The sequence below is a fragment of the Pholis gunnellus genome, assembly GCF_910591455.1.
Source record: "Pholis gunnellus genome assembly, chromosome: 7".
Lineage (NCBI taxonomy): Eukaryota > Metazoa > Chordata > Actinopteri > Perciformes > Pholidae > Pholis > Pholis gunnellus.
The window spans coordinates 7,994,337-8,132,237 of record NC_136533.1 but is presented as its reverse complement, the minus strand read 5'-3'; the positions used below and the strand labels follow the sequence as shown (position 1 = coordinate 8,132,237).

General features: G+C 42.1%; 2 protein-coding genes across 2 annotated transcripts; one reads left to right on the top strand and one right to left on the bottom strand.

Moving 5' to 3' along the window:
• Positions 1–43,318: 43,318 nt before the first annotated feature.
• LOC306699269 (uncharacterized protein) lies at positions 43,319–44,533 on the top strand. The gene has a single exon (XM_079163832.1). It carries the CDS (start codon positions 43,350–43,352, stop codon positions 44,349–44,351), a length of 1,002 nt encoding a protein of 333 aa, XP_079019958.1. The 5' UTR covers positions 43,319–43,349; the 3' UTR covers positions 44,352–44,533.
• A 19,614-nt stretch (positions 44,534–64,147) lies between these two features.
• Positions 64,148–137,229, bottom strand: LOC306699186 (A disintegrin and metalloproteinase with thrombospondin motifs 20; the record flags this gene model as incomplete). Its single annotated transcript, XM_079163716.1, has 39 exons — positions 64,148–64,237; positions 64,512–64,616; positions 64,949–65,040; positions 66,559–66,692; positions 66,834–66,928; positions 67,029–67,123; positions 67,963–68,092; positions 68,270–68,476; positions 69,023–69,193; positions 70,022–70,195; positions 73,552–73,719; positions 84,707–84,883; positions 85,169–85,330; positions 87,069–87,338; positions 87,581–87,745; positions 90,368–90,475; positions 91,582–91,701; positions 92,623–92,793; positions 93,149–93,313; positions 93,743–93,953; positions 94,052–94,178; positions 94,994–95,123; positions 95,352–95,518; positions 97,907–98,002; positions 100,931–101,048; positions 101,324–101,460; positions 102,188–102,369; positions 102,685–102,830; positions 111,312–111,416; positions 111,943–112,084; positions 115,618–115,764; positions 119,453–119,558; positions 119,907–119,947; positions 120,042–120,166; positions 120,679–120,762; positions 122,906–123,159; positions 132,880–133,048; positions 136,593–136,954; positions 137,139–137,229. The coding sequence occupies 39 exons, from the start codon at positions 137,227–137,229 to the stop codon at positions 64,148–64,150; spliced, it is 5,739 nt and encodes a 1,912-aa protein (XP_079019842.1).
• Between the last annotated feature and the right edge of the window lie 672 nt (positions 137,230–137,901).

Sequence of the window (137,901 nt, the reverse complement as noted above, 5' to 3'; positions counted from 1 at the left end):
CAAGCAGCCCCCACTACTCTCAGAGAAACGGACCAGTCTGGAGCACACGGGACAAACGCTCCTGTGAGTTTTACCTCCTGCTGCAGCAACGGGGCGTTTAAGAACTGTTTGCGTAATTTAAGTGCTTGAAAACTAAGTGAGTTAATCTTCCTCCGTTGCCTACATGCTGCCTTTACCTTTATATGAACTTTTGCCTTTATCTGGCCTATTTAATGAACCAATAAAAACTTTGTAAACATTATAATATATATTTATCTATTTCAAATATCAACAACTCCACCAATTCATCTTGTTAAATTCAGTAAGTCCTTGAATGTCACCACCTACAGAAATATGATCTTTTTTTTTTACAAACCTATTTGTCCCTCTTGTCACCAATATGACATGTTCACAATGTGCTTTATCTTCTCCCACACAGACTGTGTAACACTACTCCTATTTGCAGTGCGCAATGAAAGGTAAGTCTATACGCATACACTGAAAAGAAGCTAGCTGTCTATTGAGTTGGACAAAATGTTGTGGGATGATCATAGATTCAAAGAGAATGGCCACTACCCATAAATCAGTGCATGAGCATAATACGATAGTAAGGTTTGCACTGCTTTGAAAATCACGCAAAAGGTCATTTCTAATGGCATCGTCATTCATGAGTGCTAAACACACGTCAGGTGTTCCAGTGCTGACAACAATACAACTTAGATTTGATTTTTGACTGGTGGACCTTTAAAGAGCTCTCTGACCTCCTGCGACCCAGATAAGGCTTTTGCATGACATCAAGAGTGACACTGCGCCCCTAAACAACTCAACCAAATCTGTTTGTTGTTTTTGAAATCAGGATCTGACGGTGCCTTCGAAACTCTGCCGTCTCTAAAAAATGCATGTCTCTGAAACACGAAACATAAATGTGACAAATGCAGCCATTCAATCGCGTGCCCTTTGACCTTCATGGCTCTTTCTCTCATCGGAACAGACGCTACATCCCTAACTGACCTTGGTTACGACCCAGTGGCCGTCTCATATCTGAGTGTGCAAATGCATCTTAAGTAAGAACAGGTTTAGCGAGCTCAAACCTGTCAGTCATTCTCTACACAGCCCTGGCATTGAGCAACTGAACATAATGCAGCACCAGGTCTTTTATGGACCAGATGGATAAACGCTATTATTTGGCATCACCCTTCACTGCAACCACTTTATGTGTGTCATGTTTATCAGAGCTGCAGATAATTCATAGAATTTAAGTAAATCCAAATGAGGTATCACAATTATGGCAGCTCATTTACATTAATCTTTCACTTCACCTCATACAGGTCAGGAAATCGGTCAACTAACTGATTTGTTTTTCTTTCTTATCTAATTTTTGCATACGAGCTAAGAGATTAAGAGAGTTATTTGGCCGAAATATAATTTCTATCCTCATTTGCATTTTTCAAAACTACACTGAAAATAAGTCTCGATAGCATTATATTGAGGTGAGGAATATAAGTTACAGCACAACATCTGAAAGGAGGACAGTAAAACAGATGGGGTGTGTATGTCAGGTTTCTGTAAAAACATCACCGAAGGAGACAGATATCATTTCAAACCACTGATTATTTTGAGAAGCCATTTTGCCTTGAACCAGATTGTCGACTGGCTGGACCTGAATGTTAAAACTTCTCTCGATCACTTATCTTTCCTCTTTTCAGAGCTTATCTGCAGCTTGTCGAATGAGATATTTATGGCGGTGTTGGAGAAAAAAAACAACCTCTGAGCAGCATCACTTACATGAATTAGGACCGTAAAGATGCTCGGCATACTTTCCAGCGTATGTCTCGTTTATGTGGCATGTGACTTTACCCCGTGATTTTAATGACATAGAACTTGATTCTGATTGCTGTGTATCAAATGTAATCCTGCTGAATTGCTGAGCATTTGGGCCTCAATTGGTCAACAAACCAACATATTTTACCATCACAGCTGTTTTGTATTTGTTGTGCTGTGTGACAGTGAATGTGTTGGTTTAAGAGCCCTCAAACAAGATTAGGAGCTTAAGGCGCTGTAACCCCTGAAACAGGAGCTCACCAACAAATCTGCTTTAATTACGGAAGATGACGTTTTCTTCTTCATAAGTGCTATTTACCGTTTGCATGTTGATCCATCTAAGGGTGCCATGACTTCACACTATTCTTTGTTTCTCTTTGCACTCTTCTGTTCCTGTCTCGCAGAACGTTTGTCCTTCAGTGGAAGCTCTCTTCTATTAATTATTAAAAGGAAAATCTCCAATGTGTTTTCGGCTGTGCAGAAACAGTAATGGAGCATTTCTCAAAGTCAGACCACTGACTTGGAGACCCAGTTTTACAAGCTTGTGGGAATTCTGCATTCTGCTTTAGTGAATCCCATCCGCATCTATATTGTATGCTCAGGAAGTGTAAATGCATCCGGTTGAATGGCATAGTGACATACATTCGGGAACACACGTTTTTACTACTTGATATTAGGCCTGAAATTACAGTCCAAGAGACACAAGTCTCTATTTAGCACCTCAAGCCACCAACAGTAATGTTGTTATAACCTTGGTTGCCAGGTTGAGTGAGGACATTTGCCCGGGTGTTTGTGTGGTCTTAATTAAGCGGCTCGCTTTCCATGTTTGCTCTACTTTTTATGTGTTGCTACATGTTTGCTAGGGCCCAGGGTGAGTGAATATGAAGCTGCACGTGGAAAACCAATTTTGCTGGGATTGTTACTATGCAAAATATGACTTCCTCTAACCTACTGGGCTATTTGCATATTGGAATTGATACAACAGGAACAGATGCAAACTGTGTCTGCCCCATACACATATTCCGTACACACATTTCTCCCTTAATTCCATTTGAGATATGCAGTAATTGTTTGTTGCTGGTACATTACTACAAAAATAAAAAATAAATCCTCATTCAGGGTCATTCAAACACTTTAGGGGATTCTGTCTCTAAAGGGGTCTTGTTTCTTTGAGTTTACACAGGAAATCTCTTGTCCAAACAAAGGCAGGAAAACAAACAAACAAGTGACTGGGGCAGAGGCTGATTGCTGAAGGCAAAGGGGGGGGGGGGCAGTCGACACCAGCAGCTGGACCTCTTGACCAGTCCCCTGGTTGCTGTCCATGCTCAAACACTGGTGACCAATTAAGGACCAATGGTCAACCCCTGAGCCCCAAAAGGCCCAACTTTACTTAGTCTGTTGACTCGATTTGTTGTTGGACAGCTTGTCACAGATTGACAAATGGGATCACATTACTAAAACAATCAAGTTAATGCAGGAGCTGGAGATACAGAGATCCAGTCAGGTCCTGATTGGTCGCCACTGTTTCTGTAGAATTCCACAAAGAAAGGCAGCAGCAGACTAAAGGGCCTATGAGCTGCGACAATAACAATAGGCTATTGGCATTCTGTTTGGTTTGATGATCGAGCATTCTGTGAATACCAGGCTATTATACGGTAATTGTTATGCTACACTTTCGCTTTTGTAATCTCTGATTGGCTCTTGCTCAAGCTCTCCTAAAATAACTACAAACAGCCACTGAAACAAGAGAAGGCTTGTTTGCTGACAGCATGCTAATTATGGAATTGTTACAGGATGGAAGCAACCCACTGCTCTTGGTAGTGTCATGATGTTTGCTGGCCTCCATCCCTGTATCTCTATTGGGGTTTGCTATCATTTTGTTTGTAAATGGTCTGCAGGCAGAGTAGGAGGGAGCACAAGGGGGATCCTTCTACCATTTGGTAGATGCTTTCTTTTTGCCAGAGCACAAGTCCCCCCTGGATCCATATTGAATTCCTTACGTTAGAGATCTTTAGTAGGAATAGTCGGGCAAGAAACCCTCCGTCAACCTGGAACGTGTTGTTTTTACACTTCAGTTTTTGTAGATATGACACATCCATTAGTGAGCTTTTAAGTGTTGGTAGTTGGATTGTGTTACCTTTATTCAGAGCCAGGCTAGCTGTTTCCCCTTGCTTCCAGTCTTTGTGCTAAGCTAAGCAAAACTGCCTCTGGCTCCAGCTTGATATTCATGTAGAGCCATGAGAGTGGAATCAATTGTTTCATCTAACTCTTTAAAAGAAAGTGAATTAGTGTGTTACCAAAACTCTCAATTTCAGTGATGGACTTCCGATTGAGGTTGCATAAGAACACACGTGACATTTTAGTTCACATTGGGTTGGAAAGGCTCCTTTCGGCAGTTATTCAAAATTAATGTATTTTCCTGCTATTGTATCCGCCATCTGCAATCATACTTCTACTTTTCTCCCCAACAGTCATGAAAGAAAGAGCTGCATCCTTGAGAATTTTTAAAATGAAGGTTCCACTTAATGAGTAATATTTCTAGCTTAAAATAAAGCTTGGTACGGTTATTAAATGAGTTGCCAAAAAAGTGCTAGTGCTGGTTTAGCATAAAAAACTGGGCCCTTTTCCAGAAGTTTACCTATCATACAACCATCCAAGCTCTATTAAATGCTGGGGCAGAGATGGTGCTTCTGCATCTGCTTAACTTGGCCAATTTGTTGGGCTTTATTTTGTGGTATTTCAGCCGGGAATGTGTGTGTGCAGGTGGACAAGTATGAGTGATTGCATTAGTTGACGTACACATTGCTCTCCCAATCCAAGGCACGCTGACCGCTGAAGGTTTGTGGACCTCCAGGCAGGAAATCCAGCGAGTTGGGCGAAAGACGAACACAGAGGGTTTGACCGAGCCTTGCCACCAAACAGATCGCAGTTCAACGCATTATCTTCCCTACTTTAACAGTTCAGTCTGCATCTTTGTTCGTGTGGGCGAGCTTCCTAGCTGAATTTTTACGCCCCTCTAAATGTTATGCCTCAAACATAAATTGTCTGAGGATCAGTTTGCTGGTTTCCGTTGCTTTTTTTCCCCCCATCTTTGTGTCCTCCCTCAGCCTTTCATTCTTATCCCAGACACTGCAATGCTTCAGCTATTAATTTCCCAGCTGGGGATTGAAGCTCCTTTAGGCATGCTGCATTCCCCAAGTCCGGTCTGCTGTCGCCTGTGAGAAAGCGCAGAGCACACAACCTGCACTACTATTAAGATTCCTTATGTTACCCAGATAAGGGAAACAAGAGGACCTCTGCTTTTCTTCTGCCTCTACTTTGTTTTTGTCTCTCTAATGTCTTCCTTCCTCTTCCCTGCCTTCAGTAAGGACCAGTGTTGCTCCTGTATTTGCTTCATCTTCTACTCCCTGTCTGAGTTTTCAGACCTTGTCCAATCACAACTAGCACACTGGCTCCGGTGTTTGGTTTCTGTATCACTGCTGGTGGCTCTTTGACACCCTTGCTTTGCTGGCACCCCAGACTGTAACCAACACCTCCCGAGGGATCTCTCCCCCAGCAGTTATCCCCTTGCCAAAAGAACTATGGAAGACTGACATAACACTTCAGGCAATATTTCATGAAAAGATATACCCCAAGTGTGTGATTGCAACTCCAGGAGAGAAACTGATGAAGAAATTCACACCTTTATACACTCAGCACAAGCTTGAGATTCGCTATGGTCGAGGGATGCTGCCTGGGAGCTATTTGTATAATTTCTTATCCTGCTGTATATAATCCCCTTTCAGAATGATCCTCTCTTTACTTGGCAATGGAAACCATCTGCAAAGGGCCGACCCAGTGGATAGTGTCTGTTTCCCTCATAACAGGGGCTGTGCATCTTCAACTGCAATCCTGTGCAGCTTTCAGCAACACTAGGCTGTAATTTAATGTGTGCCTGTGGAATTCAGCGTCGGGTCATATTGCTTCAGTAAAATACCATCAACAGCTTTGTTCCGCCACAAAAAAAAAATACATTAACAAAATGAGGTCAGCCACATTTTCTGGGCGACACTTTACGTACAGCCCATTACTTTTCAAAGACTTGTTAGAGGCTGAAAACGGCAAGATAACCAGATGTACAGCACAGGTTCAATGTCAGCACTAGCAGGCTGAGGTTCCGGCATTTTACTTCAGCTTCAACTTCATTGTGATCGTGGAATTTACTCTGATGACAGGCGTCTCTCCATGCAAGGCTTTTATGTGTTTTTGTAGATCAGTATCCTGAGGATCATCAACCTGGGGCTGCGCCAGTACAACTCTGTCTGCACCTCTGCCAGACTGACAGGCTGATGGGGGAATGTTTTTTTTGGGGGGGGGGGTCTTGGGTCTTGGAAAGGTAGTCTGAGGGTAGCAGCCTCTCACAGGAATCTGCACCATTCCCTAAATTCCTAGGAAGGCAACCTGCTTTGGAGGAACGTGTTTCAATTGGAGATGCTTGCTTTTCATTGAGTTTTCCTGCAACTCTGGAGAAAACTAGAGGCCCTTCCTTTTTGCACCCCTTTCCACATTAGCTTAAACTCTCCTTTCTCCCTCTCTACCATCATCCCTTCCCTCTCTCCCTCCCTCCTTCCAACCCTCTCTCTCGTGGAAATGCGCCATTGACAGATCTTTATCAGCAGCCCCATCCCTGCTCGGGCTCGCCGCTTGCCTTTGTTTTATTTCACCGACCAAGCGCTGAGCCAGGATGAGGGATTTGTGTGCGCTTCCCTCTCCAGCTCTGCAGCCCTAATGTAAAACTGGTGTATTTGTGGTCGTGACAATCCTTTTCCACTCCACGAATGTTGCTCTGGATGATAATAACAAGGGTCCGTGCCTGGGGGACAGCGCAGTGTGGTCAGGGTCAGCCGCAGATGGTTGTGCCTGTGGAGGATATAAACAGCGGAAATGTCAAAACAACCCTCGGACAAGAAAAAGGAGAGGAGGCAAAATACTGAAAAAAGTGAGACAAAAAGGGGGTGGAAAATGTGCCAGTGAGCAAGACAGATGTAAACAGGCATTACAAAGACGGAGACTCTAAATATAGCTCATGTAGAAGACAAGAACTGGTGAATGGAAAGTATGTTGAGCAGCATCTAAAAACTGTGGGCAAGGGGTGTCGCCTTTCATCCCCCTGGGCTGGGGACAAACAGGCTGGATGAGAAAGGACTAATTTCACTCAGGCCTCTTCGTACTCTTAAACTATACAACATTATCCAGAAGGCACGGCCACCAAGTCTTCCAAAGGTTGGAAGAAAAAGTGTTAATCCATCTCAGCTCTCTCTATTGGCAGCAGCTGTAGATGACACCATATGTGAAGCATTTGTGCTTGCGATTACATTTTTTCCCCCTGTCCTTTTTCTTACTATATATTTAACTATATAATTATTATCTGAGAACCAAAATAGGCCCACATAAGCACATAAGTCACAATCTACAGTTACCTTTCAATAGGCTCAACTTGAACAAATGATGTTTTTCTGATGAGGATTGTCTCCTCTGTTTGACCTCATGTCAGAGCCATAAAATATAAAAAATGTGTTGCTAAGCTGTCTGGTTCCTTCATAATGGTCGAGTGCCTTTCTCATATTTAATTGTCGAGAACGCAGTGTCCTAGATGTGCTTTTGCCAACCAAACACTGAGGACCAGATGCGTGATTTGAAGGAAGGAGCCCAGAATAGAGACGGGTGACACATCGCACCATCTTATTGGCTCACTTTCTGTTTCTTATGCATTCACACACACACACACACACACACACGCACACACACACGGGCATCAACTGCATGACTGGGAATGTCTCCTCACAAAGACAGTTTGCCTGTCAATCAACGCTTTCCTAATTAGACACACTTTATCTGTGAATGCCGTCTGGTTTCATTTGAGCCTCTTTGCCTTCAAAACGATCTGCGTCTCTCACTTAGTTCAAATTTAATGAGGTGGGGACAATGAAAGAAAGCTGGACCATGTGCGCGGCTTCTGTGCTCCTCTTAATGACCCAGCTATTACTATTGTCACAGCACATCATTAGCATTTCCACTGTGTGATTTCTATTGTACACTGTGCTCATTAAAAGTGTCACAAGAGAGATTTCACTTCTTAAGCCTGAAATAATCAGACTTTGAGGGAAGGATCCGTCTAATTAGCCCAGAAACAGGATTTCCCCCCGAGATCAACCTCTAAAAACACACACTTGACTTTTTGAAATTTGGAAAACAATCCAACATCTGTGCCGGGCAGGGAATTACTTTAATCTGATATTCAAAGAAACAATAATTACCTGTGATCTCGCATGTGTTGTGCATTTGTGTTCAGGTGTCAAGGTCCCCGTTAGTGTACTCCATTTTTAAGTTGTAAATGGAAGGTTGTGTTTTGCAGGTGGCCAAACACACACACACACACACACACACACACACACACACAAACAAAGGTGGGGGTCATGCTGGCCCATCAGCAGCCAGTCTTCTGTGACGTTCAGAGACAAACACTATTATAATATTTATGACTTATTTTCCAAAGCTGCCATGTGTGGGAAAATTAGATAAATGTTTTCTGGGGAAATGACATGTGGATGACTGCGACTGAGGAAGCAGTGATGGATTGTGACTAACTGGTAAAATGAATCAATCAAAAGCTGTTTTCCACACTGAATAATACACATGCAGTGCAGCTTGGAACAAAATGAAGGCATTGCTTTAGAGAAGCTGCTCTTAATTCTCTTTAAACAGAGTTTTTCATATTTTCCTTAGTATGGGTCCAACCTTGAAAGCTTAAAGTCAAGGTGTGTCAGCATTCACATGACAAGCTTCTTTCTTTAGGCAACCCTGCAAAATTAGTTTTGCATATCAATTAAAACGATCAAAATTTAGTTTTGCATCGTGACACATTTACTGGGATGTGAAAACACAACGTACTCTAACAATTACTTGCTCGGTGATTCATAACATAACATGTGCATGCAATAAGCTAAGGATCCTGGATGGGGGTTTGCTGTTGTTTCTAAGAACCTCAATGTGATTCGGTCAGTCCTGTTATAGTTTGCCTGCACGGTCTTTATAGATGACAATAGATGATAAAACCCTGAATTTCTACTCACATATTCATACATACAATTCACAACTTGATTTCATAGAAGACTGCATTTTGTCTCCTGGTTCAGCCAGTTCTCATTCCCAGGGCGTCAAACACCTACACTTTGTCTCGGCGTCTGATACAAACGTACAAGGCACCCTTTAGCGTCTAGAGACGCACCGAGTGGTCGGAAGACTAGAAAAGCGCTATACAAGTACAGACCATTTGCGTGTTTTCAGTACATATGTTACATCGTTTGCGTTCTACTTATTTTACCTAGTTATTAGTTACCTAGTCATTACATGACAAAGTGTCAGTATGTGACGAGTTGGAAAGAGAACGTGCTGTAGGGTCACAAAAGTGCTGGTGGCAAGAAGTAGTTTAAAGGGACAGTTCACTCCAAAGATACCAGACGTACAGATGTCTTAAATATAATGAGACTATAGAGCACTCCCCTTTTCGTGCCGAAAGCGCCAAAAGAAACACAAAAAACATTACAGTGTGTGTGTCCTCTGACAATTAATGTAAATCACACATGCTCACTAAATCTTTGCTCTAAATAACCACATTACACACGGCGTAGTTGTAGAATCAACTTTCAAAAATCATTCACCCTGAGTTTTTTTACAAGCTCATCACACAAAAGAGGCAGCAGCACTTGGAGATCAGTTATAGCAAAGTCTGAGGAGCTGTCATGTTAACAAAAGGTGTTGCCACTCAGAGGGTGTAGCATAACCTCTGTGTATACACCCCTGTCAACTGCCCTCTTTCTCTTGTTCAAGTGCTCATCCATCAGTTTAACCCAACACTCCCTCACTGTCTCCCGAATGATCAGCGCGGTGTGGAGTGATCGCGAGCACCCAGGCGACCAACAGCCGCGAGCAACGGAGAGTGTCATCGCCCTCCTTTTCCTACTTCAGGCGTGAGGCATTTGAGACACTGCTATGGATCATATGCGCAGTCACACACACACACACACACACACACACACACACACTTTCAGGTCAGCGAGGTGACGGTGGGAGTGTCGGACCTGTGTCCATCACTGCGGATATAGTCTGTCACCATCATAATGGCTTGGGATTTTAAAAAAAAGTGCTCTCTACAGCTCGGATGGAGCAAGCTTGTTTAAGGGTTCACATTCTCTGCAGGCACTTTTGATGAAGACAAATTATCCTCTTTCAGCCCGCACTGAAACAGCAATTGAGTTGGACAATGGGGCCGATCAGGCCAGTATGAGGATATAAATACAGGGTAAACTAGGAGCATAATTCATTGTCAGGGCATACATATTGTTCTGGGTTATATTAGGCAACGGTTTATTCCAGAGAGGATCACGCTGCAAAAAATATCCGTCTTTGAAAAGGCACATATTCTTTTAAAAAACCCATTTGATCACCCATTTGCCACTTGCTTGAAGGGAAAAACTATTCTTAGACTAAGTCCTAAATAAACTCACTTATTTGGCTCTTTTTGAAGTCCTAAAAAGTAAATCAAAGCAGTGCTTCAACTGAGCTTCTTCAAACTGGGGCAGGAAGCTTTCAAATCAATCAATGATTTTATAAAACAATGGCAATGTGAGGGTATACATATTGTTTATAGGGGCAAATCCACGTATAAAATGATCACTCTGCAGTTCTCTTAGTTTTACGGTGCAGTTAAGTGTCTTTTAGCTCATTGGTTTGGTTTTAATGCACACAACTTTGCTGCTTTGGTTCACTCTCATTGCTCTTATTTACCTCGTGTACAGCTGCAGCGGGCACTGCTCATCATTTAGTCATGTCTGCTAAATGTAAATAGGCAACGGATTGCTAACATGTTAGCCATGAGTTCCGCTTGCCCCAAGTGGACCAAAAATGCATTAATGCTGCTTTAAAGACACTGTCAACTTAATAGACACTGTCATATAATTCAGACATGAGCAGAATGGTTACAGCTAATTTATGAGCTGTACAGATTGGTTATTTTCCACTGCTAACACTGCAGTGATACTCATGTCTTAACGGTTGCTTAGACTTTTCAAGTTCAAACCGATGTGAACGGACTATTCATGACTTCCCTTCAGGGCAGTTAAACTCTGGTGAACAATACAATAAGGCATCAGAAGAAAAGGACACTTGTTCCAGTCTGTAATTATGGTGGTACCACAGAACAATGCCAGACAGATGTCACTGGGAATGAGACAAGCTATGATGAGAAGATTGAAGCGGTGTCATGAATGACATAGTTTAAGAGACATGAGTCACTCTGCAGAGTGTTTTCCTTACTGTTGTTTCTCAGACTCAGCCATCTGACTGGCTCCTTTGCCCGAGCAACATAGTTCTGGGCTGGCAGGGAAGAAGAGTGAGCATGTGTGTGAAACAGAGAGAGAGAGAGACAACAAAGAGAAAGGAAGAGGTGACTGTGAAGAGGATTTGTTCAATCCTCCTGATGACTAGACTGCACTTTGCTATGAAGAAAGAAATAATGAAACAGTGGAAATTTTTAAGCCAAATTACCAAAGAAGTAGCCGCTGCTTGCTAACTTTTGTAAAGGAGTCAGAGTTTTTCAATAAATGAAAAAAAAAGTATTTTGATGATTAAACTTAAATTACCCCTGCTGCGCCAAACCCTCCAGGATATCTCTGGTTGTCCATAACAAAATAAAAATCAAGTGCACTGTGTCATAAAGCCAAATTGGAAACACAAGAAGGTCCGACACTCGGTACAGATTTATGTTGGGTTCGTGCTCGGAGGATTTACACTCTTTTGCCGAAGCACAAACCACAGCTGAAATAACCCAAAATGGTCCAAACCCTCAAGCAGTCAGAGCCACTTTAAGTGGTGCAAGCAAAGTAGCATGAATTATATGGAACATTTTCTTTTAACGTGTTATAAACGTATGAAGAAGAAGAAAAAAAAAGGCAAAAATTGTGTCATTCTTGCAGGAACTGACGATAATACAGCAGTATATTGAATTATTCTACTATTGAGACACAACCAACGGAGGGTTTGTATGTCTTGTTTTACGGAGGGAGGGATCCAGTGGCTGGATGCTTGATTCAATCCGATCTTTGTCAGAGCCCGCGGCCTGTCCACCAGCTGTGTCCAAACAACCCACAGCCAACCCGCTGCCCGTGTCTGGCAGCATGGAGCTGGAGGCGGTGGGAGGGAGGTGAGGGTGTGGGTCATCTCAGGGTGTACCAAAAGCTCCCCCCCCCCCCTCCACGCTACAGTAACTTCTGCTTTTGACATGTGGAGGCCCTGAACTCATCCATCCTCCTCGACAGTTCAGCTGTTCATACAGACGGGAAGTAAACAGATTTTGAGTAGGCCTGCTGCTTTAAAATCATAATCTGTGACATTTTTTTCATTTATAGAAATGTTGTTCTTGGCAAGCTCCTATAACACTGGTAGTCAGAATTGATTCCCATACCCAGCAGTAAAACTAGGTTTTTTTTTCAAGTCAAACTTCAACAACATACACAGAACAATTGCATCAAGGTACTAGCCACAATAGTTGTGATGCAAAAATATTAGAGCAATGACAAATATTTGGCAAAAGTGTCACAGTGGATAAACACTTTATTTGTAGAACAAACTCCTGAAACTCTTTGACTGTCTTTACAAAGTTAAATAATCTATGCGCGTTGAGCGATAAAAGGGGAGCAATTATAAAAACAATCCTCAGTGTGCAAGCTGGCTCGTCAAATGTTTCGTTCTACATCACACAGATCCTGCCTCAATAAGGAGCCAGGGGAGAGGCTGAAAGAAAAACCTGGAAGAAATAAGAGTGACGTTGCAGTGCAGATGGTGTATCTCAATAGATGTGCGCTCAGCGGGCTGTGATAAGGGACCATGTCTACTTTGAGCAGGCAGAACAGGCAATCCCTGCTCAGGGGGCTGTGCAGCATCTGCAGCCAGACACTAATAGATGACTACGAGAACTACGTTGACAAATTGAATGCCACCGATGAGTAATGGCAAGAGACTGAGAAAAGAGAGATCGTTACAGGGAAACTACGGACTCAATTGTTCCCAAATGCACTGGTGCATGTGCACAGCAATAGAGAGGGGGTGTACCTAAAATACTGAATGCCAAATTTCTGCTCTGTAGTTTACTTATTTGAAAGCAGAGGTTGCAATTTTGGTGCTGCGGAAAAATATGTGTATCCAAGAATTAGTAGCAAATCTGTTATGACTTTTTACTTTTGGAGAAAACTGCTGTGTATGTTTCAGCTAGTGCATTTTAGAAACCAGTTTTTGTACAATCTGTTGAAATTCTAATTACCTCCCGACAGTAATCAATAAATCAAATGCCCTGTTGAAAAGAAAATGTCTGTTGCAAACTTGACGACTTTGTTATTAACAGCCGATTTTTTTATGTTAACAATGTATCAAATGACAGTGTGAAACAGGTTGCTCATAGTTATGAACTTACAGAGAATTATGAGCAGAATCAGCAGCTCCACTCGGCTCTATGAAGCTTTAGAGCGACGTTCAGCTCATTGTTTATCTGTCCAGCCCACAACTCTTTATTTTCTGTAACATTTTTTAGGGAAAAGGATCTTAAAACCTTCATTACTCTACCAGCTCAGCAGCAAACAACTAAGCTAGACATATGAACGTGGTATCAATCTTCTCATCCAACTCTCGACAAGAAAGCAAAAAAGCATATATTCCTTTAATAATCCCACCACTACCAGCATCGGCTTTTCCCAAACAACTGATACACGCAGGCCTTGAGACTATGGGTATATGGCTGTGGATATTCAGATTTTGCACAGGACCATGTAGTGCAGACACCCTCCGGTCATGCATTTGCTAAACATACATGGTGGCTTTATCCCTCTATAGTGTTTGACAGTAATCTTTCAGCGTCTTTGTAAACTATGTAAACACAGAAAGTTGTGGCCGTGAATGGGCAAAACGTAGTCGGAGTCCAATCTCTCCTCACACTGGGATATAGCGATACTGTATTAATAACGGCAAAGAAGCCAGAGAAAGACCAAGCTCAGCTTGCCTAAATGTGCAAGGGCCATAATAGACTTTCAGTCGGCTGCGTGCTGAGAAAACCTCTGTTTTCCCCAACACCTTTCCCCCTGACTGGCGATGTTGCAGCTAAAAACATAGTGAGGGATTGAGTCATATGGTTTCACTTTAAGTACTATACTTTCCAACATGCTCTCTGAAAAGCTCCCGTTTCCATTTTTGTAGGTGTGGTCTTCCATTTAGGTCACAACAGAACTCAGAGGAGAGGAATTCCCTGTGTATTCATGTGAGGGAGGGTTTTAATGAGCTGCACAGTGATTGATATGGGGCGAGTCAGCTTACTTTTACATGGAGGCACGACTGTGACTTCATTTTGGCAACAAAAGATGCTTAACCGAGTACATTTTACTAAAAAGAAATGGGGAAATGCTCATACGTGTCTGATCAAGAATGTCATGATATTCATGTTGACAAATCAAAGGAAATCTGTGTTTCAGAGCCAAGTTTATCCACATATAGGAAATCATTTGAACCACACATGCTCAACTCTTCATCAGATTATCATAAGCTACATACCAAATACTTTTTCATCCGTGCAAAAAATGCACGTGCAGAGTACGGGGGTAGAGGATCCATGAGTTAAGGCCAGCCAGTGTACTTGCAGTCCAGCCAGAGTTCCCACTCATACCCTAGGACAGCTTTCTCTGCTGAATAAAAAGGATGCTTTATGGCCTCTGGTCCTACCGGGCTTTGGCCAGTCATGCACTGCAGCACTGTAGCTTATTCCAAACAGCAGAGAGCAAGCAGTCTCATTAAATGAAAAGTTGGTTTGTGAGTGAGTTAGTTACATTATACCAATCTCGGGCATTTAAAAACACCCTGCATGTGTTCTTGTCTGGTCCTCAGGGGGTGAAAAATGTAGGATTTTAACCAGCTGTGACAGCGTGTGGCTGGTATTGTTTCCACCTTGTTAGTCTGTGTGTGTGTCATAATGGAGATATGTGGTCCTGGAGAGATACCTACTGTAGCGGGAACTACCACAGAAGCGGTTCTGAGCACTTTGCCAGGAATTTGTCTGTCTTTCTGTGGACAGATTTTGTCAACATAATAGCATAACAACCAATCATAAAACTTTACTGGTGTGTTGTTGAGATTATATAAAGGCCGAGTTTGAAGATGGGTGTGGTCCGAGCAAGGGCACAAGAAGTGGGGGGTAAGAAGTGGGGAAGTGGCCATTGTCTCCCAGACACTTTGCACCACTGGCTCGATTTGGCGTTGTGGCTTGTGTCACCCGTCTGCAAGATGGTCTCTAGTCTCTCCTTCATTTTACACGGAAAGGGAGTGATTCCATTACCTCATGAGTATTCCAATTCCTAATTTGTCATCCTCTGAACATCACCTTGCAGGAATGCTTTCCAAACCACGAAACTATCGGCAGATGTTAAACATGTTGGAAAAATGTTTAAACCCACCTTTTAGCTTCTCACGAGACACAAAACATCACACACTTTGGCCTCAATTCTTACCTGATTGGATACAGTCAGTGGTAGAAGTATTGAGATATGTTCTGAAGTAAAAGTATAATGAATACATTAAAGTAATACAAATTAAATTAAAGTCCTCTATTCAATATACAGGAATTTAAGTATTCATTATACAAAATGGCCTCATCCAGATTGTTTATATATATATATATATATATATATATATATATAGATATATATATATATCTATATATATATATATATATATATGGTGGTATACTTGCGTAAAGTAGAAGTACCTCTAATTGTACTTTAGTACATGTACTGCCTAGTTTGGTAATTATTAAATTAGCTTGAAAAACATTTGTCACATTTTGACCCTGATACCATTTGACTGTTTTGAGCAGCATTAGCAGTTTTCTGAGATGTTTGTGCATGAGTCGGCACTTTTCTGCGTGTATGCCTGTGCTTGTGTTCGTCCGAGCCGGGTGAGTGGATTAGGTCTGGTCTCTGGCTCTCGTCAGCACATGCCGGACACGGTGCTCTGAGGCCCTGCATTCATTCCATGTTGTTTTCATTCCCCCACCTTTGCTATGTGCACAAAAAATGTTTTCTCAAGACTTTGCATTCCAGCCCCCCCCCAAAAAAGTGCTAGCATTTACTTTTACACACACCTGGATCGTGGCCTTTCATTTGATACCCAACGTTTTTCAATTATGCAGCACAGCCCCAAAAGATATGAACCATTTCTTCTTCTGTGCTAAACCGTTTTGGCACACAGGCCAAGCAAACAAACTGTAGGGGAAGCTTGATTAAACACATATATCCTAATCCTTCATTTATCAAAGAAATCTACATTTACCTTGGCTATTAGTGCTGCTGAAAATAACTTTGAACATGATTTTCTTCACCCACAGAGGGTCCCTATCACTCTGTTAGCACTGTAAACTGGAGCAGGAAATATCAAGGCCTGTAATTACAGTCAGATACAGAAGGTAAGGAAGTGAACAAACATTCCTGATCAGAGTGCAGCCTGGATGGACGACACACGAGACTTCCTCCAGTAAACATTCATTTATTAGCTTTTCATTAGGGAACTCACCCTCGGTTTGAAAGCTACACAGATTTTCCAAGAAGCAGTTCAAGGTTTTCTGCTCCTTTTCTAGGCAACCTCGGCAACCTTTCAGTGTAAAGCTAACGAGAACACTCACCACAACAGCATGACCAAACACTCTATAAACACACACATCATGGTTTCATCAAGCGCGGCATAACATTGTTATTCCATGTTGATGCTAATGACCCTTTGACGGCCTTTTGCTTTGATCCAGATGACATCCTTTGACATTCTGGGACTGGGCAGCCGACAGGAAGCAGTTGGCATGCTCTGGCACATCCTGAGTCTGGCTAGCAGCTCTGCAGATGGTTTGAGCTGAACGTGTTGTGTCATCTCACAGCCCTTTTACCGGAATGAGACTTGGCTGAACACCTCCTGCCCTCAGCAAACCTTACCACCATATATTAACTGTCTACAATTACATTGTCGTTCTGTGTGGATTTTTTGGGATAAGCCCGTATTGCTTTTGGAAAATTTCTGTTATGCAGCTGTCTGTTTAATTTGTGTTACTTTTAAAAATCACACAATTACATTTCTTTGCACAGATATACAATGCTGCATCCAGACAGAATTCTGATTGTGAGTCATTTTGCTATGGGTTTCAATACTCACAAATGTATTGTGGGTTTGAGTTTATTCAGCTTATAATATCAAGAAAGCTCCATTAGCCTCTCCCTTTGGAATTGTGTGCTTATTTTGACCCTCACATTTACTTCCATTGTCAGTTTAGGCGCCAGAAATCTGCCCATTCAAACTGACCCGGTTTTTAACTCTGAATAGTAGCAGGGCTTTAGGGAATGCAATGCCATGTCAGTCTATTCGTCGATATATGAAATTGCACACGGACATTCATGTTCCCCAGAGGCTGAAGCCTACTGTCTGCCCTTACTTTTCATCTAGCACCACCAGATGGGCAAACCTTTAACGTATCCTTTAAATAATCTCTTCAGTTGCTGGCTCAACTGGCACAACATTTTGAACAGACTTTCATGGTTCTCAAACGATGAATCCTAAGACCTTTGGTGATCCCCTGACTTTTCCTCTAGCATCACCATGAGCGAGACATTAGTGGTTTTGAGTTGAAAAAAGGTCTCAATTGCTATCAGATGGATAGCCATGAAATGTGGACATTCATGTTCCCCTCAGGATGGATTGTGAAAACTTTTGGTGGCCCCTCACTTTTCATGCATCAGTACTATCGGGGTCAAAAACTATATCTACAAAACATGCTGGCGTCGTCATTGTAAGCAAGTTAGCGTGCTTATGTTAGAGTTTAGCTCAAAATGCCTCTGTACTGAAGTACAGCCTCACAGAGCTGCTATGGTTGTAGATTCATAGTTTTCTTATGTTATACGCTCCTGGATGTATACGTATACAATTTGTATAAGCATCACTTTGAAGTGTGATCTTGGCATATGATTTCTAGAAGTTAGTGGGATATTTTCTATTATACATTAGTAGCATCAGTAATGATATATGATTTGAGCTCTTCTCTTCTGGAAAACTTGAAATTAGCTTACTTTCAACCATTCTAATAATAAAAAGCTAATCTATTTTATGTTTCTTCTTTTGATGTACTTGAATCTACTTCACTGGATAGAAATAAAAAAGGTAGAATCCAACCTTTTACAAGTAAAGCAGTTAAATCTTTATACCTCACGATAAACACGTGAAACGACAACTACTCGGTGTGTAACCGTGTTGTCATGTGTTTGTGTTATATGAGCATATTTACTCAATGATTTGTACGATTGCTGGTGCGATAAAGAGGTAAAAGCCTTTTCATATCACTTTTCAACAAGCATGGATGACTGTCTGTCTCATAGTTGCCCCTATGGCACCCTGGATCACACAGACGACCTCATACCAGAGAGATGTGCTGTACTGACACGGAGCTGAGATTCTAGCGCCGCACAAACAGCCCTGAACAGGGCAGGCTTTCAAAACAACGCTGCCAGTTCCGTTTGCTTTCACTGATGGTGTGATTTGTGTATGAGCTGAAGGTTAATCAAGGAGGCCACGGCAGCCAGACCTTAACATTACACAGCATTTGTCTTCTTCCACTGGTCTTGTCTCTACTTTTCCAGTTTCTCCCCGAGCCTGAGTGTGGCCAGTCTTCCACAGACCATTGAATAGTCCAGTTCGGGGAGCTAAAATACATTCCCTTCTTGCAAGATCTTGATATGATTCACAGCTCAGCTTCCAGCGGATGTGCTAGCACCGTTTTTGCTGGAGTATTGGCCTTTAAGCAGGAGGCCCCACAGTGCTTTGTTGTGGTGGGAAGCAGCGCTGCTATCCCACAGAAATCTCTGTCACATGGATTTCGGACGGCAGGAAAGCCAACAAGAGGGGCTTTCATATGTAATCCCCTGAACTGGTTGCTACTGTACCACGTACTTCCCCTATACCTTACCCAGCGGAAACAGATCCAATCTTTCCTTATCGTTGGAGTAACTTAACCCATATTTATTTAATTCCACCAGTTGACTGTTTTGCAGAGGCGACAGTGACTCACATCATTACATCATATGAGCAGACAGAGAGAGATACATAATGTAACTCATAAAAGCTGAAACTTTCCCACACACCCAAGAAAATACACCAGGCACCACAACACATCCAAAAGCTACGTCTCCCTTTAACAAGAATACATTTCAAACACTCACACGGCTCCATAAGTTGGACAAACTGTTGAAAGCCAGCTGAAGGCTCAAGCGGCGGCTCAGAATGAAGGGGAAATGATCGCGACCGCACAGACTTTGGCTTGGACGTGACGGGCTGTTTACTGCCAAGAACAGCAACTCAGCCGGGGAAACAAGATCATTCTGACACTCTACGAACGGGTCCCCTGCTCTTGTGGAACGGGCCACTTACTGACCAACTTTAATTAGGAATAAATTGAAGTTTTACATGATTGTAACTTGGATGAACACAGTGCAATACTCACATAACATAAGTCTGGAAGGGAGGCTTCCCCACATGATATTCTCCCATAAATGTGAACCCTCTACAGCTTTTTCAAGTGTCTGCTCTTGACAGGATAATATCTAAAGCGCAGACACGAGTTTGATTGGTTGCATAAGGGCTCAGATAAACATCATGATGCTGGAGTTGGCTCGCCTTTCAGTCAGCAACACTCCCTGTGCAGACGCAAGAGAAAAGTTTGACCTCCGATTAAAGTTATTTCCATGTCTCCGCAGTGTTGAACATGTGAAAGGCTTGAGCTTGTTGCTGCCTTGATGTTTATGTAGTCCTGACTCCTATGGACACAGAAGCTGATGTCTCCCCCTGGCCCTTGAGGCGTCTGCCAGGTTCTCAACCAGTCGTGGAGGTTCTGCCCTCGGAGTCACAAGGTTCACCACTCAGTGAACTCAGGGCTGAGGGGTCAAGGGTCAAGAGCCCAGGGACAGGCCACAGCCTCAGTGGCTGACAGTTATGCTTCAATATCATACTCTGCAAGCTGATTTGTGAGGTTTACATAGAGCATGGGCGGGATTGTCAAACAAAGCTGTTTATGGCCCAAGTGTTTACCTGTGCCCTGCCCCTAGAACATAATTTATGGCCGATTATTCTAAAACTACAACACACGGTATATTTAACAGCAATGACAGGAAGTCTCGTGTGACTAAGTCACCGAAAAGTGAGAAAATATTCCTATTTGCAGAACAAAAACAGCCTCTTCAATACACAACGGCAATCATCTCCAGGTCATGAAAGATGCACATACAGTAAAGCTTTTAAACTTTTTTAAACTAGCTATGGTAAAAAGCTAATTATCTCATAAAGAGGGACAACTAAGTGGTCCATTGCAAATCTTGTCAAGGCTTTTTGAAGAGCTCTCATAATGCTTGCTGACCCTGGGGTAGAGTAAACATTCCATTTGGCCTTCATGACTTGCCAGTAATTACCCAGACTGCCCCAGGGCCTTGCTCGCTGCCTGGCTGGCTAACTGGCTGGCTGGCCGGCTGATTTTACTAGCAAGCAGACATACAAAGAAACATGCATGCGTTTCCTGACAGGTTTACCCCACATTAATGAATCGAGGTGCATCCACAAGGGGCTCGTAAACTCACCTTTAAAAAAACCAGACTCGAAGCAGGAACGCATGTGTTGTAATGGATGTGTTCAGATTTTTCCATTCTTGTGCAACTATCCACAATGTTTTTGCATGAGAAATGTAACCAACCCAGATGTGTCAACTCAGTGAATTGCAGTATTGGAGCTTCTGTGCCTCCTTCCAAACATTCATTAAGGTGTGTTGACCGCTAAAGGCTGCTGTCGGTTGCAGTCTGCCAGCCTTGATGCTAGATTGACGCACTGACTTTCTGCCCGTGTGCTCAAACACTTTCTTGCACACACCTACCTACACACACACACACACACACACACACACAGGTCTGATTGTCCTCTCTCCGGCGGCTCCACTCCCTCATTATCTGTATAACTGCATGTCTGAGACCTTTTGCTCAGCGACCAAGTTTCCACAATGCAGACAAATATCCCAGCCACAATAATTCACCTTTGGGGAATTCATGCGTGTCTGGCCTCACTAGTTTAGTTAAGATTTCATCCTGTTCTCATGTAAATTACATTTGGTGGAAAATTTAGGAGTCTTATAATAATATGAGAATCAAATCTGTCAATTAAAATTTGCTTTATTATCATGACTGTAATTAAGTAAAGTCATGCCAAAGCACGTTGTGCAAGGTTTACAATGTAAGTATAATCTTTTTAGGACTTGCGTGCACACACACACACACACACACACACACACACACACACACACACACACACACACACACACACACACACACACACACACACACACACACACACACACACACACACACACACACACACACACACACACTTCTTGCCCCTAGCTATATGTACAGTGATGTTTGTGTGTGCAAGATTGTGACTCCCCTTGAGCAGGTGATTCACAGTGGGGGATTGAAACAAAGAATTAATGAACCTGGAAAGACGATACTGAAAGTCTGGGTGGCCAAATTAAAATGCACTAAGGGAATTCAGTTTTTGACAAAGTAGGTCTGTACAGAAAATAAATTAATTTGGATTTGCATAATCTGCAAATAATGTACAAACATGTATGTGATCTCAATGACTGCAACATAAAATGTTGCAAAGACCAAATGAAAACGCGAAGAACCTGACAAGAAAAGGAAAAAGGGTGGTACAATAAAAACCTTTCAATTAAATGTGACTTAAGCCCTCTATTATAATAACAATGACATCCCTCTCACTCAGTTTTTTTTTTCTAATTTTCCCCATTTCAGCTGATCAGAGAGACCCGATCTTTAGCCTAAATGGTAAATGAACGTGTTTCTTAGTTTGATGGATGTGCGTTTCCTGAGAGCCAGCACTCGTCTTGACTTAATACCATACATCATTTTTAATTGGCTGGGTTCGACTGGAAATTGGAACGTGACAATTAAAATGTAAAGTCCCCGCAAATTAGCTGTTACTACGGCAAAGCCGCACAATCCTGTTACCTTAAGTTCCATTAGTGTTTTACCAATAAACTAAGCATGTGTGAGCCTTTAAGCATGTTAACTATCTGTAGAAGAGCTGGAAAAACATCTCTCCAAAAAAGAGAAGAAGAAGAAAAGAGTTTAATTCCTTGTAAGATTTGTGTTGAAACGTTATTTTAAAACATTTAAATAAGCTTAAACACTCTTCAGAATAGATGTCTTAGTGCAAAGCCATGTTAGCAAGTGGTTTAAAAGGACTAGGAGACTGCTGAGCTGAATGCAGGTACTGTTCACGCAAGGCCCTCTCTGAATACATGTTTATTCAACCGGTCACATGACCAAATCTAAGCAGAAAAAAGCCATATTACCGGTTCCACACAGATTAACCCCAAAAATTCAGGTTAACAGCCCTCAAGCGTAGGAAATTCTTGCTTCACATGGTCGTTTTAGCATTTGCCACAATATGAATTCCGAATCTGTGCTGTAACGACCTCTGTGAATGTAATCTATAAATTTAAGGGATATGAAATTAAATCAGTCGTTTAAGTGTTACAGACCGGAGAGTTCCTATGGTGTTTGGCAACATGTCAGACATTTGCCATTTCATATACGGTTGAAATACTGAACCCCACACATGCATTTACAACCCTTTTCTTTTTAATGGAACGGCAATGAAAAAGAATCAACCGCCTGTTTAAAAGTCAAAAATAACTTTGTGTAAATCATATCCATCGTCTGGTACAAAATTGAGAGTAAAGAAAAAGAAGAAAAAAATAATTATTGCAGTGATTGGTTGTGCCACATTAGGGGTGCTCGAGAGTAAAGTATATTCCTGGAGCTTGTGAAGAAAGTCTGATAGGGTGGATTTTCCATGCTTGTGTGCACCCAGAGTCTGCGTAAATGAAGGGAAAGGGCTGGTAGGGATCTCTCAAGGCTGTGCTCTCTCTGCTCAGACCTTATAAGGAGGCTCACTGATCAACAGAGCAGTCGCTGGGACATTTGAGCCACAGAGACAAATGGAGAGCACTTGCACTGAAAACAGTGGGCAGTGGGGGAGGGGGAGCTATCATGGTTAACCATCCTGAAGGTGTCACTGACATTTCTGAAGGTGCTTTCCAGTAACTTTCGTCTGAACGTGTGGAGGGGTATCTGCATCTGGAAGATAACACTTTTTATAAAATAGAGTCATCAATGGAGATAATAATCATTTTGCTGTTAATGTGAAAAGAAAGCTCAATGAAAATATTCATGAAAGTCTTTTTCAGCTGACTTCGCAACATGCAGGATCAGCTTACTTTGCCCCACAGGCAACAGTTGCTGATTCACTGGAGCTGCCGGGATGAGAAGGTGCTGCCAATCTCACGGAGACTTCAAGATGAACATGTTCATTCCTAGGAGCTGTTGACAGCAGAACTGACTTCCAGGTTAGAATGGGCAAGGATCATCCACGGGGTCCAGACCTTTGCGGTAACCATCAGGAAAACAGCTGGTCCTGGGCTCTCCTTCCACCCATCCTCTGTGACTTATCCCATCGAGCAAGTGCTGAGTCAACTACATGAAATGGACACTCCCCTCACCGCCAACCACAAACCCAGACAGTTTACTGTTATCTCAAGCTTGCACCATCAATGGGAGCTTTGACAGTCTTGGATGATTGTAGGGTGACTGAGAGCCTACGTGAGGAAATTCTCAGGACATCTGTTTGTGAGAAATCCTCCTGTTGGTGGTATTTTCTTGGCCGTATGTTGAACCTGACAGAGTGACAGTGAGAGGTCTTATCATGCAGGCACATGCGGGGTCTCAGGATGTGAAGTAATAAGAAAAGTAAAGCAAAAAGTGTAAGAGGTAAGGGAAGGGAGGTCCACCAATTGTACTGCAGTGAGGCGAAACATATACACATTAGCTCCTTAGGTTCACTGCGTCGCCTTACATCGAAGCAGCCCAGTTTAGTGACGCAGCTTGGTGACCCAGCACCCTTATCAGCAAGTGTGTGTTTTGATCACTGATCACTCAGTGGAGTTCCACATCATATGAGCCCAAGGGGGTGAATACCTGTGATTCAGAAACACTCCTAAGACATAGTGTTAAGTGAGCGACAGTGCTGTGGTGCAGCTGTGTGGCTGACAAGTCCAGGATGCAGAGGCAGGTGTGAAGACCAGACCACCTACAGTTGGAGCTGAGAGGACAACGTTGAACATTTCACTCCCAGTCCCCCATAAAGGGTGCAGGTGTACCACGACTCCAAGTCGTGTGAATTCCTCACAACTCCTTCTGCCTCTGTTTCTATCTTTACATTTCTATGTAACACCTAATTATTAAAATTGTCTTGTACAAACATGTGGGTAAAGAGCAGTGTTTCCAAACCATTTCAGCGTGTGACCCCTTATGCTGCAGGGCATTCTCGTCCTATCATTTAGACCAGGGGTCTTCAATGTTTTTCAGGCCAAGGACCCCCAAACTGATAGAGAGATGGAGCAGGGACCCCCTACTATATATATATATATTGTATAAAATAGTGTTTTATATTAAACTGGGCCTAGTGCCCTGTATAAACATACTTTTTTATTGTGCATTCAATACTAAGCTTTTCAAATAATACACAGGCTCATATATTCATCTTTTTATTTTAAACGTGTGCAAGGTACAGTGAGTAGGGTGGCCGTGCCACTGCCATTTAGAAACATACCTTGTCAACTGATACCAATGCCAATATCAACGTTGTCTGTCAATTGCATGATAATCATGCACACAAGCATAAACATAAATGTGGAAATGAAAAATGAGTGATGGCCTATTAGTGCCACTGCCATGTATAAACATAACTGTTAACTTGCATACAATACTGAACTATTAAAATAATGGACACATTCATCTTTGGAATAAAAAGAAAAAAATGTAATTACATTTTTTTAATTTTTTTTATGAAAAATGGTCTATTGAACCAAACATTTCACCCCCCCCCCCCCCCCCCGGCAGTACCGTGGACCCCCTGTTGAAGACCTCTGATTTAGACCACAATTATAGGAGCGGGTAAAAACATTCATATAACTTCGAGTTGGAGATATTGGGGATTTCGGAGAGCTACACTATTTCCCACTTAGGTAGAACTGAGAAAGGGGCAACAAAGTAGTAGGTAAGTGGCTGCAAAGCCTTCATCACTGGCAGTGACATTGAAATAAAATCCAATATCTAAAAGGCACTAAAAACGACTTGTTTGTATCAACTTCTTAACAAACGGCTTCAAATACACAACACAGCAAAATAACCTAATATTGGTGTGATAGTGTGAATGCAGAATTAAAAACAAAGCTACTTACAACCCCTCGTATGTTCATGTGTTTACTGGTTGGGACCAGTTCAACCAAAAATATGTTTTTCCTGGTTTTCTTTGAATGCATTTTCAAAAAGGTAACACGATCCAGTTCATATTGCAAATATGGGGGAATGGCTTTGGAGGGAGTGGCTTTGGAGGGAGTGGCTCTGGAGGGAGGCCTGAAACGACCCGCTGTCTGTGTTGCCGACTTTCTTGCTAGATTTAGGGACTTTAGGAGAAGTGCTGCTGTCTACTTTCAGTGGAAAAGAGTTGACAACACTGGGTTGGGTTTTTTGGTTATGTAATTTTTTATCTAGCGTGCTCTTGTTAGTTTTTCATGATTAACAACCCATAGCTTTAACAGGTGAACACTGAGCTATGCTGTGCTGTAGTTACAACATGTGGGAGACTGGAGTTATGTGTTGAACTTTGCGTGTGGTTGAGCAAGAAAAGCACTTCTGTTCAGCACAGGGAAAGAGATTTATGAACTAAACAGTGCCTCATGTTCCAAGTCAATTTTTACTTTTCGAATATTTTACCAAGACTACGATGTTTCTAAATGTAGTGCTTTGAGCGTCTAAACGTAACCATAAGAAACATTAATCAGGCTTTAGTTGCTATGAGGGGATGTTGTAGTGACAATTGTAGACAAAACCAATGCAATACATTGTCACTAAATGTTATGTATTATCTCTAGAAAATATAATTCAGGTGGGATTGCATTTCTCTCAAAACTATTTGCTGTCGCAGATTAGTCGTGCAGGCATAAATTCTAGGAGACAGGGTTAAGAAGAGACAGTTAAAGCTAATGGGGATCAAAATAGATAAACAATAAACAACAATGAATTACTCTGCCCTGTACGTTTTAGTCTCTTTTATAGATGGGAAAGTAATTTGATGGGGGGGTTTTTTCCAGCGTAAAGCCCTGCTCTGCCCTGAAGTTGTGATTTACACAGCAAGAGGCCCCTCAGTAAACAGAGGGAGCAGACGCACTGCTCAAGGGCTCCTCATTCATCTCGTCATCCCAAGGACACTGACAGCTGGCCATCGTGACGGAACAATGAGTCCGAGAGGAGCTCCAGCAGAGAGACGCTGGCTAAGGGCCCTTTCTGACTCTCTCTGAAGGGGTTAAAGTCTTAATCCTCCTCTATTCTCTATGGCATTAGGATTAGCCAGACAAAGTTAATACTCACACCTTCAGGTTAGGGACTAGAGGAAGATCCCTGCTCTGTGGCCGTGAAGCCTGTCTGCTGTTTGCAAACAACATGCGGCCTTCTGCCCTCATTGGCTCAGGACATTCTGACCAGAGGGTGACCACCCCTATTTCAAAGCCTTTTATGTAGAAATAACAGATTGTTTGACTTGGCCCTCTGCACTTTATGCGTATGCATTTTGTCACCACTTAACCCCATGAGCTAGGTCATGATTGAGATAGAATTTGCATTCATTCACCATGAAAATATTGTAAGAGTTGTGTAAACAAGCGCATAAATATCGCAATTTCACAGCTCACACTGATGACCCTCAAAAGAGGGTTTGTTTGCCGCTGCTCAGCAGTATATAAATATTCAATTGCCTGTTAGCCACGGCTGCTGATAATCCTCAGCAGAAGTCGCTGCCAAGTTGGAACATATTTGAGGGCAGCTGGATAATAAATCATCAGGACTCGAACAGAAATATACCAAAGAGCTGGCTGTTTACGCCTTTTGTTCTGGAGCGATGATGGTTGTGACAGCGTGCTCGTGAGACAGGACAAAACCCACCAAGAACATCAGGCTCTATATGGACTGTCTGTGCTCTGAAGCAAGCGAGATGAAAGATGAGCTCATTGCACAACAAAGCATTTATTGAAGAATGGACAGTGTGGTATTCTTAAAATCATCCATATCATGCTGTTGTGAATGTTGCTCACAGGATGTTTTATGTGTTTCCATGTGTTAATCCCAGAGTGAATCACTTTTTTAAATAATTTTACTAATGCTCAAACTATTTCAGATTTGACCAAAGAGCAGAAATAAAAAGAAATGGTGACTATTGAAATAATAGTGAAGTCTTTTTTACGATGAGTGGTTTAATACTCATCACCATGATTGACTGGTGCAGGCATCAGTGCTGCATTGTCTATACAAATGAGAAAGTAGCAACTGTTTCCAACCATTTCTCCCTTGCTGTTTATATGTCCACACCGCAATGGTCATGAAGAGCTTTATGTGTTAAGATTTTTAATCAAACATCATTGAGGTGGAAAATGATTACCATTCACAAACACTAAAAGAAAAATTGCATGGTGACTGCTCTAACTTTGACAGTTAACAGCACAATAATTCACTCATCTGTTTATTGGCTTGAGCAAGTAGATACTGGTATGTTGTGCAAGTGAAAACAGGTGTCCAGTGCTGTGGCTGGTATGGCGACATACACTGTCTACATTATGTCTGCATCTATGCAAGTAGTGTATTTTTTATTATATCACCTCTTGCTACTGCACCTCAATCTCTCTATTATTGCTTACAGTACACTGCTCTTTACTTAATAAAAGTTTGGGACATTTTTTGATGATCTACACAATCTTCACCAGCGTACTGTAGGCATCATGGGAGATACCAAAAAGTATGTTTACAATAGACAACTTTTGTTTTTTGCAACACAGATGAACCCCATATTCCTCAGAGAGACATTGTGACACTCAGGGTATTGTGGCATATTTGTGTGACATTCAGAGTCGTAAATTAGTGCTTGTGCTCACACCACCGCTGTCTATCATATCAGATGGCCAGCGAGTGAGCATGTGTCAGCCTCAATAACATGTTTACCCTGTTGAAAGGAAAATCTATTGGGCTTCCACAGAAAGCTGGCTTGTGTCACTGAAAGAAATGTGATTGGTGAGCATTTTCAGATAATCGAATGCAGGAAAGGTATTTCAAACTTTGAATAAAAAGATTTGGTTGAATGTGAATGTTGCCTGTCAGCACTACTTTCTCCCTTGTTCATACAGTTACACACATTTCCATCTGGGAGCTGCCTGTCACGAGCCAGTCCTCCTCTGTTGTCCAATGAACAGCTCTGCTGAAGCAGTTGAAGGTTGTGTCCGTTTTTCGAGGCCACCTGACAGTATGGAGAAGGCAGAGTTGTTTTCAACACTCTTGCAGTCACTTTGTAATGAAACATATGTATAACTTCACAATTCATAGACACCGCATTGTGAGCTGGTAGATTAGTCCACTGATTTAACTCCACCCCAATTTTTGCGTTGTCTACTGACCCTGATTGTGTTGGAGTCACCAATTGTTCGGCTAAAAATTGAAATAATAGACTATATTTTCAAAAAAGTCTAAAACCAACTTGATTACTAGAAAAGCTCAGTGACTGAATTTATCGGACAATACTTGACAAAATGGTAGAAATTGAAATAAGATGTATTACGTAAGAGTCAGGTGGGTATGGTTACTGGCATGCAGCATTTACTAGAACATCCTATAGAAAAGTGCAGGCACCTTCATTATCAATTTCTTTAAAAGATCACAGCATGTACTGGCAAATAACTTCCTTTATCATATTAATCATAATTTCCTTGAAATTGGGTGTCATAAGACGGTACTTCTGACTCATTAAACATCTTTAACCCAAACAATCAAATCAAAAAAGCATTAGTGTCCGTTTAAGAAAAATGTGAGTTGTGTCTCAAATCCTAATAGACATCTTTTCACTGCGAAAACCTCTCCATCTATATACCTTTGCTTTACATTACCATACCTCCCCAGGGATCAGTGGAATCCATGGAATGGGTAAACTGCTTGTTGAAGTTCTGATGAGATTGCCTTGATCTATGTAATCCCAGTCACATAACATGTGTCCTACCATCTCAGGTGATATAAAGAATAGCTCCATTCAGCTTGTCAATGAGAGGGATTCTGTGTAAAGCTGAGAAGTCCCTCTGCTGACCACGGTATCCATCATTGGTCATTAGGACAAACCAACATGGCTCAGATCCAGGTGGGACTTGATTGCTGATCGGGCCGAGCAAATTCCAGTGTTCTGCCAGGCTAAAGGCACCGCACGGGATATCAATAAAGTAACTGGAGCTTTGGAGGGCTGCTTTAATCCGCAGTGAAACCAGAGCGGCCTCTGTCACCGAGCCTTGTTTTTGATTTCTGAGGGGCTTAAGGTATTGCTAGGTTAAGAGCAACTTTGATCATGTCTGCTGGCTCCTGGAACGCACAAAGGCTTGAGCATAAGCCAAGGCAACAATTACCAGCCAACAGAGGGTCATTAGACAGAGGGCTGCTGCCCATGTTCCAGACCCCCCCCCCCCTCCTCCAACCCCAACCAACCAGGACCTTTGATAACATCAAACCCACTTCCACTTCTCCAACTTTTGCCACAATCACACCAAGCAAAGCTGCCTAAGTACAACTCTGCTAGACTCCACTGAGATCCAGCATTCCCCACAACTAAAGGAGAGAGGAGTGGCCCGACAGGAAGTGTCCAGGGTGGGCCAAAGTGGGAGGCTGTAGGCCTCTGGGTATTAGGTCTTTGGAGAGCTGCTCAGATCTGGTTCAAATGCAATGATATCGCTCTGCTGTGCTTTGCTTGAATTTATTTTGATCTAATTGATTTTCCAAGGGGACAGACAATTCACCCAAAATAGCTGCAGGTTGAGTAGTCTTGTTGTAGATTTATTACAGATTTACTGTAAATGTGATATGTATTGTTATCCCCAGATGATTCTCTAATTGACCTCTAAGTGCACTGCCTTATTCCTTTAAATGGAAGATTTCACCCCTATGGGTTATAAATGTGTTGATGTTTTAACAGGATATGAGCTCCTTTTAACTACAAAATTAATTGAATTCAGTGTCACAGTACTCAAATTACATAATGCAACTTTAAATGTTAGAAAAACATAATGACCAAATATGGTCGTGGTTAGGATTCCATAATTTTCTGGCTGAGCAATACAACTAAAGCTATATTTATACTCGACGTGTCGGTAAATATGTATTGTAAGTTTTGATTTATAGATCAGGGTCAGGTTTAACCTATTGATAGCACTGTAACACTACACAAATGTTTTGAAGATGTTCAGGATGAGCTTTAATTATTTACCTTTCAGCATATTTCCGTGTCGCTGAAAAGGCGAAGAGAAGAGTCTTTCATTGCGTATCCTGTGTGAAAAAATATACACACACTATTTGCCACGCCTTCATTCCTGACCACATGTATTCCATCTTTAACACTATTAAACGGGTGGAAAATTCTATGCTTCAGAAGTTTGCAAAACATCTAGACTTTATTCTTCAGCTTCCTGTAGAGGTACACGGATCGAAAATACTTTCAAAGAGGAACAGCATTGCAAATAAATGTGAGAGCAGTGTTTCAGATTAGCTTCTCTCCAGTGCGACCTTGTCACAGCATCTTTGTGACCGAATTGATTTGCTTAGAGGTAAGCTACAGTTACACACATGATGGGTCACAGGCCATTCTAAACCATGGTAAGGAAAAAGAATCAGAGACAAGTTTGCTTAAAGTTTACTCTCTGGTTGTCTCCAATCACAATGTGTGTGTGACAGTCTAAATTACAGCATGAAATCAACACGCTGACCTTTGACCCATCTTCCTTTCCGCACTCTTGACCTGATGTAAACTAAGGCTACTCACCAAATGTCTGCAAGGTGAGAGCAGGGTCAATATACCTGTAAACATGGAATGGAAAGGATCGCAGGGCCGAGCTTAACAGCAAGATAACATTTGACTTTTATTAGAGTGGTGAGGGTCAGGCCACTGATTCACTGGCTCTCAGTCTTAATTCACCGGGTCAGGACACTGAAAATCGAGGGAAAACCCTGCTATCCGTTTTAATGTTCTGCTTCAAGATTAGTTTGTGCAAAGTAGAGAGGACTGGAACTTAAACTGCCACCAGCTGTGTTGAGTTCAAGACATCCTGCCAAGTTTGCTTGCTAATCAACCAGCTTATGGAGCATGTTTCTTCTGTTAAATATGCCTGAGTAAGATATAGTCTCTCATAAATCTGTGAGTCGCCCATCAAAATTCCGACTCAGCAGTGTTTGTCAGTGAATACGCAGCGTTGACATCATTAACAACACTCCCTTTGGGTCCGATTGTGCCACAAAATATTTCAGTCCCTAGAATGTTTTCCACTCGCTCTGGAGTTAGTGCTTTCAGCTGGCCGAGCATCATTGATCCCCATAAAAAAAAAATGCTTATATTGTTCATATCAACAGGAAACAAATCAGCAGCTAGCCGACCCACAGTGTTTTGGTTAAAACTTACAAAGACTGTGAGATGACTGACAGGAAATATGTAAATAATAGCTCTATATTTACCCGGGTCTCCCACAGAAGCCACAAAAAGTTGACAGTTTGGCAAAATTGGGACGCAAATAAAGAAAGTGTTTGTTGACAGCGGTTAATTAGCGACTGCATGAGTAAACATCTTGCAATAGTTGTCATGTTGGGGGGGGACAAAGTGCTGATTGGATCTTCGAACAATCTGTGAAATTCTATCCTCGCACACCTTTCCAATGAAGAATTGGTGGGGTTCATCGCATCCTATCCTTTTTCTATGACATTTCACCCCGAAATTCGAATTCCATGAGTCCAAAAGATTCTCATTCCTGACTCGTTGCATACAGTTTGGTCCGGACCCCTTGGCATCACTTTCTAACGCACTAGGTGGTCCTACGCGTCAAACTATGACCCTCCACTATGGTTGCAGTAAACGCATGGTTAATGTTTTGACTTCTTACAAAAGCACTTGCATATGTTTAGGCAACAAAACTACTTGATTAGGTTTTGGAAAAGTGTGTGGCTTGGGTTAAACTAGTTGAAATAATTCCACGGCAAGTATTGTTTTCACACAGGACATGAACAGAGGTCTCCTGAGTGAAGGTCCTGTGTTTGTTTAACCCGTCCACATGTCCATCCTCCACTCCTGCTAGCTCTAAGTGGATGAAACGCATATAGATGCTAAAAGTATTTGACGCTCTGGGAATAAGACTGGGCTGGTGATTCAGGAGAATTGATGATTTTTCACAGAACCACCATCTACTGCTCTCCAGTATATTCTTTCACTTCCTACATTTCACAAGCTCCACAATCTGTCGTAGACACCATCACATGGAAAGACCTGGAGTCATAGCAAGTGCAAAGGCATTAGCTTGCAGTGTAGTATCAGACAAAAGTTTGCAAGCCTTTACAAACATGCCAAATTTGATTGCATTTTGAGTATCCTGAGAGCTTTAGTCTTCGACACTCTCCAAAGAAAAACACCAATTTACTTTCAATCGCTCTAGGCTGATTTTATAACTATAAGCGATATTATGTCAAGGCTTTTGTGAATGTTATCATAAACAAAGCACGCTGAGAGTTTATAAAACCTCTGCTATCCCCAGATAATCCTTGAACTCTATGTTACCTGTGGTTGGTAAGCTATACTTGGCGGCCATGCTTGACACTGAGGTAGGTCATATGACACACATTGTTGTTCTTTATTACATTATTATTCCAGATTAGAGAGGGATTTCATTCATCTTCTGTAATTTATTAGTTTTGACTATAAATGGCAAGTGACGTCCAGAATTTCTTTTGAGTTCCCTGGTAATGCTCATGTTACCTGAATCCAAAATCTACTCCAAAAGAAACGGCAGGATCTTTTGTTAAGTGTCTGCAGCTACAGTAAAATTATTCTGCAGCAAACATGTATTTTATTCTAGGCAGACATATTCTGTGTTGCTGCAGTGAGCTTTCTAAATGATGTTTTTCTAAGCAGGGGAATTTTCTTTGTTAAACTTTCCCTACCTCTCTATCTCGCTGTCTTTTGGCAAACATGCAAAGTAAAAGTGTAGCGTATCATTAGATCAGCAATTGTTCCAAGGCCTCTACCCCCATGGCATGTTCAGGCTTTACAGCGAGACCTCACTCTTATCGGAGACAAAGCTGCGTTCCACTGCAGGGCAGATGTAGTCACATTTTTCAACTCTCCATTGACAAGATTTACTATGGCGCCCATTATCTCTGTGATTTGTAGTTACAATCCACTTTGAAATTCTCCCATTTACTGTACCTCTGCTCCTTCTGGCACAACAAGCCTGAAATAGGTTGAGGAATTTGCTTGGTGTTGACGTTTGCACCCCCCTGTCAATCAAAACGTATCATTCTGTAATAATCTGTCACTTTTAGAGATCCAATCAGGTCTTGATCTCCTTTTTGCCACATTAGAGTCTTTAACAGGACAAACGGTTTACAAGATGTCTCGGTATCGATCAAGAAAATCTACCTTCAAGAAGCAGATTTATCTATGGACCAGGACATACTATTCAAATGTTGAAATCGACAGCAGATAATGATTTTGTAAGAGCAGCTACATCTCCTAATTTTAGTTTGTTATATCTACACTTGTAGAACCAAATCACGAAGAGGCACAGATGAATTTCCCTGAGCACCTTTCTGGTGTGATCAGCCCCCCAAGGCAATACTTTGATTATAGTAGCAAAGAGTCATATAAAATCAATTCTAACTTCTTACGTGCATTAATGTCTTTAATAGGAGTGTGCATAACTCAATTATTGGAGCTGGGTTCTTGTCAATTAGCCTTTGTAGTCACGTGTAGTCTGTTTTCTTTGGGTGTTTTGATTCAGCATGTGCCGCAATTCTCAGACTGCCCTGGATCATCAATGTTCTCAAACAGGGCTGAATGGCAGTTGACGAACTTAACATTTGCACCCATTTTGAAATTGTTGTTTTAGAATACAATATATTTGCAAAGACCATAGTGGACATATGCTGGTACATTAGGCCATGCATCTTCATGTACTCCAAGAGGTAAATGGGAAATTCTACCGTTCCTTTTTTCTGTTGGGCCAAGGACCAACAAACTATCCTCTTTCAAGCCTTTCATGCAGCCAACTGGCTCATCCTCCATCATTTAACTTTATCCACCAACGAAACACAGAAGCTGCAGTATTTAAGGAATGTTTGGCGAGGCCGATGCTGCAGCGCGATTACAACCCATGAGTTAAGGAGCACGAGGATTACAAGGAACTGACAGAATGGCCTTCTTCCTGCATTTAATTAAATCCCCCTTTTCTGTCTCTCTTTGTATCCACAGACAGCCAAGTCTGTGCTGCCAGGGGCAGGGCACCATACCATGGTGCGGTAAGCTGTTTAACCTACATGAAAGTGTCACGGCTGAATAGAAAGGATGAACCCTTCTTTCTGGTCACCATATCCTTCTCAAAAATCATTTGAAGTTAAGCCATGTGCTAAATGAATCTCTGGTCTGCGAAGATAAGATGGAGACGTTTCGACGGCTTTGTGAGTTTGGTGATGAAAATTTTATGGGATACATCAAAACGCAGATTAGCTTTTATGAGAATATAAAATAAGACAAAATACATTTTTATGAAGTGTGTGTGTATATTCTGGTTAAAGTACATGAGGAAAGAAGTTTTTATTTTACTCAGTGTTAGACAAATTTAAACTGGTTTCAGAATTCTGGGAATTTTATTTACCTTTATTTCTGAAAGTTAATTTGGATTTTCTGGAACATTTGAAATTCCTCACTGGAAACTAATGATAAGATAAGTGTACAAGTCAAATTTGAAATATTGAATTTGGAGCTGTCAGTTTGCCAAAGCAAAACAATAACAGGAAAGCCTGAATGACTTCCAGCAGTAAGATTTAGAGGGTTAGATGATGTTGAACCCCATACAAACTAATCTCTGGAAAGGCTCCATCCTTGTCGTCCTCACATTAAACACACAAGAAGACATCAGACAGACACTTCAAAAGCACTGGGAGGAGAACAATCACTTTCAGAATTAGTCGTTTCCTTTTGGCTTATCCCCTTTGCTGAGAATTTCTTGAATGTAAATAGCTGTTTGCGTGGATTTGATCAGTTTGGACCACACCCTTCCATTGCACAAGCCAAACTGTCTAGTCCCATTGAAATCCTTGCAACCTTATCGCCAAACCAAGAACATAGTCTTTCTATTAATCTGTCGGATTTAACTGAAAGACATGATCGACGGCTTTATCTTTTGGATGCAAGCAGGTTTTGGATCTCTTGATCTTTTCTCACATCTGAACCCACATCAAAGGCTTTAAGCTATTTAAAGAAGGTGGAGAATATTGCATCCTGTCGTCATGTGACCTAATCCGAGCCAGGCAGAGGCAGAAGAGAGGAATAAAGCCTGATAAATGGCCTGACATACAGACGTAGCTCGTGGCATTGTAGAAAATTTAAATCTGTCACTGTGCTATGTTACTGCCACTTTTACGTTTGTCTTATGCTTTGAATGCGCTTTTGTTGATTTGTGCACATCTAAAGTAAATAGTTTTACTTTATCTTCAATATCTTTGTGCCCACACACATTCAGACTTAGACATCCAAATTCCACTAACTATTATAAAAGCAACGATGAATGTTTGTTCTGAAAGTACCAGACAAATGGCGAATATGGGTCAAGTGCTGAGAAATATTGTTGCATGAAGTACGTGTGTCAACAGAATGTTATCAGCTTAATAAAGCGACCACCAAGGTAGCAGACTTGTCATCACTGTGAGTTTGCCATGCAGCCTCGGAGAAATACACCATATAAAAAATCATTATCATCAATTGCTACAGTTTATTTTCTGAAATAATCCATATTACAGTGGACAAATTCCATTGGCCTTTTGTTGAGTGCGATGCTAACTTCTGGGTTGGCTGACAACAATATATTCTTGCAGCACTTTGCACACAAGTTTGAGTGGCATCAGTCTTTTTCTTCAACTCTCAGCCCAAGATGGCATACAAGCTTATTTCCCAAAATGTTAAACTTCAAGTGATTTTGTTCATATGAACAAATGACTAATATGAAAGGATTAGTCAATTTCAGGTCCACTGCCAACTACTACCAAACATGTCATCTCACAACTTTTAGCACCATTTGACTCATTAGTTTGGGTTAATATGTACAGATATTATAGCTCACAGCTTTCCCACCGCAAAATCAATGAGTTAAACTCTGTGGCAAGCTGCTTAATATAGGTTTTAACTGCAATATATTACACAGAATATTTAGGCTTAGGTTTGGACTGCTGGCTTTGAGTTTGGTTTAATACAAGGTCCCTCTGCAACAGTGAGTCAAACTATCAGTGACTCTAATCCATCATGTATCCCTATACCAAATGCTTATAAACACACAAGGCCTGAAATCGTTCTTCCCTTTGATAAATTCCTTTTCTTTCAAAAGTGATGCATTCTGTCTCCATCAAACTACCCTCCTTTTATAAACTCCACTCCCAATTAGTGAGCAGGTGTTTGAAATGCACCAGGTGTGACTCATTTGTACTAATGAAACAAGCTCTTGTTGGCATTACCTGTTAGCTCAGTGAAAAAAGAAAGGGAATGTCAAGAGAGATGCAACCCTCAAGGACATAAAGAAAAACTCTAGATTCACACTAATGAACACTACCTGGATGAAATAAAAGGTTTTACTGTGCTCATACTTGAGCCTACCTAAATCACACTTTGCACCAAAGACCTGGCACTCCACTGTTTTTCGAAACATCAACAAATGGTGGTGTGTTTCCGAACTTAAACGTGATGGTGTAAACTGTATAAATTACAGCATGACACTTTTGAAGGAATTTTTTCAGCTAGTCTGCCTGGCAAAGCAGTAGTTCCAGACATTTGAGTTCAACAGGTCTTACAATTGTAGGTTGTCAACATGATGAAATTGTCCATTTGTCATTGCACTTAGTCAGGCTGCTACTCCTCACCTCCAGCTGTGCAGTGAGTTATGGCCCGGTACTGTGCTTATTTTAAATACTCTGACACACACTGCATTTTAGCTTGTTCAACAGAGTTATTTAAACCGATACACAAGCATTTCATCACAGCTTTCCTGATTCGTACCATCACACCCTTTATCACTTTATCATTGATACTGCTGTTGTGTGTTCTTTATTTAGAAAGTTCCACAGCTTGACAGCATTCATCTACAGGTACATTATAATAATTAAATAAATTAAAGATCTGATGGATATTGCTCAGTAAACGTGTGTTGTGTAATACAGAATGATATATAACCAAAGTCATTAAATTAGAAGAGAAGGCTTGGCCTTTTACACTCTCAGAAAAAGTGCAGAGCCAGAGGAATAAAAGGGGAGATGAAAGGAACATAAGTCAAAATCACTGGGCAGAAGAATGTCCTCTATTATAACATCCAGGTTTGGCAGCATTGTTAGCACATCTGAAACAAAAAGAAAGGCCCTGGAACAAGTGGGATGCTTCATCTGTGGCGGATTAACAGTTCATTGGTCATAAAAGTAAAGTGCAGAACACAGAATGACCTTCAGGCAAATACAAATGATGTAATCTGTGATGAAATCTTAAAAAATAAGTGTTTGTTCATTTGCCCCAGCTGTTGAACAAACTTTGTTTTAACAGAATTTCTAGTGTTGGCTTTAAAAGGACCTAAACATGTTCTGTTAAGTATGTTTAAGGGCTTGTTTTGGTATAAAGGAAGGTAGCTTTTCTGATTCATGTCCTGAGCTTATGGTCAGCCACAAAATGTCTCACTTAAATATCCTCCTGAGTTTTCATTGGCTAGTAATACACCAGAGAACAGATGCCCTGCAGCCATAAAAAAAAAGAAAAAGGAGAACAAAAACAATCTATCTCAGTTGTTTAAACTTGAACTCCGGCAGGCTGATGGGAGGTGGGTTTTGGGGTCATCGGTGCCAGAGTGATTCCCCTCGATGCAGTGCCTCCCTGCATACATCAAAGATTCTCAGCATCAGCAGATAACTGGTCAACCCAGTGAGCAAAAACAGCTGGGCCAGAGCAAAACAAAGATGATATAAGCGGCTTCCTCCTCGGTGGCATCAACAATGATAAGCCCCAACCTATATTGTGTTTGAAGCGCAGTATCCCCCCCCCCCCCCCCCCCCCCCCCCGCTACCACCAGCACCACCAAAACCAGACAATTTAGAGACCCATGTAATGCAAGAGGAAATATAAATGGTGATCTCTTGAACTCTGTCAAAAGAAAAAGGTCTGGCTTTTGTCTCTCCAACCATTTTGGGGAAGTAGTGGGAGTGACTTTAAGTTGCAGGGACTGCGATCTGTGAAAGCATTCAAACATGCCTTAATATCAGCTTCGGGAGAATAGGGGAAAAGTAATGGAGCTATGCCGGATGAGATTGGACATAAAAAAAGATTCCGCTCTTGAGCTAAACGTCTGACAAATTGTGTCCTTGTTCTTCTGTAGCCTGTGTTGAAGATATGGAGAGAGCACATTTTACATTAGGCATCATGACAAACTACAGCAGTGTCAATGACACATAATCATACTCTGCAACATGCTTAGGCTATACTTCCTGAAACAAACAACCAGCAAAACTCTTAACATCTCATGTTGACAGACACAACAACTAAATATATGTATGTTTCTCAAATCACTCACACTGAACAAAACCGTACAGACTGTGGTGAATTTAGACCGTACATATGGAAAGGACCTTTTTTTTTTTTTAAAGATTACATTTTCCTGGACGGTACCCAAGGCGGAGGTAAACATTTTCGTGGGATGCACAATTTCCCTTTGGATGGATTTAGCTGACATTGCTCCAGGCCTGGCCAAGGATCAAACTTCAGAGGTTGCCAGGAACAAAAGTTCTTATTTTTGAAGTCTCGGTAGCACACATGATATATTTACTTTTTCTAAATAGGAATAATCTAAGTTGCTTTGGTCCCCTAAGTTTATACCTACAGCCCTAGTGACCAGGATTTAAAGGCAATACAAATGTGCCCCTTGTGTGACGTACTTTATACCCTTTTAGCTTCCACTGACCTCAGATGTCAGCACTGTGAAGAGGGTTTGCAGCCCAATTTGTGCATCAAAGTTCGTAAAAGACATTTTCTGGAGCTCCTGGACAAAATCCCCAGATCAGAGGCAAATCCACATTGGCTTGGTATTCGCACATCTTTCCTTAAACGGCATTGTGAACTGTCCAATGACGCAACCGAGAGGTTTGCATTGCAGACAAATTCCAAATATCCAGAATGCTTAATACATGGAATTGTCAGGGCGCCTGTCGGGGAGCTACAGCCGATGAGAGCTAGACACAAGTTGTTGCACGTTGTTTGCATAAATAAACATCACAAAACACTGACTGATCTATATAGGGGAAATAAAAACGTATGGAAAAACGTGGGCCGACGACAACACCAAAACAAGCATGACTACGCCCGTGTCACTTCTCACATGGGTTTTTTAATGATAAAATGTAGTTCAGAGACCTCACAGGGGATTCCTCCCAGTGAAAGATCTTGTCGTGTGTGACCCCCTGTTGCTTATAGTCATATAGTGTGAAAACCACCACGTCAAAACTCCCGACTGACAGAAAGCAAATTGTGTCGTGTGAAAAGTACGGCGATCTGACGACTTTGAAAGTCATGTGTGAACTTGGCCTTTGCCTCCATTGTAATCAATTGATTTTGATTCATTACAAATGTTGTTTTGTGACCATGGCACATAGAAAGCATCTGTTCATCCACTTCAAAGTACTTTAATGGCTCAGAGTGATATTACTGTCCCAGATTATATTGATTTTGAAGAGCAGGAGGGGCCACCCGGACCCCCTTTGTTTCCCCGGGGCCATCCAGAGCCACAGCCACGTCTGGTGAAAGTGTGAGTCAGGGATCTCACAGCCAGGCTGCTATGCCTCCATCTGGGCCCCTGAATTAAACATCAGCTCGGCAGACAGGCTCCCTGCCGGAAAGCTTCAGGGACCAGGAACTGGGGCCAATTAACCCATGCCCAGTCTATTCAGACCTTACTTTGTAGCCAATTAAGAGGGCATATTACAGAAGGGGATCAGAAGGGATGATAAAACGGTTGGGTTTGATTTGGCACCAGGCACAAAGCATACTGTTTGCATAAAATCATAGTGACTCAATAGAGGCCCATGGCAATGATTACAGTCATCATAAGCTACACATTCAGAATGCCCTGGATACTTATTAATACTAATTGGGTCTACTTGATCTATTGTTTCCCTAAAGCTTCCAAGAGCACCATCAGTATCTGCTACTAGTGATTTGAGAATAACTGAGCTCTTTTTGTTTAACCATTGCATACTGAACATGGAAACTCTTGCCTTGACATCAGGCACTATGTCACATGATGTCACCATGGCATCAGACACAAGTTTGTCTTCACTACAGCTTGGTTCCTCTTTCTCTGAGGAAATACTTCTGCCCATGAGAGGAGGACAGGAAACACAGCGAATGACAGGAGCAGAAGTGAACAGAATCAGGACAGTTGTTATATACACACATATATATATATATATATATATATACATATAGTAACAGCTGGAGATGATCACAGATGTGGCCCAAACACAAGCTTCCAGTCTAACAGCCTGGTGTGTTGCTATATTTCACAATAAAATGCACTATTGTGCAAATCATGTCTCTAAAGAAGCCTCATCATTTATTTAACTTTTTTTAGAGGAGCTATGAGGTGGAAAACACCAGTTTCCATAGATTGTGAATGGGAAACACATTTGTACATTAACATGATGCAGACTGTGGTTGATTTAGATTGCATGGAGTGGTGTTAGTGGAGGGTCCCCTAATAATATGTCTAGGATTTATCTTCGCGCTGTGCAGGCTGTAAGTATTAGGACAGTGATATATTTTTCATTGCTTTGGCTCTCGTCCAGCACATTGAATTCGAAATGAAACACTTGCTTTGAGGTTGTGCGTCCACTTGACACTGAATGAACATTGCAGGGCATTTTACCTTTGGGGAAAATAGAGAGGGGTATGTGTTTCTACATGGTTTGTCAGATATGGATGTAAAAAAGTAAAAGATGAAAGTTAGAGCGTTGGCTTGCATATACAATTTTATTTCAAACACAATGCACATCACAGAGGTAAAACTAAAATGTCCCAATAATTACCAACTTCCCTGCATATATTCCCGGGATATTCAGCTTCTACAGCCACTGAGAATTAGAATTTTGGGTTACTGCAGAGCAATTTTCTTCTTAATTAGCAGTGATTTATTATTGAATAAACTGTTTGTTTTGTGATAAATAAGAACCACAGGCAAAAATACTGGATTTTGAAACTCTTCCAGCTCACAACCGTCATTGCATTTCAATGTAACTTTTTGTTGCCAGGTACCGTATTGCAAAATTTGATTAAAAAAAGTTGAGTGTTGGGAATAGACACCTTCTCTGGCTCATGTCAGCTATGATATAAAACACAAGCACACCATATGTCTGCTCTGCTTTTTCCCTGCATGAACCTGCTGCTTTCAGCTCAGCACACACACACACACACACACGCGCATTAAACACATGTTCTTTTTTGTGAGCTGGCAGGGAAAATTCTTGGAGATATAATCTTTACAACATTTGTAGCTAGGAATCCATTGCTTTCGACTCTCCGTACGCCCCCTCCATCAATCCATTCCCTCAGGGTAGGAAAAAGTGTAATGACGGTGAAACTAAAAGAAACAGGTGTTCTTCTTGCTATGGGTAACTTTGAAGGTTCTGAGAGTTACAGAGAGATTGTGAATCACTGCTAATTGCATGAAATTATAGTTGTGGGGTGTAAAATGAACTCATTCTAGTGTTGCCATGAATTATAGAATGACAAGGGTATTTCTAGATGGTAACTGAACAATGACTCTGCTTTACTGGAAGTGCTGAAGGGGATTTACAGAGAGCTTACCTGAGTATGATGATTGAGGTACAATTCAAGAGCAAATTGTTTGATTTAATACCATGAAAAAATGCCAACTCCGTTTCAGATCCACCAAATTAAAAACCAAAAGAATATGTGCCACTTGGAGACTTGTTGGATTAAAACCACAGAGCCAAATGAGGTCAACTGGGTTTGGCTGCAGCCTTGTTTATTGTTTTGTTAAAAGTAAAACACTGTTGTGCGGCTTTCTGTACAACAGCTCTTCTCTCAAGAGGAGATGTATTGAAAGCATTTAATTACATTTTTAATTGACAGCATAGCCCCATATCTAATTACAAAATGCACATGCGCTCTAGTTGAGTTGCCCCACTGAAGGCACCAAAACAAAAGCATTTGCAACAGATACTTTGAAGAGGTGGTGGCCTCTCATTATTCAATTGCTTTATCAGACAAGGCAGCCCGGACTAAACCAATTTAGAGGTGACAGATAAAAGTCATTTGTATTCTTTGACGGGCAAAAAACAATAACCAGGATGAAAAATGCAAAAGCCAGCAGGGAAATATCAGAGTGATGATAAATCTTGGAACTCCTTTCATGATATTTCAGCAATAATATACTCTGTATCTTAACTTGCTGATATATTAAACTGTGTATTGGTGCCTGTGTTCTGTTTGCGGAACACATCAGGTAGAGTAATTCATCATGAGTTTTTCCCAAGAACAGAATAATATATTCTGATATATATTCTGCTCTGACTTGAGCCTAACCCTAACCAAACCCTTTTTTAACCCTTTTCACTTTTCTCTACTCTTCTTGTTATTTGTTCCTCATTTTTGCAAGTGTGTTGTTTAAACAACCCCAACAACTCTAAAATGTACAATCCAGAAACAGGATATAGATACGCTACATTTCACAATACAGCAAAACTTACTCAACTTAAGTTTTCTAACCAGAAGTTAAACACTCCTCATGTGGTTTCAGTGGTTTATTCAGCAATGTTTTGACCACAATTGTTTTTCCTTCAGGTCATGTTTGTTGCAGCAAATTGCGACATAAGACATATTTCTATATATATTCCTGTGATTTCTTCTCGTGGGCAGAAAATGTCAGTTGCCGCATGACTTTGACTCGGCTTTGTGTCATCTTCAGAGAACTGAAAGCAGACTCTTGACTAATAAAGTTTCCTTCCCACTCAAGATTCACTTCCCTTGAAGGGTCATTTATGTGCCAGTTATATTCTGTGTGGCTATTGTAACGACTTCTCTTGACAGGACTGCTTCTCGACCAGGGCTTGTAAATCAAGGATTAAACTAGAGAAGGGAATCATTACGGATACCTTGGTCTACTCCTGTATATCATGGCGTGTTTTGTTGCCACACTCGGTGTCATCATTCTGTCGGGATTCATCAACCTCACAGCAGCAAACAAGGACACTTGTGATTTCCATGCTGCATTTGGACAGAGTCTAACTCTGCCGTTTGTCTATGAGGGACTGGCAAACTCACATGTGCTGAGATGGACTCATAATGCCACGATCATTTTATACAAACAACAAGGCAAAGTGTCTGTTGGAAAGTCGGAGGACATAACTACAACTGGATCTCTTTTGCTGAAGAACCTACAATTCTCAAGTGCAGGAGCTTACCAAGGAACAGTGCTGAATCCCAACGGTACTCTGGCTAAAACGTGGACCGGTCGTCTCTGTATGATGGACAAGGTATCAAAACCTCAACTCAGCTACATTTGTGACCCCAAGTCTGGTGCTGTTAATCTAAATTGCCTCGTAGCTAAACCTCAGGGTTTGGTGTTCTCATGGACCCTCAATGAAAAGACCTTGACCAGCGAAACAAGACAAACCCTGAGCATATCGCTGGCACAGCTGAAAGGGGAGAGCAGCTTTACATGTACTGCGGCAAACAAAGTCAGCAAGGAGAAGAGTGACAATGTCCGGCCAGCATGTAAAAGTCCAGTACCACCATCAATCTGTTTTACATCCAAAGCTGTTGTGGCAGTGCTAGCAGGAGGAGCAGGTCTGATTCTGTTGTTGCTCATCATAATCATCGTATTATGTTGCTGCAACATACGCATCAAAACCCAAATCCGACGCAGGGAGATGAGAATGCTTCCTCTAAACAAACGAGAGCCCGACTTCATCAACCCAGAGTATGAGACTATGCACCAGACTGAGGACTCTCCACCCCTGAGACACAATTCTCCACCCGGATCCTGTTACGAGAACGTTTCTCAGCCTGAAGCTCAGACTGAAAACAGGTCCTTGCAGCTATCCACAGCTGCCGAAGGACAACCTTCACCTGTGCCGAAGCCGAGGACGAAGAGCCCCCAGACAGCAAACATCTGAATCTACCTCACTCTCTTACCATCCTAGGAACTTGTGAAAATGATTATTTCCACAACTATAACCTACACTCTCTTTAGCACTGTACTATTCTAGCATATACCTATCATGACATGCCGTGTGCGTGGGAGGCAGAATTTGAAGCAGTATCATCTTCATTTACATAGCAACTTTAAATGGGATATCATGGCTTATCTATGTTGAAGTTTTGTTGTTAATGTTTTAAATTTAGCCTTTATAGTGGTGGGGGTGTAATGTACTTACAAATATGTCTTATAAATAAAGCAATTTTCAAACAAAAAGAGAGTTTTGTGTAAAATATTTGATATCGTAGATTTAAGGATATGGCTGGTGATATTCTACATATTCTTATTGTTAACAAATCCCATGAAAAGGCCAAAACAAGATCTAGAGTCTTCCAACACTTTACAAATGTGTTAAGCCTGTCTGTTGCAATCAGCCACAAGCTCATTGTTTCTAAGTGAAGAGATAAATCTTCAAAAAGGATATGAATGTAAACATACATTTAAAAAAATATAAAAAACATTTCATAAAACAGCTGGCAGTGCGGTTTTTAGCAAATGTTTCTTAAGCAAGAATAAGTTGCGTAATTGTTGAGTACTTAGTTCAGCGGCGGATTAATACACATTTGGTGCTTTTTAATAATTTTTGGACAACAATGGTCAATGGCACAACACACAAACACAAGTTATTTCAGACTTTTAATATGCAGACAGAGTTTATTTCTGTAAATTGAATTGGTATGGTATAAGTACTATTGTATTTTAACAATCACATAAAGGACTCAAATATAACTGAGACACAACTATTCACCATCTGACCTTACGCATTTTATTGAATGAAGATTATTTTCTTCACTTTTATCTTAACAATTGAGTTTCTGTAATATATTTTCTGTAGTTTTAAATATATGGCGTTGGAAATAAATGTGGTTATCAAAATGATCTCATATTTATATGGAAAAGTGATAAAAGTGAAAGTTATCTGTGTCAAAAACAGCCTTTTGTTCAAGCTTCTTACATGTCAGCATATTAAAATTTGCTTGCTTGCAAGAAGTTATTAAAGGGAAAAAAAATCAATAGAGGAGTGGATTAGCTAAGGCAAATATCTATTATCTCCAATGGGTAAATGGTAATCCACACATGAAAGTGTTTGCTGTCCCGCCTAATGCTGTGTGACAGCCACATAATGGAATCCCCATGAGCGTCATCGCCTAAAACTTACAAGCCAATGTCATCTTTTGTCAGGCCCTGCTCCACTCCTGCTCTCTTTACATGGCTGAAATTTCAGTCCAGCCGGCAGGGATTTGGCAGTAAAGCTGGTATCTGCTCCCGGAACAATGCCACTTGTCTTTCTTGAGAAACACAGAGACTTTACTGGCAACACGCCACATGACTTCCCCTCACCAGCCAAAAATGTGCACCATATGCATAGACAGACCAACACATGTGCACATACATAGGCATACTGTATTCTCACTTACTGCACACACACACACACACACACACACACACACACACACACACACACACACACACACACGAGGGACTACATTTCAAGATACAACTTAATGAAACACATCTCATATGGCTTTGCCAGATCTGCCCTGGAAATGGAAGGGAAATACCTCTGAAATGTATTTAATCAGTGGCTCTTAGAGTCCAGAGGATATAGCCTTTTGATCTCGGAGAGTGTGTGTCCAGGAAAAGGGTCAATTACCCACGGAAAGTATTTATACTCATGTCAGATCATTCTTATAACAGTTATTTCATTGTCACGGGCTGCCAAGTCTGGGGAAAGCAGCCTACAAACAAAATCAGAAAATCAGAGGTCAGCCAGCGCAGAGGCCTTTTTATCAGATTTGTCTGAAAATATAGAGATGATTATGACCTATTAACATTCTTGAACCAACTTAGCACTCTTTGACCTTCTTCTGAAACTCAAAGCATACAAAGCAGTGAGTGAGTTAAGACACAATCTCCCAATCAGTCCCAAGTTTATTGACAAAGCATGATGTTGCCGATTAGTCCTGAAAATCAATCACAGATATAATGACTTTGTATACTATTATGTTGTTTAAAGTAAGAGCCTTTAAAAGTCATTAAATGGAAAATGTGTGGAGAGATTGGGTCGTGGTCTTGCTCAGTACATTATTATTGCATTAAACAGTGCTAAACCATTTTTCAAATGTCCCATTAAGAATCAAACTCACACTATCTGTTGCCAGTCCTATTTTTTTTTATCTTTTCCATCTGTTCATCTCACATTTTTTTACACACTTTCTTCACACTGTACATGCAATTTGTGGACTGTCTCGGCATTGTATGTGGCTGTCTGCAACACACCAAATCAATTTCACTTATTTGCTGAGGAATCAGGCTGCAACTGATTTTTAATGGAGGCAGAATACTTTCCAGACCTCAGCGATATTTAGCACCTCACAGAAACTGGATGTCTGAGGCCAAAGCAATACTTTGTGGGAAGGAGTTTTCTAGCATCTGAATCTCTGACTTTAAATAGGTTTTATATCTGAATTGGGATGCCCCAGCTGTTTGAAAATGATTTACTAAGTTTGTGTGTAAAGTTGTTCCTAAGATTGTAGTTACTTCTAGCTAGTTTCAATCTAGTGATTTACTAAAATCTTTTGCAAGAGAACATTTTTAAGAAGGACTGATCAAAAGAAATGCATGTAAAAAGAAAGTAACTGCAGCATCGCAAGATGAAACATAACTTCCAAAAACAACACGATAGTAGACTAACTTTAGTCTACTTCAGTTTACATAGCAGTTACACCTGGCAGTTACTAACTAATCTCTATTAAAAAATTAGTTTATGTGGTACAACCTCAGATGTATTAAAAGAGCTTTTGATATGGCACAACTCAGCCTTGGTGCCAATTTGGCCCGGTGGGCACTCGTAGTATTGCAGCAAAGATTTCCACCCATATACCTCCATTATAAAAGTTCGTAAAACTGTCAGCAGGACACCTCGAACAACAAACAAAGGCCAATTATTGCTCTTGGATTATTAATTTGTAATCCATAAAATTATTTATGTTTGTAAAATTTTCCTTGAGCAGAAAAATTTCCGTGACAAATTTAAGTCCATGGGCCAAGTGTGAACACGTGGGCGGGGGAAATGCGGATGTGCAGGGGGCTGAACAACACAGAAGCTAGACAATTTTTAGGATTTATGCCCTAGGTGAGCAATTTTCATTCAAGTAAATCTTTAAGTCCTATATACATCCACCATGGGTGCAACACATTCTCTACTCAGTAAACACTTAGGTCTGCGTTACAGGCTAGGAGGGATTTACCGGTGTCTTTATCAGCAGGCCAGACACACAGAATTGTGGAAGATTAGGAAGAGGACCCCGACTGATCTTTGGTATGAGTCATTAAAGAACCTGAAAAGCATTACATGGATACATTTTGCACAGGCTTAGTATCCTCTGGGAAAGGATGTTAACTGACATGAAATAAAGTGTAAACCAAAAAGCTCAATTGACAACAAATCCTGTCCTAGAAGTATGACCGTTGTCTGTGCTTCTTTGTCATAGTTACACAAGGATAGCTTGTTGAATCTCTGTTTATTAAAGGATTTTCTTTTACCGGATTTCCCTTGCAGAGCACTTCTTTGCACCCTTGCCAAATACTCCATCATTGTCTACTTTGACATGGTGGAAGAGACTCCTGTAGAGGTTGATTCCATGAAAACCCGTGACGAATAGGATTCCAACGCGTCTCTGATCTGTAGCCTAGCACTTTTATAATTTCGTCATGGATAACTTGAAGTTGCAGAAAACACATGTTTTTAAGAAGGCGTTGGAAGAAAATAACTGAAGAATTGCCTTGAAAGTTTTGATAGGTTTTTTCGGGGATTCATTTTTGTGTTTTATTTCAAAGTCCTTTATTCATTATTAAAATTGAGTTTGTGGGTTTGCTGAGGTGATGGAGGAGAAATCTAAACACGCAAATCAGGCTACAGCTCTGTGTACTGCTCTTCCTTCTTAAAGGGCAAATTCACCATGTCATATGCCCAGGAAATGAAACATGGGGGATCAGGAAGAGGAGATGGACAGAATCAATGTTCAGGCCACAGTGATGGTGTCAGTGAGAAGAACAAATATTCCCATCATTTCATTCTAATGCCTATCAGCAGCTGCTCTGAGCCAACGAGGCCGGCGTGTGAAAAGAGAAAAGGCTGAGAAAAGACACAGACAGGAGCACTGCTGCCACGCCAGTGAAGGAATGTGACAGCACCAAAGTCTGCAGACATGATACAGAACATCACCGCTTCCAGCAGATACTTCAGAATACTTACAACATGAAGATGCTGCATGCAGATACCGCATACTGGGAATACTGAGTAACACAACGAGTGTTGTCCTCTGTTCAGCTAGTAAGAAGCTTCATGAGGACAATAGGCCTCATTCACTAATTGGCTATACAAGTGCAATTTTATAGCACTAAATATGGTAGAAGTAGCCAATCATTATAGGCCAAGGCAATAAAAACAATGAAAGGACATTCTTATGAACTCCATTGTCAGCCAGGACACTCAATTATATTGTATTGTATAGTACGGTTAAAACATTTTATTAAGATATTCAATACACATGGCCATGGATTTAAATAGTGTTGTCTAATAAAGTCTTTTTTAATGAAATCAGTTTGAATATGCTACGCATTGTGTATGCATTGTCCGAGGCAGTTCTGAATTTGTACGCACAGTGCGAACATATTCAGTTAAGAAAACATTGATTAAGCACAGATTTGTTTGTGAATGAGGCCCATTGTAACTTTGGGAGGTTTATGCTATTCTCCCCAAGATCCCATTCTACCCCACCACTCTCAATATGGGTTATTTTTAAATCAGCAACAGAAAATAGGAATGAAAGTTCTCATTGACTGCCGTGATGGCTTCCCTCTCTTTTATTAAGTTTCACCAGGCAGTGTTTATTTAGCATTCATTTTAGTTTCATTGTACACCAATCTATCGACATTGCTTCACTTAGTTTGACTGTGTGTAGAGATCTCTGCAGTGGTTAAAGGATGCATTAAAGGGTCTCTCATTGTGTCTTGTCCGTTTTGTCGGATGCATAAAACTTATGATTCATGACTAAAACTTTAAAACAGATATATGCATTATTTGCCTCCAATTTATAAAGCTATGTGTATTTACGAATCTTAATAAGTGTGGAACCATTACCCCATTTCAAGTCCCACAGTTAGCCCTAAATGGATGTAGAAACTACATCTGGCTCCAGGTATATCTGACAGCCTGTCTCCATCTTGGGAGCTGCTACAGATTCCAGGTGAAGCTCCTGTTCAGGGGATGAGTCTAAACAAACATTCCAGTAGAATCAGCTGTAGACAATAGAGAGGGGTAAACTCCAGTCCACAAATGCTGTAAAGCAGGCCTATCATTTCCACTACAACCTGAGCTCTGTAATAAAAATGCTTCTATCAGCCAAATTACCCATCCATGGGCTTGCACCTGATATAAATCAGGTGGAAGAAAGATTCCACCTTCTGCTTTAATAAGCATCTTGTGTGCACAGACTCAACATTCATACAGAGATCAAACGTTTCTGTAACATTCTTGGAGATATGAGGCCTGTGTGCCAGCACAAAATTGCAACCTGGCAAAAAGAATTAAAAAAATATTTACACCCCACTGTGATGTGCATAATAAGACTTTTTGCTTTGACATGTGGGGCAAAAGCATTTAAGATGGTTCTCCCAGATAACTATAATACCTTTTGAGGAACACCCAGAAGAGATCATTTGGATAGTTTGAAGCCTTTGTCCTGGTCTACGGGTCTATCTCCTCTCAGAGAAAAGGATCCCTTAAGCCTCATTGTGCGTGTGGATTCACGCAGCGATAACGGCATGTCAGTGACGGGACATGCAACAATAGTTGAAGATGAGAGAAGTGTAAAGGTGCGACAGAGGGCAGAGGGTTTTGCTGTGGCTATGCCATCTAGCAGAGCATCAACACAACACTCCAATGGCCTCTCTGTGTGGCCTTGGTTTCTTCAAATGTCTTCAAAATGTACTCCGTTATAGATACGAGCTTTGTTTGCAGGTTATTTATTGCTGCCATGGAGACAAACTAGTTGAGTGAATTACTCAGAAAAAAAGTAATTCCACCAATTCAACATCAACATTACACCATCTCTAAATGAGTAGTAAAGAACTACATTGCTATTGTTGGAGCAGCCCGGTCTCACCAAATGACGGATGAATGACATCAATTTCTAGTCATATATAAGTCATTTTCCGCCATGTGGTCTGTAGTGACAGCAATGTAAATGCATACGCGTAAATATGCTACGCTGAGAGAAAGTTGTGCAGTATAAAACGTGAGAAAGAAGACTTGTGGCGGGTGAGGTGGAAGGGGAGGAACACAGTCATTTCTACCAGGAGGTTAGAGTTCGGGATCGTTGTTCGTGTCCAAAAATGTTGGTGAGTTGTTTTGAAGTTACGTTACTGATGTTCGTGGCGTGCTTTCTGTACATATGTTACGTTGTAGTTAGTCAACATACTTATTTTAAGCCCAACCATGATGTTTTTTCTCAACCTAAGAGGTTTTGTTGCCTCAGCCCAACTGTGGCCGTTTCGCGTTGACAATGTGATGTAAAATGACAGACAGAAAGCCCAAACATGCATAATCATGATCCGCAGAATGTTCTTAAAATGTTCTGCTATTTATATGCATTCCCATGAGATTAGGTTGGTATGAGACACATGCCATTTTCAATCTTTTGCATTCAGTCCTAAACGCACCATTAGTTACAAAGTATGAGTCGCTTTAAAGTGTATTTATAGCCGTCTGTGGTCAGAGAGGACAAATAAAAAGAAAATGTCATAACAATAAAACATTACTATATCACATTTGTCACGATTAGGCTTTGCCTCTGCGTTCTGTGTCTTTGGCCAAATCCCAATGTTCCCCCTTATGGACTCACGGACTTTGAGGCGCGCTCTCGCGAAGTCCGTGAGGGTTTAGGGCTGTCCCGCTGTCCAATCATCGAGTGTTTGAGGGCTCTCTTGCAGACATTTTGAGCCCTTTATGAACCCTTTCCGTAAGTCAGCATGGGATGCTGACCTAGCCGAAGGGAATTACCCACAAATCATTGCAATGTGACGTTAAACACGGGGTAACCAGTGGACGCATGGAGACGTAAACAAAAAGGCTAACAAAGCGGACGGATCACGTGTGTTCAGTCTGGAGTAATACATTTACACAGAAACATTAAGGGTTAAAGATGGAACAAAAAATAAACTTGAAATCAGAGAATATTTATTTATTTATTCATCAAATATTTGATTTTGTCATTGAATCTGTTTTGACAAAAACGAGTAAATAGATTAAATGAAATTACTTCTCATCTTGTGAGGAAAGAGCCTGGAAGACTTTCAAATCAGTGAGTACAAAGTATAAAATAAATACACACAAGTACATCATATTATTTGTCGTTTTCATGATAAACGTGATCTGTTGCAGCAAAGTACTGTCCCGTTCCTATTTATACCATTTGAAGCCCTCACAGCCTCTCACACTCAACCACTTACTAGGTGACGTCAGTAAGTCCTTGAGGGTTCAGGGTTTGAGGGTTTAGGGGGGGACATTGGGATTTGGCCTTTGTGTAGCTCCACACCCTCCTCACTCTACCTGTCAGCCACTCCCTTCACCTGCCCCTGATCAACTAATCGAGCACTCCCTCCTCATCAGCACAACTCCCCTCACCTGTTCTAGCCACTATTTAAACCCCAGTCACACACGCACTCGCTGCCAGATCATTGTCATGTCTACCCGCCCATTCGGCTTGTCCTGTTCCCGGGTTCCCTGTCTGCCTGCCCTGTCTCGGTTCTGCTGGATTTTTCCCCTTGTCTCTCTCTTGTCTCGTCCGTGGATCCCCTGCTGTGTCCTGTATTGGTTTCACGTAATTAAATATCTGTTGCAAGCTACTCTGCCTGGTCTGCGTCTGAGTCCTCCACCATGCCCCGTGACAACATCAGTGCATAATATATATATACTACAATATGATTATAGTGATTTACAAAGAAAGCATGTAATGGTTGATACCAAGCTGTTTAATTAGAATACATCTAATCATGTGTCTAACAAGTCTTCTGGGCCAATTAATCGGAGTCGAATCTGGTCCTTATGGCGACTGACAGACAGACAGTCTGGTCTAAGTGGCCACTGATGCTACACTGTGTGCCAATAAATGTGTCACAAGCAGCTGGGTGGTGTAGCCTACGTCGTTGAGCTGTGGTACCATATGGAGTGCTAAAACTGAATCAAAAATCATGCTGCCATCATGGCATGTGAGAAGCTCATGAATCTTTCTCGCAGGAAACATTTCCTTTTGGGATGTCCATGTGCAAAATGGGAACATTTTAAGTGGATGTTTCAGAGCAGCCACCACTTTGATTTAGCCTAATCCTTGTTTATAGAACACACTGTCACAGCAGACAGATTATGACATCAACAAACGTGTTATGTTTCTGTTGAGCTATGCCGCTAACTGAACATTAGCTTATTTAAAAGCAACAATGTTAATCACCTTGAAAGATGCCGTCCACACGCGACAGACGTTCACACACAACAATCTAGCATCAATGCCGTTTACAAATTTGTGGTACTTTTTGAAAGCTCACACAGAAGTAGACAAATTCAGGCTGCTCATTGACGACCATCCGTTTTGTGAGCTGAAATGATGTTGAGTGCTGCAGGGAAGACATATTCTTGTAGGCCAACCCTGGAAGTTAGCAGATTCGCACTGGTTCTCTCTACTAAAACACAATGGGATTTTTCCATTTGATTTTCAAAGTTATGGAACAATAATTTTGAATTATTGTAGAAAATAAGCACCGTGCCAAACAAACATTTATGATACTTACACATTTGTTCAGCTAGATAATCTGACGAATACCACTTTTATGATTTTTGAAGCTTTAATGCAATAGTCAGAAGTAAACTACACTACAGATGCATGATCGCAAGTATACACAACGAGGCTGTGAAGGCAGACTTGATGGCGTGGTGATGTTTTGTAGGCCCAGCGCTCTTCCTGGGTGCTTGAGTAAGCCGGGCATGCTACATTAATGCCAGCCGCTAGAGCAGGTAAATACAGTTTGATGCATTCCTTACACTGTCCGCTTCGTCATGTAAATACATTCAGAGCAGCTTGATTTCAGAATTTTACAAATAAATCAAAAGCTGCTTCAAACGCAGAGATGTGTTGAATAAAGATGTGTGGTCTATAGACAGTCAAAGAGCCTTTCTGTTCGTCCTTATCCAAAGCTTGTAAAATACATTCTCCTAAAAATCCTCATCTCAAAGCTCATTATTACAGGCACTGTGGATGGCTAAAGATGTACTTGAACATAATATAACAGGATACTCTTTTGATAAAATTAGAACCTCTTCAGATGCTAAATGGAGACTGGAGAGCTTTGTAAGGGACTAGAGTGTGATAAAAGCTCCTTATTGTACTGGTCTATTGAAGTGGCTCTGTCTGTGTACGAGTAGCACTACACGAGACAGACTGGATGGAGTGCCCCTCATGCCACACTAATAGACAAGCCTGTTTGAGTGTGTTTGAAGAACACACACAATGACACGTATAGACCTATACAAAGAGATATCTAGACACACACACACACACACACACTGCCTGTTGCCCAGACAGGAAGTCATGCTCAGCACAGGACAGCAGCACTTAGACAGGTTCTTATTAATTAAAGCAGGTAGAGGAGGAGTTTTTTGGGGGGAGGACATTGTTGGGGTTTTGAAGGATGAAGAATAGCTGGACAATAGCATGCCTTTCATGTGGGTTAAATATGATAACACCCTCATCTAAAAAAAAAAAAATGACTGATGATCACGACAGTTATTTCATTGAGTGTTTAAGTGTCTAGGAATTTCCCATTTTTCTCTTGTCCAGAGATGATATCTTCCCTTGAAAGAGGGCCAGTCTGCATGTCTCTTGGGTACGAGGAAACCAGAACCTGTTATTTAGTCAAGCGCAAGCGAGAAAAAGTGGCTTCTGAGAGCAGAGGACCTTCAGAGAAGTGATTGATGTGAGTTGTCAAATTTAGTGTTATGCATCAGTGCAAAATGGGACATAAATCACTTCCAAATGGTCTTACCTACCACCGTTAGATCACTCTTTGCTCTCTATGTCCGAAATACCTCTTTATTATTAATCTACCATTTTAAATATTTTTATACGAGCAGTAAAATTGCAGAGATAAGTTTATTACATACTTGCTGAGGACAACATGCCCTCATTTTTAGCTTGAAAGAAGCGAGGACACCATTTCCATTTGTTTCCCTTTGCTTATCCTCTAAACAGAATTTCCAGGAGGAAAATATATTTCATTTTGACAATAATGTCAACATCAAAGGTATACGCCTCAATTCACTAGATTTGGCTGGTTTAATCATTGTGTTTTGTTGAAATTGCCAAATTCTTCAAACTTTTTCCATCAATATTACAAATACATACAGAATTGTTATCATACCAAATAGGGAAATGTTTTTGTATAATGAGTTATATGGGCTATGCCTGTTTTATTTATATATATATATGTATATATATACATATAGTTAGTTAGTTTTGTTTGCCAAAAAGTAATTATCAGACAAAGAAATAAACAAATCACAAAGTACCAAGTTGACGTTATTATTTTTGAGCTGTTAAAGATTAAAAAGAAACATTGTTTGAGGAGGCGACTTCTCCATCTTTTTTTTATTTAAAGTTTGACGCATCCCATCTAGTTTGAAAAAAGTCTGGTCTCCTGCAGGAGGAAAACAATTGGGTACAGAAAAAAACGTAATAGATTCTGAGCTATCGTGACAAGAATTCCTTCATGACTGCTGACGTCTTTTTTTACAAGCTCTGCACATTTTTCCACTGACTATATACAGCTTGTCACTCATTTTTCGCACACAGTAAATCCCCAAATGCTGAAGCCACAAGAAAGAAATAGTATTTACTGTATTGGGAAGGATTTCTGTTGCTTGTATGCTCTATTGTCTGTGTCATCAAATGACAGGGTGTGTGTGAGTAACTGAATTGTACTGTATACCTCACAGGCCTCTTGTTAGTGTGAAATGCTGGCGAACAAAGGCGACATTCTATTAAGAGGTTTAATATACCCTGGTGACGTGAGCCACAACAGTGTGTAAAAATCTCCAGAAAGCTCATTTGATTGGAGTGTTAAGCTGTTAAAAATAATTAGCTTTTCCCCCCCTCTCCTGTTATCGAGTGTCTTGCCTGCAAGTTTCTCACACAAAAGACCGACCACAGCTATAGCCGCGTCTGGCCTTTGCCTCATTCATCATAACTATGCTGACATCGGGCAACATTTTCCAGGCTGCTTAGCAGCATAAAGTTTTACAATGGGGAAAGTATTTTCTGCAACGAAAATTCTGCCACTGGTCATAATGTGTGCATTTCCTAAATGACTATCGGCTTTTATGGCTATTTAGCTTTATTCACTGTGAGAATCACAGCTTTGCTTGTGAAACAGAGTACTAAAAGTCAATAATAGCTACAAAATGTAACATATCTTGTCTTATTGCATGGAGTCGTAACAAAGACCCCTGAGCAGATATGAAAATCCTGAGTGTCTGTTCACAACGATCCTTAATGTGTGATTCACGCCGGAGTGTCACATTCATGGATCAAACAATACAAGTCCATTTTTCACCACACCACATGTGCATGTGGGCTGTTGGCACATACACTCGGGACCCCAGGGGTCCAACACCAACCGCCCACCCCCTTCATACCTCCTCCAGTTGGACCATGTCTGTCTCTGACAGCATACCGCTCGGCCATGTGCGGTGAAAGAGGTGGTCAGCTTTGGACCAAGGCTGCAGTCGGCCACACATCGCATGCAGCTGTTACAAAATGGACACTCTACACATGTAACGCAATACCTAAAAATGACCTCATTCAGTCTCAGCCAGTTAAAGTCAAAGCTGAGACGATTTCCTTCAAAAGCACTGGCAGGCAGGCTGACGGTACAGTTTATAAAGCCTGTGAGGCAATGTGCCAACGGCTTCTACCCCCAAACTACTGATAGCCCAGTTGGCAGGGGAGATAACTGTGTAATCGTGTGTGGTTCTTATGGATTTTGAAGCAGACATGGTGCATCAAAAGATGAAATTGATACTGTTCCACTATAGGATGGATGGGTGTGAGGTTAATAAGCGAGTGAGGGACGGGAGGGAGTGGGAGATGTGTGAGGTACACAAGGATTTAAGCTCGCCTAAACAACCTTTTCCTCCTGCTAGGACTTCCCACAGTGAAAATAGTTTTTGAGAACAGTTAGACTTGGAAGTTCGATGGTTCTGCTCACTGCTGTTTATACAGTATAGCTCCGTAGGGAAATTACAGAAAAGGCTGGAGTATAGAAAACTTGGAAGGTAATATCCACTATGTATCACGAGTACCCACTCTTTCTGACCCTTATGATATTCAGTTCACTCCACACATAAGAAATTCTGTTTATGCAGACCAGAACAGCTTGCAGTACACTCTGACAGACAATATGACCTCACAAATACCACACAGTCAGTGATGCGACACATGGTGAACAGTATGAAATTTATAGGAATAACTAGTCATAAACTCAAAACCGAAGCATGATCATTAACTTGTTTGTGTCTTTGGTCACATTTAATGTTGCATGAGCCGCTACAGAACGCCATGAAGGACATCCAGCCAGTGGTTGTGTGGTGCTTTGCTACCATCTACTGGTCGGCAACAAAGATGCATTCACTATATCACTACATCAGTTCTTTTCAATTACAAGTAAATGCTACCATGTTGAATTGTAAAATATAATGAGAAGTTAATGTAAATTTCAAATATATGAACTGAAAAAGCATTATTCTTCTTGCAAATCACTGTTGTCATTGCTGAGGAAATGTCTTTTTACAGAAAGCATTTTGACATGTCACAGTAAGAGAAGCACAGGTGACAATAATGAAATGAGTGATGGCTGAAATGGATTTACCTGCTTTGGTGAGCGGGTCCTGGTATTGTGCATGGATCACTGTCAGGGCTCATTAGTACACTTGAATAAAACCGAGCCATCGTTAATGGTATTAGTCACACCCAAGTCTTTGTCTGCTGCGGTAAAGGTCTACATAGGAGAACAATTGGCGCAGAAAGATATTGTTCTCAATATAGCTACGGATGAAATACAGCAAATAAAATGGTTACTAGAGGAAAGGAATGGTTGTATTTTTACTCTTTCTTCCAGGCTTTTTAATCACTGCTCAGTAGGTCCATCAGGCAACACCATGCTGTAGTCTACTGTAAATGAAGAAGACTTTCCGGAAAACAATCTAAGGAAGCCATGGTGCTGTTATTGCGCTAAAAAGTGTGCAGTAGGAACCCCATCAGGAACATCATTTTTATGCCCTTGATTGTAAGCTAATGCCACTAACAAGTCACTTAAGCTGTTTTATCACCAGCTTTAGGTGCACTTTTGAGCTGACATTCATTACACTTGCTGTCTGTTATTCCCCGGCATATAGGGGAAACCATAGGTCCAACATGTCCCCACTCCCAATAACCACCAGCAACAAGGATTAGAGTACTTAAATATTCATATCTCACAATACGCCTTTTTCATAGCAGACCTTTTGACTTGTCATTTAAGGAAAAGTACTTTACTAAGGTTTATTAATAACACTAACGATGGCTCCTTCCTATTCAAGGAGTGACAGTGAACCACAATATCTTCTACAGTACAAATATATTCCGTGAAAAAGAGCTATTATTTCAAAGGGATATTTTGGCTTCAGGGTGGACTAACAGCACAATAACAAAACAAAATAGAACTAAAAGAATCAACCTAAGATTAGCCTACATACTCAACCTCGCAGGTTCAACAAATAGAGGCCGAGAGAGAGAGATCCACAAGCGGGATTTAAGATGACAGAGGGGGTTAAAGCACATAACACACTAATATACAAACACAATGTCATTATACAACGTCGGGGTCGTAACTCGTCCAAAGGCTCCAGTGTCAGTTAGCAATGAGGAATTTAATGCAACTGCACTTTACAAAACCTGCTGCACAGCTAACAAACTTTACAGCTCTCAGTAGTTAAACTATCTGCTGATATTTAGGCTTGTACGTCACTCTTTTATCAATCTATAAAAAATGTATATCTTTTCATAGTCTTCCTAACATATTAAAATCTGCAGCCTCTACGCAAACTGCCACCTCCTCTCTGCTCTCCCCTGTCATTTTACAAATGTAATTTACTGCAGAACTATCTTACCTATCCTCCTACATCTTAAAAGTGCTCAGCCCCTCACTGCTAAGAAGACGTATTGATGCTAACCTGTTTGCAGTATCCTTGATTGAGCAGCTAATCTACACCAACATCCCACAATAAGAAAAACTTTCAATAGATTATAATCCTATGAAAAAAAACAATAAAAGAAACAAATGAAACAAGCTTGTGATATTTATATAACCTGAGCATAAAATATCACACAGGTGTCAAACAGGCACAGGGAATGTAAGATCTTTTTTGACACAATAGGGGTCACTGTTTGCTTAGTTAAAAAGAAATACATGTTTCATTGGGTTGGATACCTTTCAGAAAATAATTCACTAAGATATCACTATAATGTCACGGTGTGTTATGAGATGTAATACATGTTTACCAGTGAGCCTTATACATCTGTATTTTAAGTGGATGTAATTATGCTGTGGTAGGTTTATAACAGATACGTCTGTAGATTCTACTGTACACATTTCAATGGCAGATATGATGTTGCAAATGAACCTGTCAACAACATAGACAATGTCTGGGATGCAGGTCAGTGAAATGAAATGCATAAACAAACACAACATTTCACAAGTTGTAAGCATGCACATTATATGCCTGAAAGATGAAGTGTGTTGTTTCAGTACGTCAGTGCAAACCAGGTGAATAGTGGTTTGTGGATACCCTCTTTAGTGCAGGTTGCAGCTGCAGATTGCACTGGAATGTCTGCCCTGTTACCTCAAAGCACTTCATGGTAAACATCAATCATTAGTGTCTTTTATGAGGATTCTCTGAGCAGGTTTGTGTTTTTCAGCTCAGTCATTAAAGGTGTCTGGTTTATGCTCACCGCAAACAGGCCAGCTTTTTCCTAACTTGTCTATAGCCTGGAGAGTCTGGAAGGGCGCACAGCTTGGTTTCACTGGGAAACTGCTTTTGAGGGGAGTTGTTGTCGTTTTTTTCAGGACCCTTCCAAATCCTTAGATTAGATTTTAGGAACCAAGGCAGGTTCCTGGCAAAAAATCAAAGCAGTTCTTGAGGGATCCAAAGTATCTGTTTCCATTTAATCCACAAAGCTATCTCAGCGCAATGACCCCTGTAAAAGTGGCTTGCCTTTTACTGAAGTACCTGCACCTTTTATCTCCAACTCATTTTGATGACATAATTCCTTGGAAATGGTACTTTCCACCTCTTGATGACGTTCTTAAAACGTACTGGGAACTTACCTCACTGGTTAATTTGACATAACAATTTGATGAGTCATCGGGCAGTTGACAGCTTCAGCTGTTTCCAGAACTCGAGAATATGTACTTTAGTGAGAAATGGGTTTAAAGGCATTTGCTCTGTTTATTTCTCTTAAGTGGAGCTGAACTCGTGTTGTGGAAATGCAACCTGCTCCACTAAGTGAATCCACATGGAGCCACAATCTGGCGAGCACAAGCACGCAGCCAGCGCTGACCTGCTGCCCTTCTTTATTAACCAACTGGCGTCTCTGTAATTAAAAGAATCTTTGCTATGGTGATAACAAAGACAAGTGGGTTTACTCACAACATTTTCTCAGTAATGTGGCCCCCTCCGTTCAAAACATTTTTCTTTTTGTGACATCACTTGGATGTTTGACCTTCTCTGTGGTGGAGTATTATCGCGAGACGGGAACTCACCGCTGAGCACCGCACACGTACCGCATGTCCCTGACGGTCGTGATCGCACCACCACACATTGCGTTCTTCTATGCGTCTTTCCCTTGTGTTTAATTTCCGCTGGAACAACAGAATATCTGTGAACGTCCCCATGCACACACCTTATAACTGCGAGGATTGTGAGGACTATTAGGAGTGTGAGGATTGTTACGACAGTGAGGACTGTGAGGACAGTGAGGACAGTCGTGAGGACTGTGAGGATTGAGTAAATGGAAGAATCAGGAGTGAACGAGTGTTCTTCCTCTCGGTAGTCTCCGTGATTCACCGTAAAAACTCTTCGATCAGCAGCTCATTTCTATTCATCAACATTCATGAGGTGCTTTGACCATTTATGGTTGAATGTGGGCATGTAGAGGGCGGGATGTGAGGCTGAACCAGCTGAACACATTTACAGGTTCATTTGGGATTTACAAAAAGAAATTGCGCATAGGCCGGCGTATGCCGATTTTTGTTGGCGTACACCAAACTTTTCTGACAAAAGCCAAAATGTGGCCTGTAAAACACCATGTGAGGCTTGTTTTTAGAAAAGCCGATTACCAGAAATAGATTTAGCTTAGACGAAGAGTTTACAGCCATGCGAGCAGTTCCTAGCTAAATGCTAACACCAGCAAGCTAACATGCTAATGTTTAGCAAGAACAGTGTTTGCCATATTTCGACTGATGGTGCTGGATGAAAAGGCTGAGGATCACAGAAGTGATAATAATTTACCCTAGTGGGGAACATTGGGGTTTGTACAGGGTTTCATGGCTGATGGTGGTGCTAGAGGAAAAATCAAGGGAACACACAAATCAAGATTCATCTTCTGAGAACCATAACAAAGTCTGTACAAACAATCATGGAACTCCATGTTAAGATATTTCTCTCTCAACCAAAAGGGTGGACTGACTGACTGACTGACGGGCTGACCGACATCGCCATGTTGCTAGCATGGCCAAAATAAACACGATTCAACGTGTGAGTCAGCTGAAAAGCATTTTTTATTATTACTTATTTTGAACAGCGTTAGTAGCAAGACATACAGTATAGGTACGATTAGAAAGCATAGCACCAGAATCAATCATTCATTTCTTTTACACAGGCTACATACATACTGTGGGTACATATGATTCTTAAAAACATCTTTGGATAAAGCATGGCAAACAAGCACACTGTCTCTCTATTCAGTACCAATGCCCATTCAATATAGCACACTGTTTACAATTCAAGTATGAATATTAAAAATACACATATATCATAAGTTACAAATCTTAACGGTTATTACAAAAAAAAAGGATTACATTTCTACAACATGTATGGCACATAGTGCATCAAGTATTCTTTAAATTTCTGATACAGACCTCATAGAACAATTGCCCATCATAAAAAACAAATGATGGCCAAAGGTTTTCTAGCTGCTCATTGACTTTTTTATTTTATTTATTTTTCAGCCATTCTTTAAATCAAAAAGAAGCTGCATTGTCTGAGAAGAGAAAAATCTGCATCTATGTTCTAACTTTGGTTAAAGCTTAACATCAGAGTACCAGCATGTTAGGTTGATAGCTGTAGTGGTCATGGTGAAAGTCATTTATGATGAGTTAGGTACTACTGAAGGGAAGATTTCCTCATGCAGTCGTTTATCTGACATATCTGGCAACCTTGAAGCTAGATTTTCAGCTACATTAATAAGAGGACCGTTACATGCATTATAGGCAGATCCTACATCTGCCAAAGAGCCAAAAGCCAGTGTTTTTCTTCTCGAGATCAGAAGTAATTCCAGTAGTTCAAAAGCACCGTTCAAAAGCACCATTCAAAAGATCATCATTTAAGGTTAGTGGTTAAACACTACATATAGTAGTAGGCTAATACTTTTTTTTAGCAAAGCAGACAAAGGACAAAAAAACTGACAATGGCTTCTCCATTGGTAGAAGTCATTGTACCTTAAAACATAGAACATATCAACAGTCATTACAGAATAAATATGGTCAACATAAATATATTACAACACATATCTCAGTAGAGTATGGATGTTTGTAAGAGGTAGGGGTTGCAGGTACCTACGGTAGGCCCAATGGAGGGTGTGAGATGAGACTTCACACCTGATACTGTGTCACGGTGTAACAGATGAGAACTTGTTTGTCACTGTGTGTGTCACTAAAGAAAAACAATCTAAAAAATAACAGAACCCTCATAGCTTAAAAAAAGCCACAAACAACTGTTATAATGTACTTAAATACCAGGAAATATTGAAATATTTGTTCTGTCTCTATGTGACAGTTCTAGGTCAGTCAGTGGACTGTATTGCAGTAGTAGTTTTGTGAAATACCTAACAGATGACAGCAGACAGACTTTAGAAATACACAACAATAAAAACTAAAATGATCTGTAGTTGTTCTAAAGGCTAAAGTTTGACCCTGGACATAAGGCAGGTCATATCAGTAGTTAGTTGCTAGCTTACTCTTTCTTTAAGTCTTGCGCCCCAAAGGAAAAGTTGGACATTTTGGTAAAATACACACATTCAGTTTCTTGCCAAGAGTAAGATGAGAAGATTGATGTCAATCTCATGTCTGTACGTTAAATGTGAAGCTTCAGCCAGCAGCCAGTTAGCTTAGCTTAGCATAAAGACTGGAAACAGTGGTAATATTAGTCCAAAGGTAAAGATGCTAGACTAAAGGTGAAGTCACTTTCTAGAGTCTTCTCTGTTCCCCTCCATTAGTGATGTCAAGACTCCAGGAATTTACTTTGGGAAGTTGATCCCGCACATAATTTAATAGCAGCCCAATAAAACCCCATTTGTTTTTGTTCGGATTGAACAAATGAGATACAACGTGTTAATTAATGAGCTTTAGAGCTGCTGGTACTAAGATGTTGTTACTTCAGCCAGAGCCAGGCTAGCTGTATCCAGCCTTTGTGTTGAGCTAAGCTAACCGGCTGCTGGTGGTAGCTTCACATTTTCCATCAACACATGAAGGATATCTAATCAACGCCAGACAAAAAAGTAGAGAGAAAATAACAAAATGTCAAACTTTTCCTCTTGTGTAAGGCCAAGATGATCTGCAGTGTAGCTCATTTAGTAGTCTCAAAATATACAATGTTTTTGTATTACTTCTTTTTTATATCAGCCAATTGACTGTTTCACTGTAAAATAATACATCCATCCCACACATACTATGTCAATGTCTGTTTGTAGCACTTCTTTTTACCAGAGGATTGCAATGATTAATACAAACATACAGCATATTATTTGTTGTACCGTCTTATTGATTGAAAGTTAATTCTGGAAAAAAAGTGTTTTACCAGACTTCTTTTCATAGAACATGCTTCACTTTACAGGATAACCATAAGAAAATGTGTTTTTTAAAGTTGAGGATTTCTTCCTTGAAGTACTATGTTGTTCTACTGTTAACGCAGTTGCTTTCCCAGTGTCTTGAAATGTTGTATCCCTTTGTATGATGATAAAAAAAAGCACAGCACCATGGTAGGTTCCAAAGCACAGACGTGTTTGATAGCGATTGCAACACTGTTGGCATGCAGATATAGCCGCCTCTTCTTCAGAGTTAGCAGTTTGGATGGAGGACCAGACAGTGGCCTTGTAGCACTGCACATAGTGTCTTATATGCTTTAGCTGCCATTTGGGAAGTGGGTATGTTACAGTAGGATGATTACTGTTAAAAACGCTCCTCCACCACACTTACTGATGGCGACGGGGTCAAACAAATCACTGTTATTGCATGTTTCTGGGCTAGTCTTCAGAACAGTTTCGGGGTTTGGTCCCTGCATGGCCCTCAGTGGACTTGAAGGAGTAGGCCGTTGTGAGCCTGGGGAATGCACTTCCCACAGAAACCACCACAGCGGCCGTAGATTCTTGTTCCGTCCTACAGACAAAGACAAGTGAGAAAGGAAAGAGTGGGCAAAGGGCAGCTGTTTACGCGGAGAATGAACGCTTCATAAATGTCATTGGGGATTCCTCTCAAGTGAATCAGACAGAAATAAAACATGGACATTCCGATGATATTTCGGTGCAACAATCTCCCAACATCAAGCACAATTACAACAATATATCTATTACATAATCCATTTCTTAAGAGCCAAATAGCATCGGGCATACAGAAGACAACCGTTTATATAAATCTACTGTAAGCTTCTTACCTCAGATCTGTGAACTTTGATGGAAACATAGTTGCCCTGTGATGTCCACTTGGTTTCCTCAGCCACTTTGAGACCAGTGCCAATCAGGTTAATGCTGAACTGGCCCTGAAAACACACATCAGATTTGAGTTATTTTTGAGCTCTTATTAAGCGGGAAGATGGAGCTCATTCATGTTTGCAGAAACGGTCTGTGGCAAGAACTGCAGAAGGAGGGGCCTAAATACATAAGACTATGTGGTGAGCACCTCGAATATAGTAATAGAGAAGTTGGAAGTTATTGCCTAGGACAGAGTATTTTCCCCCACAGATCCACGGAATTATAGCAGAAAATGTTTCGTAAAGAAGTCTCTTCTTTGACTTTTAGGCCACTAACATATGGAACAAAATGGACGCATGAAACATTTCTATGAGGTTATAATGTACAGTATTTCACCAACCTGTGGACACTTGGCTGCACTATAACAATCTCCCGCCGTAGCAAAGGGCACAGGTCGACCAAGAAGAGTCTGGGAAAACTGGAGGTCTGTGACTAGTAAACAGCAAAGATACAAATCTAGAGTCACAATGTGCAACAGCAGAAGTAAACATAGACGGAAGACAGCTGCTCCAAGGTAAACAACCACACAGAGCATCTGCAGCTGCAGTTTATGCAAGTCAGTTTCATTGCAAAGTTGATGTTACTTCACTGTCACATCGCCAGATGTTTTTCTCTTTCTAAGAAACCTTTCTACAACAAAAAAGGTTCTTACAATGAGATTCTTTAAATATTTGAATGTTGTAATCAATCTGCCTATCAACTCTAAAACCTTAAAATCACCAAGCAAAACTATTTATATTTCAACAATTTTTACATTAAAAAGTTCTGAATATCGTAAAATTCAACAAGTAAAAATCACAGAATGGCCGTCAAAGACCTAAAACTCATATTTGCTACGATGTGAAGCTATTATATAGTGACCACCTAAAATGTTGGTGCAAAAGAGAGAAAAGACATAATAAAAGATGTATGACACTTTGAGCTTATGAATTCAGTTATTTTACAGATGTGGAACCAGATCCATAATGAATCAGAATCAGCATATCCCCCAGTTACAGGAGATTTGTGAGGATCTGGCTTTATGTAAATCAAATCTGTTTTACATTTTAAATCAGTGACTCAATCTGAACCTTGTTTCCCCGACTCTCCTGTTCATTAACATTTACCCGGCATTGTCACACATGAGAACCATGACCAGTGCCTTTTCCTGCCCTCCCTTCACGTTGGCCTGTATAAAATGATGATAAAGTTCATGAGAGGCTTCCCTTCATCTTGAACTCATTACCCCCCCTCAGCTCTCTTCAAGCTGCCTGAAAGCCAAATGAGTACCATGCAGAGGGGGGTGGGAACATGTGCTGTCAGGACCCAGACCAGACGAAGAGGATGGGAGGATGACTGTGTAAGTTCTGATCCAACTTCCCCTCAGCACACACACACACACACACATACACTGTTCACTAATCTGCATACTCTAATCAAAGGCATGCTTGGACGCAACAGGGAAGGTGGAGCTGACTATAATAATGAGCAAAGGAGTATGGCCCGAAGATGTGAGTATATTCGCGTGTCTGCGAACGTGTGATCGCTCGCATGCTAGCATGAGTAAGTGTTTGATATTGATGCAACTGCATGCACGGGTGTGTGCGCTTGCGTCTTCAGTTCTTCTCGTGTGTGCTCGCCTGAGGAAAAAAATGTGCGAGGCCGCATCACATATTGTCTGTCTGAGCTTGAGAGCAGGCGCGCATGTCTGTATGTTGCACGCACGCATTCCTTTATTCTTGCGCTCCAGGTATGTGCTGAGAGGCCCGGTTTCAAGTCCTCGCCCAGTGATGTGAACACGAAGCGCTGAAAGGTCATCAATTCGACCCCAACGGAGAGAGTGTGAGGAGACCAGCACACGACGAGGCGGTATTGAGCACTAGGGGACGAGGCGTCTTAGGGTTAAAACAACACTGATGTGTGGTCTCATTACAGTAGACAGAGTAAAGCAATCACACAATAATTACTCACTCATTATCCTCAGGGAGCTTAGGTCCAGACGAACTTTGTGGAAGAGTGTGTATCCAGCTGCTGAGTAGTCATTCCTGCAGTCGCAGTCCTGTCGTCGGCTGCCGTTAAACGGACATTCAAAAGGGTTCAGCAACCTTTGTATTGAAAACAAGAAGCATCAGGAGTTATTCAAGACAAACGCAGGATACTGAACACTCCTACAAACACTATATTTACATGCAGCGCAGTAACTCTGATTTACAAGTGGCCATCAGTCATTGCTGCATTATACACACCTGTGCCCATACACCTCAGAGTAGTTGTCCGTCTGACCGCTGCGCAAGGTCACATACTCCTTGGGGAAATCAGTCTGCATCTCGGCACAGTAAATCTGAAGCCAAACACATTGGGACAAGGAATGAGAGGCTGTGGGGGAAGCTGCAGGTCGAGTCATGAGGTGTGGAGGAGCATTTCTGACAGAACAGGCACACCTGTAGTATCCGGGACTTCACTTTGAGATAGTATTCCCCATCTATCTTCACACCCAGTCTCATCTGGACCTCTCGGCATGAAGCGAACAACTGGCCTGGGGTGAAGAAATATGAAGGGAGGAAGGAGAGGTTTCAGTTCAACTGCAAGGAAGCAAGAAACTTTGACAGAAACTCTACTTGTGCAAACCAGTCAATAAATCTACTGTCAACAAATGCAAGACAGATTGTACGAGGTGATAAATTAAACACATCTATATAAGAAGCGATTGTATCCTGGCTCTCGTCTTCTTAAATGAGAGCTGCTGAAAACGTCTCATTATTTGTGTGGCCTCCTCTGTTTCCCCAGAGTGCTGCATGGCTCATATCAAGCTGATTAGCTGATTAGCATTAATACTTGACCGCAGAACTGGCTGTCACCCGAGCATATCGTTTTAATTTCGGCAGTGCCTGACTTGGCAGAAGCCAAGTCGGGAATGAACAGCCCAATGCGCAAGTACTGAAAACTCTGAAATGTGGGGGAGCGAACCTACAACCTTTGGCCTGCTGCCGGGTTTTACAGAGCTTGCAAGTTCACAATGAAGGCTGCCTTGGCCCAAGCACACACCCCTGAGGCGTTTTGACAGACTGGCTATTTCACAATATGTTGAAAACAGCTGACTGTCTATTTATTGTTCCACTAAGTAATCACGCCAAGAGGCTTCAAGTGGAGGTCACTGTTCTGCTTAATGTGTTAAAACAAAGCAAAATGTTGAGTTTCTGTAAACAACAATCAGATACGGTGTTGGTTGCCATATACAGCACAGTCCATTTAATACCATCACTCCTGGTTGCCAGCAAGCACTAGATTGTAGACGTTTAGTTATGTACTTAACAGCCAAGAAGACCTCTTAAGGATGAGAAGAGAGAAGAGAAGAGAGAATGAGTTTCCACTCACATTCTATGTCTTGACAGGCAGCTTGAGACTCGGGCCTTCCTGAAGGACGGCAATGTTTGGACGGTTGGCCTTTGGAGGTCACACACTCCACTCTGCGCTCCATCACTCCTGCCCCACAGGTCTGCGAACACTGGTACACACAGAAAAGCATTCAATCCCACAGCTACAACAACAATTATCAAATATAGGCTCCAGCCAGATCCAAATCCGCATATCATCACGATGCACAAGTCATCACAATGTTTTGCGGAAATGGCGATTGGCTTGAGAGGATTGCTCACAGCCTAACAAGCGTTTTCTGTTTCACCTTGCTCCACGGGCCAACTTTCCAGTAGGTTGTGTGTGGGCAGTCCCTGAGGAGGCATGGCCGGGAGCCAGGAGGGTGGGGCTCGGGGCAGTGGGTGCCGTCAGAGGAGGACGGGGCAGCAGCATACGGGTGCCGAGCCTGAGAGGAGGGCATCACGGAGCAGGAGACTATACGCTGCTGGTAGCCCACACCGCAGCTGGCTGAGCACTGAGCCACACACACACACACACACACACACACACAAGGACACTGACGGTTACTAAAGACGGGCATGAGTAAAGGTTTGCACAGAGCAGTAATGTCAAATACAAAAGTGGATTTTTTCTTGTAGGCCTCAGTGATACTATTATGCTATTAATGAGAATCTATTGTCCATGCTTTCTTCCCTTTACTAAGCTGATTTCTGTTCAAATATAGACTGTCTCCTTGCAATGTGTAAATCTCCAAAGTGTTTTTTCATGATCCAAGAAAAACAGCCCTGTTTTTTAGTCTCATGATAATGCATTTTTCAGTTAATCCAGTCAGTGTTTAAATAAATGTTGTAGCCTAGTATTGCCTAGTAAAGCCTAGTAAAGTATTCAATTTTAAATTGAATACTTTTGTAGCTTTGAACTGTTGATTGGATAAGACAAGCCACCTGATCAGATCACATTGGGCTCTGAGGATTTAAGATGAGCCTTTTTCACTATTGTCATTATTTGCTGTATTTGTAGTAGAACAAAGCTCAGCCATTATTACTTATTCTCTTCCTACCTGTGACCATTCCCCTGTCATCCACATGTAGTGGCAGGGAGCTCCTTTGCAGGGCTGGTGTGATGGCGGCTGGGACGACGGCTTACAGTAATCATCCTGGACGGGTGTCATCCCTGGGCCCATGCACCCCACCTTCCTGCCTTTCATGCCTTCTCCACATGTTGCATTACACTAGAAGGACAATGTAACAGGGGAAGAGATCAGTAAGAGTGAAGAAGAGTTGGCAGAGGGGGGGCAGTGTTGTTCTTTCCACAACATCATCGACTTCTCAGACTCCCGCTTGCCTCTTAAGCTCTCCAAATAGACACGTCTCATTTTGTAGAGGTTTACACGAGTAGGGAAAAGTGCGTGACAATGCCGACATTAGCGCTCAAGACGCGCAATCCCAAACATGTGCTCTGGTGGAAAATGTTTCCATAAAAGATAAAAGTTAAGCTGGTCTCCCTCAGGCACAGTAAGGGTTTATAGGATCATTTAGAAGTAATGATAAGGACCAGAATCTTAAAGTTTATTTATGTATAAAGTCAGGGCCAAACTGTGACAGAAATAAGGCTGTAAGTTCTCGAGGCAACACAGACAGGAATCTGAACACTGCAAACATTCTGCAGCAGAAGGACACGGCGCTATGTCCCTACATGGTGCCCCTCTTTTATGCCTCACAGTCAAGGACAAAGCACGGGACATTAAAGAAAGATGAGCGAAGAAAAAAAGCCGTCTGCTAGCGTGACAGAGAACAGTGATATTCAGCAGGACAAAAGGCATGATGGCCATGGGTACTTTGAGGTTTGGTATGATTTGCCGCTTGATGGTTATCACCGAAGCCCTCGCGATTGATGTGAGAGAGAGAAGGGGGAACCTGCAGGTCGTCCATTTAACGGCGCAGAGATAGAGAGAGAGAGCGGAGATCTCAGCCAATAAAAACCTTAATGAGATGGTTAAACATCTGTTCATGGGGGACTTGTAAAGAGGAAGAGAGAGAAAGAATGAGTCTGTACTTACTACTTCCCATTCGCCAGCGACCCAAGTGTAATGTGTGCATTCTGCAGTTTGGCAAGGCCGGACGATGGCAAGACGCTGGTGAGCGTCACATAGATCCTCTCTGACCTGTCCAGTGCCTTTTAGCCTGCAGTAGGCATCTCGGTTCTGAACTCCGACTCCACAGGTGACAGAACACTAATGGAACAGAAACAGAACACACATCTGAATGAGAAAAGCAATACTGAGCAGTATACAGCCAAGGATATAACAGGAGAACTATACAATCTGTTGTATCCTGTGCTTTGAGGATTTGACCAATACTATGGACAAAGTGTCAGGATACTGATACTGATTTTTATCCATTTGTATTTGCTGCAAATTTGTCCTGGTCGCTAACCACGGTACTGCAACAAGAATAATAATGTAGCCCAAAATAAACATGTCTGAAATGTTTATCTTTGATGTGCTAAAAAAAAGAGTGATAAAGTCAGCGAACTGAGCCACCATAAGCTACTGCAGATCAAATGGGGCTACATCAGCAAAATCCCTGAGTGTTTAATTATATAAGGGTGTGTTTTATTGCTTATGAACTGAAGTTGTTGTTTGCAAGAGAAGAATTGTGTTATTTCTTCTTTCATTTGTTTCATAGTCTCACTATGTGACAATATTTAACATTTGTTTGGTCTGCAGTGTCCGTTTTTATTGCTTTGCTGCCCCTAAACAATGTACTTAATAAATCCAAAGCCAGTTTGTCGCTTCTTTGGGCGACGTATATCTTACAAAGGTCTATCTCAAGCATCTCTTTGTTGTGCTTTGAGAAGCATACCTGCATACAGAGGACGCTCTCTGTAAGGCTTGAGCTGATCGGCCTGATTTCTCTCCAAGTCTCCTAGAGACCTCAAAGAACAGTGCCAGCCAGGCCTCAGCGATTTCACAAAGTCAGAAAATGTGCGCATTATTCAGCAAATACCAAATCTCCTGAAAACTTCCAGATGTATTTATGTTGTTTGTTTCTAGCTGCAGTTGTGTATTATCATTACGGAATGTGTGTGGTTGAATATGAAGGGTCAAGGACTTGAGATTGGAAAGGGAACAAAAAGCACAACAGGAAATCTGACCTTCAAATACCAAAAAATGCCTTTTTTTTAAATCTTACAAAGCATGAAAATAACTGTTCACTGTGAAACCTGATTCTGTATTCCTACAAAAGACTTGCACTCCAATCGGAGGAGGTGGGAACATCATGGGACTATTTTATGATTTCATACATGGTGTTGAGTGAGTCCCACCAGACTTTATCAACATGTCTTCCCTTTCTTTACCCAGGTCGTAAGATATCCACCTTTCAAACAATGGATTTTAATTAAATTGTATTTGTGATGCTCACAGCATTTGAAAATCCAAGAACAATGTGTCCACTTTACTCCTGATAATCCACAAAACACTAGGAAAAAAATGCTTTTCTTTGGAACTACTTTCTACTGAAGAAGTAGACCCGCTTTTTTAAAAATACAAACAAAATTCCGTTCACCTTCATTGTAATAAGGTAGGGGCAGATATTTCAGAAATGGATATCTGAGAAAACTCAAAACTGTCTGCATAGCTAGATACCTCGAGAAACAAATTTAGAAATTATTTTATTTGTAAGTCGGATGAGCAAACCACAGCAATCTAAAATATTTCACTGAATATATGAGTGCAGAGCATCACAAACAACCAGGAGAATTACGGATAATATTCTTGTGTCCTCGGCTCAATAGGCAGTCCACAGCCTCCCAGCTCCTCCAACATGTTGCCCATTACACCCCCAGTTAGAGGTGACTGAGAGGGTCGGGTAGCTGTGGAATAACTAAAACAGTGGGTGCTGAGGTTTCAAAGTTGTCACATGCATGGGTATTACGATATAAAACATGTCTTTATGCCCTCGTTGAGGATTTCATGGTTGCTGGTGGTATGCGGAGGAAGATGATTGCTTCCAGACACCAGTGAGAGAGAGAGAGTGAGAGGGGAGGAGGACATGCTCAAAGAGTGCAGAGTGGTAGAAGACTTGTGGAAGGAGGAGGACCGGGGTCTTCATGGACCTTTTGGGATTCAACTATTACTTGGTAAGGAGGAGGGATATGGTATATTTTCAAACAGGAGATGGTACATCTTTTGAGAATATCTTGGAATTAAAAAAAAGAGTTGATCAGAGAACGTTGTTCAGCCAACGGGTGACAGAAAATGGTGTGTGGCAGATAACACACATCTTAAAACAGCTATAATCAATATTTTGCCTCTCTTTATACTAAAGCTACTACAAAATCTTTCTGCAGGAAAGGATTTTCTCAGGGCAACTTTTGCTTACCAAGTAGCAAATTCAATTGGACCGGGACAAATAGTTAAATAGCAGCCATGTGATCTGCATGACTTGTATGTGATAGGGTGCATTCATAGTGATGATCCCACAAAGAATTACAGAGCTTTACAGTGTCTTTTTAACCTTTTTTTTTTTTTTGGTCCTCCAGCTCCCCAACAATACTGTTTTGGTTCATTCTCACTCTTACTTAGCAATATAAACTTATAAGTTGAAAATATGTCAGTGCTGAGTTCCAGATGTTTCCCAAGGCCCAATGGCCAAAAAAACACAACCCTGATTGCAGGTTTAAGAAGCAACCAGTGCAAGCTCTCTGTATATATTGTGTGTATGCTTGATCCTCAGAGTAATCTGACAGAGCATGACAAAGAACAACCACTCATTCCTCCTCTCATTCTGCTCTTGGACTTGAGATAAATTTGGCTCTGAATATTTTCCTCCCTGTAGGATCTCGATATGACTTTGAGCCAAAACTGCGTTGCATGCATGTCCTTTTGTTAGCAGCTATTTTGCGGCTGTGTGGTTGGCTCCGCGTTGACTGTGACTGTGACCTCACCCCCCTGGCGACTCCCCCATGCGTGGCCTTTACCCTGTCAACGTACAATGGTACAGAAACCTGCTGTTCTTCTGGACGTGTGTCATTCTTAACATCATCTGTATGGGAGGCCGAGCACGGCTGCATCAGCTGCAACCCTGGATCTCCATGTTTCTATGTTTCATTAAGATAGCATATTTTGAGCAACACGCTAATTGTTGATACTATTTAGTGCATAGAATGTGACTTGCATGATCTAGCGTTTGTGTGCGTCATGCAACATGCAATGCTTTTGAAACATGCTGGTCAGTGTGTGGTCGAATGAGAAGCTGTAGATTACGCTACACAACCGTTTCAACACTTTGTCTGAATATTTCAAACCTAATCTTCACATTAAGTGCGCCACATCAACAGTTTTACAAAGCTAGCCTGCTGTGTTTAGCTCACACTTGTTGAAAAGACACATTACTCTCGACCCAGAATAAACTGAGTGGTGATTGCTGTGTGTACATGTCCTACATCTGCAACCTCTGAGAACCCTTCTGCTGTGTTGCTGCTTGTGTTTCAGCTGCTAGCAGCAGTTACTGTTAGTTTGGTCCCCCGAGAGGGAGCCTGGGCTATTTCGTGAGCTAGAGGAGATGGGGAGAAGAGCAAACATACCTCTCTCCACCTGGTGGCCTTCCAGCTGGGGCATCCCCGCGCCCGACAGGCCTTCTGCGTCCGCGGCCGAGGCAGATGACCGCAGTGTTCCTCCTCTATTTTGGTTTGGTTCTGATAAACACAGGCTATCTCCCGCTGCTTGGTCCCCCGACCACAACTCACTGAACACTGGAGAGGGAAGGGGAGAGAAGGGGGGGGGGATGGGTGTATGGGGATGAGTGAAAAGAAGAAAGCATGTTAGCAAAGTCCTGTTGAAGAACACAGCTCTCAATCTCTACTGATAGGGATCGTGGTCATGGTAACAAAAAGGTATTGCAAAATGGCACAAATGAAACCTCCAGAGAACGTGGACACAAAGGGGAATCAACAGAGCCATAGCATGATGTGGAGTATTCTCTCAGTACATAAAGACCATTTAGACCTCGACACAAGAGCCCTCAGTGCACCCAGCAGCTTCCTCGTTGCATTTCATGGCCAAGTGAACACACTGCAAACAAATTTGACTAAGCAACTTAAATGGATTTCACCCAAAGCTTTTGTCAAAACACTCACACGGACGGAATGCAGCCCAAACTATTTAACCTGTAAACAGAGGAATTACTTTTAGAGCTGCTGTGAAGTGGAGGCCGAGGCAAGAGGAGGAAAAGATGCAGAGCGAAACACTGATGCATGCACACGGCAAGACAATCATCTGGTACGAATAACCCAAAATACTTCAGGAAAGCTAGAAAGATGACGAAGATGATGAATAAAAACACCCCGACAGCTCTGAGGTTGTAGATGGAAATATTCTACAGTACTCGGTCCTCGTGAGGCCAGACAGCAATTAGCATGCCCGCTATTTCTGCTTGACGAGTGAGCGCCCCCATTCAGAGCAGCTCTAAAAATGGGGTGCTGGAATCGAATACACAAGACGAGGAGAGTTGCATTTTGTCTTAGCATATTTTCCAGTCCAGATACTAAACATAATATTGCATTGTCCTCTAATTATGATCTCAGAATGTTGCATAACACCAAACACACACACAGTATGTGCTCATAATACTGATCATTCTACAGATGATGGACCATGGAAACCTAAATCTGCAAACGTCTTGAGTATTTAGTCTTTTCTTTCTTCAGTTTCTAAGAGGTAAAAGGCATTTATTCTCCGTTTAAAAAAAAACAATCTACTGATCAAGGTCTGAGTATCCATTTGAACCCTTCAAGCAAAGCCACCTCCAGCCTTTTCTTCTTAAGTGTGGTGCGGGCAGTGGTTGACACTGCACACTCATGCACATTGCAATTACCGAGGCATTTTAAACACAGGGTTGGCTCAGCTGACGGAGAACATCAAAGCTGAGGCCGGAGCTGAGTGACTAGTCGTGAGCATGGCAGATTCACATACCCGCTGCACACTCACTCAAAAATGATAACAGCACTCCCTCTACCTCAGAGCAGAGACCGGCAAACATGTTGAAGCGGAGGGCTGGCCCCTCCTTTACTGCTGTAAAAGCAGGAGGGGAAAGAAGAAAAAAAAAAGGGAGGAAGAAAGGAAATCGCAGCCATACGGGCTGTGCTCCCCCAGCTGAACTGTATCTGCATTTTAACGGTGGGAGAAAAGACGCTATATGGCGATGTGCTCCTCCCTCCACCCTGCCAACCTCATCTGTCAGCCATTAGTTAATCAGGGCTGGTAGCACAGAGCACAGAGAGCTGGCACAGCTTGTGGGACCAGAGGACAGCTTCACCTCTGAGAGCAAGAAAAGGGCAAGGACTCAGGGACCTCTGCTTCTCGATCTACAGCTGGGCTGCTTCACTCACCAGCACCCACTCAGGTAAGACTATTCCACTTATCTCTTACGCTCAGCCGCTACGAGTGGGACAAGTCACCATTTAGCTGCTTTATTCTCTTTACTTAAACAAATAAATAAATAGTGGCGCCTGTGTTTGGAGAATGTATAATTTAAAATGGATGTTTGCATGTCCGTTGAAGTTTGGTGCCAGATTATTAAAAAGCATACGTTGTATCATGAAAGTATTTGGTGCATGTACTTAATCTGAACTATATACGCCGTATTCAGTTGAAAACAGGTTATGTTGGTGCTCTGAAGTGTTGCGTTTTGAATATATGGGATTCTCACTTTAACATGAAGGAGGGGAACAACTCCTTGAGAAAAACCCACACATCAATGGGTCACACGGGAAATCAAACACTCTTGAGACAGATCTGCCCGCCCACGTCGTCCAAGTAATTCATTTCACATGATTAGGCGAGTTTAGATCTAATATAATCCTGTGAGGTTCATCTGGACATAATGTGGATTACTATAAAATGGGATGACTCAACCGCTTTTGTGAAACTAGTTTCTTCCAAGCAAAGCAGAAGTTCTGCAGAGAAAGTTATAATTGATATTTAAAGCCATAAAAAATGAACAGGCAGCTCTAAATTATTCTATACTTAGTGGCTCAAAGCGGCTTCCTTGATTTGATAGTTTTCGCAGTTCTGGAACAAATCACATAATCTCATAATTGAGTGCTAAACCAGAGCCAGTTAATTCATGCCTTTTCTGAAACCATGAGACAGCCTGGGGAGTTTTGAACATTGATGTCTGACGTTGACTAAATTAACGAAATGTGATTGCATGCATCCATATCTCTTACAGATAACTAGATAATCAGACTGATGTGACATACTTTTCTTTTGAGCATTAATGTCTTTGTCTAGGACAGGCAGGCGTCAACCTCAAGATGACCCCACCCAATGCATTTCTGTGAACAGGTAAGCCAATAGGACACATGGAAACTGTTAGGCATCCAAGAGAAACTTGACTAGAGTTTAAATATCTGTCACTCAGCCAACGTGGCTATCAAAGCAGCTAATACTGTGCAGTACCTCACACAGAGAAGGTAGATTCCACCAAGCCAACAAAGATCAAAACTGTAAATGTGGTTTTGTTTGATCAATGATCTCTACGGCCTCGAGCAGTGCATGGGAACTTTACTACTGTGGGAACTATAATTACGCTTTTGTTCGGTGATTAAAGCAGAATTTAGTGTTTTGAAAACAATGTTGGGGCTGTCATAAACATTATCTTTCATCGTATCTGTATTTAACATAATTGTTTGACTGGCTGATTTATTTTCCCAATTTGAGCTTGTTTCTTAACAACCAGCAAAATAATGAAACAACTTGTATTATGGAACACAATCTGCTAATAGGACTAAAGTGAAGATAGTAATATAATAGAATATGTTTAGAAGAAATTATTACTATTAACTATGAAGTTTAGACCACAAATTAGGTTTTTTTTTGTTTTACGTTTCCTATATTTAGTGGTTTTAAGTGAGACCATATCTTAAAATGGGAGAGCCAAGGTCGAATTCCAATCACATTGCAGCACGCTCGCAATGCAAGAGGATGGTAATACCAAGCATATGGTAACTGTAGTTACATAGACTCTTCAAAGGAGAGCAAGAACGAACTTGTAGACTGTGAAGGCAGTGTGGAATTATACCCTGGGCTCCATGTTGTCCATGTTGTGAGATACGGTACACATCTACGGTACATGGTAAACTATGCTCATTCAATCTTAATTAATCTGTGCACCAAATCATGCAGGGAGCAAGTAGTCATTTTTTGGGAACTGAATGCCCTTTAAGACAGCGTCATGTCTCTTGTTATAGCTTATTCACTATCACAATGTCCTCTGGTGCATAGATTAAAAACTGCAAATCAGAGAAAGAAGGAGACAAGAGGGAAAGACATGAAGGGTCACAGAACATTCAGGCTGCTTTTCTGTCCGTGGTCTTGTTTTGCAGGGAGGTTTCAAAGACAGAAGTCAAAACAACACATGTTGTCAACATGGGAACAGCTGGTAAGAGCGGCGTCATGGGGCAGAGGAATGTCAAGAGTCATAGATCTTTTATCCATCAGGTCAAAATAGCTATCCAGGCTCGTTTGAAACCACGCACAGGAGCAGTGTGAAATTCTTATATCTAACTCATCGCACGCTTACCTTCACTAACTTCATCCGTGACCAATCTCACAACATGCTTTGAACTATAGAAACCATATGATGAATACATGCAACTATATCCACGTTCAAAATACTGATATATTATCAATGCAGTTCCTGCACTCCATGCAAAAGTATGACTTTGCCATGTTTCAAGAGTTAAATAAACAACCGGTTGAGTAGAGATATACAGTTTCTCCAACACAGTTTCCTTTTTAAGTCAACACCACTCAGGAAAGATATACCAAGAAACCATAAGTCAAAACGAAATGACAAAACAGCAGAGTTTTTCCGCCTGTCTAAACATTCCACTGAGAGCTTTTTCCATGTTGTACTAAAACATCCAGCACCGCTCAAATTTGTGCTCTGCAGCAGATGGGAATGAGAAATATATGGTAAAAAAAAGCAAATTCTTGATGGCAGAACTTGAACAATTCAGCAGAAGTTATAAAGTCGTTACCTTTTGACACTGAACATTCAAGTCCAAGTTTCTCTTCCTGCTAAAAAAGAATACAAACATAAAGAAAATGATGCAAGAGAAGAAGAATGCCATAGTTTTTAAAGAGCGAGAAATCCACACCTGGTATGCGTGTATCTTATTACCACATATCCACAAGCAAAACACTAATTACAATATTCCTTTCATGGTAGCATTATAGAGGCGATAGGGGGCTCTGTGCAAATTGTAGTGTTTAGCAAAATTGCTAAATCAGAAATCAGAAATAAACATCAGGTTTTGGTTTCAGCCCCTCGGACTCAACGAGGAAGATTTGACTCCGTAAACCCAAATGCATAACGCAGTGGTTCGTAATGCTAAATACCGCCAGTCCTTAACAGCTTTTGTCATTTTAACAAATGAAAGAAGAAAAAGTAGTTAAAGTGAGTACTAAAATGTTAACATGAAGCTATACTTAACAATATCTATAAAACAAATTGAGCTGGAACAATGAGTTGGTCAATTAGTCGATCAAGAGAAAAAGTATCGGCAACCATTTTGGCAATCGATTAAGGCAAATTGTCAAACAAAAGCAACAATGGCAAACATTTAATGGTTTCACTTTGTTAAATGTGAGGCTCTACTGCTTTTCTTTGTCTTACATGGGCTTTGAACTGTTGGTCAGAATAAGAACAAGATGTTCCCCCTGACTTGAGGAAAGTGGAAGGGACATTTCTTACTATTTTCCAATACATACAGGCCAAACAATTAAACTACTCAGGAAAATAACTGGCAGATTTATTGATAGAAATTGATTATTAGTTGCAGCCCTAGAAATATACAGAGCACGAATATGCAAGGGTGGATATACCCTTTGAATGGTGTCTTTTAGTAGCAAGTGGAAATAACTTTAGTGAACTGTGCACCAAGCACTTACCGACAACTGGAATTACTCCTACAGTGTAGCTAAAACAGCACACCGTCCTATGCTAAAGTTTAAATGAAGGACTATTATCCCCCTGTTACTTAAAGTGGGCTTGAACATCCAATCTATCAATGTCCCCCCCATAAGAGGGGAAACAGTTCTTTCACAGAGATGTCGAGTCCCACAAACTCCATTTCACTCCATCAACTTGAGAGCACCGACAGGCCCAAACCGGACCAGGCCCCATCAAGTCTGACGCGGTAACCTCATTTGAGAAGAATATGCACTTAAGTGAAGTCTAAGAAGTGACTCCTAGAGGCCTAAAACCACTTTATAATACTTGACCAACGAGTTGAGGAAAAGCAGGCGCGCTCTACCTGTGTCAAAGTGAGGCCATGTTCCTTATCATTCTAAGAGCCGGGGGTAGACCAATCTAAATGCTTCCAGACTTTCACGCCTTGTCTCCTCTCATTTCATCTCACTGCATCTGCTCCCACCTTGGATCACCTACAAAATAACAATGACCCTTACTAGATGGGCTCCTCTAATAGTTTCCGCCAATGCCCAGTTCGGAGTAAACTCTGATTCATTTCCAGATAGGGCTTTACTTCTAACATCATCTTTTAACTTCTCTCTAAAACTACAGTAAATTGTGAGAATAACTGTGCAAGTGCTGGCAAACAAAATCTACATTACAGTAGGTAATATGTTCGACTTATCTTCATGTTATTCAACTGCTTGACCCAAAAGAGACTTCCATTCCTAATGTGAAAGCCACGCTGTGATCCAAATATTTAGAATCTTCAGATAACATCTCAAGAGCATCTGGTTTTCTGCTTCCAAAGTCGTAATGGTTTGCCAAAATCCGTAGGCCATAGTGCTTGACTTTTAACCAGCAGATCATCAACTGAACTATTTTGCTTTCTCTCAAAGGCCGAATTGAAACAATATCTCCATCGACTCAGATTTAAATCAAAGCCATGACAAGAGCCATGCTCGTGAGGACCACAGGGGACCTTCCAGCCACCGCTTCAATTGCTCACACTCGACTGGCATATGTGCAGGATCAGGAAACACAAGACCAATGATGTCACGGCCAACTGACCCCAGGGTGACAGGTTTGCAGAGTGTTCTTGCCCACTGCCCTCAGGCTAAAGTCAAGTATGTCAATGTTGTGCATGTGGATTTCATTTGAAGCAGCATGATTAGGTCACAGATGCTCAACTGCGATCCCCCTGCATGGGAAAGCCACTCTCGACAGGAAACGGTCTGTTTTTGTTAGGAACAAACAGGCATAAATTACTAAAATGGTGCCTTGGTTGCCAATTTATTACACACAGTCTTATTGTTGCTGATTGCTCATATTTGACATTGCTTTTAAGCTGCGTCATTAGTTAATGATATATACATTCCTGATTGTTTATGCTGAACTGCATCTGAAACTATACATTTCTGCAATAAATGCAATAATTGTTTTGTGTCTTTTCTTCTTTATACATGACAAATGTGTTTTGATGATTTGTATTCATTAATTTTGAAGGTGTCACTGAAAGACTATTAGAAATGATTAAAGGTCCAGGGAGAAAAAAACTAAAGCACTGATTTAAAAACATTTGAAAAATACGTTTTTGGACATTATTGAATGCCATTTTAAAATATTTATCTTGATGATCAAATGTTATCAGGAAGCAAAGTTGTGAATATTGTAAGACGTATGATTGTACTGTAAGATGGTAGTATACCAGCATTATTAAAGCCATTTTCTTATTAACAAGTATTTTGGTTTAATTCCAAGAATGTAGCCTACCTCTGAAACATGAGATAAAACGCAAAGGTTCGGCTGAAACGCTTTACAAGTAATGGCATTTGTGGGATAGTTAACTACTTTCCCAAGAGGTGATTAAACAGTATTCATTTTGGGAGAATATAGAATTTGTGAAAATATATTTAAGAATTTGATATATATTGAAATAAATTGACAAAAAAACACAGGATTCCATTGATGAGCTACTACTGCAGACTGGTGTGATTGATGTTACTGGTGTAAAACAAGCTGTTTTCATTTTAGGGAACTAACTGAAGAGGCCATTACATAAGGTAAGCTGCAATCTGAAGCCATGAGAAATATTTTGACAAAGTTATGTAATACAAGTACTTCCGGAGCATTTTATCACCCTCTGGCCTCTGAAAGATCTTCAGCTCCTAAACATTGCGATTTATTAAAATGATTTTTGAAAAATGGTACAGAGGCTTGCTGTAATATCTTATAGAGGACACATGTGTAAAGGTAACTTCATAACCGCTGTTATCCTCTAACCATTTTATTTGAATCAATGTAGGCTTCATTGTTGGTTTATACAGAGTTATAGCTATAATCTGATGTGGTCTACTTTGAGTTGCTTGCAGCCTATGGTGAAGTATTTACTTTTTGCTACATTATTCGAAAATACTGCCTGATATTACTTATCACAAATGTGCTTTACTTCAAAGAATGACCTCAGGACAATATAATATACACGATCGAATCAGCAGTTTTCTGTAAATACTGTCTTTCCAGGGCTTGCTTTTGGATCTCCTCAACTAAACAAACCTTGCCAGCATGCATTAATACCAATTATTGTCGTAGTAAAAGTAATACTCTGCAGGTCTCCTGCCAAATGCATTACAGAGTGCTCCATTAATGCAATGATAAACAGATGTGCCACCCAGCGCCAAAGTTTGATTTGGACTGTATACTGTCTGTTTTCTCCAAGGACATTATAAAATAAAAAGTTAAAACACATAAAAGGAAAAGGCCTGCAGCGTTCTTACACTACATTATGCAGAGGTATGTAAAGTACTACGGATACTATAAAAACTGATTTTAAGTATGGCCCCAAAGACTGAATTATTATAGAAGGGGTAAAGAAAAAGGGGGCTAAACTAAATTAACTCAATTGAGGGTCAAATACCAAAATACCACATAATGACCTACAAGTCAAGTCTTTTCTACAAGCGGTTTGTAGTAACTCACCTACACACTATATACCGCAAAAAACCTGCAGTATATATTGCATGCCCATGGTTTACCAGAGCATATTAGAGCACTATGAAACTATTGCATGTGAAAAATATCTGCTGTGTCAACAACTGTTCCCCTGTGAAAGCAATAAACTATGTTTCAAATGTTAACTCTTTTGCAGTGAACCGTGTCTTATTTTGTTTTCCCATCGTGTTCCCTAGAGAGACGTCTGTAGGATTTACATGTGTTCATAACCTCGCATACGTTGAGCTCTTCCTTTTAGGGTCCTGAGCTAGAACTGAAGTTGTTAAAAGCACAGACCTGTGTTTTGTTTGCCAGCTAAATATTGCATTTAGAAACAACACAAATTTCACAGTTATGTTTCTTTAATAATCTTTACAATGGGGGGGGGGGGGGGGGGGGGGGGGAAGCTAATTCAACATGTTTATGTATTTTTGCATGTGAATGAAATAAATAGCAATAAGAACAACAACCAACCAAAATATGAAAAATAAAGTAGAATTGCCTCTTTGAGTTCTGCAATTTTGCACCACAGGGTTAAAAATATGAAGGAGTGGGAGTGAAACTTCCATGGCTGAGGAGTCTTGGTTGCAGTGGAAGTCTTGGTTGAGCATGACACACAGCGAGAGAAGCAAAGGAACAAAGAAGGAGACTGCACACATCCTAACTGAGAGGACGCGGACATAAATACAAACCAAGCTGCAACACTTCACCTGAAATATGTGTCATGATAATGTCATGTTGCTTTAACCAAAATATAATTCAAGCTGCTAACATGTTGTATTTGTAAGAACCTGAACAACCACTGCAGTGACAGAGAGGGCCTGACTTAAAGAGTTCAACACATACTCAGACTTTATATGACAAAAGTACTGCAGCTCCTACATTGAGTGAGAGCTGTACAGTTGCTGAGATAAAGTTGTCACAGAGCTTTTAAACTCTGAACTGACCTTAACATGTAACTTAATACGCAGCCGAATAGCAATGCTTCACTGCCTCGTTGCAGCTATAACCACGCCTATCAGTGATGTCATTGTGTACTGACACACCCTGGAGTACACCTCTACATCACTGCAGCAACGTGAAGGCCTTATGACCCTGCCAGAGAGATTCAGATGTATATGATGTTGTGATCCTGTAAACTCCCGAGAACCAAAAGTTTTCACCTGCGAGCCTTTGCTGACTGTAAAAAGCCCCAACAAGTAGTGTTCAGGTGACATGTGTGTATAAAGACAAATAATTCAAGTAAAGTGTTACATCAATCTAAACTGGAACAAAACATTAAAGCTAAAACAATGAATACTCTATTGTAAACAAATAAATAAGTTTCGGTTGAAAAAAATCCTTCAGAAATACAAAAACTGGCCAAAGGAATAAAGAGACACAGCAACAAATGACTCTAACTTTAAAAGGAGGAGGTATCTGTGTGCTTTAGTTTGTTTGATGGACAATGACGAAAGCTGAAAAAGAACTGCTCAATGATAACCCGTGATGTACTGCACTGTATTGTATTGTATTCAATTTTCATGATACCGATAATGCGCCACTATAATATGTTATATAAAGTTTAATAGCACCTTTTTACAATGAATAACAGTATGACTAAAAATTGTTTTTGTTCTGAACAACTGCATTAAACCTCAAACTGACTTCCTTTCACAGATATGACGTTAGGATTAAATCCAAAATTCCCACCGTTGTGATCAACACATGGGACCATTGTTTTTGTGACATATGACAAAAGTTATTTTAATAGTTTATAAGCATTTATGCCTGTTTTCCTATGTGATAAAGACTGCATCATATATTATACAATCTACTTTATTAATAATCAAAATAATTCATATCTATAAGAAAAATGCTTTCCTATAATGCTTATTTTTCAACCACTCTACATTTTAAGGCATTTTTAACTGAATTTCTGTGATATTGTTTTTAAGATGTATTTGTTTGTTTAATAGTTTATTTGCTTTTGTGATATTTGCTTTTGAGATTATTTCAAATAGTTTAACCCGACAGAGATGAAGCCATTCTAAATTGCATTTCAACTTAAGTAAAAAACACATTATGAAAAATACAAATGAAACATGTTTTGAAAATATTTTCCTCTGTACAAACTGTATTTACTCATAGAGAGATACGAGAGGTCTGACCAAGAGCACCAGCAAAAATATTAAATAAAATATTCAGTAATTCAATAAAATCATACTGTACAAAGACACACATACAAAATACACCGACAGTCATTTGTTGCTGTTCCATAAAGGTCATAATATTAACTCTTATACACAAATATACACTTGTGTACTTCGGATACAGGGAGAAGACAGCAACAACAACAAAGAACATTTACTTCACGCCTCATATATGAAATAAATATTTTCTAGAGTTATGCCTCTGCAAATATATGGCATTGTTGGACAACACTGTCCTGTTTTATAGGTCTTACTTTGGAGCCTTGGCTCAAAATGGCATCCACGTGTTTTTTATGATCTCCTAAGTGGAGCAGCATTGTGTTTTTGTGCATTTATTTTTCCTTGATTCTAATCAGCACCATGCCACTGCAGGGCCCATCTGGGTGGGCTGGAGCTGGCTAACCAACAATGGCGCTCGATACCCAGCACCCACTTCAGGATCTCCTACAGTTTTAGGCTAAAAACACACTCAGCACTACACGTCTGGAGTCATTTTAGCACACGCCATATCTACTTACAGTGACGCACCCTCAGTGAGGAAGGTAAGTGATGGAGGAAAACGAGTTAGTACTATCGTACCGGCTTCCATGGTCGGCGGTGCCAGGAGGCAGAGCCTGGGCAGGGCTGCAGGTTGCATTGCTCCATGTCGGGCGGCTTGTCCAGGATGTCGCAGTTGTAGTTGTTTAGCCTCTGGCCGTTGGGCCTTTGACAAACCACCAGACGAGTCCTCCTTCCACCACCGCAGGTCTGTGTGCACTAAGGGTAGCAAACAAAAAAGATGTTAAATAATGTATTTATACAATAACTATGTAATAATGTGTCTTATAATGTGCTTCAGGGGGGCTTTTCTGAACTGTTTCAGCACTGACTTTGGAACAAATCGCTGTTTTTTTGTGCAAGACAAGAGAGAGAGACAGACATACAGACAGAGGACGATAAGGATGAAACACAAAACGTGTGTGGGAAATGTAATGAAGTTCACAATGAGTGAGTGGAAGAGTATGACAACGACTGTGTTTCCAACTGTCAGTACAAACTCACCTCTCCCCAGACACCAAAGTTCCACAGAGGACAGGGTCCAGAGTCGCAACCCTTGGACTCGGCGGGTTTGACCCTCTCATCGCAGTAGCTGTTGCTGCGTCCATCAGCATCCTGACACACCACCACTCGCCTCTGGAAACCTCCTGCACAGGTACTGGAACACTGCAGAGCACACAGAGCACCAATGAGGATGATGACACATGCACACACAGAGGTACAACACATACGTTATGCATAAAAGGCCTATTATGAGTAATAAAACACAGATGACCATATATATTTTTTGTTTTGCCATGTGCCAATTATTATTTCTTAGCTGTGTTAAAAAGTTGACACTCAAGCTTCACTTACTTAATTATTTTATGGAACTTCTGACTGTATCCTAGGGTTAGGGACACAGTCGGAAGTTACACCAACACGTATAATACACATAACAACGAGTTATGCTGAGTCTAACCAAGGCCAAACTCAGCTGTGCTGTTCAAAATGATCTTCCAAAGATGGAAAACATCAGTCCATGAAGGACATTGAACAACACATCCTTGAACAGAGCAGTAGGTACACTCTGCATCCAATTAAAATGACACATCCCCACTGTCAATGGGAGTGAGCACAGTCAACGCTCTCTATCGTATGTGAGGGAGGACAGCACAGAGTGAGCCTGAACAGCAGTGCGTCCAGTCAAGTTCATGATGTGAGACTGAACAGTGTACTGGGATGAATGCCTCTGCTGCTGGGGGTTTAGAAAATAGAGCAGTGATCTTCTCATGGCTTTCAGAAAAAACAAGATAAAACCAAACAAACATAACATGAATCTAGTTTCACAGTAAAATATTCAGGTCTTTTGATGGAGTAATAGACATCTAATAACTGACTTGTACTTATTAGGCAACATTAGGTGCAAAATGTTGTCAATTATCCTCTAGCATGGAGCAAACTTTCTCTTTACTACAACAAGATTCGCTCTATTTTCATGAAGCAGGGCATGCTCTAAAGTGAAAGCACAAACCAATGCAAACATGAGCACAAACTCAGGGTGAAAGAGCACATTCCATATATTGTCTACAGAACTAAAAGTGATTAACAAGTGATTGTGGACGAGATTACTAGTAAGAATCACAAATTACCTGAACTCATGTGCTACCTACCATGTAAATCCCCAAATAGCTCTCTGCGATAAGGTGTGGTCTGGGTACACAAGGGGCAATTTAATGGCAAAACGGATGCCAAAATAACATCATGCTAGCAAAACTACACACAGGAGACACAACTGCACCAATGCACCTATTTGTGGCATGAACAGAGTCCTTACAGACCTGAACATGTTAAAACATTTAAATGTTAAAACAGTTGTGCCTCCTTTTTTGACAATTTGATTCAAGACCAAGGACATTAAAATAATTAGGAGCCTGAACTGCCCCAAACCATTTGGGTCTGTTAGTGCCATGTCAATTTCAGCCAAAAAAATCAAGGCTCTACCTTGAGGTAACCTAGTGTTTTCGTTACACAGCAATGGAGTCCTGAACATCTATTCATACACTGACACACCATATATATATATATCCCCTGGTGCTGTTTGTAAAGCCCTTGACCATGTATGGCCCTCTGCCCTTGTAAATGGAAACATCTGCTACATTCAAGTGAATGTGTTCACAAGAATGTGTTTACAGACAGACACACACTGGCCTTCATGACAACACCTTGTACATGCTGGCCATGTACAAGGTGTTCTTTTTTTTTCTCCATAAAACTTAAATTGCGTGTGGCAATGAAGAATATTTATCCATGAGAAGACCTTAATTGGTTCCCTTTACTTGACAACAAAACTAAAATGATTCTACCGCCAGACAGAATGTTTCTGCACAGCCCTCTTTCCCCAAAGATCATGTGCTGAACATACTGCGCCCCAGGGTCCGGTCCTCCACTGGTTGTCTGCTGAGGGCACATTCCAGCTGCTGTGGCCAGGATGGCGTCCGGGGTCCTGGGGATATCCGTAGGGCTGATCATTGATACGCTGGCGGTGGTGGATAGAGGGGCAGGGGGCAGCGGTGCACTCTTGTTCTGTCGCAGGCTTCTCATCCGGGTCACAGAAGGACTGGTCCACTGGCTGGTGGTAGTTAGAGCAGACCACCTGCCTGGTGGTTCTTCCAACGCCACAAGTCATTGAACACTGGGGACAGAGAACCAAAAGGTGTTACAAATTGTTGAAATAATAAAAAATAATTTAATATTTTTCTTTAAATCTGACATCATCCAGAGTTTTGGCTAAACTAAACTGTCCAAGATCACAGCAGCACTTAGAGCCCATGTTGTTTCAGGATAATTTTTAACATTGCGGTTGAGTACTGAAAGTCTCTGCAGTGGAAAACATCTGTATTGATTGGACACAGTGTTGGATGTTTTTTTACTCACAGGAGACCACTCCCCGGCACGCCATTGGCCACAGGGGCTGAAGCAGGCCGAGGACTCCGGGGGCCGGGGCAGGTGGGTGCAGTGTGACTCGTCAGCGACTCCTCCCTGGGCATCTCTGCAGCTGACGTAACGCTCCCGCTTTCCCTTGCCACAGGACACCGAGCACTGGAGGACACGCAGATACAAGCAGAGCTGAGATCAATATTTGTATCGTGTGGTTGTTAAAGTGATGCTGTTAACTCTCTACTTTTCAAGACTCGTAATTATCATGAGGTGGAGTGCGACTGTTTGGAAAATGCACCACAAAAGTGACCTGTTTATGAGTGAAATGTAAACTGTGCCATACATTTTTTGCAAACTGGCAGCCCATAATAGTAATGAGAGAATACCATATTGTGTACAATACATGTCATGTATCTATGGGTCTATTGTACCTGTAGTAGACAGACAATTACCCAGATATCTTATAGCACAAAGTGGCATTGTAAAGCTGCAATTATGTTCCATTTGAAGTTACTTTGTTTCTTCTAAAAGTAAATAAATGAATAATAGATATATCTGCCTTCCTAATGCTTTGATTCATACGTTTCTGTGCAGTGAGGAAATGCTTGATCACTTTCTGTGGGTTGAAAATATTTCCCACCATAATGCAAATAACACAATTCAAGAAAGTTGTAATATGTTGTATTAGGACGATTCAATCTTATCAAAGAGAAACAAATCTTCAAGGTGGTTTGTTTGATGCTAGTTATACTTCCTGACACCAGTGTTCATATTGCAATAAGTAACAGACATGTCTTACTCCGTAACAGAAAAGGCGACATGTTTGTGGATTCTTTACCTTGAGTCGCAAATAAAGGCGTTTATGATTTTATCTGCTGCTGCTGGTGTCCTGAAGTGACTCTCTGATCAACTTTCAGCTGCTCACACTCTATTGTAGCTGTACCCCAGCCATCTCAAAGGGACATCACAGTAAACATTTCTGAGGGGATGAATACCTAATGCAATCAAATGGCTCCAGCTCAAACAGGCACGTTAATATCCCTCTGATATCAATGACTCTCTAAACAGGATGGCAGTTCCGCTGCTCTGGGGGATTGTATGGATGTGTATGTGTGCACGTGGTGTGTGTATGATCTGTGTGTGTGTGTGTGTGTCTGTAAGACCACACCGGCGCTGGCCTCTTTGACATGTGAGCTCACACCGACTTTCAGATTGACAGACGGGGTTCAATCTTAGAAACCGTAGACTTGTGTTTAGATGAAATCTGGTTTTCATTTGCGACGAGTAACAATGCAAAGTATCAGAGAGACAGAGGGGCCTCTCAGCCCAGACAGTGGAGCCTGTGTGTGTGTGTATGTGTGTCCGTATGTGTGTGTGTGTGTGTGTGTGTGTGTGTGTGTGTGTGGGTGCGTGTTTGTGTGTAAACATGCAGCAAGGGGTAAAAGAGACAATGCCAAGGATCATGGTCTTGTACAGTATGTGCTATCTGAAGGAATATTTGGATATACAATAAAGTTGAATTTGTCGATCTAGCACAGGGGTCCCAAACTGGCGGACCGCAGTCCGGGTCCGGACCCAGAAGCCGTCCCATACGGACCAAAACAGAAGGTTATGATTTAAAACCTCACGGGGCACTTCTATTTTAACCGGCGCAGCTTTTGTTGTCTTTACGGTAGTGGTTTAGTGGATGAGGAAACGCACAGACCAATTGCATGCAAGTTAAGCCATCCGGGATACTACTCAGATCAAGTCTGTGCATTCCAGGCGGGAAACATTGCGACTCCACAGTGCAGACAGATGACAGAGTGAGAGGCAAGTTACACATGAAAAGACGGTAGAAAGAAAAAGAAAGATAGCGATACATGAAGCAAAAACAAAGGGAGAGAAACTGAGCCGGAGAAAGGGAGAGAAACAGGCGACTGTCCCGGAGAAAGTTGAGAAAAAGACGAATGAGACGGAGAAAGTTGATAAAAAGACGAATGAGACGGAGAAAGTTGAGAAAAAGACGAATGAGACGGAGAAAGGGAGAGAAAAATAAGGAGCAAATGGCGCTCTCCAAAAAAAGAAAAGTGGACAGCGAAAATAGAGCATTTAATCCGGAATGGACTGACTCATTTCTGTTCATACTTCCCACGGGGAGCACTAAACCAGTGTGTCTCATATGTTCAGAAACCATGGAACTTATTAAAAGTGCCAATATGAAATGCCATTATGAGACAAAACATAAAGGTTTTGAACAAACTTACTTGAAATTTATTTGAATATTTTTGACAATATTCAAATAAATATTGTCAAAAAGTTTTTGAATCGTACTGAATTCATTTGATTTGACGGTCAGGTATTGATTACATGCAGATGTTGATACAACTACTAGGCTACTTAAATATATATCACACTAAATAGTTAGACATTATGATCTTCCGGACCTTTGCTTCAAGACATTTTTTCTAACTGGACCCTTGATCTAGCATATGCAGGAGATTCATCATTACTGGAGTGTGGTTTCCTTAAATTACACACACACACAGAAACACACTTACACATTCATATATTTATACAAACGTTTTCATCAGTATTCTCATTTTTCACTCTTTGAGAGCTAAGTCAGATTCCAAAGCCCAGCAGATCATTTCTCTCAAGCCACACACAGAAAGATGAACGAAACAGTAGAAGAATTTGTTTACCATTCAACAACAAATGCATCGCTTTTTTATATTCTTTGGACTGTATAAGGTAAACCCACAGACTGTAACATGCTCTGTTAGACCCAATATGTTTCCTTACCGCAGTCCAGGAGCCATATCTCCACTGGGTCAGGAGTTGAGCGGAGTTGTCAGGATGAGGTGTGCTCTGTACCGGAGAGGCCCAGGGACACGCCTGCATCTCACAGTCCTACAACAAAAAACATGCAAATACAGTCAAATGATCACTTGAGTCATGCAACGGGAGTAAATATACCAAAAATATTTCCAAACATATTTCAGAGACTCCCTTAGATTCAAAGATCCAGGTGTAAGAAAACCCACAAAAAAACCACAGTCAATGTTATTGTTAAGTTCCATTTCTCAAAATGTGTCTGTGAATATTGCGGTGACCTCCATTCCAACAGCTGAGACAGATATCACCTATCTGGAGCCTGAAAGGTCATCAGTTTCACATCTTCCGCCTACCTCATTGTGACCATCAGCCTAAGAGCCCTTATGTAATACACTTAAACCACTCAGGTAGAGTGTGCTGCAGCCTCATGCTCAGTGTCCGCCTTGACGCAGATTTGGACTTTGGGTCAAAGCAGAGAAGAACAAGCAGGCATTTAAAGAAGCTGCTGATGTTAATCAACTTTTAAAGTTTGTAGTGATAGGTCGTGTCGTCAAAGAGTGAATTTCAAGGATACTTTGCAGGTGAGTGGATCGGCCTTCAACCAGTCAACATATGATTGACAAGTGCTTGACGTGAAATATGACAGTAACTGAATGCATGTGGCAGAATCACTTTACAGTTCTGCTCAGCTCAAAACATTTTAGTCTCTCTTTGCTTTGGTTTTACTGCCGATAACTTTACCATATGGTTTAGTTCTACGGCTCTCATCCTTACCGGCCGCAGCAGGCAGCTGTTCACTGAAAAGTTCTGCGGCGCGCTACCTTTCCAGTTAGCAACTAGCTGGTGAACATAGTAGAGTTCTTTGCAGCCAGATATTTACCTCGCAGGAGTTAGTGGAGACTAAAAATGTGAGCCTAAACTCCTTGGTCAACACTGATTTAAATATTGCATTACTGGTCGCAGTTCTTTATGTCAAAGAGAATCCTTCTTATTGTAAACAGCAACCTTCAATCTTCTGGACACATTAAATCAGGGTGAAAATAACGTTTATCCAATATAATCCTTCTCATAAATCTGCGCAGTGAAATCTTTCTAAGGAAATCACTGACACAAATAAGGGTGAACCTTCAACGTTTGAGTTTGGAGAGAGTACGAGCAGTTAGTAACAGTTTTATTTGTACCTGACTGTCTCGAGGCCTTGCTGCAGCATTGCACTCTCTGTCGTCTACTGTGTCACCGTAGTCCCCGGACACGCATCGAACAGCTCTCATCTGGTAGCCATGGCCACAGGTCACCGCACACTGAAAGACAAACACGCATACGCACACATATAAACAGAAGAAGAGAGAAGCCCGGTCAACCGCAAGCTATCTCAAACTCTATCTAAGTATGTCAAGGTTGATATCTTAGACGGGGGCCTCTTTCAAGATTCAGCTCAGCAGAGCCTGGGTAAGACCGACGTGCATACAGACACACATTACACACATTAATGAGCACATGCGTCCACATACACACATATAGTCTTAAATCAACCCTTTACCCGACTCTTAACTCACATACAAGGCGATCGGACCACATTCAGGTACAACATGAGAGCAGAGGAAGTGCCACAGGATAGGTTTATTTGAGCAGCAAATTGTAATTACACAGGCATTAACGACCTGATATATTCCAGCTCTGTAAATATCACTATCTGACTTCATACAAACAGGTGGGGGGGCATTAGACCTGAATGTATAAACTAGAGTATGAATGGCCATTCATACATGTTTCATTCAATTTGTGCTTTACCCTAACAGGGCTGAATCTACAGAAACATTTGGAAACATAGAAGATTGAATGCCTATGAAGGTGTGTGTGTGTGTGTGTGCACTGTGGGTCAGGTTTAGTCTGACAGGATATGAGGGGTAAAGTGAAAGCACCGTGGAGGAAATAGCAGCTGGAGTCAGAGCACACTCCTCCGTAACTTGCCGATATATCAGGTTACACACACACACACACACACACACACATAAACTTGAAATATACACCATCACTGCTACACACCACATTTTCTCTCTGTGACGACACACACACACACACACACACAGACTAACAGATACGAGTCTGGATCCTAGACAGCAAGCTACACATGAAGCCCATTTCCTCAGGGAAACACTGCATCGAGTCACCTCGCCCCGGTGTGTCTATGTCTGATCTACGTGTGTGTCCGCAGGACTCACCGCTCCCCAGACGCCGACCTGCCAGGACGCACAGTCGGGCAGCTCGCAGCTCCCCACAGCAGGAGGTTTGCTGGATGGGTTGCAGAGGTGCTCGCTCAGCTTTTCCTCCCCGGCTCCCATGCTACAGGACACCTGTCTGTGTCTCATCCCCTTACCACAAGTCACCAGGCACTGGGCGGCGAAGGGGGGTGTGGGATGATGGTGGAAAAAGTAGAGAAGAAGTCATTAATATAAAAGTATGCATGAGTGTGTGACATCCCCCTTTTATGAAAATAGTTGACAGCACATCCCCATGTCTATCCTAATTGGTCTTAATATCTTAATACCTTACCAACAAACTAAAACCTCTAAAATGAGAGAAGAAGAGATCATATTATGCTGAATTTACAGTTCAACTCTATTTGTGCCGAGTTTCACGATTAATGCTCCGCAGCCCATTTCCAAGGATGAATGAAGACGTATTCAAACCTTCTTGCTGCTTTGTATATGTGGTTGTGTGTATTGTATGTGCATGAGAGTTCCCCACCTCACTCCACTCGCTGACGGTCCACTTCGGACACGGCTGGTCGCTGCAGGTTTCAGTGACCACCCTCTGGTATTCGTTGCACTCCCTGTCCACCAGCCGTCTACCCAGGTTGTTCATACAGTAAGACTCTCTGTTACGGCTCCCACGTCCGCATGTCTTAGAGCACTGTATACAAGAATACATTGAACATGTTCAGCCCACTTAATCATGTGTTTATCTATGGCATACTTTCTCCAACGATGCAATGTTAATGAAATTAAAGTGCAAATCAGAAATATTCTATTTGTTTCTGTCCAAAAATGATGTTTGGAAGGCACAACATACTTCATATATGAGTTTATTAGGGGGCCACATCGCGCCAAAGCTTCCACAGAATATTATTGACTTCAGAAAATGGAATCTGGCCTTATAAATGCAGTTGATGAACAATTATATACAGTACATACATTATCAGACATTAGAAATATATAAATAATATATAAATAATTCCTAAATATGCCTCTAATTGGACCAGGGTCTCACTTTTGTTTCCTTTCAATTTGCAATCAGTCTGTTAGGCCAGCATGTCTGATACAATTCTTCCACTGACTGTACCTGTGACCAGGCGCTGTACTGCCAGCTCTTAAGCAGACAGTCCCCATGGCAGGGCTCTCTGGTCTGAGGTTTGGCGGCGTCTCCACAGGTGCTGGCCTCCATCCGCTCACTCTGTCTCTTCATCAGGCCGTACTTCATGCACTGAACATCCAAACTGCGGTAGCCTGGGCCACACTTGGCAGAACATTCGCTCTTTCCAGCGACGTGCCACCTGTGAAGAGGAGGTGTAGAAAAAATGTTTGGCTGCGTGTGCTCCGTTAAAATTTGCTTTGTGGGTGCACGTGTGTGTTCTTGTGCATTAATGCGCACCTGACTTCACAGTCAGTGTTGCAGGGCTCAGCAACGGCAACAGGACGAGGTAAATGTTCACAGCGTTGGTCCGATACCTCAAGGTGATCGCTCTTACGCACACATACCACCTTTCGTCTTCGCTCACCTGCACACACGCATGCACACAGACACGTGGAGAAAAGCATGTGTTCAAATCAGATAACATCTGGCAGACAGCTCGATGGAAAAATAGCACATTTCTTCACCTTTAGCAAGTCTGACCAGCTTTTTGACATCCAGTCCTTCATCATGCAGCCTTAGGGGTCCATGTCGGACGTACACCCCAGAAATACATCTCTTTACTGGATCCCACTGTGCCCTCTGACCCACTGGGAGCCTGACTAGCTTGCTTTTAAAGGAGAAATTTGAGGGGCTTAGTCGGGTTAAGGGCCAGGCGAAAAGGAAGGTGTCGGGCGATGAGATCGGCCGGGGTCAAATTGGGGTTGCCAGGAGGGGGATTTATGGAAGGAAAGCATGAATGAGTGCGTTTTTAAATCCAGAGGTGAGTTTAAGTGATGCAAGAGAAATGCTAATCCTAACACGCCCTGACATTTGTATTCATGTCTATGTAATACAATTTTGTGTAATAAGACACATTGTGGTTCATATACTATATTTCACACTTTTTTGGGAGTCATTTTTTATAGTTTATGTCACAAGTTGCTGTAAAATTGCGTGTCAGTTAGAGCACACAGCTCTACAGACCCCATATACCCCTCTATTCACAACAACACATTTTCCAATTTGAGAAATACCTTTGGGCCTAAAAGTATATTAAATATGTAGTCATGCGTGTATCAGAACTGCACAACATCTTCCAGATAGTCTGTGCAATTGCAAAGCTTTTTTAAGATCCACTGAAGCCAAAGAGAAAACATCTTATTCATGTGTGTAAATTTGGAAGCCAAGCTGAGGTCTTACCCTGACAGATGCGGTTGCACTCGAGCCAGGAGCCTGAGGGATCCCACACAAACTGCTCCCTGTGTTCCTCGATGGGTATATTAAAGGAGTAACGGACATCTGGGTTGTGGAGGTTTCCCACACACAAGACCTGTGGAAACAATGGTGGGAAAGGCAAGGTCAAAAGACTTAGCAGCGCTGTCCTTATTTTGTCTAAGTCCACACAGAGATATCACCCTTTTAGACAGACATCTAGCTCAGTATTTGAAGAGGTTAGAAGACAGTAAACTCTTACAGGGAGAGCTGTAGAGCTCAAGACGAAAGGAGGAAAAACACAGCAATATACAGTATAACAAAGTAGGATTTAGTTATTAAAAACCTGCAGAATGAGCTCGTCCTCGATGCGGTCAGTGCAGTTTATGCGCTCCACTTCTGTGTCCGAGCCGCTGTAGTCGATGACGGTTCCCTTGAAGGTGATTTCCCTTTTGAACATGGCCACCACAAAGTTCCCATTCAGGAGAGAGCTGGACTGGCTGTCAGATAATGCTGGAATAAGAAATGGACACAAACCATAAACAACGCAGAGCTCCAAATGTAAAAGAACTCGGCACACGTGAAGGAATGTTTGGTTCTTGCAGATTTGGGAATGTTTATGAGATGTGGCACTTATTATTTCAGGCTATAAGTTGAGTAAACTGTCCTTGAGCTGCAAAACTATTGTTCTGCAAAGCCTGTGTTGCAGGGGAGGTATGTTGAAACACTGGTGACACAAAATTGCAGTTATTTGGAGTTAGACTGCGTGACTCTTCGTAATGACTGACATTGTAAGGCAAACAAAGGATCTGCACTGACTGCAAATACAATCAAGTACATAAACATACACACACAAATAACACACAGGAACACATGGATAAACACTCAAAATTGGCAAACTAGCACATAAACCCCAAATGAACACTGACCACCTCTCTCTCTCTCTCTCTCTCTCTCTCTCTCTCTACCTCGAACATTATGGTTCCAAGAAACATGCAGTTAACTACGTCAGCATGCTGAAACAATGTATGTGATTAAGTCCCTAGAAGCAACTTTGTTTACATTTAAGTCTACACATTGTTGGATGCCAGCTAGTTATCTTTTCCCGGAAGACAACTGTGGGGTCTGTGGGGGTTTTGAAAATGATCTATAGACTATGGTTGTCATCGCTGACATTTTGCAGAAGTGGAAAAAAAACAATGCCTTAGAAAATGTGCACACGGGACACACAGCTACAACTTAAAAAATACATCTTAAAGTTTTCTCAAGCCTGGTACTGACCAAGGAGTCGCTCATTCTGAAGCCTATTTTCAAGAAAAATGTACACCGTATTGCTTTGACAGTGGAGAGAAAATGAGGTAATGTGACTTGGGGGCACATTACAAGATGAAGTTTGTTTTCCAGGACACAGGCTGTTTTAAATACCTGTGCGTTTTGATACAGGTCAAACATAAAGGGAGAAACCAGCATGGAGGAAGGAGTGGGTATTAAAAAGGTGTTGAGCCACCATGAGCTTCCAGAACAGCTTGAGCTCTCCAAAACCTTCCGTTCTGTGACTCTAGAGACCACAGCAAATGCTCTACGTAACTTTTTTACATTTGATACTTTCCCTGCGAAAGGTCCAACCAGCGAATACAAAGCTTCGTCATCTAATACTTGCTTTAGACGCAAAGTGTGCAGAGACTTCTTGCCCCTTAGCATTGTAAGTAGGTGAGTAAAATGTCTCAACGGCAGCTTTCTAGAGCAGACTTCACAAAGTGCTTCACAATAAAAGACATGAACAAGAGACACAATTTAGTAGCAACAAAAGGCAAGAGAGATAAATATTATAGAGACAAAAGAATAAATTAAACAGGTGAGCGTTGAGCTGCTTTCGAAAGGTGTCCACAGGGTCCAAGTCCAACGGGGGAGAGCTTCAAAGTTAAGGAGCAACAACTTCAAAGGCACAGACTCCTTTTATTGGGGGGGGGGGTTTATGAGTGCAGTGATCTTCTCAAAAAAATGTCTTCATACTGTACGAGCCCGACTGAAAGAGACAGGGCGTTGCAAATACCGACCATGTGTAATCCAGGCACCACTCGCGCATTGTGTGGTTGTGGCACTCAGCAGCAGCGGGAGTGAAGCTTTTCACAGCGGCATGGCAACGAGGCCCTGCCAGATGTGTTTTCTGACAATTTGACTTAAAACATCTTGAACCTGACTTGAACCATCTGAAAATGGGCGCCCGCCCTTACAACATAGGCAAAACTCTTTTTTTTTTTCTCCCTCTCTGTCTGTCTCCCTCTCTCACGTGCAAGCACATACGCAGACAGAAACACACACACACACACACATGCACACACACTGAGCCCGGTGGGTCCATCTAACCCTATACCCCTGTATCCACTTTCATGCGGCCTGGGCTCCACATGCCTCTAATTAGCACCTATTGCTGCCTCATTTATCTTTCTCAGGGGCTGACACTCCATTTGCTTTCCCAACCAACCCGCTCTGCCATGACCAGATGGACCAACGCCCCTCCTAGTTTCCACCATATACACTCAGTACAAATGACAGTTTCCTTTCCTTTATAAAAACAGTTTGACAACAGTTTGGCCCACGTTTCCTTACCCTCCTTCACTAAAAGCCTGCCTCTACAGCTCTGGGTCACCAAGTCTGGGTGGTTTATGGTCATGTTAGGGGATAATGGCATTGACCTATGAGATGAGAACTGAAGGGCTGTAATGTATACATCTTATTAGGTTGGACTGCTTCCACTTTGGATTGATTCTCCCAAGAAAACCTGCAATTCGATACAGTGTTGCTTAAAACCACGTCGTTACGCTGACACACACACACACACACACCTACGCACACACATCGCACACACACACACAGCACACAAACAAACAGCACACTCACCGAGGTAGTTGTCGTCCTCTGGCTTTCCAGAGTAGCTGACCTGTTTGATATCAATGTTGGTGGCTCCAGCTGGGATCCGCACCACTGTGTTGTAACCTGAAGAAGAAAAGTAGAAAAAGACAGCACAGAAAGTCACACAATCTTTATGAAGTCTCAAAAGGGAACAAAGTAGCCACAATAACAGCAGTGAGTGGTCCCACCTTGATTTCCATAATAGCTTCACTATGCTACACCAAATCCCAGTCAGGGAAGTCCGGTTCCAACCACTGGGGAATTAAATGTCACACTTGGAAAAATACAAAAAAAGGTCTAGTCCTCTCAAATAACCTGCAGGAGGCCTTGTTTTAGTCTCAGAGGCCCGACCGTGAAATGATATGTAATTATTCCCTGGACCTACCTTTGGCCTGTAATTACTACACCGGGCCTGTTGTCCCATGATAAACTAACATACAAAAGGAGTGAGCTTGAAAGCCAAGACGTGACAACAAAAAAAGCGAATATAGAGACTGAACAGGGGGAAGGGTATGAAATAGGGTATGTAAGCGAAACACTTCTTTGGAACGTATCCGCAGCAGCAAGTATCGACAAACTATCCTACAACACTGAGTGCTTGTTGAGATTGAACAGAAGAGAACATTTTGGTACTGACACAGAATTATCATATGTAATAATAATAATAATAATAACAAGATAAATAACAAATGTAACCTTTTAAGTTTATAAAAAGGAGCTAGCAGATGAGACACAACTCAAAGACGTACTCAGATGAGTCAGAACATATTATTTAATGGATTACAAGGGGAGAAAGTGTAATCCACAATGTACTGTACTGATGATGAGCGGCTGTTTGGATGCAACCACAGCTTTGGACTACTGGCTATTTGGTAAAATCAATAAAATCCAGTAAATGATGAGATTTCCACAGGTACATTAATGGATGTTACGTGCAGTTAGAGACTATCAATAATCACTCGGTTCTTTCATTATGAGAGTTCAGCTTGAGGATTTGGCTTTCCAACTAATGTTGCCTTAAAAAAAAAATCCCAACTGAATGGCACGAGAGGAAAGGTGTGGGCTGGTGTGACATGATGGTTAGCCTGACACCTTGAGCCACTCGGGGGCAGCACTTGGTTTACATATCTACCTCTCATCAGCCATGTAAATCTTCTCTCACACACACACACGCGTACACACACGCACACACACGCACACGGACACTGTATAGTCATCATAATCCATGTAAACCATGACTGAAAAACGTTTTCATTTGAGGTCATACTGTACATGAAGCTACTACAACTACTACTATATTCCTTCATAATAAACCCTTTTCACCACAACCCAAAAATATATACACAAGCTCCTCTTACTGTTTTGTGTGTCATGTCAAATTCCCTCACTAAACACTGGGGACAGGATAAGCTCATTAAAAAAACAGGGGTGTATGAACTTCAGAAACCGCAAACACGCCCCCCCCTCTGAGGAAACATGCTATCCACAAGCCATCTGAGGCATCCGAGATCCCCCAGCTTAACAAATGACCACACGCACAATCCTCTGCCACCACAGAGTGACCCAGGGATGAACAGTAAGCACAGCACCCTGGGGAAAAGAAACTTAGGGAACGCTGGGGTTTACCTCAAACATGCTTCCCTCTGTCACTAGCAAGAAAGAAGATGATGAATTAATACCCTGCAGGGGGAAATTAGAAGGCATCACATGCTCACCCTGATGCAAGTTGTCAGACAGTACTGACTGGGTTCATTACAAACATCTGCTTGCTTTGCATTTACTGTGATTTGATTTTCTTTTTCTGAAACATTTCAGTTTTTCTTGTTTCCATTGCATGCTCTCATTGCTTTAGCAACAATTGAAGAAACCAGAAAACATAGAAAATGTAAGCCTGTATCAAGTCCACTGGTACATCTCAGGTACAGCTTTAAGTCGTAACTTACTTGAAACTTGACAATCTATAAAGATGGAATGAGACCTAGCAACAACATCAGTGTCAAGTTTGTATGTGTTATAATACTGGGGAAAAACAGGACAGCAAAAGACTATAGAAATACCATTAACCCGTATAAACATACAAGTTAAATGTTCAAATGCTTTGTCAATTCAATGGTCAACACCACACGAAACTTGCAATTTACTTATGAAGATGTGATTTGACTTAGACTATCCTAAAAAAAAACTAAAAACAAAAACTGGTTTGAAGTGAAGAGAGAGACAAAGGAAGAGACTCAGAAATAGAGAGACATCAAACAAGAAAAGGACAAAAGGTTGAAAGACAGGCCTAGACCCATGAGCAGAGGGATATCCTGCCTGGGCTGTACTCCCACTCGTGTTCTCTTTCTTACGGTCAAGCCAAATTACCAGGGCTGAGCTCAGTGCCGTGTTTGGTTCAGTACGATCATCAAACCCTGTACACCCAATAGCTAACAGAGTGCAGAAAGAAAGCAGATGGATAGAGATGCTCAAGCTCAGCGCCAAACTATAGCGGAGTAAACATGATGGAGGCCACACCCAGGGCTTTTATGCTAATGCTTCTGCTGTTTTGCTGCCCAGACCTGAAAAAAGGATTGGATGCAATCAGCAGTTGGCCCAGACTGAGGCACCGCATTATGCAAGGACAGTTCAAAGGGGTGATGTCAGGTTTGTGTTTGCTATCTGAAGACCTGAGAGAGTGAGGTCGCTGTGTTCATCAGTTTTCTAAAAGATTTACAGAAGATTGGTGCTCTGCATTTTTCCAAATCTGGCTGAAGCACGTATCGTTTGCTGAAAATCAAGCTTAATATGTTTAAACATAACCAGACGTGACGTCGGCACCTAATAGGCGCTGCAGCCACGTGGAACTGAAGTCATTCTCAGCTCTTCTATGTTTACTGCGTATCGGATAGTCGCTCTGCAGAAGCTGCTGACATACAGTATGTTTAATAGCGACACCTTAGCGACACCTTATAGCTGACTGAGAACAGTCAGCTATAAGTGTACCGTACATGTAATCTGAGCGGTGCGACTTACCATACTGCGCATCGTTGAAGGTCCCTGCCAGGGTTTTACACGACGAGTTGTCCCCGCCACACACTCCGCACTTGTCATTCCTGGCCTTCGAGTTAAGAACGTGGTCGCAGCCTGCTTGCTGAAGAAGTACAGATGGAGAGAAGATTTGTGAATTTATGTAAACCATACTTAAAATGATTAGTTTGAGTGAAAAGTCAAGCTTCATCCTTTCCATTTAATACAAAATGTGAATCGTGTATAAGTATGACTAAGCGGACAGTGTTAAGTTGTTTTTTTGTCTGCAACATATGACACTACATATCATGACAGCATGATAATAAAACTAAGATTACATTAATGTTGAAGCTTGTGTGTGTGTGTGTGTGTGTGTGTGTGTACATAGGTTAATTATACCCTGCAGAGGCCTTGAACACAGATGTCGTAGGTATCTGGCCCACATGGCGTGCCGTCTGTGACGCGGTCCTTCAGCTGATAGTACGCCGTAGTCCCAGCGACCCGGCAGAAGAGCTTACAGCGATCCTTCATTAGTACTGCATGGAGACAGAAAGCAGACTATGGAAAAAGTTGGACTAAGCCTCAAGATGACTTGCACGTGTTGATGAAACAAAAACACATTTTTCATCCTATACCTATTTCAATGATTTTTTGCAAAGTTCAGAGGACACTTGCTAGATTTTCCAAATTTGTATCCATTGTTTGGAAGAATCACTTTGTATCTGACAGCGCACTGGCTCTGGGGCTTGGCCTGTTTGCTTGTGTAGCATCAATTACATAAATGAGTCACTTGCAGTAACTTAGACAAGGTGGTCTTTGCCAGATGGTAATCTCATGTAGCTGAGCATGCTATGGAAGCGCTGCGTGTTGCTTTAATGTTGCTGTTGTTTTGTGTCAACTAAAGATTTAACCCTTGCAACTCTTATCATGGGTTTGCAAGGTATGACAAATAAAGGACACACCCACAGATATATTACTTGCACATCCACCCATTCCCTCTTCTCCGCTATTGTATTAAAACTGCATTAGATTCAAAAGCAGAAGACACATAGATGTCACGATTTTGCATGTATTGGCCTTCGAATCCCTCCGACACACAATGCGTTATGCGGCATTTTAGTTAAATGCACCAAACATACTGTATCACTGGCTTCAAACTACATTGTACAGTTGGATGTAAATAGTATCCATCTTTGATGTCGCAGCTCAAGTTACCACGAAACATTCAAATTGCATGCTTTGGGATTACATTGGTGCACTCACTGCCACTGTACTTGGGGACCCAGCGGACAGTGGGAGGTAGACCGTTGATGTTGAAGTGCTTGCCGTCAAACTGAGAGCACTGCTCTTCGCGGAAATCTTTCTGTCCTCGCGGACACGGCTCAGTGTTGCAAGAGCGGAACTTCATCCTGCGACCAACACAGAACTTCCCGCCATTTCTGGGCCTGGAGCAAGACGGAACAGATCACAGAAGCACTACACTTATTTTCAATTTAAAGACCGTGTTTGCTCTTGTTTGACTGGTCTTTCTGACTTCAAACCCACATTGTTTACATTCAATTCACACTTAGGAAACAAGCTCTCTCTGACTGGCTAAATGAATCTGACATGCAGGTTTAAAACTCACTTTAGCTTGTTTACAACTCTTATTCAGGCATGACTGCTCTCTTTGTTACTGCTTCTCTTACTGGTTGAGAGTCTAACACACATTAACAGTCTGTAATGGGTTTGATTGTCATAACTGCCCGATCCTTTCTTACTCAGGCTTGTTGCAGTCTCTGGCGGTGCTCCGGGTTCCTCCACCACAGGACCTGGAGCAAACACTGTAGGGCCCCCAGGGACCCCACTCCCCATGGACTGGCTGCAGGTCCAACTCCTTGTTTACACACATCCCGTGTCTGCAGTACTGCAACAGACACACAAGAAATGACTGCAACTGCTAGAGATCTGAAGACAAACACAGACTGCAGTATTAATGCAGGCACAGCTGGGAGTGGTGTTCATCTGTTCCTTCTTAATCCTCCGTTTAGATCGCAAGCTATATTCTTGAAAGAAATCCTAATTCCACTATTGTTTACCCTCGAGGAAGGCGTCCAACTCCTCCAGCTGTCCAAAGAGAAACGGGAGAGGGAAGGAGCGGTAGGGATACAGACAAAAATAGAGATAGTGGAAGACAGCGAAAGACAGGAAGTGTCAATGGGAGAAACCACTAACTGAAATGTACAGTATGTGGTAGAATACTTCCTTCATGTCAACCAAATCTATCATTTATTTGGGAGAGTTCTTTTCTTCTAAAATGTTATATGATGATATGATTTGCATGAAGGCACACTATTTTCCACATGGGCTCTCTGTTTCTCAAGCCTGAAGTCATTGAAATTGAAATGTCAACAAAAACCTTCTAAGACACTGATCAAAATGAAAAGCATTTGCTCTGCGATTTTGTTTAGGCTTGAGTTGTAAATACAGAATTACATAATATCTCTCATAGAGTACAGTAGACCCACTTTGACATAGAAAATAAGGCGCCCGGTATCAAACAGTTTGTACCCACTAACCAACCTTTGCCAAGAAGGGCTAACACTGCTTTCATAAGCAAAGCACGGCAGGCCCATTTCCCTTTGTGTGTAACCAAATCCCCTTCTCAGTGGCTAAGATATCGGAGGGTCCTGTTCACTGAAAGAATGCAGGACAAGACGCCGTCTGTCTGGGTACGTAGCCAGCCGTCCGGGCACACAGGCACGGGGAGCAGTGGCACCATGATAAGGAAACTCTAGAGTTGTGATAACAAGAGGAACAAAGTTTATTACTGGCTTGAAATCAGGAACTCCCTTCTGCTGTTCGGCTGTCTATCTCCTCAGAAACAAAGATTTTAAACCTATAACCTGGAAAGGAGGATGCTCTATGGGGACACCTCATTCTCACTGTGTTTCCTCACAGAGGTTAGTCTGTGAGGTCCATGCACAAGTTGTTACTTTAATTGCCAGTTCTTTCCAGATGAGAAATGCAACTACTATCATTTCAACTGGCCACACGCTCCTTCCACTACAAGATATTCAATCCCCGTCTCTAGATAAAAAAAGACTCTTGAGACCTGAGAACAGAACCGTGTGAGATCCGCTTCAGTGGATTTTCATAAATACGCTAATAAACCAGGGAGGATATCAATCAAAGTCATCTGCTGGACAATGGCTAGTCTGACTAGTTTCCGCTTCAACCTAAATTCACAACTGAAAGCCATTACCTTAGGGGAACACCTGCAAAATCACAAAGTCATGCACACAAACACATGTAAACATACAGAGAATTTGGCACCCCTGCCTCTACTATCCTGGCCTAGTCTGCAAGTGTGCTTGACACACTGGCAGGTCTAATGATGGAGTGTGAAGTCTGTGCACAATGGCATACAGGTGTTAACGGCTGCAGGGTATGGACTAAACAAACCACAAACAGTTCCATAATGCAGACCTGATTTGAGATTCTTCCTGCCTTGCTCCACTGTAAATGCAAAATGAGGGCGCTGATAATTTGGTTGGAGCGCAAACAATGGATTTAAAAAAGAAAAAAATCTAAAAACAGTGACAAAGGAATGTGAAAAAACATCCACATGAGTGGAAATGCATTCCACACCACAATGAGGCGAACAGGTGCCGGTCCTTGTTGGTTGAGCAACCTCCTCGAGACAAAAGAATTAACCAATCAGAGTTCTTGGAATCGTCACAGAAAGACTTTCAAAGATTCTTCCTAAAATGTGTATTAACAGTTTTTCCTTTGACCCAACACATATTTTCTCTCCCCTTATAGCTCTCACATCCCCTTCCCCCACCTCAGCTTAAGGACTGTCAACCGGGACCTGGGCATCCCTTCTATACCTCAGCCACCCATCCCCCTTATCCCCTTATGGGAAACTGCAAGGGCCACGCAGGGACCACCACAGTGCAACCAGGCGGCACAACCCGAGGAACTTAAAAAAAAAAAGGCGGACTGTCTGTCAGAGAGGACCAAAGCCTGTGTAAGCCGCTGAGGCATTCCACTCCCCCCGCTGGCACCCTGTGTTTACAACCGTTTTGTTTGGCTTGAAAAGGTGATGTGGGTGAAAAGAAGAAAGAAGGAAAGGGGGAGTGGAAGGAAAAAAAAAAACATCTGTGTGAGATAATGTATGTGTGCGAACGTGAGCATGCGCATGACTGTGTGTGTGTGTGTGTACCTGTGAATGTGCATTCAGTGTGAGAGTGATTGCTCAGAGTCTGGAGGCATCTGGGGGCCACGCTCAATTCCAATTAGCCTCTCTTTCCAAAGTGCATAAACACACCCTCGGAAAACGCTGAGGTGAAAGGCAAAGCTCAAACAAGCATTAAGGACACCGGCAGACTCTCTCCTAGAAAGAACAAAATTTGCCCCTCACTTGGGAATGTAGTGAGATATTTGAAGGTCTTGTGAGAGAAACCTGTCCAGCTGTGACGAGCAAGTGTTTCAAATTAGGAATTTCCCAAAGACTCCCACCAACAAGACATGTGCATATCTGCAAACACATACATAACGTGCACATACTGTTTATAGATAAACATATAATGCACACAGGGAAACTCACACGACACATTTGCCACTTTGCTCTCAAATCGCACACCAACACACAAAATAAAGTTCAACCACCTTGCCACAGAGCCACAGAGAGTAGTCACCAGCATACTAACCCCAACAGTGGGAATAGTATCTAAGGACAGCAGCATCTGCTCTGAGCTCCTCAGCTGGCTGGTTTGGAAGTTAGTGCCCTGTAATTGCCAGGAAACTGTTGCAGAGAGCACCTCATTTCTGAGCACAAGCCATACATCACTGTAAGAATGAGAAGGCAGAGGACTGATTTAAAAAGCCCTCCGCTCTTTCATTTTAACACGGCCATTTCCAAAAGGCTTCACCTTTCATGTTGCGGTGTCTTTCTCATGGCTCTGGTATCGGAGTTTACTTTGGCCTCGGCCTGTTTGGGGGGGGTGTTGGGTTGTGTCTGTGTCTTTGATGAGTCCACTCCACAATGCTTAATTAACCTTTTCACCTGTGGCGCAACATGGACCACCGCCGTTGAATTTCAATAAGTCATGACACACTCACACATCTAATAACTTGACCTGGAGGTAAGAGGCTATAGAGAGCCGTGAAGCTATTCAGTAGTGAAGGATTCTTTGTGTTGCCCATAATAAGTCAAATTACATCTGTTATTACAGACTGGATTTACACAGACAGTTTTCCTTGTTAGTTCCATATTTCCTTTCCGTTGTGTGAAAAGGGTGTGAAGACAGGAGGAAGAGAGATGACAAGAGGGAGGGGATGGTGAGCTAGAGAGAGAGAGGACATGGTGCAACCGTGACCCCAACCAACCTCTATTCTCACTATATAATTAGCTTCCTGTCCTCTTTTTCTACTCTCCCCCCATTCCATTCACGTGCACTATCAAAAGCTCTGTACAACTGTTGAGACACACATAGCTCTTGTAATCTACTAGAACTTGCCTTAATCAATATTCATTTTTTATTAACAGTGGACAAAATCATGACCTAGAATGTGAAAGGTGTCCTTTCTAGTGACAAAACCACGGAGAGCTGTCATCCGGCTATGTTGCTCTGCAGAGATTTTTAAACTTATATTATTTTTTGGACCACTTGGGGGGCAGCAAAATAAGCTGTAAACACAACATTGACAAACGGTCATCATATAAAGTAGATATTGCAAACGTGTTCATAAATATGACGATGTCATGAAAGGCAATTGTTTGCAACACGTCAGCCATAATTGGAAACTTCATGTCAGATGTTGTGTGTGTGTGTTTTTAATTTTGTAATTATTTACACCTTCTGCCAATATGCAATGAATACATCACCTTGCATACATTATTTTAATTTCAATAACTGCATATACATTTCTGACACATTTTGACAACACACTATAATTGTAAATACATCTTCCTCCTTCAACACGGCCAGCAATGAAAGCTCCACTCACTGGCTACTGGACACAGTTATTCCAGAACAACAATCCTCTTGTTAGCCCAAATCCACAGAAATGTCCATGATGATGGCAAACCAAAGCGGCAACGTCCTGCAAATATCCAGAGATTAGCAGAGAGCGACACTGATTCCAGTCTCACAATCCCTAACTCCAGCACAGACACAAACACACACACACACACGCACTGTTACACACAAACACCCCGTCCCCGCATCATACGACAAGTCTGTCAGGCTGCCAGGAAGTTCCAGCCAACACTCACTGCCTCCGCCAACAAACTCCATTCTGCCCTGGCTTCACTTTTCAAGACCTCACTGTCTCACTCTAATTGGCTGAAACCAGAGCAGGTCGTCATTCTTTTCAGAGGAATGCTCTGGAAATCAAAAACAACTTCCCATTTGTTCACTTACACTAACCACTCAATTAAGCCCCCTATTAAGAGAATCTGGGAAGCCTTTGGGGTTTTACACGTAAAGAAAGTCGCCGAATTGAAAGAAATCTAAAACACTTGAGTATTTTGTTCGGCATTTTTCAACAAATTCCCAAAATGTTGGCAAGGGAGCTTTCAGTCGAGGCCGCATTCAAACTGACAATAAAATGGACACACGTGACAACAATAAGAACTTTGGCAACAAAACACCGCAGTTTATTCAAGCTCTGCTGGCGCTTTTTTCCCTCTGCCACCCACTGAGCAGCGATGTGGTGAGAGGCAGCGCAGGGATCCTCAAATGGTGGGGAGGTGGATACAGCGCTAAGCGGTCCCCGGCTTTGGCTTGACAGGCACTTATTGACCATGCTGATTGGCCCCTAATCTACACACACACACACACACACAAGAACACACACACAAAAGCACACACTGACACAACTGTGCATTTGCTTACACTTATATTAAATGTAGATAATTCTGCAAAAATATAAATGCAACACACATACACACACACACAAAAGTACTACATGCATGTATGCACACACACAATCAAAACACACACAGACACACACAGATGCAGGATCCTTTTGAAGAGTGAGAGGGACCGAAAAGGGGAGGGGGAGTAAGGGAGAAAGAGCAGGAGAAGAGAGGATGGAGGGAAGGGAGGGTGGTGGCGGTATTTATAGACAACAAGTGATGGGATGCCCTCGTTAGTGCACGGCCCACTGAGCCAGATGACAGACGCGCCGCCAAAGGTCATGTGACCGCATTACTCACTCCGCCGCCCTGTGAGAGGGCCCGTTGAGCAACAGAGAGGGAGCGGGGAAGAGAGAGAGAGAGAGAGAGAGAGAGAGAGCGGCAGAAGTGGAGAAGCAGAGACAGTCAGAGGAGAAGGGAACAGAGGGGGAGACTACCCGTGAATCCTGCAGTGCCCGTTGCCCTATTTCAGCTAAGCTGTATACAAACAAACTTTCTTTTTTCACTCTTCATTCAGAGGACGTGCCTCCCTCCCACTTCTTGGGCACCGACCTCATTTACCCGATGCGGTCACAACTTTGTTTCGTAACCCAGTTGAACAAAAAACTCTCAGTCACAACAGGTGACAGCTAGCCGTTCAGAAAACGCACTTTTTACAAGAGATGACATTTCCCGTGTAATCGCTCGAGTGACATGGCAGGCTTTGATCTAATGATAGGCTTCAAAAGAGCTCTTTAAAGGGGAGCTGTGGTTACTAAGACAATACCTGCTGCAAGTTTTCCTCATTGAGGCCATACGTAGTTGTAATCCTCCAGATCTGACACCCCCCCCACACACGCACACACATACACATACATTCCCCCTCAGGGCTCTGCAGACACCTCAGAGCCAGGAGCTCGACCCAAGACCCTGTAAAGCCTTAGACCTGAACCTCATGACTTCTTTGAAGAAGAAATGTGAAAGGAGTCAGCAGAAGAGGCGTGATCGTTGCAGTGCATTGAAGTTGTCTAGGAAAAGAGAAGAAGAGACAAAGAAGTGCAAGAATGCAAGAGAGGCACTAAGAGATACAAAGAAAGAACAATGCAACACTGACGCAAGAGAGTCAGGAACGATCTTGGGTCCTTGGGTTTGTAGATTATCAGACTTTTGAGGCACATGAACATACTTGCACACACACAAACACACCATACCAAAATACCACATAAAAGAGCTCTTGTATGGGCAGCTGAGTGTCGGTACAGGGTCTCAATCTCTTTCAACTCATACTACTTCAAACAGCCCCCTGCATGAGGATGAAACTGGGCCCTCAGCACTACAAACAAAGGCGGGACCTCCACTCAGAACACAAAGAAATGAAGGAAACTGTTTGTGGATTTAGAAAAATACGAAAAAGAAAAAAATATATATATCACTAACACTAAAGGATCTCGTATGATTTTTGTTGATTAATAGGGCTCTAGGGACTTCCATGTCTGTTTGTTGGTTGGTCCACCATTCTGGTTCTGATCTCAACAACTATTAGAGGACAGGAAAGTCTGTACAGTCCTCAGTCTTATTCCTAAGGGCTTTGATGATCCCTTATCTTTCCTCTAACGCCAATATGAGACTAGCATTGTTGGATTTTTAGTAAAATGTTTTGACAAATATTGGTTGCATTTGGATACAATTTGGTACGATCGTCGTCCCCAGAGGATGAACCCTTAACTTTTCAATTTGATTTGGGGATCAACAACGTTTAGATGGCTAGGATAACATGCATCTAAATGTAGTTAAAAAGTAGCAAGTCAGTGTTGTTGCAGCCTTCACTTTACTATATCTATGTGTTAAGTAGGTCCATATTATAAATAGCTATATGCAACTTAATAATACTTGGACTTTTTTTGTACTGGTTTTAACTTTGAACGTCTAGGCCTCTTTGATCAAATGAATGTTTACAGGGTTTCAAAGAAGACAAGACAACTACTGCAATCTAGCTAAGTCAGCTTAAATTGGGTTAAGGGTTTGCAGCTTATTAAAGCAAAGCACTTGGTGTGATTAAACCAACACCATGTCTCCTCAAGTGTTTCTCCCACATACGGGCTGAGAACAGTGTGGGAGCTGCAATCCCAGGGCCATTACGTTTTAGTCTGGTTGTTGTAGTTGGATTAAGATGTTAGCTATCCCCGGTTAACCTCTTCTCACCAGACAGGGCTGATCCAGGACCTAACATGGTGAGGAGAGAGATGGAGCCAGATGAAAGGATATAAGGGATATAAGACTTGCATCGGCCCACATTGCAAAAGACTCCTGGAGGGCAGAAGGTTAAGGAGAGTAGAGAACCCTCCTTCTCTTTTTCCTTCCCTCATGCATGTTCCGAATGCTAAACACCAGCACACCAAATTCTCATCCCCCTGTACGTCGTCCTCACTCTCCTCCTCCCTCCTCCTCTCCCGCCTCCTGCACTGCAGAATCACTGATGTGAGGTCTTTTGTGAGAGCATTGGCTGGCCTCAGCCTGGGCTCTGTTACGGCCTGACCACTGACCCACTCACCCGCCTTTTTAAGAGGTTTTAGGGTCATGGGTTCACAACAAGGTGACTCAACTGTGAACGGCGGGTGGCATCCTCTTTCAAAGGGCCCACGTCTTCACCTTTCCCTCTCAAGACTCTCTCTCTTTTTCGCCGCCCTCTCTCTCTTTTTCCTTTCCTTTTTCTCTCTTTCTCTTTCTGCCCCCCCTCCCCTGCAGCCCTTCTTTCCATGTATCCTCAGTGACTGACCCGCCGTCTCAGCTCTAATTAGCATAGCATCCCAGAGCGAGGAGAACATGAAGGCTAATGGGGGTTGGGGCCCCGTAACAACACGGAGGGTAAAGCTTCAAGTTTCTAACTAGGGCCATCACCTGACCACATTTACATGGGTTTCTGCAACCAGAATGCAGGCAGGAAAGTAATGCATGATAAATTATTCCTTTTTCGTGGTAGAGGAAGTGAACTAGAGGGTAAAAGCATCAGAATTCCAAGCAGACCTGCATGGGAGGCTTGACTTGTGGCTCTAATGCAATGAGCCAGAGGAACACAGACAGATGAAGTACATTCAGTGTTGCATTATGGGGATCCCAAACCAATATTTACATCTGATTCATATTTTGTGTTTAAAGCAAAAAAATCTGGTTTCACTGTAGCAGCAAACAAATTTCTCTGCTTCAAATACTAGATGGGTGGGATTTACTGCATCAGGATCATTAAGTGTGTCAATCAAATGGCAGACTACCCCATAAAACTAAGAAGTGGAGAAAACATTTAGGTGTGAGTTAAGGAATATTGTTGTGCAGAATTTTCCAATAACTTGGCTGTGCAGCTGTACTGAGGCCTACACTCCCAAACCGACAGGCCTTGAACATCAACTGTAGCACCACAAGTGTCATAAAACGTGTTCATATAGGAAATCAAACGCCTATGATCTGTTCATGAAGCAACACAGATCCACATGTGGACCGACTTACCATTCCATTGCCACAGTCAGTCCCATCAGCCAGTGGCATGTGCTGTGTGCGGCATCCTTTATGGTCCCCCTCTGCGCTGGTACACCATAGCCTCTTGCACTGTTTCTGTGGGGGCAAAAATATTATATTTTTTGCCTGAATAGTAAAAGAGCTTGTCTATAATGTGAGAACACAAGCTTTTTGGGAGGAAGATTATGTGATTGCAGATCGAAATAGGATTGTTGGTTTCTTCAAACAGTATTTCAGTCAGTAGCGAGGAATTCACATTTTCTTTTGTGCTTCATTGCTTTCCAGACATGTGCCAGATGCATTTTAAATGGCCCAGTATCAGGTTTTAATTCGTGGCTGTGCATTCAACAATAGGCAGAGTTTATCTGCCTCTTTGAACGTGAGAAAATGCACGCCATACATTCCGCATGGCAATTTACAGATTACATTTATTCTACTGTATGTTACAATTAAGAAACATAGAACCTAACTGCAATTAACTGACTACAGTTTCATATCTGTTGGCCTTTATGGATAACTGCTCTGATCAGACGACAACTATCTCAGATCTACTTCCACCTGAAATCTTGATTCTTCACTTTTTAAGTGTGGTTTTCCTTGCTTTGATAGCAAGCCAACTTACCATGTAAGGGCAAATTTGGGAACCGGGTCCAAACATCAGTTCACACTGTCTGTTTGCATTGTAGATTTGACCAGGGAGGAGGGTGGGCAGCTCGTACGTCCTGCCTGTAGGCTCATCAAGGAGGCACTCCCCATAGCCGGTGCTGAAAAACAAAAGTATGAATTGTGTGTACAGTACAGGAAAAGGAAAGCACGCAATCATACAAGTGTGTGCACAGATAGACAATCGCACACATGGCACACTTTCATGGTAACATTTTCAGGATAATTCTGTATTTTCACGTGTCATCTCTTTCATACGAGCAAAGTAAACATTTCCATGTCTCTGTCGGTGATCATCCTCAGATGTGTTTTCCCCTGTGGGTGGTCTGTAAAGTTACCCAACAGAGAGACTGATATCACTTCCCCTCAATGGCCTGTTAGTAAATGAAACTGGAGTCAGGCGCCACAGACTGAATCAAACAGCATTTTGATACAGACTGAAAAGGTTCTGCACACTGACCACATTTTTTATCCGAGGTGTATTTATCTGCGCTGAAGAAGGAAAAAAAAATGAGAATCTGGAACCCTAAAGCACCTGATTAAGTTACAGAAATCGGTGCCAGCGCCAGCATTGCAGCATAATGACAGAGTGCGCTGTGCCACGCCCTGAGCCACGACACAGTAACAGAGATAACAAAAGCACAGCTGGACTGAATGTATGCAACAACGTCCTGCATATAAAATCATCAGCCTTCACGGTCGTGAAAAGGCACAAGTCAAACATGTTAGCAGAGCGAGCCCAGGCTCAAAAGATCTCTTGTTTACTTTTGAGAAAGGAAACTGGCTGATGAGACATGTATAGATGTGTAATTACACAACATGTCTGCACCGCTCTGACAAATTTAATCCGGGATCGAGCTTCTAAAACACCTGCTCCATACAACGCCAGCTGACATGACAGTCCAATAATTACACAGGATTATCAGTTACAGTCACTTGTTTCTTTCCTTTTTTATTTCCAGTCTATAATGTCAGAAACTGCAGCAAACAGTGCTGGGTGTCCGGGGAATGATTGCATGCGAAGAAGAATACTACAGTGGAGGATACTGTGAATGAAAACTATAGAGCAGCCTGTCAAGGACTCACACAGACATTCCCATATTACAGCATCTTTCAGCAGTTGGTCATCTGTCTAATCAGTGTCCTGGAACCTAATGGAATGATTATTAAGACCAAGACGGACAGACAGACAGAAGGAGAAGGGGTCAGTGTGGCCATATTTTAAATGAAACGTCTACTTTAAAAAAAAAAGAAAAAAAAAGAATATTGGCCGTGTGGATTTGAGACAGTGAGGCAATTCCTCTCTGGCACCAGAGAAGATTCCACACCTGGCAGCCATTGGGGAAACTTGAAAGTGAGTTTATTTATAAGATGACTTATAGTTGGCTGTTGTGTGCTTGTCGTAAGAGACTAAACAATAATAGTTTCCATGCACACCATAACCGGGTTTCCCTCCGCAAAAAAAAAGGCAAGAAGTCTGCTCATATGTCAGATTGATTTTTTTTTTTTGCAGAGGAAATGACACAGAGCATCACTGTCCAGTGTTTGATCAAACAGCGCCAAGTAAAATGCAGCAATGCTGTCATCTTAGAGTTTTGTCTCAGACAGCGTGTACCGATTATAGTACAGGGAGATATAAGACGAGATAATGAGGTTTAAGTTGAATTTAGAGCAATGGACCGAAAATAAAGATCCATCTTGATTTTATTAAGGCGAGACACTATAGGCAAAAATATTGTTTTATCATGCACATGCACAGATTTTGGGCTATTTTATTTAGTTTGGTCGTTCTCTCAGACGAGTGGAAAGAAAACATCCTAATTACACATTCAGGTGCTTATTTTACTACACTCTCTCTATTGACATCTGTAGATTTATCCTAAATTCACCAAAGGTTACCATTAGATAATGCCTCGTTTGCATATTTAAATATAACCTTTTAGAAAACTTGTAATACAAAAAAAAGAGGTCTTAATGTGAGTAATCAACTGGGGAATTTTCAGGGAGATCTCTTCTAGATACATTAATTACTGCAGAGGTTTCATGGCAATATCTATTAGTTAATTTATTTTACCGTATTCACCTGTAATGTGTCCCCTGAACATAACGACAGATTAAGTATTTAAAAGTGACTTCAAATGGAAGTTCTTAAGAGTTGCTGGAGCAGTTAGGCTAATTCTTGAGGTGTGTAATGGGAAATGATGGGGCTTGCCCACTACTACTGATTATGTGGTTTCAACACCCAGCCAACACAACAATTAGTGGGTGGCAACAGCCAAAGATTTGCATTTTAGTTTTATATTTGGATTTTGAGGCTTAAATCAAACGGCTCTGCGACATTGTGGGAATGAATGGTTGCTTTATGTAGCAGGTGACGCATAATAACGCTGCACAACAGCGGGATGCTTTTCATCAGTGCTCAGGTGCGGGAGTTCAGTGCACATTATTACAGCAACAGTGGGATATAGGGGGAGAAGGATGGGAATCCTTTTGATCGGGGATGTTTGAGAGGTGGCGCGGCCTTTCATTTGTTAAACTGGTAGGAGAGTGGTGCAGATTGAATTTGCTCTTCAGGGAGAATGGGCAGTCAAAACACTGACGTACTTGACCAGGGCAGCCCACTGAGCAGGAGCAGTACTGTAGAGGTAGTACTTTGAATCAATGCTCCTCATTGTCGGCTGGGGACGGATTTCAAAAGCTCTTGGACGACGGTCTCATGGGCTTTTCCCACCGCTGCGGCTCCCACACTGACATGCTCTCTTCATACCTCCATTGTTTGTTATACATCCCATATGGTAAACAAATGCTAAAGTTTATCACAAATGTATTTTTAATATTTACACCACACTCCTGGTTTTGCGCAGTAATGCGCCACACACACACACACACACAAAAAAACACAGCTGTCATGGACCGGACCAAATAATAAAGAGATTCCTCTTAACTGAATGTTCCGACCACTCCATGTTGAGGTCATCGCTGGCTGGAAACTATGTGAAACGCAACCTTAAAACTCCATACGAGGCGTTGCCTAACACTGCGCTCTCGAGATGCATCTGGTCAACAAGGCCTTCCTTTGTGAAGGCCTCCACAATTAACAGAGGAAAGGAGGCAAAGATTGAAGGGTCATGTCCTGGGAAGATATAATTATAACTGACATTTCCCATCTTAAAGGGAAGCCTTTCACCGGGATCAGCGACCACAGTGCAGGTTAGGAATTGCTGAATGAGCCGTTGCCCCGTGTTACGGGTTTTGGTGCGGAAAGCAGGCTAGTGACTAGATTACTGTTTGCCCAGCATCTTGAGAGCGCGGCTCTGTCTGAGTGGGGAGACAGCTGAGGGTCTGCGAGAGATCCATCGCTCGGGTCAGCCGAGGAAGACCCCCGGATTCAAACAGGAAATACTCTTTCAACACCAGGCAATAACAAGCCCACACAGTTTACATTGCACTGACCTGTCTACAGAGCACTGCGAGAGACGTTGCAGCAGTTTGTTTAGCCGGCCACGTCACAACAAATAAAAGTTAATATGGCAAACTAAAGATGTGGATGTGATAATATGAGATTGGAAGATAAATTGTTTTCATTTTGTTTTGGTGATGAATCAGGTTCAAAGTGAGTAGAGCCGGTACCTACTCTAGAAACTCTGTGATGTACTTGCGGCTGCACTTGGACCACGACCAGGGATTGGTGTCATAGTTGAGGGTGGGAGCCATAACATGATACTGGTGCTTCATGCCTGCCTCCCGACACTTTGGGTTGTCATCGTGAGGCATGTTGAACCTGGTGCGGCGAGGAAACAGAGAGGGGGGGGGGGGGGTTAGCGATGGAGAGAGGGATATAGGGAACACACAGAAAGTGATTATCAGCTGCTTAATGGCTCAGTCCTAACGAGGAGGATAAATGTCACAGGATTTACATTCAGTCCTGTTGGGCCGCCACACACACGGCTGCAGCCAGAGACGCGTGTGAAAAATCACCACACACACCACGCAGCTTACCCTCTATCGTTTTACATATTTCTGTGCTATCTCCAAAATGTTCATTCAGTAAAAATCTCAAAAAGGCTTTTATAAAACTCCTACTGGCCAGTTGGTGGTGCAACTTTGTATGTGAACATTATTCTTCATCCATCAGCATCTATCAGCTCCACCATCATGGCCAACATGCTAGTGAGAACCACCTCAGCTCACTCCTGAGAGGTCAAGGGTCACCATCTCACATTCTCAAAGAGCTTACCTCTTTTAAGCCACCCCTCTTCATCAGTGACCCATTTTTGTCTTTTTTTAGGGGGGATAGGGGATCTTTAGGTTGAGATGCAGCTCAGTACTGTGTGTCAAGTGTTTCTAGTTATACATCTGTAATAAACGTGCTTTGTTTGTGCTCCTATTCTAATGTTGAAAGTTTAAAGAGCAAAGGGGGTTAGAAAATGATGATGGAAGTATATGATGGCCATTCCCCATCCCCTAATATGGGCAGAAACACCGTGCATCAACACACACATGTATACGTTGCTCGAAGGTAAACATGTGTGAACAATGACAATTCCTCACATTTGAGAAGCTTGAACCAGCACATGTTTGGTATGTTTGCTTAATAAATTACTTTAAAAGCTTAAAAGCTTGTCAAAGTAAATCATTTTCTGTTGATCCACTAATCAGTTAATCAGCTGATTGTTTCAGCGTAATAAACAATGAATCAAGAGTCTTCACAGAAGAACAGCTGCATAAATTAAAGTACACAGCATGGCACCTGCAGATGAATGAATTAAGCCACGCTGAATGGAGTTGGCAGTCTAATTAAGTAAGTTGATCATGTCCAGAATAGCGTGGTCCAACACAGATGTCCTGTTTTGTGCTGCGGTTTGGCCGATTACCATAAATACATGTGGTGCATGCACATGTCTGTGTACACACACAGGAACCCATGCAGCTGTATGATGTCTGAGATGTTTACAACAGGATGTGGGCCAGTCCTGGGCTCTGGACTGTGGCCGAGGGTCAATCCATACCGCCACACAAACAAGACCTAGCAATGCTGGCATGAGGCCCACCCTACAGGGGCCGAGGGCCTGAAGGCAAACACCCAGGGAATAAATAAGCCTCTGACACAGTAATGAGCTCTGCACATACAAACCAAGCTGCTGGCTGATGCTGACAACATCAAATCAGGCTCAAATGGTATTTGCACTGTTAACTACTAACTATTCTTTTCTTTGATGGTGCACAGGTGCATCAGGGTGATGCAGCAAGTTTAAAATGAAAACAAACGATACTTTGCCATGTAGACTTTCTTATTGTCATGAAAGGGATTTGTGACAAGCTCCAAACGACTTGTACTCTTTTAACACATTATGATGATTAAGTTGATAAGGACTTGAAATCCTGAGCCTTTTAGAGTAATTAGGTGGTAAATCAGGATATTTTGTGGCTCCGTGTTTGGCAACCTCAAGGGACAGATCAATAAAGGAGTCAATTCCAGTGGGAGGGACACAACCCTAGCATTATAGATTATAAGCATCCGGACTAAAATGTGATTAGTTAGGGTTCACTCTCTTATAGTGAGAGCTCTCAACCAAACAAGCTGCTTTGTTTTCTGTACATCCCATCCTTCATGCCATGCTGTCATGCAACTAGACTTTTTGGAAGACAAAGGCATATATGTAACTGTGCTGAAATGACCATAAATAACTGCGAAAGTAAGACATACTGCTGCAGCGATGACGAGCTGAATTCCTGCAGATTGGGTGTGCATGAGTACGAGTTGGAGCAAACAGCGCAGTCTGCAGGAACAGCAATTATCAGCACTTCAACAGAGACAGAGCTCAGTGATACCAGTGGGGGAAATGGACTGATACCTTGTCAGTGGATTACACGTTGCAGCTCCTCCAAGTGTAGTGCTCCGCAAAACAAACCATCTTTGACAATCTCAGTAATCTCATCCACTAGGTTATGTGTGGTCGGGATAATGCCACGAGAGTTTTGTGGTGTGGCTTTTACTTTTTCCTTAAGATGTTGTAAAAGAAAGCCTGTGGACTTCTAATGTGATATCAAAATGTCAGGAAGATTTATTGATGATCTAAGACATTTAGAGCACTTGGCACCGTCTAATGACAAACTTGATTAATGTGTCACCTTTGAACGGCTATCAAATGACACCACCTCGCCTGAAAATCCCCATGATGGCCATTAGCAATCACACATCCTTGCAGTCATCTGAGAAAGGCCTCCTATCCATTAGTCTAAATCTTTCTGTAATCTGCAATGCTCTTGAGCAGCTCCCACTACCTGACACTGGCTTTCCCAGAGCGCTAAACACTATGGACAGCTCACGCCTGCAAACGCAGCGATCAACCCCGCCAAGAGGCAGAGCCAACTGAGCCTCCAGCTGCTTGAACTATAGCATAAACAGATCCACACGAGATATACAAGGGGAAGAGTGTAAGGGGGGGTGCCTGCTCGGGTCCGATCGCTCCACTGGAAGAATGTGTGAGCGGGGACAGTGGAGGAGGAAGGAGAATATCTGTCATTCTTCACCAATGGCTCACACGACACTGGTCCTCTTTTAGTAGCCTACGCAAGCTACTAAAAAAAGGACTGACGATTCATCTTTTTCTTAAAGATATGCCCTTGCTGAGATGGGAAAGAAGATGCTGCCAGTGCGTTACAATTCACATCTAACGCTAGTAGTGCTTCTCAAATTGCACCACATTTTAATCAACTAAACTGGATTACAAGATAGAGTATTATACAATAATTTCGTCTGATGGATGTTTGGAATAAACACCACCCATAAGAGAGATACAGTGATAAATGTGTTTGACTTGGTCATTTGGACACAGTTTTTTTTTTTTACACTTCACACAAGTAGCATTATTAGCTTGTTGTAAAAACACTCTCTGGCAGACAGGCGTGTTCGGATAACACACCGTCATTCACTAGCACACAAGATATATGTGACGGCACTGTGACATCTTCGGGTTGTTTTATCAGTCTTTGCGGCTGATACGAGGAAACAAGCGAGCTCCCGAATACTAAACAGAATATTTAGCCTTGCCCTGACTGATAAAGTTCTGTGATCCACTTTCAAAGATGTACTGACTGTATATAGAGAACAGAAAACCCGACTGCATTTTCTACCACATATCCACACTGAATTTCATCTGAGCTGTCGTCCACTCGAGACAAAGCTCTGACACATTAAGGGTTAACTTCTTGAGCTGTATAGTAAGGTATTAAAGGCTGGCATGTTATTAAAAGTCAAGTTTTCACTTTATTATGTTTTGCACCTGGGACTGCTGCGCCCTATGTCTCTTGATAAGAGGGCTTTTGTTAGTCAAAGCTGGCTGCGAGGGGCGAGTTAGTGAGTGTGTGTGTGTGTGTGTGTGTGTGTGTGTGTGTGTGTGTGTGTGTGTGTGTGTGTGTTGGGGTAGAGGTGGGGTGATTGCTACAAGTTCTGTGCTGCAACTTACACATGGCCCAGCTCATGAGCGATGGTGAAGGAGGCACTGATTCCATTTTCTTCACTGATGGAGCAGCTCCGGTATTGGTCGCACATGGTCCCCAGCTCTGCAAGCCCTACAGGTTCACGTAGATACACAGAAAAACACACCGATGCACATGAACACATACAGACACAGAACTATTTGAAAAAAAAAAAATCCTGCTGCTTGAGTGTCAAAGGCGATTAAACCATCAAAACTTCTGTTCCGTAAGAGAGATTAGCAACCGCCACCGCCACCGACTCCCTCCATCCTCCCTCCCTCCTCCCGTTTCTACCACTCTGTTCTGTCACTATAATATTATTAGCTGACAGCTTGCCATAAACTCATTACTGCACAGTATATGAGCTGTGCTTACCGGAGCGTATAGTTAAAAGGACTTGAGGTGGAGAAATATTTGTAAAATAGAAAAGCAAAAGTTTACCTAACGTGTCACATTTGTCTTTTGCACGGCAGATGTCCTCCCTGAAAGAAATAAAAACACACAACGCCGTTAGCCATTTTTCAGTTTTCCCTTTTAAATTGGCTTTCAAAGTGAGGATGGGAGGTGAGGGTGTACCTGGTGATGAGGAGTGCTGTGTCATGGTGAGAGGGATGGCTGTCATCCTGGAAGTTTTGGCTCTGCTGCCAGACACAGAAGTTGTGGAGCGTCGTGGCAGCATTGAAGCTCACTGTGGGCCCTTCCTGTTTTTGGTCAAATACCATTGCGGATGTGACCAAAAAAACAGGTATACATATTGTAATGTAGCTGACATAAGTACATCTTAAAATCTCATGTAAAAGGGATATCCCACATTTTTCAACCTGTCTTATGATCATATTTCTCTCAACTGTGTATACTGATCATGATAACGTTTTACTTACTTCATCGGGTAACATGGGCAAAAATCAGGAGCCCCCTACGGCTTACCAAACAACTTCAGTTCCCTTTAATTGAACTATTCAAGAATCGGTTACAGTGACCCAACAAACTACAGTGAGCCTCTCAAGCAACCTCTCATTCGCAGGTGGCTAGCTGCTTCACTATAGTATCGTTTGTCTTCCATGGAGACCTCTCTTGAGACTTGAAACTGACAAGGCAGGCAGTGTCCTTTCAAACAAGCCCCTCAGAGAAAAGGCCAGGCCAGGGACACCTGCACTGACGTCAGCCATATTGGAGAGCTTGATACAGGTAGCATTCAAGACCCCGCACTCACCTGTTCATTGTGGACCATGACTAGCTTGACAATCATGATGTTGATGAGGTTCCCTACGCTGGGGTCCTTGTACACTGCTGCTACCTGTAACAAAGACAAAACACACAGACAAAAAATGCAAACCTCCACTGACCTGAACCAGAGCACAGATAGGGACGGTATGAAAGCTACTTCTTCTACTTCTCTTCACTCAATACGTGGATTGAGAAAATACAGCAATTGTTTTTTTCTGGTTAAGCTCCTGGAGGTTTAATCAAAATTGCAACCGTCAATTAAAAAAATGTCTCCTTCAGGGTAAGTTTAATCAACAGGGTATTAAAACCAATTACAATTCCCCCACAGTCCTTGGCAGAGAAAAAATCAACTGAAATCTGGACCCAGCAACAAACGTGAAACCTCAGCAAAGCTGGAGCTCAGAGCCCCTCTGTGAGGACAGCAAAACATTCCCTCTGTAGTTTTTCCCCTCCGCTTCTCTTGCTTTTCTCTTACACCCCTGTCACGGTCGGCCAGCAGTCTCCTGAGGCCGCGTGCGGCCTCCTGACAGGAACTCATTAGGCCACTATAAACATTTAGCTTTTCTTAGCCTAGGGGGAGGCAAACGTGGTCCAAGCCTGTCCAGAGTGGGTGCTCAATGCTCAAAGTCAAGCTGTGACACAGGACGTTGTTCTGTATCCTCTCGCCCCAATGTATGTTATTGTATGATCAGTGGAAGAACCAGAAGGGAAGGGGACTGCAGCCTACACGGGAACATCACTACAGTATCTCACACAATGGATCTAACTTGGTTTTGCTCTAGGTAAACTGTGGATAAGAAAATTGACTGAGAGATTTTGAAAGAAGAAAAGAAAAAAAGGTGTGTTTGTGTGTGTGTCCGCACCACTGGTCTGCAGACATGAGCATAGCAGAATTAATGTTTTGACTTCAAACCTGGCACTAAAAACTGGGCTGACACATTTAACACGGACTGTACCCTCACAAACTTCCTTAACACACCACTGACAATCATTACTCCGTTATATGTTAATGAGTGTTTTGAACGGTCTGTCATACTAGAGCGAGACACACAGCGGAAGGTACACACAGTTCAGTGCAATTGATAACCTATCCTGCTTTGACACTACGACTCTAATATATGCAGATACAGTCAATCGCAGTGTTACTGACTTGATTACCAGGCAGCTCTCCCAGTCAGATATGGGGCTCATAAAGAGGTCAAGGTGCTGTGTCAGGATTTTACCAATTAACTGGGCCGCTTTCGTTGAAGCAGCAGCATGCTAGGGTCACATCAGGGTTTACGACCAAAATGTCAAACAGTAACATCTGAGGCTAGAAAAACACAGACCTGGACTGGGGCATTTAGTTTCATATTTTTACGCTGCATTTTAAAAGAAAACACGTTGTGCGTCTGTTATGCCATAAAGATATTTTGGGTTTAATTTGCCCCAGGTTTTGAGGTGTCAGTTTCTGAGATCTCGGCCACCACCCTAATACAATCAAAGACTTTTGGTGCTCAAGGAATAAAAAATAAATACAAAAATCACTGTTTTCACTGTTCGTAATGCCTATTTCCTGAGAACACAGGTCTACTGCAGACTGTTTACAATGGGATCTATTATCGAGAGCAACAGGATCGTTTTTTAAATGTTTCCAACTGTGTGAACCAAATTATTTCCCCCTCCATTGTATTTAGCCTCTGTTGCGTTTCAAATTTTGTTTAAATTGTGTTGCCAGCTAATCTTTCAGGTTGAGTTCAACTTTGGTACACTTTGAAACGTGAATTTATGGTGACAGGCTAGCATTAGCATGTTCCCAGGTGGCTGGTGTGTTAGCATTTAGCTGGCCAGTTAACCAACTAGTCATTATGTCACCCAAGCTTTAAGCATCACTTATTTCACAAAGACGCAAGGATGAATTTTGCTGCGCCACTTTCTGTTGTGATCAGGTCTTCAAGACCGGGGAGGTCTCAGAAAACCTGGACAGATAAAAAAGCCTATCTGCACGGCTAAATACCAATGCCGGTAGATAAAATACATGTTTGTTTGTGTTTTGTAATTTGGGTAATCAATAGACCACTCAAAATGATGAACTGTATGCACATCCATTTGTGTAAGAATGACACAGTAGTGTGCATGTATACACACCTACAAACTCAAACCAATCATCTATAATCCTAAACATAAAAAAAATTCAACATTGAGACAAAAAATATTTTTTAGTTTTTACTTACTACTGACATGATTGTTAGGATGTAGTGCTCTAGGTTGCGTCCATGGTGACGCACCATTTTGGCATCCGCTGTCACCATCAGCTCGACGTAGCGAGGGTAGGAGAGGAAGCGCTTGCGTCTGCGTGGGGCTTTGGGGTGTGTGCTGGTGGAGTTGTTGTCGTAAATGTGTCGATCATCTATGGTGGCTCTGAGAGAGTCCAGCTCCTCCCCCATACTCCATCGGCTCTCAAACGCAACCGGCCTTTTGGAGTTCTCTGTTTCAAGAAAGAAAAATGCTGAGTGATGACGTGGAGAGGAACATATTCATTGGATTTAAAATAATGGTGAACTGGACTATCAAAGAGTCAAATTCTTCCACACTGGACACCCACTGCTTTATGTTATAGAAGGCATTTCAGGAGAGAGCACGGTACGTCTACAGTTAAAAGCCGAGGGTTTTAGCTTAGCTGAATTCCAATGACATAACAGAAGCACGCTGGACTTCTATGGCAAAGAAAACACCATAAATGAAATGATTGCAGTGCTCGGGAAAACAGTTGTACCAAGAGACACGGGGTGAGTGGTGAGCTTTAAGAATACGGCCTCTGCTTGAGTGTAAGCCACACAAAAAAGAAAATCCCATGACGACATTTTACCGACTCACACAAGGACTAGCCGAATTATCCCACCTCTCTGAGCGTGGAAACATTATCATCTGAAAATGAAGTAAAATGTGGACAACCATGATAAAAGTTAACATAAAATACAGTATATACACAATGCCAGATTGAAGCAATTCCCTTCATAGGCTCGCGGTGAACAACACTATCAACACCAGCCTCATGAGAGGAAAAAAAAGAAAAGAAACGTCAGCGATATACTGTGGCACTGGCGTTCTCTCAGCTGTGTTGAGCTGGCCATGAGCGATAGATTCCTTTACAATGACAGAGTGAAGTTGAAAGAGGGAGACAGAGGCAGAGACGCAGAACGCGTTAAGAGCATGTTTCATTGAGACAAATCTGCAAGGGTTAAGGTGGAAGCCGATGTAATTACACGTACACATATGTGTTTCCTAAGACTAGCCTTTTGAAAGAGTTTGGAAGAGCCACAAGTAGAGCAAGAGAACAAGAGAGGGGATTTCTGGTCTCCACACAGGCAAGCTCCAAATTGAAAAAAATAAAAAGAAGGTCATTTTGTTTTGGACAAATAGCTGCAGAATATTCTGTTACTGACCAGCAAATCAACCCATGCTGAAAAAGTCAGCAAAGGAAACATCTCTTCAACATAATTCAAGTTAATGACGAACACATAAAAAATCATCCGCATATTCTGAACATCAAAATGTTTCAACTGCAATTATAATTTATTAGCATTGGAAGGATTTCAATAGCAATTTTGTGTTGTAACATCTGAGGACTAAGTATTTGCACACAGGCTATTGTGCTGTCCAGATTTGCAGCATTGCCATATGTGATGCGGTGTGAAAAAAGACTGCTTGCAGCAGTTGCTGGGTAAGAAGGATTTAAGCAGCTACCCGACAGCGTGATAGATAAATGTAGCAGCAGTGAATAGTAAATCATGCAAAAAGACAGACACAACAGCTGTAACGGCACAATCTAAGAGTTCTTCCTATCCCTAAAATGCATTGCTGCAATGTTTGCAAAAATGGGCGGTACATTTTTCACATCCATTATTATCCACATATTAAAACTTATATTTATGTGGCCCAAATGCACTCAACCTGTCAACATAGCATTCTGCAGTGTTTTTTGTTGCTTTTACAAAAACATCCATACTTATGGGAATGAGCAATTTTGAGAAATGAATGAAACATAAAATGACATTTAGTCTCAGTAATTTTATGACTGCCAGTGTTTACGAGCCAAGCATAGTTTGGAGTCCGTCATCCTAAACAACCTCCTCAACTTGCGATAACCCGGTTATGGTGAAGAGTTCTATTGTCTTCTGTACACTCAATCTTTCCAGACAGTCACACAGAGAGAGATTGTGTACAACTGTTAGGTCTGAGCGCTCCGAGATTATTCAAGTGATGCCCCCAGCGGGCACGCGAGGCGGAGCGTGACTCCCTGGCACAAAGGCACACAGCTCTTGCTGCCGTGAGGCCCAGCCCCACGCTAGTGCCAGCATCCAAGTCAGAGCCAAGACTCAGTCAGTGCACACAGCCCGGGCAGCTGGGCCAGGACAGAGCTTTGTATTTTCCAGGAAAAATCTCTCCGAGGCCAAACCCACTACACTAAACCCCTTAAACAGACTCATCACTGCAGACAGTCTGACATCAAAGGGATTATCAAAGCACTGAAGAGCATCTACATCAACAGAAATTGGTGTTAAATCTCAGAGCAAAGCGAGTGTGAGATGAAAAAAGAGAGGAAGAAGAAGAGGAGGAGGAGGAAAAAATATGGCCCCTATTATAATAGCCTTTGAATCAGTGCAGATTAGCCACACACAACCTTTCCCAAATCGCCTTAGGTTCAAATCCCCCTCTCACTAGGTAGTGAGCTGCTACTTACACCATGAGAAGACAGGGGTGACTGCCTTGACCTGCCGGACACACAGAGATGTCACATCTCCCTCAGGGCATTGGGCATCAAATCAGCATCATCTACACATCCGCATCTCTGTATTTTGCATGTTGGTAATTGATTACCAAACATCAAAAAGTGAGATGTTCAATTTATTTTTACACCAGCAAAAGTCTCCCAACCACGAGCTTATAAAACCGAGCTCCAGCGGTTCTTCATAACAGAGAACAATAAAAGAAGCCGAGATGAGTGTAAGCATAAATCTTGCAATTTAATAGGCTCCATATGCACATCGCTGAAAAAAAACCAACATCACACTCACTTTTCTGCTCCAACGCCTACTTGACTTGTAAACTTTCAAAGCTCTTTTTATGACTGTGCCAAAAGATAATCAGACATAATGCATATCATAAACAATGTTTATCTATTCACTCAATAATATGTTTAATTGCACCGCAGGTAACCCACACATTAGGACTGAGCACTTTCACACATATTTCAAGACTCCAGCATGGTTTCAATGCTTACATATGTTTACACTTATTTACTTTCATTCATAAACATTTCATCAAGTATGGAAGCATTTTTTATGCTTGAATTTGCACTTTCTGTTCTTTCTGAGCCCATTCATGTACATCCAGCCTGTCCTGAAGGATCTCATTGAGATTTCAATCTAGATCAAAGAGTTGCTCTTTGACTCTCCTTCAGCTCTCTGTCAAAAGTATCAATGCCAAGAACCCAACAATGGGGAACACACATTTCATTGTTGAACTAATTAACATTCTTTTACAATGGCCCGCTGGGAGTTAAAGCGCCCTTTTCCCCGGGTGCCAATTAAATGGACAGTATACCTTACATTGAGTATAGGTACTGCCCTGGTTCTATACGAGGTCATACACTCTGGTTACTGACAGTACAACTCAAGGGGGGAAACATGTTGAAACTCCTGTAGACAGAGGCACAATTAAGTGCAATTCTGTGGCGAGACGGAGAGAAGCAAAGGCAGCTAATTGTTGTTGCTGAAGAAGGCTTTTAAAGTGAAGTGGCATGGCTTTTGACCTCATTGGGAGACGGTGGGCCGTGTACACTAACAGTGCTCTCAGAGTTCAGTTGTTATTTTCAGTTCAGAGACATGCTGAAGACAGCACGGTTGTGAGCTGAAGAATGTGTTTGGAGTAGCAGACCTCCTCTGAGGAGACAAAACACTACTTATGGATGAGGAATCCTAATGATGGGCAGGGGCCTGGAGTGTTTTCATTTGGCAGACTCAAACTGAGTCGGATTTAACAGATTGTAGATTACATGACTGATGGATGGCTGAGAGACCAACATCCACCAACATCCAGCCTCCTCAAGGACTGCTGTTTTAATAATAGTGCATTTTTAACGTGTAACGACGTGATTTTAGGCTATTTTGAAAACTGAGCTCCTCATTTCTAGTCATTATTTATTGCAAAAGGAATCCGCTTTGGGATGAGTTTATGGTATATGGTGTAAAGTTATGGTGAGAGGCTTTCGAAAACCACAGCACCATAAAACCAACAATTAACATAGCACCTGACTTTGGCATCTAACAAGAACACAAAGAGGGGCACTTAAAGAATAATTATTTTCTTAAGTTTGGCCGTCATTCATGTCAGTAATAATAGCATTGCACTCATCGACTCCTGGGAACAGCATCGCTCAGTCACACAAATTAACTTTGTAGTAGCGATGTCGCCGTGCTACCAGATCTCAGAAATGACGTAGGTGAGTATGTTATCAGAGAAGAGATGGACATAACTGTGAAAATAAACCCAGAGTTGAATTACCAGCAAACCAGAATCCGTTTGCTTCAAAGACAGTTTTAAAAAAAAAGCATTTCCCCAAAAACTATTCAGTACCCTAAAACAAAAAGTTCTGCCTTGACAAAAACAAAGCATGTCTGCAGTTTTGAGTGCTTTCTGGCTTCTCAGATGATAAACAGCAAGAGCCACAGGCTATGACACTGATTGTTTCACTGGCCAGCTCCAGGCCCTGCCTCTCCCCGGTCCACCTCAGTGGGAAACTGTCGCTCATCTGTCACCCCCTCTCACCTCTGAACATCACCCATGCCACCATGCAGTCAGTCACTGTCACTCGAAGTTGTTCTTGCCATCCCAATCAGCCCCCATCTGTTAAGAATGGCCAGACAGTAGACAGTGGCAGAAAATAGCCCCAGCTGGAATCTGTCACGGGAACTCCCGAGACAACACAACGCATTGGGTTCAATGGGGTTGAGGCCTCAGTGCAGGCAGACACATGGCTGCTATTAAAGTTATAGACTGTCTGTAGTTGCCCAGCCCTGTCCAGAGTATCTGTTATCTTAAAATATGATGCCAATGAGTGCAATGGGCCATATTATTAGCTCTGTCATGATGCAGTGTCATGAAATCTGAGGCAACAATGGGACAAAGCATCATGCCTGATGAGAAAACTTGCACATTACTCAAAACTAACACACATGTTGGCTCAAGACTCCCAGTCAGTGTATGGGAGAACCCATTTTTCAACTCATTTGACAACTAGGACAAACATTATCAGCTTGGCGTTCCAAAACATACGTTATGTCCATTCAAAAGGGCAATCAAAAGACAAAAGAAATTCAGATTTTTTCTTTTCTATGTAGGTCAAAAGAAAAACAGTGGGTGAGAAAGCTACTTTAGAGAAGCAGGTGTAAAAGAAGAAAAGCAGGCAGTGGGAGTTGAGGAAAAGGCTGGGGCCTCTGCCAAGCTCTGCAGCAAAACCGGCAGGCACATTTATCGCCGGCCAGGAGTGCTCAAACACATGAAGAAAGAAGCTCCTTTCTCCATCCCTCTGGACTGCTTTGCTCCCAATACTCAGCGGGACTCTTCAGCCACTGACACACATGCAAACCACATCTATGGATGCACACAATCGGGAAAAAACAAACTTTTTTTTCATGGCAACAATAGGTACTTCCTGGAATGGGGGAGGTTCAGTCTGTCCAGGGGGCATGGGGGCACAAAGCAAGCCTAAGCCTTTTGGAGCCATCTGACATTCAGAAGCTCACCACCATCTAAAGCCAGACCCCTGAAGGTGAGAGAGGTTGTCTGAATGATCTGCACCCGTCCATCACTCCCTGACCGGGCCACCTTCCCTGACCCCTGTCAAGAGCCGGAGCTAAGAGGAAAACAAAGAGCTTAACGCATACATAGTTGCAAGTGAGGCCCAGCAAAGTCCAGTAACCACGCACCTCTAGGAGGGGGAAAACTCAAGGTCACATCCACCCGTCCAGTGAGTGACTCCAAACAAAGAGGGAAGTGAGGTCACAATCAACAAGTGCTTCCATTCACATACATGAAAGCGCAAAGGGAGAGCGGGCAGCGATTCAAGTCGGCTAGTTCAAACCCCAGGCGGGGGAGGGCATTTTCCATGCAAATGAACCCATTGACCAAAAACCTGATGCTAGCATTTGAACTACCATGTATACACAGTGGGCACCAAGGGGGGAATCCTATACAATGATTGTGTTGAGGGTCAGGGGGGCACAGATGCCATGTGTGCCAAGTATTGCCGCATCAAAGCCAATCACGTCGCTGTCCCAGCTGCCCTCAGTCAGCCATCAAGAAATCGGGTGAAGCGCCAGGGAGCCAACACTGGAACATTGGTGTTTGGGTTTACGGCTGGCAGCGTTTGCTGTCAAGCTGTCTGTATTCAATTCCCTATCTCTAATTCAGACAAAATATGACACCCCACGACTTTAGACACGCAGCCAGTGACTGTGAGAAAGAGATACCTCCGTCTCATGCCTGTCTTCACATGGATTTTAAGAGAGCAAAGGGAAGAAACGGAGCGGGAAGAATCTGCCCCTATCTGTAGCCACCCTCATCCCCGTGGCTATCTATATCGAAGGACGACGCAAGGATTCACATGCAAGCTCAGAGACAGATACCCCGTAGAATGTGTCATTAAAGGTCGGAGCGGTGTTGTGATTTGAGCCCAGTAAGCTTCTTCCCCAGGGGCTTTTAAAAGCCAGAATCAGGCACAACAAGGCACTCTGTGACTTTAAAACATTAATCACCCACTCGACAGCTATCTACACGAGAGATATTCTAAACAGCAGAGAAGCCACCCAGGTTGGCTGACACAGACAGAAGACTGATACAGTTGCTAGAAATGTCAGTCAGTGAGATCAAACTAAATGTTGTTCAGATGCTTTGATTTACTCTCACATTTGATGTTTCTTTGGAAACTTTGCATTTAAATCATATATTAAACTCGCATGCATTTAACTGCACATACGAATAAATGAACACACGCAGTGGGGAAAAGCAGCTGAAGACAGTTATATAGTCATAGTCATGACTGCTAAAATAACAAAACCTAATTTTCCTTCAAGGTAACACTTTAAAAGCTCTTATCATTGCACTTCTGTTGCTGACACTTCACAGGTAGTGACGGCACATGTACGAAAAAGTCAAGTATTTGTACGTGTCAGAGATGACAAGCGCAGAGTTAACAAAACAAAGGTTCCTCATCTTTAAATTCATGTGGAAACATAGCCTTCCTCCCATTTCAACGCGAGGTGTGAAGGGACTGTCCAAACTCTGGAAAGTTGTACTGCCTCAATGGATACAGAAGTCCTATTTATTGCTCTGGCACTGTCTATAGAGCATTAAGACAGAAGTATGACACATCATGAGGGAAAAGCTTATCTCACCAGAGGTATCTTGCTGGTGATATACATTCTGTTTCCTGGAGGGCTGCTTGATAAAACATGGCTTGTTTCATCTTTGCCGTGTTCAAAAACATGTTTTTCTTTTGCATAGAGAAAGGCGGATGAAGAATAATAATCAACACAGTGACTAAATAAGCAGTACAATGTCTATACAGAGGGAAAACGCTGCCTGGCTTGCAGATTAGCAGGTATTGTTGGCCATTCAGCACTTCCATCTGTTTGGATCAACTGTGATAGTTAGCATGTTTCAGGAATCGAGGGCCCATAAAGCTTCAGACCTCTTCAAAGTACCAAACCTGCCAAACCCCTCAGCACTCAAACTCCAAGCACCAATTCTGATTTAAGGCAAGAGTCCTCTTCACAGGAACATAAAGTGGAGAAAGAAAGAGCGAAAGAGAAAAAGAGAGTAGGCCATAAGATGACTGACCCTGACAAAGAGTGCTTTTATAGCTCCTCAAAAAGAGGAGATACTGGGAAAGGAATCCTCCCCCCCGCTAACACCACAAGTCCTGCAATCTATCATCTACATGATGAGATAAATCTGATTTTCTTTTTTTCTTAACTTGCTATAAATCCATTGCTTTGGATGGTTACACTGAAGACAGAAATGCACTAAACTGAAATAAAAACCTGTTGTAGAAAAATGCACCTTCTTTGTTAACCCCTGAGTTACCAGTTTATCAGGTAAAGTCAAATGCAGTCCAATGCAGCCCCACAATAAATCACACCTTTTAGAAGGTTGTAACGTTCGTCTGAGAGGTGTGGATTCAGCTCTTTGGTCATTTTGTATGGTGATGTTTAAATGTATTTGCATTATTATGAAAAGTAAGCTATTTTTATTTTTTTGGGAGGTGGACAGAATGTTAGAAACACCTTGTTGCAGCTCCAGTAATAGCCGGCAACACTGTATATATGGTTCGTATCCACCTGTAAAAAAAGTACATTTGATGGGTTACACTCTCCATAACCTATCGTATCTTCATAACCTGTATATTCAGTACTTAATCAACCATTTATCAGCAGTTAGATTTTCACCGTGATCCAAAAATAAAAAGAAATGTGATGCTCTCTCATCTTTTCTGTAACCTACATAAAAGGTACAAAATTCAGTTTTAAGGGCACAGTTAAAGAAAATCTGCTGCTTAGAGATCTATTCCCCTGCTAACAATGATTCTACTTGTTGGTACGGTGTTTCTCTAAACTTCTTTCTTTCTCAGCAATTGGGCTGTGGTTGGGAGCCCCATACTTAGACACTGATTCAGTCTGACGCATAACATAAGGAACAGAAAACAATGTACAGACATGGTGTAGATTGGAGACAGGAGAAAGGAACTACGGAGACTATGGCCCACAGAGCAGAATGTGTGCTACATGTTATCTCAAACACATTTAAAATTAACACATTTTAAAATCCAAAGCCAAGAGGCAAATTTCCAAATCCAAGAACAGGAGCATCCACTACGAGTGTTTTGCAAGCAGAACAACACGTGCCAAACTAGTGTTTACATCCAACCGGCTAGTAGCAGCGTGTACTGCACTCCTTCCCATAAACAGACAGGACAGGCCCGTTAGTCTTTGCTTAGTGTGGCCTTCAAAGAGCACATTTATCACTGCATCTGGAGAGGGGCCTATCTGATAAAGCTGAGGAGCCACAGCCTGGGACACCTCACAGTCCTCGCCTGGCCCTACTGGATCTTTTAATCCTGCTGCTTATTGTTTACCTGCAGCCCTTTGATCAAGCTCTACAGGTGTCTGATCTATGTACGCATCGTCACTGAATCCCCTTTACACAAGGAGCACACTGGTTCATAGTTGAGGTTGTGCGTTGAAAAGTCAGGATGTATGTCATTTACGATGAAGTAGATGGAAAAGGATAACTGGCTAAGACATAAACTAACTGAATGATGCATATGGATTTTCTTGGGACATTCAGTCAGGGTCATTCACCACGCCTCCACTCTCGGTTCTTAAGGGAGAGTATATTTAAAAGTGCCTCAGAGTGGGGGCTGAGAGACCCTCCAGATTTCTCAGTCTCTGTTTACCACACACAGACTGAGGGAGTGAAAGGGCAAAGCATATTAAGGAGGTATTGACCTCGCCCATCAGGTCAATCCAAGTTCTTTAAACCGCCGCCGCACACAATAGCCACCACCATGCGACAATGGCGGGGTTCAGACAACAAGCAAATCAAGTGGGCTGCACATAAAAGATTTATTGCATCACGCCACAAAGGCCTCCCATGGAGCTCCCTGCGAGGAGGACTCTAAGGCCTTCCATTGCGGTGAACTCCACTCGGTCACCCCGCTTTCTCTAGAGGGCCTCTCCACCACCCAAAGGCCTCAGACATAAAAATTCAAATGAAATTGGGGGAACTTTTTAAGCAGCCTCCCATGCGTAAAACCTCTCCAGATCTTTTCATCGCAACTGCAACCTGAAATGTAATTATTCCTTCCCTCTGAGCTGCTGCCACAGGCCTGGGATTGAATACTTCAGCAGAACGTGAGTGGAAACACCAGGCAGTGTTGGAGCGCATTTTGCTTAATTAAGTTTTCAATAACGCTCCTTAATCAACAAGATCGTGACTGGGTATAATTTCCTTTTTAGGACGGTGTTTATTGCAATGGCTCAGAACGTTTATGCAGGTCATCAGAAGGTACAGTAAGTGTTTGTGGGTGAAAGTCAGACAGACAGTGGTTACAGGCAGTATAGTTAGGCAGTCTGTAGTCTGTTACCTGAGGCAGCACAGGGCTCTGTGTTGTTGTCAGTATGCGAGATGTTCCTCTTCCTCTCGTGCCGATAGACAAGATGAGGTTTGTTGTGCTCTTCGTCATATTCCTCCCCCGCAGCGTTTAAAAGAGGCTCCAAGAAGTATTCACCATGTTGTGTCGTAAATGTTCCAATCTAGAGCAGAAAAAAGGGATGTCATTGGCGGCTTTGGTGTGAAGCATGCGCTTGCATATGTGCATACTGCACAGTATGTGTGCAGGTTTCATTTACAGATTAGGGCAGAGTTTCATTCAAAGAGGTTGCGGTTTAATTGCAGTCCTTCTGTGTAGCCCTTGGGTACCAGTGAGCACATTATTTCCATGCTCTTTTTTTTTTGACGGGTGCACATGGAAAGAACATGCTGACTCACAGAAGGTCAGAGAATATCTATAACAGCTCAGTATCGGTCATTGTTGAAATTGTAACCATGAGATCAACCAATCGTGTGACATTTTAAACCTTTTATATGTTTATCGATACATAAGTAAGTCATCGTGATTCAGTAAACCATTTCACACCTTCATGCGCGGGCTATTAAGAGTGCTTGTTCTGGCTGTGAAAATTCATTTCCCCTCACGACCTGACACTGGGACGAGTGACATCGTCATACATGGACAGAGCTGCTGACAGAGGAATGCTAATATTGATTTGGCAGCTCAGTCCCTCACAAAGCTTCTTAGCTCACTCCGCCATGAGGCACAATGGTGTTTGTATGGTAATTTCATGCACACACTTAAACAGGATATTGGACACTGGAATGTTATCTTAAAGGCAGCATTATTCCATAACCATCCCCATGAGTGATGGACGTCTGACAATGGAAAACGAATCGGATATGGAAAACATGTACAAACTGTATGTGTACCTTTCCGCGCCGCCTTTCAAAGGGTGAAGGATTAGCTGGCTTGCACGTATGCAACGTACTTCCTCAAAAGCGCTACAGGCCTTGAGTGCGACATGTGTTCAGTGCTGCAGTGTAATAAGCTTGTGAAAACAAGACACCGGATAGGAACAACCACACTCAGAGCCTCAATGTTTCTTATGTACTCCAACTCTCCTGCAATATTATTATTTCTTCAGTTCTGACAGGCCAGTGTGATAAGTATTGACAGAATCCAGTTAGGGTGTGTGTTTTGTGAGGCAAGGCGGCATGGTTTTTGCACAAAAATATAGGTGCTTTGTCATTAAATGATGCAGAATTACAAACTAACATTTGCAGTGCTCTAAATGTAATGAGTGATTCAAAAAGTGCAACAACTGGAAGATGTTTACCTGTATCTTGTAAATCCCTCTCTATGGCGAGTTAACTTTAATTAGATGATTATGGCTGAGCCTCTCTAAAATTCTCATGTGGTGTTAATGGAAGGCTGAACAGACAAATGCTCTGTTTAGTCAATGGAGGGGGCAGAGTTTCAGGGTTTCCCAGCATTAGCTCAGCAGCAAATCTGGCAAAAAGTTTGGACAGACACAATGGTTGCTGTTCAGTAGCGGGTGCTGAACTGGACCTTACAGCTGAGGGACTCCTATTTGAAGCGAGGTCACCACCATGACATGGATGAAATGGTGTTGGCACACATCTGTTTTTATCAAATCCCACGAAAAACACTTTCAAAACACTGTGCTGACTCACCCAAAAAGGGGACGTACAGTAGCAGTTAATCTCTTAAGTTAAACAGGACATAAAGGTGTCATGGGCCTGATCTTTACACAGAGGTGCATCGCTTTGTGCCGGAATGAAGATGGGCTCATTTCTCGGGACAGGCTGACTCACCACACACTTCTATTATGCGAGTGAACTGAGAGGGTGAGCTCCTTCAGGGGCATTTCCCACGGTGTGAGCAGTCCTTAAGTTCTTCACAACCTTCATTGGCAGTTGTCTTCTCTTCACAGCATTTCTCCCCTTTTTCTGGCCATCACAGCTCACTTTGAAAAGGCCAAAAACCCCTCAACCCCGCCTCCCTCCCCGATTCCCCCCTGGGGACGGCTTTGAGCAACTCTAGACAAAAGGGGAACCTGCTTTTTCTAGAATGACCCCTTTGTTTTAGGGCTTAATTATTCCTTAATGACCTCAACCCAATAAAATGTGCATGGCCATCAAGCCCCAGTGATCAGATACGGACTCATTTATGACCCTATAGCCTCTGGTGCTGTCTCCATTGTCCTGTCATTCTCAATGAGTGATGATGCGGATAAGCAACAAAGATTGCTTGAAAAAGGATGCAAACATGTTTGGATAAGCGAGTCATACATCAAAGTTGGGCAGAGGGGCAATTAAAGGCTTATTACCCTGATAATTCCAGCATACCTCATGCCTTAAATTGTTATATAAACATGAAAAAACACTTAATGTGGTTTGGTGGTGGTCTCTGTTCTCCAAAGCTGAATGAATGGGAGTTAACCCCCACTAGCATGGATTTTTGTTATTATGCCAAGTCTTAACAGGAGTACAATCACTGAATGCATTGTGAATGTACTAGATCAACATGCTATCCTGGTACTGTACACAGTGCACCTATCTAAAATAAGGATTATGTCACTGATAGGGGGTGTGGCGGGGAGGGAGACTCCAAGGCTATGGTCCTTCTGTCTGTGTTGCTGAGTCCTGCTAAACACTCCCCAACCACGCAGAGTCCACGCCAGGATCCGGCTGGCTGAGGTCAACCCCCTGCCCCTGGACCAGCAACCTTATGTGACCCATGACGTCATCCCCTTCAACACTTCTCAGATTATCTCACACAGGAGTCTGCAAACTAAATGACTTCAGGATCCTCAAATGGTATAATGGGGCTGTAAACTCATTACTACCCAATAACTCTATTACAGCCTCATAAGATCTAAAAGATATCTGATAAAGGGCAATTAAAAAAGCAATCAGCTGCTTTCGACTGATTTATAATGTCTGCAGCTTGGGGCCGCAACTGATCAGATTGTTCCCATCAATCAATCAATCAATCAATCAATCAATCGATTAGCTTCTGTTTTCAGACCAACAGTCTCTAATACAAAGGTATTCAACTTAGAGGGATATGAAACTGAGAAAAGCACCAAGTCGGCACATTTGAAAAGCCGGAATCAGCATATGTTTGGCGTTTGAGATGGAAATATCCATCGATCAACTAATCAATTAACTGACCACTAGTTTTAGCATGTCTGCTGTTATTACTGTTTTGTTTTCTGTTCAGGTTTAGAGGTTTCTTGTAGCAGCAAAGAAGTGGATGATAAAGTAAAAGCACAGCCATGACACCAAATGGCTATTTGGTGTACATATGTAGGTTCAATTCCAATTCTACCGCCCCATATGTCAGTCAAAGTGCAGCAACCACAGCTCGAGCTGATCAGGGATTTTGCTCAAGGGCACTTCAGTAGAGTGGAGTCTTGTTGTCACATCAACCCCAGTCTCTAACATCACAACACCACCACCCTGAAGCCCAGACAGCACTGTGCCCTACAGCAGCATCTCCCCTCAGGCAATGAGATGCAGAGCTGCGCGCTCTCCTCATCGGTGACATTTGTCCAGTAACACTTGCTCTTGTTACACTCCCACACACACACACACTCCCACACACACACACACACACACACACTTCACTTTTGCTGCGGGTTATGGGGGACATGCATGGATGGAGGCCTGTCAGCATCGAAATAAAAACTTCCAAGCTTGTGAAAAGTTAAAACTCACAAGGCCAGTGCACAGGCTGAAGACGGCAGGGTACTCGCTCTTGGCGTTGACTTGTCCGCGGAAGAAGCAGTGGCGCATATCGCTCTGGTCATGGAAGTGGGAGTCCGTGGCGTTGCTCTGCTCCGCTCCCAAGTGTGTCACTGTGTACGAGGGGGCGATGAAGCCGGATTCTGCGGTCAGATTGAGGTGAAAGCGGTCCCCGAACGCGTCAATCCTATAGTGAACCCGTAGACCCGACAGGTCGTTATTTAAACTTCTCCGTCTCCGTCTGTAGTGCAACTTATGAGGGAATGATTCTCCGAAGTCATTGACGCGGAGCGGGGTGATGATTTCATACGATGACAGCTGCTTGATTAAGCTTTCTGCAAAAGAAAAAAGCAAAGAGAGAAAGTAGAGGCATCAATGTAACGCACGCTGACAAGCCCCCCCCCCCCCCCCCCCAAACGTTTAGCACCATGCACCATTCCCAATCACCACAGATCACTCTTGAAACATCTTCAACACTAGAACTTCCCCGCACTCCTAAAATCACAGCAAAAACACTACCTTGTTTCGGATGCAATCGGTGTTGCAAAGTGTCCCGGACGAGCGCTGACAGATGACACATTAGTCCAACCAGCCAGATTGCAAACTGCATGATTTCCTCCGCGAAGGAACCCCTGGCTGTCGTCTCCAAGGCAAGTACCCTCTGTCTCTCCCGAGCGGCTCCCCCTCTCCCTCTCCTTTTCCCCCGGCTTGTCAGCAACAGGTCGCGGGATCCGCGGAGGCTCTCTGCAGCGCAAGTCTTGCAAAGTGCACTGGCCTCATTGCATTGCTAAACATGCATCCACTGCCCACTGTAAACGCGAACTATTTATGACACATTCATCCATCCCCCCCCCCCCCCCCCCTGACGGTAAAACAAATTGCTGCCTAATGTAAAAATGCAGTCTACACTGCAAGGAGGGATCAGTGCCAAGTACGCTTTCCCTTAGCCATCCCTTGAACACCCCGTGCACCCTAAGCACTCTCAAACCGCGAAGCAACGCCCCTACAGGCTGCCGAGCCAATGGTGAGTGCGCCTAGACCACCACACATGGGGCAGGCCCGAGTGCTGCAGTGTTGGAAAAAGCCTGGAAATAAAATGTACCAGCCAACATCTTGAATTCTGGGTTTTAGGTTTGTCCTTAATTGTGCTTATTGCTGATACAAACTATCCAAGCAAGGAGGTTGTATTAAATACTTAATTTTTATTTCATAATCTCTTATGATAAAATGAATAATATTGCCATGTTTCGCTAATATTATAAAGACTGGAGACCTGTCTGAG

Coding starts and splice junctions, on each gene's coding strand:
- LOC306699269 (XM_079163832.1), top strand. CDS start 43,350: ATGGCGTGTTTTGTTGCCACACTCGGTGTCATCATTCTGTCGGGATTC.